General features: G+C 41.8%; 4 protein-coding genes across 7 annotated transcripts; 2 read left to right on the top strand and 2 right to left on the bottom strand.

Moving 5' to 3' along the window:
- Positions 1–11,944: 11,944 nt before the first annotated feature.
- LOC128504314 (cadherin-23-like) lies at positions 11,945–13,961 on the bottom strand. The gene is made up of 4 exons (XM_053474350.1): positions 13,943–13,961; positions 12,673–12,870; positions 12,211–12,436; positions 11,945–12,134 (listed from the first exon to the last, which is right to left on the bottom strand). Exons 1-4 carry the CDS (start codon positions 13,959–13,961, stop codon positions 11,945–11,947), a joined length of 633 nt encoding a protein of 210 aa, XP_053330325.1.
- Positions 13,962–24,725: 10,764 nt separating this feature from the next.
- INSM2 (INSM transcriptional repressor 2) lies at positions 24,726–26,414 on the top strand. The gene has a single exon (XM_053475667.1). It carries the CDS (start codon positions 24,726–24,728, stop codon positions 26,097–26,099), a length of 1,374 nt encoding a protein of 457 aa, XP_053331642.1. The 3' UTR covers positions 26,100–26,414.
- A 5,882-nt stretch (positions 26,415–32,296) lies between these two features.
- RALGAPA1 (Ral GTPase activating protein catalytic subunit alpha 1) lies at positions 32,297–86,927 on the bottom strand. 4 transcript variants are annotated; one of them, XM_053475649.1, is made up of 41 exons: positions 86,630–86,927; positions 80,118–80,228; positions 79,377–79,426; positions 79,010–79,067; positions 77,170–77,213; positions 76,557–76,734; positions 76,090–76,205; positions 75,624–75,762; positions 75,215–75,423; positions 73,928–74,158; positions 73,549–73,746; positions 73,039–73,167; positions 72,789–72,937; positions 71,887–72,016; positions 71,243–71,480; positions 70,951–71,112; positions 69,604–69,744; positions 66,092–67,396; positions 63,278–63,399; positions 62,627–62,843; positions 61,587–61,760; positions 61,240–61,377; positions 60,834–61,027; positions 60,654–60,752; positions 60,101–60,256; positions 59,213–59,341; positions 58,610–58,735; positions 58,467–58,525; positions 58,275–58,383; positions 57,887–57,997; positions 57,254–57,322; positions 56,938–57,072; positions 55,467–55,650; positions 49,665–50,517; positions 49,257–49,328; positions 48,648–48,771; positions 47,765–47,920; positions 45,876–46,034; positions 45,403–45,530; positions 35,944–36,068; positions 32,297–33,652 (listed from the first exon to the last, which is right to left on the bottom strand). In XM_053475649.1, exons 1-41 carry the CDS (start codon positions 86,919–86,921, stop codon positions 33,507–33,509), a joined length of 7,665 nt encoding a protein of 2,554 aa, XP_053331624.1. In that variant the 5' UTR covers positions 86,922–86,927; the 3' UTR covers positions 32,297–33,506. The 4 variants fall into 4 exon arrangements, with proteins under 4 accessions (XP_053331624.1, XP_053331621.1, XP_053331623.1 ...); XM_053475647.1 differs by lacking the exon at positions 69,604–69,744 and adding an exon at positions 35,145–35,174 and having other exon boundaries at positions 33,518–33,652; XM_053475646.1 differs by lacking the exon at positions 69,604–69,744.
- Positions 86,928–89,846: 2,919 nt separating this feature from the next.
- Positions 89,847–99,493, top strand: BRMS1L (BRMS1 like transcriptional repressor). The gene is made up of 10 exons (XM_053475669.1): positions 89,847–90,089; positions 91,657–91,747; positions 91,963–92,090; positions 92,634–92,713; positions 93,397–93,493; positions 93,927–94,013; positions 96,990–97,054; positions 97,490–97,529; positions 98,578–98,704; positions 99,073–99,493. Exons 1-10 carry the CDS (start codon positions 89,954–89,956, stop codon positions 99,188–99,190), a joined length of 969 nt encoding a protein of 322 aa, XP_053331644.1. The 5' UTR covers positions 89,847–89,953; the 3' UTR covers positions 99,191–99,493.
- Positions 99,494–114,749: the final 15,256 nt, after the last annotated feature.

Here is a 114,749-nt window from a genome sequence, read left to right as displayed (position 1 = left end):
GTAGTGTCAGTGTGTGTATGTATAGTGCCGGGGTTAGTGTGTGTAGTACTGTAGTGTCAGTGTGTGTAGTACTGTAGAGTCAGTGTGTGTATGTATAGTGCCGGGGTCAGTGTACGTAGTACTGTAGTGTCAGTGTGTATATGTATAGTGCCGGGGTCAGTGTGTGTAGTACTGTAGTGTCAGTGTGTATATGTATAGTGCCGGGGTCAGTGTGTGTAGTACTGTAGTGTCAGTGTGTAGTACTGTAGTGTCAGTGTGTGCAGTACTGTAGTGTCAGTGTGTGCAGTACAGTAGTGTCAGTGTGTGCAGTACTGTAGTGTCAGTGTGTGTATGTATTGTGCCGGGGTCAGTGTGCGTAGTACTGTAGTGTCAGTGTGTATATGTATAATGCCGGGATCAGTGTGTGTAGTACTGTAGTACCAGTGTGTATATGTATAGTGCCAGGGTCAGTGTGTGTAGTACTGTAGTGCCAGTGTGTGTATGTATAGCGCCGGGGTCAGTGTGCGTAGTACTGTAGTGTCAGTGTGTATATGTATAGTGCCGGGGTTAGTGTGTGTAGTACTGTAGTGTCAGTGTGCGTAGTACTGTAGTGTCAGTGTGTATATGTATAGTGCCGGGGTCTGTGTGTCAAGCGCTGTAGGGTCAGTGTGCATATGTATAGTGCTGGGGTTAGTGTGCGTAGTACTGTAGTGTCAGTGTGTGTAGTACTGTAGTGTCAGTGTGTGTATGTATAGTGCCGGATTCGGTGTGTGTAGTACTGTAGTGTAAGTGTGTATATGTATAGCGCCGGGGTCAGTGTGCGTAGTACTGTAGTGTCAGTGTGTGTATGTATAGTGCTGGGGTAAGTGTGCGTAGTACTGTAGTGTCAGTGTGTATATGTATAGAGCTGGGGTAAGTGTGCGTAGTACTGTAGTGTCAGTGTGTGTATGTATAGTGCCGGGGTCAGTGTGTATATGTATAGTGCCTGGGTCAGTGTGTGTAGTACTGTAGTGTCAGTGTGTGCAGTACTGTAGTGTCAGTGTGTGCAGTACTGTAGTGTCAGTGTGTGTATGTATTGTGCCGGGTTCGGTGTGCGTAGTACTGTAGTGTCAGTGTGTGTATGTATAGTGCCGGGGTCAGTGTGCGTAGTACTGTAGTGTCAGTGTGTATATGTATAGTGCCAGGGTCAGTGTGTGTAGTACTGTAGTGTCAGTGTGTGTATGTATAGTGCCGGGGTCAGTGTGTGTAATACTGTAGTGTCAGTGTGTGTATGTATAGTGCCGGGGTCAGTGTGTGTAGTACTGTAGTGTCAGTGTGTGTATGTATAGTGCTGGGGTTAGTGTGCGTAGTACTGTAGTGTCAGTGTGTGTATGTATAGTGCCGGGGTCAGTGTGTGTAGTACTGTAGTGTCAGTGTGTGTAGTACTGTAGTGTCAGTGTGTCTATGTATAGTGCCGGATTCGGTGTGTGTAGTACTGTAGTGTAAGTGTGTGTATATGTATAGCGCCGGGGTCAGTGTGCGTAGTACTGTAGTGTCAGTGTGTATGTATAGTGCCGGGATCAGTGTGTGTAGTACTGTAGTGTCAGTGTGTATATGTATAGTGCCGGTGTCAGTGTGTGTAGTACTGTAGTGTCAGTGTGTATATGTATAGTGCCGGGTTCGGTGTGTGTAGTACTGTAGTGTCAGTGTGTATGTATAGTGCCGGGATCAGTGTGTGTAGTACTGTAGTGTCAGTGTGTGTATATGTATAGTGCCGGGGTCAGTGTGTGTAGTACTGTAGTGTCAGTGTGTATATGTATATAGCCGGGGTCAGTGTGTGTAGTACTGTAGTGTCAGTGTGTGTATGTATAGTGCCGGGGTCAGTGTGTGTAGTACTGTAGTGTCAGTGTGTGTAGTACTGTAGTGTCAGTGTGTCTATGTATAGTGCCGGATTCGGTGTGTGTAGTACTGTAGTGTAAGTGTGTGTATATGTATAGCGCCGGGGTCAGTGTGCGTAATACTGTAGTGTCAGTGTGTGTATGTATAGTGCCGGGGTAAGTGTGCGTAGTACTGTAGTGTCAGTGTGTATATGTATAGTGCCGTTGTCAGTGTGTGTAGTACTGTAGTGTCAGTGTGTATATGTATAGTGCCGGGTTCGGTGTGTGTAGTACTGTAGTGTCAGTGTGTGTATGTATAGTGCCGGGGTCAGTGTGTGTAGTACTGTAGTGTCAGTGTGTATATGTATAGTGCCGGGGTCAGTGTGTGTAGTGCTGTAGTGTCAGTGTGTCTATGTATAGTGCCGGGGTCAGTGTGTTTAGTGCTGTAGTGTCAGTGTGTCTATGTATAGTGCCGGGGTCAGTGTGTGTAGTACTGTAGTCAGTGTGTGTATGTGTGTAGTACTGTAGTGTCAGTGCGTGTATGTATAGTGCCGGGGTCAGTGTGTGTAGTACTGTAGTGTCAGTGTGTGTATGTATAGTGCCGGGGTCAGTGTGTGTAGTACTGTAGTGTCAGTGTGTATATGTATATAGCCGGGGTCAGTGTGTGTAGTACTGTAGTGTCAGTGTGTGTATGTATAGTGCCGCAATCAGTGGGTGTAGTACTGTAGGGTCAGTGTGTGTATGTATAGTGCCGGGATCAGTGTGCGTAGTACTGTAGTGTCAGTGTGTGTAGTACTGTAGTGTCAGTGTGTCTATGTATAGTGCCGGATTCGGTGTGTGTAGTACTGTAGTGTAAGTGTGTGTATATGTATAGCGCCGGGGTCAGTGTGCGTAGTACTGTAGTGTCAGTGTGTGTATGTATAGTGCCGGGGTAAGTGTGCGTAGTACTGTAGTGTCAGTGTGTATATGTATAGTGCCGGTGTCAGTGTGTGTAGTACTGTAGTGTCAGTGTGTATATGTATAGTGCCGGGTTCGGTGTGTGTAGTACTGTAGTGTCAGTGTGTCTATGTATAGTGCCGGGGTCAGTGTGTGTAGTACTGTAGTGTCAGTGTGTATATGTATATAGCCGGGGTCAGTGTGTGTAGTACTGTAGTGCCAGTGTGTGTATGTATAGTGCCGGGGTCAGTGTGTGTAGTACTGTAGTGTCAGTGTGTGTAGTACTGTAGTGTCAGTGTGTCTATGTATAGTGCCGGATTCGGTGTGTGTAGTACTGTAGTGTAAGTGTGTGTATATGTATAGCGCCGGGGTCAGTGTGCGTAGTACTGTAGTGTCAGTGTGTGTATATGTATAGTGCAGGGGTCAGTGTGTGTAGTACTGTAGTGTCAGTGTGTATATGTATAGTGCCGGTGTCAGTGTGTGTAGTACTGTAGTGTCAGTGTGTATATGTATAGTGCCGGGTTCGGTGTGTGTAGTACTGTAGTGTCAGTGTGTCTATGTATAGTGCCGGGGTCAGTGTGTGTAGTACTGTAGTGTCAGTGTGTATATGTATATAGCCGGGGTCAGTGTGTGTAGTACTGTAGTCAGTGTGTGTATGTGTGTAGTACTGTAGTGTCAGTGCGTGTATGTATAGTGCCGGGGTCAGTGTGTGTAGTACTGTAGTGTCAGTGTGTATATGTATAGTGCCGGGGTCAGTGTGTTTAGTGCTGTAGTGTCAGTGTGTCTATGTATAGTGCCGGGGTCAGTGTGTGTAGTACTGTAGTCAGTGTGTGTATGTGTGTAGTACTGTAGTGTCAGTGCGTGTATGTATAGTGCCGGGGTCAGTGTGTGTAGTACTGTAGTGTCAGTGTGTGTATGTATAGTGCCGGGGTCAGTGTGTGTAGTACTGTAGTGTCAGTGTGTATATGTATATAGCCGGGGTCAGTGTGTGTAGTACTGTAGTGTCAGTGTGTGTATGTATAGTGCCGCAATCAGTGGGTGTAGTACTGTAGGGTCAGTGTGTGTATGTATAGTGCCGGGATCAGTGTGTGTAGTACTGTAGTGTCAGTGTCTATATGTATAGTGCCGGGATCAGTGTGCGTAGTACTGTAGTGTCAGTGTGTGTATGTATAGTGCCTGGGTCAGTGTTTGTAGTACTGTAGTGTCAGTGTGTGTGTGTAGTACTGTAGTGTCAGTGTGTGTATGTATAGTGCCGGGGTCAGTGTGCGTAGTACTGTAGTGTCAGTGTGTATGTATAGTGCCGGGGTCAGTGTGTGTAGTACTGTAGTGTCAGTGTGTATATGTATAGAGCCGGGGTCAGTGTGTGTAGTACTGTAGTGTCAGTGTGTATATGTATAGTGCCGGGGTCAGTGTGCGTAGTACTGTAGTGTCAGTGTGTATATGTATCGTGCCGGGGTCAGTGTGTGTACTACTGTAATGTCAGTGTGTATGTATAGTGCCGGGGTCAGTGTGTGTAGTACTGTAGTGTCAGTGTGTATATGTATAGTGCCGGGGTCAGTGTGTGTAGTACTGTAGTGTCAGTGTGTGTATGTATAGTGCCGGGTTCGGTGTGTGTAGTACTGTAGTGTCAGTGTGTATGTATAGTGCCGGGGTCAGTGTGTGTAGTACTGTAGTGTCAGTGTGTGTATGTATAGTGCCGGGGTCAGTGTGTGTAGTACTGTAGTGTCAGTGTGTATATGTATAGAGCCGGGGTCAGTGTGTGTAGTACTGTAGTGTCAGTGTGTGTATGTATAGTGCCGGGGTCAGTGTGCGTAGTACTGTAGTGTCAGTGTGTATGTATAGTGCCGGGGTCAGTGTGTGTAGTACTGTAGTGTCAGTGTGTATATGTATAGAGCCGGGGTCAGTGTGTGTAGTACTGTAGTGTCAGTGTGTATATGTATAGTGCCGGGGTCAGTGTGTGTAGTACTGTAGTGTCAGTGTGTATATGTATAGTGCCGGGGTCAGTGTGTGTAGTACTGTAGTGTCAGTGTGTATATGTATAGTGCCGGGGTCAGTGTGTGTAGTACTGTAGTGTCAGTGTGTATATGTATAGTGCCGGGGTCAGTGTGTGTAGTACTGTAGTGTCAGTGTGTATATGTATAGTGCCGGGGTCAGTGTGTAGTACTGTAGTGTCAGTGTGTGTATGTATAGTGCCGGGGTCAGTGTGTGTAGTACTGTAGTGTCAGTGTGTGTATGTATAGTGCCGGGGTCAGTGTGTGTAGTACTGTAGTGTCAGTGTGTGTATGTATAGTGCCGGGGTCAGTGTGTGTAGTACTGTAGTGTCAGTGTGTATATGTATAGTGCCGGGGTCAGTGTGTGTAGTACTGTAGTATCAGTGTGTATATTTATAGTGCCGGGGTCAGTGTGTGTCGTACTGTAGTGTCAGTGTGTGTATGTATAGAGCCGGGGTCAGTGTGTGTAGTACTGTAGTGCCAGTGTGTGTAGTACTGTAGTGCCAGTGTGTGTAGTACTGTAGTGTCAGTGTGTGTATGTATTGTGCCGGGTTCGGTGTGCGTAGTACTGTAGTGTCAGTGTGTGTATGTATAGTGCCGGGGTCAGTGTGCGTAGTACTGTAGTGTCAGTGTGTATATGTATAGTGCCGGGGTCAGTGTGTGTAGTACTGTAGTGCCAGTGTGTGTAGTACTGTAGTGTCAGTGTGTATATGTATAGTGCCGGGGTCAGTGTGTGTAGTACTGTAGTGTCAGTGTGTATATGTATAGTGCCGGGGTCAGTGTGTGTAGTACTGTAGTATCAGTGTGTATATGTATAATGCCGGGGTCAGTGTGTGTACTACTGTAGTGTCAGTGTGTGTATATGTATAGTGCCGGGGTCAGTGTGTGTAGTACTGTAGTGTCAGTGTGTGTGTATGTATAGTGCCGGGGTCAGTGTGTGTAGTACTGTAGTGTCAGTGTGTATATGTATAGTGCCGGGGTCAGTGTGTGTAGTACTGTAGTGTCAGTGTGTATATGTATAGTGCCGGGGTCAGTGTGTGTAGTGCTGTAGTGTCAGTGTGTGTATGTATAGTGCCGGGGTCAGTGTGTGTACTACTGTAGTGTCAGTGTGTGTATATGTATAGAGCCGGGGTCAGTGTGTGTAGTACTGTAGGGTCAGTGTGTATATGTATAGTGCCGGGGTCAGTGTGTGTAGTACTGTAGTGTCAGTGTCTGTATGTATAGTGCCTGGGTCAGTGTGTGTAGTACTGTAGTGCCAGTGTGTGTGTATGTATAGTGCCGGGGTCAGTGTGTGTACTACTGTAGTGTCAGTGTGTGTATATGTATAGTGCCGGGGTCAGTGTGTGTAGTACTGTAGTGCCAGTGTGTGTGTATGTATAGTGCCGGGGTCAGTGTGTGTAGTACTGTAGTGTCAGTGTGTGTGTATGTATAGTGCCGGGGTCAGTGTGTGTACTACTGTAGTGTCAGTGTGTGTGTATGTATAGTGCCGGGGTCAGTGTGTGTAGTACTGTAGTGCCAGTGTGTGTGTATGTATAGTGCCGGGGTCAGTGTGTGTAGTACTGTAGTGCCAGTGTGTGTGTATGTATAGTGCCGGGGTCAGTGTGTGTAGTACTGTAGTGTCAGTGTGTGTATGTATAGTGCCGGGGTCAGTGTGTGTAGTACTGTAGTGCCAGTGTGTATATGTATAATGCCGGGGTCAGTGTGTGTACTACTGTAGTGTCAGTGTGTGTATATGTATAGTGCCGGGTCAGTGTGCGTAGTACTGTAGTGTCAGTGTGTATATGTATAGTGCCGGGGTCAGTGTGTGTAGTACTGTAGTGCCAGTGTGTATATGTATAATGCCGGGGTCAGTGTGTGTACTACTGTAGTGTCAGTGTGTGTATATGTATAGTGCCGGGGTCAGTGTGTGTCGTACTGTAGTGTCAGTGTGTGTATATGTATAGTGCCGGGGTCAGAGTGTGTAGTACTGTAGTGTCAGTGTGTGTATGTATAGAGCCGGGGTCAGTGTGCGTAGTACTGTAGTGTCAGTGTGTATATGTATAGTGCCGGGGTCAGTGTGTGTAGTGCTGTAGTGTCAGTGTGTGTATGTATAGTGCCGGGGTCAGTGTGTGTAGTACTGTAGTGTCAGTGTGTATATGTATAGTGCCGGGGTCAGTGTGTGTGTAGTACTGTAGCGTCAGTGTGTGTATGTATAGTGCCGGGGTCAGTGTGTGTACTACTGTAGTGTCAGTGTGTGTATATGTATAGTGCCGGGGTCAGTGTGTGTAGTACTGTAGTGCCAGTGTGTGTGTATGTATAGTGCCGGGGTCAGTGTGTGTAGTACTGTAGTGCCAGTGTGTGTGTATGTATAGTGCCGGGGTCAGTGTGTGTAGTACTGTAGTGTCAGTGTGTGTATATGTATAGTGCCGGGGTCAGTGTGTGTAGTACTGTAGTCCCAGTGTGTGTGTATGTATAGTGCCGGGGTCAGTGTGTGTAGTACTGTAGTGTCAGTGTGTGTATGTATAGTGCCGGGGTCAGTGTGTGTAGTACTGTAGTGTCAGTGTGTATGTATAGTGCCGGGGTCAGTGTGTGTAGTACTGTAGTGTCAGTGTGTATATGTATAGAGCCGGGGTCAGTGTGTGTAGTACTGTAGTGTCAGTGTGTGTATGTATAGTGCCGGGGTCAGTGTGCGTAGTACTGTAGTGTCAGTGTGTATGTATAGTGCCGGGGTCAGTGTGTGTAGGACTGTAGAGTCAGTGTGTATATGTATAGAGCCGGGGTCAGTGTGTGTAGTACTGTAGTGTCAGTGTGTGTATGTATAGTGCCGGGATCAGTGTGTGTAGTACTGTAGTGTCAGTGTGTATATGTATAGTGCCGGGGTCAGTGTGTGTAGTACTGTAGTGTCAGTGTGTATATGTATAGTGCCGGGGTCAGTGTGTGTAGTACTGTAGTGTCAGTGTGTATATGTATAGTGCCGGGGTCAGTGTGTAGTACTGTAGTGTCAGTGTGTGTATGTATAGTGCCGGGGTCAGTGTGTGTAGTACTGTAGTGTCAGTGTGTGTATGTATAGTGCCGGGGTCAGTGTGTGTAGTACTGTAGTGTCAGTGTGTGTATGTATAGTGCCGGGGTCAGTGTGTGTAGTACTGTAGTGTCAGTGTGTGTATGTATAGTGCCGGGGTCAGTGTGTGTAGTACTGTAGTGTCAGTGTGTATATGTATAGTGCCGGGGTCAGTGTGTGTAGTACTGTAGTATCAGTGTGTATATTTATAGTGCCGGGGTCAGTGTGTGTCGTACTGTAGTGTCAGTGTGTGTATGTATAGAGCCGGGGTCAGTGTGTGTAGTACTGTAGTGCCAGTGTGTGTAGTACTGTAGTGCCAGTGTGTGTATGTATAGTGCCGGGGTCAGTGTGTGTAGTACTGTAGTGTCAGTGTGTATATGTATAGTGCCGGGGTCAGTGTGTGTAGTACTGTAGTGCCAGTGTGTGTAGTACTGTAGTGTCAGTGTGTATATGTATAGTGCCGGGGTCAGTGTGTGTAGTACTGTAGTGTCAGTGTGTATATGTATAGTGCCGGGGTCAGTGTGTGTAGTACTGTAGTATCAGTGTGTATATGTATAGTGCCGGGGTCAGTGTGTGTACTACTGTAGTGTCAGTGTGTGTATATGTATAGTGCCGGGGTCAGTGTGTGTAGTACTGTAGTGTCAGTGTGTGTGTATGTATAGTACCGGGGTCAGTGTGTGTAGTACTGTAGTGCCAGTGTGTGTATGTATAGTGCCGGGGTCAGTGTGTGTAGTACTGTAGTGTCAGTGTGTATATGTATAGTGCCGGGGTCAGTGTGTGTAGTACTGTAGTGTCAGTGTGTATATGTATAGTGCCGGGGTCAGTGTGTGTAGTGCTGTAGTGTCAGTGTGTGTATGTATAGTGCCGGGGTCAGTGTGTGTACTACTGTAGTGTCAGTGTGTGTATATGTATAGAGCCGGGGTCAGTGTGTGTAGTACTGTAGTGCCAGTGTGTATATGTATAGTGCCGGGGTCAGTGTGTGTAGTACTGTAGTGCCAGTGTGTGTGTATGTATAGTGCCGGGGTCAGTGTGTGTACTACTGTAGTGTCAGTGTGTGTATATGTATAGTGCCGGGGTCAGTGTGTGTCGTACTGTAGTGTCAGTGTGTGTGTATGTATAGTGCCGGGGTCAGTGTGTGTAGTACTGTAGTGCCAGTGTGTGTGTATGTATAGTGCCGGGGTCAGTGTGTGTAGTACTGTAGTGTCAGTGTGTGTATGTATAGTGCCGGGGTCAGTGTGTGTAGTACTGTAGTGCCAGTGTGTGTGTATGTATAGTGCCGGGGTCAGTGTGTGTAGTACTGTAGTGTCAGTGTGTGTATGTATAGTGCCGGGGTCAGTGTGCGTAGTACTGTAGTGTCAGTGTGTATATGTATAGTGCCGGGGTCAGTGTGTGTAGTACTGTAGTGCCAGTGTGTATATGTATAGTGCCGGGGTCAGTGTGTGTACTACTGTAGTGTCAGTGTGTGTATATGTATAGTGCCGGGGTCAGTGTGTGTAGTACTGTAGTGTCAGTGTGTATATGTATAGTGCCGGGGTCAGTGTGTGTAGTACTGTAGTGCCAGTGTGTATATGTATAGTGCCGGGGTCAGTGTGTGTACTACTGTAGTGTCAGTGTGTGTGTATGTATAGTGCCGGGGTCAGTGTGTGTAGTACTGTAGTGTCAGTGTGTGTATGTATAGTGCCGGGGTTAGTGTGTGTAGTACTGTAGTGTCAGTGTGTATATGTATAGTGCCGGGGTCAGTGTGTGTAGTACTGTAGTGTCAGTGTGTGTATGTATAGAGCCGGGGTCAGTGTGCGTAGTACTGTAGTGTCAGTGTGTATATGTATAGTGCCGGGGTCAGTGTGTGTAGTGCTGTAGTGTCAGTGTGTGTATGTATAGTGCCGGGGTCAGTGTGTGTAGTACTGTAGTGTCAGTGTGTATATGTATAGTGCCGGGGTCAGTGTGTGTGTAGTACTGTAGCGTCAGTGTGTGTATGTATAGTGCCGGGGTCAGTGTGTGTACTACTGTAGTGTCAGTGTGTGTATATGTATAGTGCCGGGGTCAGTGTGTGTCGTACTGTAGTGTCAGTGTGTGTATATGTATAGTGCCGGGGTCAGTGTGTGTAGTACTGTAGTGTCAGTGTGTGTATATGTATAGTGCCGGGGTCAGTGTGTGTAGTACTGTAGTGTCAGTGTGTGTAGTACTGTAGTGCCAGTGTGTGTGTATGTATAGTGCCGGGGTCAGTGTGTGTAGTACTGTAGTGCCAGTGTGTGTGTATGTATAGTGCCGGGGTCAGTGTGTGTAGTACTGTAGTGCCAGTGTGTGTGTATGTATAGTGCCGGGGTCAGTGTGTGTAGTACTGTAGTGCCAGTGTGTGTGTATGTATAGTGCCGGGGTCAGTGTGTGTAGTACTGTAGTGTCAGTGTGTGTATATGTATAGTGCCGGGGTCAGTGTGTGTAGTACTGTAGTCCCAGTGTGTGTGTATGTATAGTGCCGGGGTCAGTGTGTGTAGTACTGTAGTGCCAGTGTGTGTGTATGTATAGTGCCGGGGTCAGTGTGTGTAGTACTGTAGTGTCAGTGTGTGTGTATGTATAGTGCCGGGGTCAGTGTGTGTAGTACTGTAGTCCCAGTGTGTGTGTATGTATAGTGCCGGGGTCAGTGTGTGTAGTACTGTAGTGTCAGTGTGTGTGTATGTATAGTGCCGGGGTCAGTGTGTGTAGTACTGTAGTCCCAGTGTGTGTGTATGTATAGTTCAGCATCCAATGCTTTACACGCAGGGTTGTTCTGGAACGGCGAGGTCGTGAGTCAGAACGTTGTCAGCGAGTGGAAGGATGATGTCATCTTCTGTCCCAGTAGCTGTTGGTCCCCTTCTCTGCCCTGACCCTTCAGGTAAACCTTCTGGTTCCACAAACTCCTGGAAATCTTTAACACCTGTAAGGAAATCAACAAATTCTCTAACAATATATCATATATTCCTGCCTTTTGTATACATATAACGTGATACTCCATCACAACTTGTTCAAGAACTACAGAAAAAGACATTTATAAATCTAGAACCCCTCTAAATCTCTGCAACCTCAATAATTCAGACTCTTAACCTAATCTTCTCACCCCAGGAGGATTATGGGAATGTTCGCAGCTTTAATGACATATGTGAATAGTGACTAATCTGAATGCCAGACTCTCTATCGTCCTACGGTAAATAAATGTGCTAGGAGGAAAATTTAAAGACATTTCCATAGCAATTTAGGGAGGACGGCTTTAACAAATACCTTTTAAAATCAGATTACTTAGAGAAAGGGTTTACCTGGAGCCAACAGTTTACATACGTGTAAACATGTTTGTATGTGTATTCACAGTTACTTTTTTTTTATTATTACATGTCACTTACTTAACAATGCCATAACCCAGACTGACGATGATGACGAGTATTCACACCAACGATCGCTTCACAGCCGAAAGTGACTCGCCAAGGATAACCGCTCCTTCAACTGACAGTAAACGGAAAACCAAAACAGAATTTCTGGTTATTCGGCCGACGCGTACAGGAACGGTAACACATTTAGATCTGTAACGCTTCCGAGTAAACTTAAAACCTATTAACATTTTGCTACCAATATGTTAGCGGTCGATGAAGCCTTTAAATCCATCCCGCCATCCTTGAACCAAGCGTCGTACCCGACTCTCCTTTATGATGGATGTTTTGGATCTCCGCATAGAACACGGCTTTCTCCAACATGCCCAGGAAGATGACGGCGCCCACCCAGAACTGTATCCGGAGCAAGTCCCTCCAATAGCAGGCAGACTAGCCAACCACAGAACGCCAAAGAGCACGTATAATGAAAATACATAGGAACATTATGGAAGAACATTATAGGCGCTCTGTTTCCTGATCTCGTACTTCATTAAAACATAATGACTACCTGGCTACATAACAGCATATATTGCGGCTTCCTAAGTCAGTGATCATGAGTGGCTCATGAGTTCAAAAATAAACATCTCCTGTTTCATATACCAAAAGACTGTAAGCTCTTCAGGGCAGGGAATTAAACCCATAGCTGTGTTTTTAATAAACTCCCTATTGAGAAGTTCTGTACAGAGACGTATACAGAGAAATACTCCGAGACCCCGTCCACAGTCTGTTGGGCTACCTGCACGGTGCTCTTCAGGTCCGTCGGCTTTTCGGTAGCGGTAACTCCCAACAGAAACTGGTGCGGTCACTCTCAAAATCTACAGCCCTGATGAGCGTCACCTCGCCAGTGATCCGGTCAACGGAGAACAAGCTTTGGGGATCTGCAACCATGCCGTAGCTCAGGGGATTGCTTTGATGTGATATCACGGATACGGTCACCAACCTAGAAGATGGAGAACAGGTCAATCCATCACGGGCAGTGGCTCCAAACCCAAAGAGACCATTGAATGGCGACTTACGTGCTTCCCGGGGCAGCGCTTTCTGGAACGTGTACGGTGTATGAAGCTTGTTTAAATTGTGAGGGTCTGACACCGGCGATCACAGACACGACAGCCGGGGAACCTCTCATCCCAAGCTTATCAGCGGCCTGCACGTTGAGCAGATAATCCTGACCTTCCTGTAGACTCTGGTTAGTTGTCCGTAACCAACCTGTGCTACGGTCAACGACAAATCTGTCTTCTCCACCTGGAAAGCCAATAGATGTCATAAAAATGTACATCAAATCCTCAAGCAAGAACACTCTCGCCCCAATGCCAAATTAAAAACCCTACAGGGGCTTGCAGAAAAGGTTCTGGGATACCCACCAGAAATGGCACGCATCTGCTCTCTATCACAGCATGTCCTCTACTAAACCCAAATAGAAATTTGAAGGAGAGAGGAACGCATCGGGATCATATACAATGTGTATATGGAATTATTACCTTCCAATAAGAAATACTCCACTTCTCCGCTCATGCCTTCGTCTTTATCCATAGCATGTAGCTTATACACACGTGTTCCCGGGCCAGCAGAAGGTAACACCGCAGCCAGGAAAGGCGAGGGCTCCATTGTCCACTCTGGGCTCTGGTCATTAACGTCCACCACGGTCAGCTCCAGGTGAACGAGGTGCAGAGCCGCTCCTGGCGGAGTTCCAAGGGGAAGAATTTGGTTACAAAATGTCAATGTAGTTCCTACTATTCCTAGAATACCGGCCTAGCGACTCCAGTCATCGTTCTGGCCCTGAAGGCTTCTTTAGGGGCCCCCGACGCAACCCGGCAGATATATCCCGCGCGGGGACCCCGACGCAACCCGGCAGATATATCCCGCGCGGGGCCCCCGACGCAACCCGGCAGATATATCAGAATTATCCGGGCAATTAAACATGGAACGTCCAGTACACGCCGTCTAGGGGCGTTCGGGAGGCTTTAAATAACACATAGCAAACAAAAATGGCAGACGGCATTATTACTATTATTATTATTACTACTTATATACACAATATATACAACGTATCAGCATCAAGAACTTGGAACTATCAGCTTTACCCACATGAGAGGGTAACCGCCACGCCGCGGCCCAGCGAGCGAATCAAACCCCAGAACATGGACATAAACTCTGCACAAAGAGTAAACAGCGCTACAATATTAACCCTCTGTGTGCCACAGCGGCCCATCGGAAGGCAAACACAATCGTATTGTTAAAGACATATAAGCGAGCGGCAAACATCTCAGATGCTACATCACAACAGCATAAAACACAGGGTTTAACCCTTTCGGCCCAGTTTGTATTTTAAAAAACACAACCTTTTTATTGATAAATAAAACCAGATGCTTGTCTTGTAAACAAGCCACTCACCGGCCCTCCGTGTCCTTACTGTAACAGTTCAGCCGGAGTCCAAACAATCCCTCCACGGGGTAGATTTTGGTGTAATAATCCAGACCCCAGAGCTCCGCCGATCTGCAACCAATATTATATTCCAGGGCCTTGGCCTGCTGCTTGATTGAGCAGATAATTCCCCAATTCACCCCAAACAGGCTTTTCAGGGGAGCAGAAAGTTGACAGCAGCCCCCCAAGCAAACTTGTGGGGTCTTTTGGGTTTACATTTCTTAATAGAAAGAGTGGATTAAGCAGCAAAATCAAAGCAGCTCTTTGGAAATCACTGAACAGCCCAGCAGTCCTGACCCAGGTGGATCAATCAGGGCCGCCCTCTACCTGCGAGATCCACCTCCATTCCTACCAGGAGATCCTGACAGCCTGCGGGGGGCAGACCTCGCCGTAACAATACGTGAATAAACCGTGATATTCATCGGAGGACGGCTACCGCATGGAGAGGGGCAATAATAATCATTATTATGTGAACGACGTATAACGGGGCAACATCTGCGCTTTATGCTATAAGATTGGACTATAGTATGCGCTATACAAAGTTTCAGACATGGCGTCTGTTCATCCTCACCCCAGCCTCAGGGGGCACCGGGAAATTTATGGGGTTCATTGTCAACCAAAATATTCAATGATGCAACATTTTTATAAAATAAAGGACTGTATCGATAACAATAGTAATAATATTATTAATAACTATAATAATAATAGCAATAATACTAATAATAATCATAAAATATAACAATACTAATAGTAATAATATTATTAATAATAGTAGTAATAATATTATTAATAATAATAGTAATAATAATAAATGCTGTATTAGTGATGTAACACTTTGTGTAATAATGTATCAACGTCCTCATTACTCGTGCTGCATTTTATTATAGCTGAATCATTACAATTTTCCAAAATGACAAGATTTTTTATCTTTCACTTACATTATCTGCAGCCCTAGCGCACGCTATTGCTGGGGATCATGTGACATTAGGATGCCCCCCGTTATGCTCAATGCTTGGTGGATGAGCTCAGTAAATCGCCCCAACACATGTATTTGTAGCTGACCACCGTGCAGTAAGATAAGTACTTTCATCCAAAGTAACCCTTACCCCCATTACCCCTTCACAGTAAGTGAAGTGCTTTTGTGTTAAAGAAGACGATACATTTCTCCGGCAGCGCATCTCCTGTTTGCTGTTCTTTGTGCTTAATATAATTGGATATATAATAATAATATATAATATCATTTTATTACTGTTTAATATGAGGGAAGCGCATGCTTCATCCGCAGCTATTTAAAATAAATATATAAGAGCTGTATACAGTAATAGAAACCACCCAGCGCTGTATACAGTAATATAACCCCCAGCGCTGTATACAGTAATATAACCCCCCAGCGCTGTATACAGTAATATAACCCCCAGCACTGTATACAGTAATATCACCCCAAGCGCTGTATACAGTAATATCACCCCCAGTGCTGTATACAGTAATAACCCCCAGCGATATATACAGTAATATAACCCCCAGCGCTGTACACAGTAATATAACTCCCAGCACTGTATACAATAATATAACACCCCAGCGCTGTATACAGTAATATAACCCCCCAGTGCTGTATACAGTAATATAACCCCCAGCGCTGTATACAGTAATATAACCCCCAGCGCTGTATACAGTAATATAACTCCCCAGCGCTGTATACAGTAAGATGACCCCCCCATCGCTATATACAGTAATATAACCCCCCCGGCGCTGTATACAATAATATAACCCCCAGTGCTGTATACAGTAATATACCCCCAGCGCTGTATACAGTAATAACCCCCCAGCGTTGTATACAGTAATATAACCCCCCCGCGCTGTATACAGTAATATAAGCCCCAGCGCCGTATACAGTAATATAACCCCCAGCGCTGTATACAGTAATATAACCCCCAGCACTGTATACAGTAATATAAGCCCCCAGCACTGTATACAGTAATATAACCCCCAGCGCTGTATACAGTAATAACCCCCAGCACTGTATACAGTAATATAACCCCCAGCGCTGTATACAGTAATAACCCCCAGCACTGTATACAGTACTATAACCTCCCAGTGCTGTATACAGTAATATTAACCTCCAGCATTATATAAAGCAATATAACCCCCCAGCGCCGTATACAGTAACATAACTCCCCCCCAGCGCTGTATAAAATAATATAACCCCCGGCACTGTATACAGTAATATAACCCTTCAGCGCTATATACAGTAATATAACCCTCCAGCGCTATATACAGTAATATAACCTCTAGTGCTGTATACAGTAATACCCCAGCGCTGTATACAGTAATAACCCCCAGCGATGTATACAGTAATAACCCCTAGCGCTGTATACAGTAATATAACCCCCAGCGCTGTATACAGTAATAACCCCCAGCTCTGTATACAGTAATACCCCCTAGCGCTGTCTACAGAAAGCGCCACGGCTCCGGTGTGTTAGTTTATATAGTTGAGACGCTCTGCGATTAGTACTTGTGACTGAACCTTCCGACACTGGGGCTTTTGGAGGGGACTGATGGCTAGCCTCCTCCCTGCTGACAATGGGCCCTGACATTAGAAGGGGTTCTGTTCTCGGGGAAGTGGGTACAGGGGCCCCCTTTCTACTGATTTCCCCCCTGGTACATCTTTTACCACATTTCCTTGCTGTCTGCATGCAATGACTCTAGAATACTTTCATCCATTTTTTTATTAGTTTTTGCTAGTTTTTCCTCCTCCGTCTCCATGGCAAGCGTTCCTGCGAGGCGTGCTTTTTGACCGGCTTTAGCGGCGGGGCTGTTTCATCTGTGGTGCAGGGGGGGGGGGTTGCTCTGCTCCCCTGTGGCTGAGAAAGTAAAATTCCAAATGTAGCCGTTTCCTTAATAAAAGCACAACTCAAAACCATGATTTTGTAGGCTTGCAAAGCATTGTGCGAGACCTGAGAGCGACAGCATCAGTTCCCATTACTTGGCATTAACCCCTTCGCGACCTTTGCCGGTTCAGGACCGTCATGACAAGAAGGTCACTAAATGACCTTTGACGGTCCTGAACCGTCAAAAAGTTAAATAAGCTTAGAAAGTGATCAAGGATCACTTTCTTCGCTTAAACGGCCTTGCTGCAATGCCTCGATGTCGAGGCATCCAGCAAGGCCGAGATCGGCATCGGGGGCCATGTCTGGCCCCTCCCCGGGGCGTCAACAGCCGCCATACATTGTATGGCGGCGGACGCCCGTTTTAAAAGCGTTTAGGAGGCGATCAACGATCGCCTCCTAAACTTAAATGGTGTCGCTGGAATGCCTCGATCAGGAGGCATCCAGCGACACCAAACACTTACCTTTAGGTGGGCTGTGACCGCTCCGGAGAGCGGTCACAGCCGCAGCTGCCGGTGATCTTCGCCATCAAGTAAGATGGCGGCGGCCCGGGAACTACAACAATAAAGACGAAAAAGTTCGCTAGAGGGTCTCCAGACCCTCTAGAGAACTGGCTCCACTTGCTGGTTGAATACAGGTACTGCATTCAACCATGCAAGTCAATGGAGCCCAGCTTTCTAATCACTATGTGATTAGTAAAATATTCAAAAAAAAAAATAAAAAATAAAAAAATGGAAAAAAAAAAATGTGCTAACATTTAAAAATAATTATGCAGTGATGTCACTAGATGAACCATCCAGTACCAGCACAATGTGTAAAAAAAAATATAAAAAAAGTATTAAAAAAAATAAAAAAAATAAAAAAATAAAGTTTATTATTTTGAGCAAGTGCTAAAATTTCTCAAAAATCTCAGAGTTAAAATAAAAGCACTTCAAATACCCAAGGGGTGTCTAATATATAAAAAAAATGGCTGATGGGGTAAATTGGAGTGGCCTAGCTCACAGATAGGGCATAGGTACAGACTGACCAAAATGGAGAAAAAAAGCGCACTTCCCAAATGTGGCATTTTAAATCTGAAACAACCCGACAAACCCATGCATGTCGGGTATCACTGCACTCAGGAGATGTTCCTGAACACATATTGGGGGGTTGTTTGACAGTGACATATACCAGAACCTGTATATCTATAACTAAAGTACAATTTGTGTGAAAAAAAATTACTATTACAAAGTTTGACAAAGTGTAGTTCTATAATTGGTGCATGGAAAGGGTTAAAATAACAGCATTCGGAATACCCTGGGGTGTCTAGTTTTCCAAAATATATGGTTTGAATGGGTTAAATTGAGTTAACCGGCTTCAAAGATATTCCAAAGAGGAGATGGAGGCAGAATGGCCAAATGACCACCTGGATTACGCATGCCCCAAAAGTAGCCTTTTACCAGCCAAACAATCTGACAAACCCATGCATGTGGGGTATCGCTGTACTCAGGAGATGTTGCTGAACACACATTGGGGTGTTGTTTGATAGTGACATATACCAGAACCTGTATATCTATAACTAAAGTACAATTTGTGTGGAAAAAAAAATAAAAAAAATTACTATTACAAAGTTTGACAAAGTGTAGTTGTATAATTGGTGCATGGAAAGGGTTAAAATAACAGCATTTGGAATACCCTGGGGTGTCTAGTTTTCAAAAATATATGGTTTGAGGGGGTTAAATTGAGTTAACCGGCTTCAAAGATGTTCCAAAGAGGAGATGGAGGCAGACTGACCAGATTTGTTAAAAAAGATTTGGAAATCATAAAACGCTGCTTGTACTTATTGCCCTATAACGTACAAAAAACAGCAAAAAAACATAAAAACATTGGGTATCTCTAAACTCAGGACAAGTAGTAGAATCTATTTAGCTAGTTTTTTTACTTGCTTTTTTAGGTGAGTAAAAGATTTTTCAAATAAAAGTCATAAAATGTCTTTTTTTTCAATTTTTCACCATGTTTTTTTTATTTTTTTATAGTAAATAAGATGATACGATCAAAATAATGGTATCTGAAGAAAGCCCATCTTGTCCTGAAAAAAACAATATATAACTTATGTGGGTACACTAAATGGGTGAGGAGAAAATTACACCTGAACACAAGCACCACAAAAGTGTCAAAACAGCCTCGGTCCCACAGGGTAGAAAACGAAAAATGAGCCCGGTCCTTAAGGGGTTAATACCCTGCTGGAACGGTGCATTACAGACCTCTGTTTACCATTTAAGCTCTGCTGCCATCTAGTGGAGAAAATGTATAAAACAGAGCCATTATTTATATGAATCCTCTGCTGCCCTCCTGCGGACACAATATATATTACAGAAACTTAACTCTACTACACTCTCACGAACCAGCGATCCCTTGTACGGTATGCAGGTTTCCTTACCTTTACACCACCAGGCAGTTGGTCTCGTTTTTTTAGACGTGGGTATATGACCCTACTTTCTCCTAATACTCATTTGCGCACACTCTAAAACTTTACATTCACACTAACAACAAACATATATACACAGCTATTATCACACTATAATTACACTTCATCACCCGGCAGAAGCCATCAGGACACGAACCAGCAATGCTTTGCATGTAAGGCAGGTTACGTCACCGCTACACCAAAAGGAGCAGGCTATTAGCAGTTACCTATACATCTATATATAATTACACACACAGCCCCCTAAACGGCATACAATTCACATAGAGGGGTCATGGGGACTGGATCCAGTACGGTAGAGAAGCCGGACCTTTTTTGTCTTTTAGACAGTAATAGTTATGTTATACGCGTCGGCAGCCGCAGTCACACGTATAATTTCATGGCCGGCCCCAGGAGAGGTAGCCGGCTGGGAAATTTCCTGGCAGTCCAGTCTGGCCCTGATTACCTCCGGTATTACTACTCATCAGCTCTTCTCTTATTCAGGAATTGATGACGCGCCAAGTTTTTGTAGCATGTTTAGTGTTAATTATCAAGTAATTGAATATGTTGAAAGGACTATTTATTAACCAAACCCACACGGAAGCTCAGCGTTAGATTGATATTTTTCAATGTATCAAACGAGATGTATGTGAAATAAAACAGCAGGAAAGACTTCTTGGGGTGGAAATGTCGTCTCTTACACCGCATACCTCAACAGCCCAATATCCAAATGGTGCTAAATGAAATTGGGTATGAACAGAAATGGGCTGGCTCGCTCTCCTTTTGGACCTCTAGGAATCCTAATAAAACCGGGTTCTTTGGAATGAGATTTGGGTATTCATGTAATTGATATTTTGAAAAAACAAATAAAATGTTCTCCACACTCTATTTCAAGTGCAAACAAGGAGCTGATGAATAGTGCCTCTAGATGTTTGGTTTTAAAGTTTGGTGGAGTAATATAGTGTTATGACCGATTATCCGCGTCTCCCTGTGCTGGCTCAGATTTGTTCAGAAAGAGCCCTCCCAACCTAAAACGACCCAGTGAAGGTAGAGGCCCTTTTGAAATAATTCTGAACTGACCCGTGGAACACAGCAAGGTCACCGTACATTACGTCGTGTAGATCCTGTAAGTTGTGAGGTGCGGCCTCCACGGATGCATCCTGGTGCCATGTATTCTTAAGGTAAATGACGCACACGTCCATCCACGCCATTCCTCAGATCAGACCTCCTTCTTCCATTGCGCCACGGTCCAGTTGGTATGCGCACGTGCCCATTGTAGGCGCATTCGGTAGGGGACAGGGGGGGGTCAGTATGGGCACCGTGGCCGGTCTGTTGGTAATCCTTCTACCAGAACCGGCATTAACTTTCTCTACAATTTGAGTTATAGTAGTTTGTTGTATTTGACCACACAGGCCAGCCTCAATGAGCCGTGGCTGCCCATGAGCAGGAATGTATGTATGTACGTATGTATGTATGTATTAGTGTATGTGAGCATGAATAGACATCTGTAAGTCTGTGTAAGATAGAGCCCATGTGAGAAGGAGTCGGAAGATCGTGCCGTGAACTGAAGGATGGATGAACCCTGCTTAAGGACGATTAAATAATTTGTTTTTCGAAGAAATATATTTATTCGTGTATCTATTCAGTATTTGCTCCCGTCCGCCAACAAACTCTTTGCGGGTTGTGAAATTGGACTTCGGCGCCAGACGAGTTCAGCGTTTCAGTTCCAAAGAGATTGACGTAAGGAAATCAAAGCATCGGGAGGGTGAGTGCAGATGTGTCATTAATGAAAATGAAGGCAGCCTTCGTGTAGTCATGAAGGCCAGTTAACAGTTTATTGCTTGTTGCACCCCCTGCCGCTCTCCTTATCGAAATTCCTGTAAAGCTGAAAGGACATCTGGAAGAATTCAGCCAATTAATGGCATTCATGCTGAAACGCCTCTGAAAGGCAGATTACACAAAATCAAAGCTGCCGCACAGACGATGCGCTCTAATCACACATGTAACATTCATTAGATGTTGCTGGAGGAGAGTTTAGATGCCTCTAATGAAAGATCAGGGACGGAGCATCCAGCAGGTATGTGTTTCGCTGTATGTGATTATCTGGAATACCAACGTAAACACCGCCAAACACTTATCGCCTAACTGTTTGCATCAACAGAATTAACCCTTCAAGACTCACTCAGCTACCTCCTTGTAGAGCTGGAAAGTATCCCTGATAATAGATCGGCAACGTATTAAGGGGACTCTCCAACCATCATATGTACTTCAATCCACCCCCCATCTGCATTTACCCCTTTGCTCCTGTGACAAACACCATTGAAAATGTTACTTGCTTCCTTGTTACTCACAAACACCGTAATCGATGTAACAAACATATGTGGTTTTTAGTTTACACAAATTCAATCACATTGTTACAAATACAATTAATACAATTAATCAGTCCAGCAGTGAGGTGAGGGCAATATGAGAAGCCAGGTGTATCCATTTACAGGTGTCCTGAAAATAAGAAATAAATAAATAACATACTTCAGAGATAAATGTAAAGGGGGTTAAAAGGCAGATCAGAGTGGCATAAAGGCTAAAAGGCATTCCTAGAGGCAGAGTGGCATATAGGGGGTTAAAAAGCATTTCTAGCGGCAGAGTGGCATATAGGGGGTTAAAAGGCATTTCTATAGGCAGAAAAGCCCCGACTGACCACTGCTTCTGACTCCCTGGTGTCTGGTGTCGGCACCAGAAGCTCATGTGACGCTGTTGCTCAGTCATAGAAGCCCTGGCGGAAGTGCCAGCAGTAGCGGAGGTTGTCTGCGTCAGATAAGTAGATATACTTACTGATCGTGTCATGTTTAGTCTCTTAGGTGCAGCATCCCTAGAACCTGCCATTGCAAAAGATAGAATAAAATACATGAAAATAAATCTGTGTAACATCTCAAATATTTTCTTCATTTTTTTTTTTGACTTTCATTTTCATGAGTACATTTTGGGACCTATAGCAAATCGTACATGGCTAGGGACCTCTCTTGCACCCTGCCTCCACCCATCACATTATTCTCACCTCTGTGGACACAAATCATCCCCATGGAGGCGGAAGATAAGGGGAGAAAGAAAGGAGCAGAATGGGGGGCAGATGGGTGGGAGATAATGTAGACGTAATGGTGAGAAGCATCACACGTATGTTCGACCTACTGATTTCCAGGGACGAGGGGTTCATCTGTACTCCTTTAGAGATGGTCCCTCAGGCATCCTTTTATTTACAGAGCACCCGCAGATTATATAGCGCTAGGATAACAGGGGAGAATATGAATGTTGACATTATACCAAACTGTCGTCATCATTAACACAGAAGGCTATAGATCATACACTATTTATTTCATGGAGAACCTGGAAAGGGTTCCAGTTGAAGGACGCGAGTCTATTTACCTGTGACCAAACTGGAGATAAATGTGTGCATGTGTGTGAGCAACTGGGGTGAAAAGTGACTTTTACTTGGTCACTAATTCTCATGCAATGGGACTGAGAGAACTGTAAGATATTGTCACATACCGGCATATTCAGTCTATAGCGTAACGTAAAGATGTATAACTTTACCAAGAGGATGGTAGATAAGTGGAACAGCCTCCCATCAGAAGTGGTAGAGGCTGATACAGTGAGGGAATTTAATCATATAGGCATAGGGCTCCTGAACCTCAGATGAGACCAACTACCGATTCAGATCTGAGTCTTCACATCAGGAAAATTAGGCAGACTAGATGGGCGAATGGGTTGGATCTGTGTTTCCACATGCCTATGTTTTATCAGCATGGGAGATAATAATGAAGAACGAGGTAGAGTAAAGGAGGCAGAGGGAGCGAAGCACAGAAACATCCCACCTTTAGCTGTGAAGAACAGCAGAATATACAGTTGTGATACACAGGTAGATATCATGATGTCTTTTTCTATCTAATTACGTGAAAGAAAAAAGAAAGCAAAGGAAAAATGAAAATAAAACAAAAAACCTATAAATAGAAGAAAAAGAAAAAAAAGAAAACAGTCAGGCAGATATGATAATATTATGGAAATTAATCACTATGTTTCATTTGTCCATTATACAAATGCTGATTAGACTGTTCTTTTAGCCTATTTCATATCAGATCAAGACAATTGAAAAAACTGTCTACTTTTTATTTTAATCAAAGAATTTAAGAGAAAGATAATTTTAAGACAAAAAGCATCAATTGGGTAAACTTGCTGAAGACAATTGCAGATAACAAATCATAAGTTGCCTACACATATGTATAGGGTTAGGGCAGAAAGGGTTAATATAGGGGGAAAAGCCCCACTGAAAATGATGAACTGCACGCATATAGTGTGTGTACTAGCCGGTACCAATACATACATGTTCAAGCTAATTGGGACCAGCCAATCAAATCCAAAACAAATACAGACCATTCTTGTAGTGAAACTCCTAATGCTTTGGGCACTTATCTTCCTATGACAGAAATGATAAAGTTTTTAAAGGAACAAGAAAAGGAAATTACAGCTTTTTTTTTTTTTTTTTTTTTTTTTTTTTTAAATGAGATATATAGATATATACATTAGATATATACATTATATATATATATATATATATATACATACATATACACACATATACATATATATACACACACATATACATGAGTATATACATAAACCTATCTGTATTAAACACAATCTAATTATATATACATACACACACACAGATATATATCTCTATCTCCATCTATCTATCCATCCATCCATAGATCAAATGTGTTTAGGTAACATTTGTATCTTTATTTATGCCATTTAAAAACATTGGTTTGTGCTAGTCTGTGAAGGGTTAATGTGTTTACATCTATATACTGCAGAAGCCTTACATTAGACAAAATTCACAAAATATAAATTCAATATATTAACACGTAGCAAAGAATTTCGATTTTGGTTAAGATCTATGAGATCAGCTCTTCTTCAGGGGGGCAATTAATGCAAAACAGTGATTTTTCTTTATTATTAATATGATAAACGGGATTGATAACCCACAGAAATTATTATTATTAATTATTATTTTTAAATTAAGACTAATCCTGGTGTGTCTTTTTTTTTAAAAAATGCCAAAAGGGTTATTATTCTGAAATTTGGTACCTTTAAGGATAAATGCAATTATTAAATTAATGCAATTATTAAATATATCGAGATTAAATACAAGTTATTACATCATAGTGTAAAGAATAAATATAATTACTACATCATGGCATAGGAAAGAAATGCAGTTATTAAATGAATGCATGGAGAACGCATGCAATTATTAAATGAAGGAGTCGAGAATAAATGCAAATATTACATCAGGGCATAGAAAATAAATATAATTATTAAATGAAGGCATAGACAAAAAAATAATTACATCATGGCATAGAGGATTAATTAAATCATTTAGTGAAGGCATAGATACATGCAATTACTACACCCAAATCATAGGGTATTTAAACCCTATATGGAGGAAAGAGTTTATAAATTGTCCCCTGTGTGTTTTTCTCCCCATCCTTCACATTTATTGTCTTTGACAGGGGGCATCAGGGGGTCCTGGCTTCGGGACACGCCTATCAGCCCTGCTGTAACTTCTCATTGGCTTCTGTCAGGTACTTATAGGTGACTTACTATGAACCCTGTGATCAATAGGAAGAAGAGACTTGTCTTACCCCATGCTTTCGGCTGCTCTCATCTCTCGATTGTTGGTTTATTCGCCCTTTTGTTCTGCAATCCTGATCCCCTATCCTGAGTGAAGATGCCCCGGGGATTTCTGGTAAAGAGGACAAGGAAAAGCTGCGGGTCCTACAGGATACCCTCTGATGAAACTGGACCGACCCACTACAGACCCATCGCTACAGCTCTCAATGTCCTGACACCCTACACATCCACCAGTGACTTTGGGGCAGGAGCTCCTGATAACCCAGTAGAGAAAGCAGGTGAAGGGACACCTGAAGCCTCCTCTGATGTTCCTCCCATCAGGTTGGGTTCCAGAGTGGAACAGATCGGACCCTGGAACCAGATACCTTTCAGTCCAGTGAAACCTGTAGACATGGAACTGAAGAAGACGTTCTTTAGAAGGTTCCTGAGTTCTCCAGCTTCTGCCGAGTCCTTTCCTTCTTCAGAGTCCTTTGCCTCCATGGAGAAACTTCTTGCCCAGCACAACCCCTTTCTGCCCCCAGAATCCAGCAAGTTACAGACAAGCATTAGCGCCAAGGAGACCCCGAGATACCCCAAACTCCAGTGCAAGAAGATCAAAGCCAGCAGGAAGCTCAGCTTTGCAGATGAAGTCACCACTTCTCCGGTGCTGGGACTAAAAATCAAAGCGGAGGAGCCAGATGGCAAATCCCTCCTCAAACGACCCCCTCTGGGGGAATTTATCTGCCAGCTCTGCAAGGAGCAATACCCCGACCCCTTTGCCTTAGCCCAGCACAAGTGCTCCAGGATCGTCCGTGTCGAGTATCGCTGCCCCGAGTGCGAGAAGATATTCAGCTGCCCGGCCAATCTGGCTTCCCACAGGAGGTGGCACAAGCCCAGGGCGTTGGGGGCAGATGGCCAAGGAGGGAAGAGGCTGCAAGTGCCGCTGGATGGCAAGGAGAACAGCAGCGGGCGTCGGGATGCGGCTCCGAGCGCACGGGATCAGCACCAGCCGGCCCTGGACAGCTCCCAGCAGCCAGCTCAGCCGCTGCACTCAGGCGGCAGCCCCTACCAGGTCAGGGAGGGAAGCATGGCTCACACCACAGCCGAGGACGGGGCATTCGACTGCCCATACTGCCACAAGAGATTCCGCAGGCACACTTACCTCCGCAAACACCTGCTTACACACCAACCATTCAACCCCCTGGAGAGGGGGCAGATCACCTACCCATGCCCCCTCTGTGGAGTTCACTTCCCCTCCGCGGACATTAGGGATAAGCACAGACTGTGGCATGCAGTGAGAGAAGAGCTTCTCATCCCTTTAGAAGAAGCTATGGTGGCAGAAGGAGGAGGAGGACAGCAGATCTTCCCATGTGAAATTTGCCCCACGGCCTTCTTTAGTGCCCCCGGACTCACCTTGCATATAAACAAGTGCCATCCACCAGAAAGCAGGCAGGAGCTAATCCAACAAATCCCTATAGGACCAGGCTGCTAGAACACGGAAGGTGAAAATGTGCATCATAACGATTCTGACTGATGACATCATTGTTAGCAAACGCTTCACACCCCTTCAATGCCAGCAGTTAAAGATGAGAGTTTGACAAAACTGCTTTCAAATGATATACTAGCTGACATTATTTAATCTGTTGTACTGTTTTCATTATGATTGTTTTAAAATATACATGTACCTAATTTATATAGATGATATATACCGTATATATAATAAAGTGGATCCATATGTGAAACTAATTCAGGGCTATCATTCCAGAAAAAAATGCATTTACCAAAAATATTGTTTTAGGTTCCCCTAAATAAACCAAAGGTTGTGTGTATTTGCCTTCTGTTTTTTTTGGGTCTGATTTTAATTTTTGTTATTATTTAAAATAAAATGTATGTAAAGTCTTGGGTTGGACAAATTGTTCCATGTTAATGTTTAACAAATTATTTAAATTACTGTAAAAAAAAAAAAAAAAATATGCATAAGAGGAAAAGGACAATTACACTGCAGGGACACCTAATATAAATTGACTTAAATGGTTTCAAATAAGGGTTATTATATGGAGGATTAAATTTGTTTTAAGTAAATACTATTACAAAAGGAGAAAAAAAGGACTAAGAAAATATACAAAATTAAGATCTTTAGTAAATCAGACTCCTGGAGCTTTTTTAAGACTTTGATGCTTTTGAATGACATGCAATTTTATTCAACGCAACACGATTTTTTCCCTTTTAATACAAAGTGTTAAGCACTTGTGCATAATTTCAAGCATATTAAATCCTCCCATTAATTGTGTTCTACAAGCTTCAAATAGGCCCCAAAGCTTTTGTGGAGTTTAAATTGCTGTGGCAATTTCATGCCTTTGTCCTGTTAAGAAATGTATTCATTTTATTACAGATCTACACCCTAGATTAAAAAAGTACATTTTTTTTTTATAACCCCACAATCATACTTTCTACATTTGCTTTACAGTGCAAATTATTATTATTAACCTGTGACACACGACACACAATGGGTTAATCTATACATAATGGACATTATCCATTATATGTAAAGAACACTGCGTGTGTCTATGTCTATATAGCGTGTATGTCTATATATTATATATACACACACACGTCCATTATGTATGTGGTATTATATATGGGTCTACACAAGGCTCCCCCCAAAAAATGTTATGTAATTTTCTTTAATGTGGGGCATCTTTATCGTCCAAAATGTAGGAACCATATATTTTCTAATATCCCATTACAATTTTAGTAATATTTAGTATATACAATAGGGCACATTGGAAATCATAAAGCCTTAAATGGGTCAAAGGTGGTAAGGCGGCCTTGCTTGGTTAGATTAAAATACTTAACAAAAACTCGGCCAAATTTATTTCAAATAATCTATTATAGAAACAGGTTATTTAAAATATAAATGCAAATAGAAGCGACAATGAAATGCCAGGATAATTCACCAATTACATACACACAAGTTTGGGGTCACTTACCCGTTTTCAAGGGCATTTCACGCTGTAACATAATTACAAAAAGGGTTTCTAACAAACTGTTTGCCTTTAAAACTTCAACTTAGATTAGCGAACACAACGTGGCACAGGAACCCAGGAGTGATGAGTGTAATAAAGGGCCGTCGGAACCCAGGAGTGATGAGTGTAATAAAGGGCCGTCGGAACCCAGGAGTGATGGGAGTGTAATAAAGGGCCGTCGGAACCCAGGAGTGATGGGAGTGTAATAAAGGGCCGTCGGAACCCAGGAGTGATGGGAGTGCTAAAGGGCCGTCGGAACCCAGGAGTGATGGGAGTGATAAAGGGCCTCTGTATGCCGGTTAAGATATTCCATTAAAAATCTACAATAGTAATTTACAACATTAACCCCTTCTGTACTGGATTTCTGATCCATTTCATGTTATTTTATTGGACAAAATGTGCTTTTATTAAAAAAATACAATTTATATATATATATATATATATATATATATATATATATATATATATATATATATATATAGCAGAAATTGCATTAATATACAAACAATTAAAACTGCGTTTTAAAATCAGGCCCAGTAATGTGTGTAAAATCATGCTATTATAATAAAAGTTGGTTTTAATTTTTATATTGCATTAAGTATGGTCTTGGGAGAAAAAAAACTATGTTGCCTGAGTTGGTTATACATAGTTTACATTATTAATATATACACTACTAAAAGTTATTTTGCCCACTAAGCTAGCATGTTTTAGAATGCAATATTGTTTATGGTATATCGGATGAGTTCAAAAGATCAACGTTTCACACTACACATGGATGAGTTAATCGCAATCATTAAATATGAAACATTTTGGTGTGTAAATATATATATATATATTATATATATATATATTATATATAAGCAAATATCTCAGTTTATTGAATGGCTTTGAACACGTAACAAACCAGTAGTTCCCACTGACAATGTATTAACTTAGGTCTGCCCCCCCAGATTGCACTCACCTACCCATGATCCTCTGGCTTCTTCTCACGATCTGGAAGCCTCCTGGAGCTCTGAAGACCGCAGTGTTGACATTGAAGGCAATGAAGCATGCAATGTTATTGTGTCTGGATGGAGGCCACCAATGGGGACCAACGTCCCATTTGGAAGCCAAAAAAGTTGCAAGCTACATTAATATTTTTAGAAACGTGCAGCCCTGTTGGGCCCGAAGTCTGTCTGGAAAAGGTGTCCAACACCCCCGGAAAACTTCAGGTATGTTTTCCAGCTCACGGCATCACCTACATGCTAAGCACACATTAGTAAGTACCCTATGGGCGCCATAACTATACAAACAGGTAGGAGTTCACCTTTACAAGGTCCTTTGTAATTAATAGTTGAAGGGATAAGACGGAGTTTGTCATCAACTGTTTAGTGTGGGAGAGTTTAAGCCAGTAGTGATCCAAAGAAAATGGGTCTTCCAACCTCAACCCTTGTGCTGTTCTCCCATTTCTTCCTTATGGATGGGGTCAAGCCACCATGCAATCACTTCAACAATTCATAGTAAGTAGCCAACATATAGAACACAACACTGTGAACACAGCCTCCTGTAGTAGTTTAACATAAGGGACAGCATGAAACACTCCTGATTTTTTGCACTGCAGCATATTTTTCACATTGACTTTGGTCAGGCCATGTTGAAGAGTCTTGCCGAACAATCAGCAAAGGTTGAAGCTTGTTTCCTTGGATGAAGGAGGTAACCAAACATACAATCTTCAGGTGGGAAAAAGCCTCAGCCCCACAATGAGCTTGACGCAATCCAAAGGAGTAGTAGTGTTGGTATTTGAAGTTTCTACTAAACAACAGGGTGTGATTTGGGCCAAGCCTGCCCAATACAGATCGGAATATTGTTGGCTTTTGTCATCAGATGAAGAGCATGGTTTGGGACTGTAATAAATACCCCCTGAAGTGGCTGTCTTGCTGAAATATTCCAAATAGCAAAATATGAAGACTTGCAGTAAATGACCCCAGATCGTGCCTCTCTCACCTCGTCACGGTTCATGACTCCATCATCAGAAAGACATCAAGTAAGCAGGGGATTCTTGAAGCAGAGTAGTGACAGCAAACTGCTTCTAAGAAGAATATGAACATGTGTTTAGAATTTGCCAAAAAAAATAAATTGATTCTCTTCAAGAGTTCTCCAAAGAGGCAAAGGTTTCAGGAGAAGAGGATGTGGTTTCCCCATCTTAAGTACCAACGATCAAGCATGAAAACACAAGCGGATTTACCCGAGGACACGTACAAGAAGTTTCGACAAGGTCCAGACTTCAACCCTATCGAGATGTGACAGGACCTTAATGAGCAGTTTAACTAACATTTGTTGGTTTTCAAGCAGAAAGCATGGAGGAGTTGGCCTAAACTCTTCCCCGGAGCCGTTAGATTTGATTGGAGTTGTTGATGCTTTAGGGTGGCGATTACTTCTTCGCAAAGGCATGAAGGCATTTCCTAAGTGTATTTAATAAATTATATTCTGGAGGAAATATCACAAACGAACTCTTACCAATTCCCGGCCACTAGTGCTTAAAAGAAAAATGTAATACATCAGTAATTGACTGTCATATTTCCACACATTTTTGGAACATTCCAGGAGCATCACAGGAGATCTATAGGGCACTGTTGGTAAGGGGAACCAAATTTTGGGGTTAATTGGTACATTGTGTTTGCTTCATACTACACGTACTTCAGCAGGCAGGAGCAAGTGGGGCTCCTGCCCAGGACCCCCACATTACCGCTGCTTACTGCTCTCCAGGTCTGAGAGACCACAAGTGTGAGGGGAAGTGGGATCGCCACTTGTCTTTTCCTAAAGAGACCCCAAAAATAGATTCCTTCCCCAAGACCCTCAGGTCTTCAGGGTCGCACCAATAGATGTGAGCTGAAGGAGCTTCTACAGAGCCTAGATTGGGCAAAAACTTTACCTTTTCAATCAAATATCTCTAAAACCATTAAAACGATTGGAAAAAAACTCTGATATGACGCCATAAGAGAAAAGTCAGCGGCAGCGAGGACAGCTAAAAGGATTACACTACACAAAAAGTGGTAAGAATATTTTTATTGGATTATTAAGGAAGATGAGGTCTTCTCTAGCCCTTTACAAGTGGGCAGAACAGGCATGAAATGACATTACATGCAAAGGATCGCCACAGCTGGTTTATACACACATGCAGGTCATACAGTTGCCCGTGTGACCTTGCAGATTTTTATACGGCAGTGCAGAAATGTCAGTTATCAGGACATGTGACGATGAGCCGTAGGAAACATGTCTACAAGCCCAGTGCGTGTTTGTAGAAGGTACATTGCAGGCCCCCCCACCAAAAAAAAAAATGAAAAATAGAATGAACTGGAGAGATGGACTTTGACAATGAGATGCCAAGTACGTCTACTCTTAAAATTTTAATTAAAATAGGATATATAAAAATAGATATGTAAAAAGGAAAGAAAAATAAAGGTGAATCTCATTCTTTGTCCTCAAAGAAAAAGAAAATCTGATGATCACATATGTTGGCTGGAAGTTACCAGGAAGAAGGTTCAACAGAAGAGTTTTGGTTTGGTTCCCCATAGTTTGGTAGAAGCCATGAGAAAAAAATAAATAACTGAATGGCCAAAAAATGAACATTCAGCTTCATAATCCACTAAGGCAGGCTTTGCCAAAGCTATCTTCAAGTACCATCATACACATCTCGGAAGAACAGACAAAGTATTAAACAAAGCGGTCTATTCACTTCAATTCTCCCACATGAAAATTCATTATGAAGAGCCAACACTGGCAGGTTTCACCAGCAAAAAGGGCTGAGCTGGCCCTGTATAATGTATAATTCAACAGGTGAGTAGACTTAAGAAATCTTGTCAAACAATACATTATACAGGGCCAAGCTCTCCCTGCAGCAGACCCTCACTGGCGTTGGCCCTTCTTAACGTAGAGTGAAGTCAAGGAACTGAAGCCAAACCGCCCTTTCGGAAATCCCAAAGATCTTATGAATGATATGATATTATAGTGTGTGTGTGTGTGTGTGTCTTACATTTTAAACAAGCAGTCTATTACAGGTACTTGAGGACACTTTGGAAAAGTAAGATAATGGCTCATAATTTATGGTTTATAACAAATGACAGAACAAGAAGACAGTACGCAAAATATGGCTTGATCATCCCACAGTTGATGTCTAAAACTCAACACATCAAATGTGGATTCAGGAAGCTAAAAGATTCACCTACTAACTGATACAGTATCCGGCCGCCAACGCGGACTGCTGCTTGCAATACAGACATTAATCAATTCAGAGTACTGCATTAAAAAAACCCCAAACCCTGCAACATTAACAGTATATATTATTTACACAACATGGTCTATGAACTCAGTTATGCTTAACAGGTATATTACAATTCTACTAAAAACAAATCCTATCTAGGAAGGGACAGGGCCTTTCTTGCCCTGCATTTAGTATGAAATCCTGCAGAGAAGGTGGAACAGCACCTTTACCATCACTTAGAATATGAAACGAATGCTGGTACAGTCTAGCAACTGAATAATGGAAAAAAAACGTGTGCCCTACAGAGAATACCACGTCAAGTCACATGGCCATCCTCCGATCTCTTATTCTTTTAGATAGAATTACTGTACTGACCTGATTCAACTTGTGCGAGTTTAAATAACGCAGCTCAATGCAAAAAAAAAAAGTGCTAAAGTTTATTCTGCATATGATACATACAAAACACGGTGCGCCGTAAAATATTTGTGACCTAACGAGGAAGCAAAAATGTTAAAAATATAACAAATGCGAATTATATAAAAAATATACAATAGAAGGAATAACGGTATATTAAAATAAAAAAAATAAAAAAAAAAAACACCGAAGCGCTATGCAAGTAGCGTGCAGATGAAATGCTATGAGACCGCATCCCCTCAGTCCTTTGGCATCTCTAGAAAAAAAAGGTATGGGGCTGGAAAGATTATGTTAAAAAGGAATTTCTTCTGTACATCTGAGGATTTATTTGCGTCGCCATCGTATAAAAAGGCCATTGGAAGTCATATCGTTAATAATTTCTCGACAGCATCGACAGTAGTTGGTTGCATGGCACGTGACTCACGTCTACGGCACGCACGAGGCCATGCGCAGCATATTACTTGGTAATGAATGGAGACTGATATAGAATTTAAAACAAATGAAACCTGAAACGATGGTTTCCTTGTAATGGAATGAAAGGAAAAACGTGAAACGTGGTATTACGTATCCCTACTCTTTAAGAAAGCCAGCGGAATACATGAAAATCAATGACCTTCATACATATATATCGAACAAAAAAATGTATAAAAATATTAAAGCATGTGTTACTTTTAACGTTTATCTCTGTGTTCCATTAAATCAAAGACACAAAATAATATAAAACCTACATAGATATATATACATGCAGGTTCTAGATAAATATAATTGTACATATTTTGCACTGGCCTCAAAAAAGAGGGCCAAATGAACGAAAAATATACATCGTGGCAAATGTATAGACTAATTAGCATTCTTTAAAAAGGAAAGCGTGAATAATAGTATTAACAGTAGTAATTATATAGATGCCGTTTCATCCAGGTCTGCAGCGCTAGAATGCAATACAAATTGGTTAGAAGCTGCAAACATATACATATGGCACCCAGCATCGTTGTAACAATTTAAAATCACATATATTGTCGGGCTAAAATATTAAATAGGTCTAAAAGTCCAGTGTTATTTGCTTAAATAAAATAGAAGCGTATAAAAGTAGTAGAATAAAAAAAGCCACAGGAAATGTGATGGTGCCAATGGGTGTGAGACGCCAGGACCTTTTGGCATATGGCACTGCCAGTGATCAACACAAGTCAAGTGGAGAACTCAGGAACGTGGAGAGAGAACGTTAGGTCTTGTTGGCCGAGCCGGAGGAGCGCCTCAGCTTTACGGACACGCGGCTTTTGCTGGTCCGTGGTGACATGGGGGACGGCAACTCCGAGCCGTCGGCCTGAGGACATATCTTTTCACTCTGCTCATGTGTTGCGCAAGGCCCTAGAAGCAAGAGGAGGAAGGTTAGACCATCGCAAGGTCCTACAACAAGAAACAATTCAAAAATATATTAAAACTAAAACGATGTCAAGTTAAAAAGAATGTTTTTTCGTTTCGTCTTTTCCATATATATATGGTGATTTGTGCTCGAATTAGTGAAAAATCTGCCATGATATAAGCGAGTCCCATGCCAACTGAGCCAAAAGCAAGAGAGAGAAAGGACTTGAGCCACAAGGAATGTTAACAGTGAACACGTGTTCCATGCTTACATAAACAATCCACCAAGATGGGAAAAAGACCAAAAAGGAGCGAGATTGATGAGAGAGAAACGTGGGTTGCTGGGAGAAAGAGGAGAAGAGACATGTGGGGTAAAGGCTGGAGAGGGAAAATATGGAAAGAGGTTAAACAAGCATTGTTGTGATAAAAGGCTAAGGGTAGATCTGAAAACGTGACATCACACTCACGTATTATGATGCAATAACGTGTGATAACACTAAGATTTATGTGTATATAGAACAATGGTGGTCTGTAGTAGCGGCTGAAGCGGCAAAGTGTGGCTGGCAGAAGGGTTCAGCACTGAACTCAATGTCATGGAGGCCTGTCAAACAGAGCCCGGTGCCAACAGGGGAAAGCTTGGCTTTCATTAGTAAGGGGTCTTGCATCACATTGTCCATAACTTAAGTGGCTTTTCAAAAGTGAGCAGGAGGGGTAAAATGCGGTTTTGCCATAAATATGCACGCACACTGAATTCGATGGCAGAAAATAGCCATTTGGCTCATCTGGCCCACCCATTTCTCCTTACCTTAATCAGTGGTTGGTGACGTCTTAGATTCAGGAGTCATGTTCCTATCCCATGCATGTTTACATTCTGTAATTATTAATCTCTACCGCTTCTGTCGCGAGGCTGCTCCATTTATCCAACAACATCTCAGTAGAGTCAAACTTCCTTACACTACAACTAAGCCGTCATATATGTTATGTTATATATATGGCATGAACCTAAATGTTCAATCGGGGGGCTGCCAATTGTGTCCTCCCTTCACATTAATGGTCCACATTCTTGCGTATTTCATCTATAACAGCGCCTATAAGCCTTTTACCACTGACCGATCATTAACCTGCATGTTTTAGATCCGTTATAAAAAGAGGGAACTCCATCACCATCTCCGCGTGTCATGACTGCGGGGCGGTGAGCACAAGGCAGAGAATCATGCACCGGAAAACGCATACATTACAACAAGGAGAGCTATACTGTGCCGAGGATAGTTCATACACATGTGGAGGGTTGCAGGTCAACCAAGTGGTAACACGGTACACGGATCGCGTGATGACCCAGATTCTGATTTCATGCAGCGAGGAAAGTGGTGGCGAGATTCGATGGCATATTACATCGCACAGCCTCGCCTGCCACGGGTCATGCAGTGTTTTAGTAAGATAAATACAAGCAGAGGGAGGATTAGAGAAGTGGACAGGAGGGAGAGAATTTAGGTCTTACCTTTCACAAACAGAACAGAGATTTAATGATCTAAGAAGAAAGATAATAAAGAAAAGAAAAACAAAAAACACAAATCAAATTCTGAACAGCAATCAAGCAGATCAGCCGGAAGCGTCTGAACGAGGTAAGCGTAATCATCATCAAGGACACCCACAAAACATGTACAAGTAATAAAACAAGAAGCCTTTTTAACAAAAAAATGGGTTCCTCATATCAGAAATAGGTAAAAGACAGTCACGGCTATTTCAAAACTGGAATGATTCTAGGATACGAGAATAAATGGCATTCATTTTCACCATACAATGTGCAGCTAAAACGGGGCCATCAATTATCTATTCAGATGCCTCAAAGCATTAGGGTTTTCTTTTTTTTTTGTTATCAGTCTCATCAATTTAGGTCATTAGGCATGTTCTGCTATAATAATTGACACTATTGATTCTTAACAGCAATTAATAAGCGGTAATTGCCAAGGGACGTGGAAAATATACTTCTATATCTTCATTTACGTTTCAAATGTCAGCTCAAATAATCATCGCGTTTATCCTTCGTGCTATTCGAAAGACATCGGGCATAGTAACACCAGATTACTTATCTTAGCCACGTTTCAGCCTTAAATTCCCAGAGATTGAATGACGGCAATCTGATTATTCTGAAGGTTTTAGAAAATGTATAATAGACTGTAAAAAATATATTTTATATAAAAAGAAATAAAAAAAAGAACCTGTTTTTTTATATAGAATGCTCAAAAAAGTTGTGGCAAGAAGTCCAAACTCCCACTAATAAATAAAGGGTGACTTACGTGCATTCAGCAGGAGGTGATTATGCGGAGCCGGGCAGAACACTTGCGCAGCGTAGTCTTCAAAGGTTGTTGGTTCCAAATGTTGCTGAATGATTGAATCCAAGTACCGCATCCTCTCCTCAAAGCTTCATGGAATAAGTCAAGGAGAAATAAACACGCTGCTGCTTGCTATACAGCCAGTTACCCATCACCGGCCCTCAAGTACCCATTAGAGCACCGGTGCTTCCGATGTTCTCGTACGTCCACAGATGGATCTCGGTATGATCTTGAAACTGTAAGGCGTGACCGGTGGAACCTTTGCTAGAAACTAAGGTTTCCAAATCTCAAGGCATACAACCCTCTGGCAATCACCAGCTCCTTGTTGAGCATCAACGGCAAATAGACGTTTTGGCTCACTCTTTCACTGTTTGGTCAACCTGTTTTGTCAGTTTAGACACTGGCTGTGGTAGGGAGTGGTCTCATGTGAATATCTGACATAAAGTGTGAAATAATGTGACTGGGGTATATTTTAAGAGCTGCCATGGTGATGTCCAAAAACCAAGTTTATCACTGCTTGACAAAATTTTTGTGGGGGGGGGTGTGTGTGTGTTATCATAATGTCCTCTTACTAATGAAGATCCTTGCCATTACCCCTTAAGACAAGGAAGGAACCTTGGTGGTTCATTCGTCCAGGTTTGCTCCATTTTAACACCTTCAACCCAAGCTACAGCAGATGTGCTCCAGCGGTTCCCCATAGATATAGTATAGACAACTTGTTCTACAAATAGAACATCACAAAATGCATAAAACACATATCTGGGATGAACAACACGGAGACGCGCACACAGAACGACGAGAAGAATTGGGTACTTTTGTGATGCGACAAAGCTCTTTTAGTAAATAGTGCTGTGAATGCGAGAGCCACAGGCAGCTTCATACAATTATCAGGAGAAATAAGTAGCCTGCTGTCTGTGTTTCTGCAGGTTCCTGATCCGAGAAATCTTTTTACCATCCTCCCGCAACTTTAAAAGTCTTCCCACAGGGTACGACTGCATGTCTTACGCAACCGTTTAACCCTTCCCCCACCAAAGAACCTCATACTATCAGTTCATTCCTCAGCGGTACATGAAACAGAAGGAAAAGAGCGTCCGCAAGATTGTAGCCAAAGTGCTGCAAAATTAAACCTTATAGGATGATACATTTTTGATTTGTAAAAAAAATAAAAAAAAATAAATAAATCCACCAAATTTAAACTGGTGTTATAAAGGGCTGACGATCCCTACTCTCCTGTGATAGCCCTGGGATTTTGATAACGTGTTAATGAAATACTGAAACCCTGGGTCAGGTCTACGCCGAATGTTGCCTCGTCAGTGTTGTCAATTAGACCGCTTCTGCGTTCTACCTAGATCGGAGAACAGCAACTCTATTACTGACTGGCTGCTTCTGATGGCATCAAGAGAAATTTTAGGCATCCGAGAAACACTTTGAAAGAATAGTGGTGAGGAGAATGGGAAAAGAACCTTGTCCTGTCTTAGAAGGGAGGACGTTGGGTTCTGAGGACCATCCGAAGTTCAAGTAGTCTTCCAAAATAGTGCATGTAAACAGAAGAACGAGGTAGGCAGACAGCAGGTATCACTCAGGGTAGGGGGACTTCCAAAATTGGATCTGGATGTATAATTGAGATAACACGCTCATCTAAGACACCATTGTCCAGATATCAACTCTGCCTATATCTAGCGCCCAGCAGTCATATCAACAAGCCAGAGAAGCTGGAACATCGTGGTATGAAGTCATTCCATGGAGCAACTTCTTGGGAGAATCAATACATTATTATTATTTAACGTATCTCAATATTTCAGATACGCATTAAATGCACCAGTAAGAATCACACAATCCACGCATTCAAACTACAGACTGCATTAGATTCTAGATAATAATCGAGAGAAAACATGAAGTCAAATATTTATCGTTTAGGTGGCAGGGCAAAAGTTGAACTCTTGTGCAAGTTGTTGAGTTTGCCAGTTCCCGTAAGAGTCAACGGGGAGGGGGGTGCAAACGTCAAGATGGGGCAGCACTTTTGTTGCTCTTTGTATGGCAGATATTAATCTTTTGATTGGAGGTGCGTGCGCCAGACTATGTAGACAAGGAAGGCGCTGAAAGAGGAGCCCATTCTCAGCTGCCGATTTCTCTGCCGTTAATAGAATCCTCGGATTCACAGCGGTCTCCCTCGTACATGAAACACTGCCCTTTGTGCGTTACCAAAACTAATTTTCTATTTGGCTGAAAAGGGAAAGACGATGAAGAAGAAGAGGAGAAAAAAAACCCTACTTGTTTCTGTCTCCCGCGGTGCTTTTCATTACGCCTAGTTCGCTCAAGTTCCAAGCTATTCCTTCGAGAGGAAGCGAAGAAGCAAGCAGCCAGGGGGACAAAAATGAGCTTGTTAGCACATTACAAGCGCTAGTTCTAGGTGGGCCTTAGAAAATCCCACTGGTGTGTTAACTTCTCTCTCTAGGCATGCTGGCGAGGAGGCGCTGCCAATCGATTACTCTCTTTCACACTAGAAATCAACACAAAACTACATAGCTGCCAGGGTGTTAGCGCAAACAGCTAGCACACAAATAGGAAAATGCCAGATTATCGCACGGCCTCTCCATCATTTATATACGTCGGGCGGCTAGAAGACGCGGCTGACACGAGTACATCTTATTTAATCAGCAATTCCGGGCCAAAAGACCTTGATTTCTAAAAAAAAAAAAAAAAAAAAAAAAAAAAAAAAAAAAAAAAAACTTTCCTTAAATAAATCTTTTACATTATCAGCAAAATCTAGGAATTTACTGGCCACAAATAAGTGTTTATTGGTTAACTTCAAGGCCAGGGTTGCATCGAAGGGGCCCCTGGGCCACGTCACTGCCGGTCGGGAATCGTAACTGGAAATATTCTGAATTACGCCCATGCGGCTTAGCTTGTCACATATGCACAACAGCGTTAACACGAGGGTGATGTGCAAACGCTTTGTAACAATCGCGATGGCTAGTAATCCAAGGACTCCTGGTATGCCTCCTTAAAAATCCCACAGGCTACCAGATGACTCGAAATCCAGAACAGGTGCCGATGGCTGCACTGGCGGAGGCCACATTAAGACATCTGCCGTGACGCAGGCGGACGTTATTAAAGAGGTGCCAAAGTAATGCACCCGAAATATAAATCCTGCGTTAAATGTGCAGTGATGCATTAAATCCGACGAGCCCTTTCCAGGCAGAGTCTGGAAGAAATCTCAGAATTAACGAGGAAAAAAGCAAATCCAAAAACATCTTAAAAACCTAATCACTGCGCTGTTCTTTCCTATTTCTCAGATTTCAAACATTTTCTGTCACAGAGTAAAAAAACAAAACAAAAAAAAAAACTATAAAACCTACCAATAAAAAAACCCATTACAAGGCATATGGTCACTTGGTCATCTATTCAGAATAAAATATAATCACGGGGGGGGGGGGATTTGGGGGGAGAATTGACAATAGAATAGAAAGGCAGGTGCAATAGGCGTAAAGATTAAGAGACCTACAGAGGAAACGCTCACATCACCCGGACGTTACAATTTCCAGGCTATATCTAGATTTACACGCTGCCAAGTATGCCGCTAACGCCAAATATCTAAGAAAATCTGTTCTATTTCATACAAAGTCTGAAAACTGATTCTGGTGCAAAAATATATTTTATTATTTTTAAGTGGTCCTATCACCATAGCAATCAACACCGTTATGGTAGTCAGGCCACTTTTTTTAATCATCAGGACCACTAGAATGTTTTGCATTCAATTCTATCGTCGAAGCTACTTTTGAAGTTTTGAAGTGGAGAACGACCACGGTGACCTCCGCGATTAAGAGACACCAGTCTAGGTGACAAAACTGTTAAAGAAAAAACGGAATGTGGTGAAACGTTGGTCCGATGCCTCTGCTCACACATTAAGCTCCACAAAGCCAAACCTCTGAATCTCTTTGAATATTCCAGTATTCCATAACACATCCACAATGCGTGTTACGAGACAATTTTGCCACCATGACAACCGGTCATGAACTCAATGGACCAAATCTACTCAAGCAAAGGAGTAACAACTCTACACAGCCGATGCGCAACGACAGGACATGAGGCAACCTTTTGTGTTGGGCAGTAACCATGTTGTATATAAATACGTGCGCTAATTATCCTGCGAATGCTTACTTAAAACTTCAAACTCAAACCAAAGCATGGAACCTCTGGATCTCTATTAAGACTCCAGCATTCTAAGTGATGTGTTCTACAAGTTAACTGTCACATGCAGTCATGAACGGGCCATACCTGTCAAAACAAACTAGAAGCCATTCTTCTGCCAGCTCCACCAGTCAATGCTCCGGGTCGTGACATCATGCAAAGTTTTTTAGTACCGTAGTCATGCTGTGCATAAATACAGGCACTAAACCATCTTCATTACGGGACACTTGTCTGCTCCAAGTGTAATAAATTGCATGTAGAATGTGAAGCAGACTGAACGTGTCATTGTGACCTACAGAAGGGTTTAACAAATATTGCAAGGGCTAGTAAAATAACCAAACGACGATAACAATATAACAACAAGTCAAATATAACTAGACAACCCCTATACGCGGTCGCCCCAAACAGGTACATCATCACAAGCTGAATTACTTAGTGCGTATCTGCATCAATGCATAGGGGAATTGAATTAAGGTTCAATCTGATCCTGTAATTGTAATGAACGCACAGAATGTTTGATTGTATTACTTAAAGTGAGCTGTGACAAACGACAGCCAGATATTGTGTCAGACGCCGTCTCTATCTTTCGGATAAGTAGGATATTAGTTTAACCTAATGCACAATATGCCCCTGGGGGGTCAGCTGGACAAGGCTCTGGAAGCAAAGGTCTGTTATCGTACCATTAATCTATACTGAAGTACAATCTTTATTTATATAGCAGAGGGAGAAATGGTCTTCAATGAGTTATCGTTTACAATTAAGGAAGAAATACTTTTGGGTTTGCTGGTAAAAACATTTCTTAGAGAAGATGCGTCGTTAAGTCAACGCAAACCTCTTTTTACTGTAGCAATCGGCCCACTTAAGAGCCGGAAGAGATACTCTTGGTTCTTCTTGTGTTTTTGAAAGTATAGTAACATTCTATACTTCAAGGAGGCAAAAGATCCATGAGTACATTAGCCATTCATGTTCGTATTGGCATCAGGGGCTATATATATCTATAGAGCGTCCTGATATTCATTGCTCTTTTTTCACCCAACGCAATGGAACGGACATCCTGGGCACCAAAGCAGGCTGCCTTCCGTTGTTTCTAAGCATGAACTAACCATTTACTGATCTGAGGAGATCTGAAAGCGCATCCGCATGGAGAACAGGAGTTCACGGAGAAGTTTGTAGACATTGAGACCAAGGGCTTGAGTGGTTTTAGCCAGCATTTTGATTCAGATGGATTACATAACGCTGTCCCAGCCACATCATCTTCTATGAGGTTTACAATTAAACAAGAGATCTCCAAGACACTTACACTGACAAACATCTAACAAGAAGCCCAACAATATAAGTGGTTTTACTACTAATAAAAGCTGTGACAGCCACAGAAGAAGCACCTTCACTAAGGTCCCCATGGAAAAAAATGAAAACATTTGAACATTTATTGGAAAATATGGCCATTTTATGACAATTTATATAATAATCTTTGGCAGGTCTTGTTCCATGTAGAGAAGCCACTTCAGAAAATGTGAGGTTATGACACAATTTTTTCAAGAAATGCTTTCCTACTCATCAATCCTTCTGCTGGAGTCGCTGTGCAGGGTGACAAAAAAGCTCAGAAGGCAGACAAATCAGATCAAACTGTGCTATGAAACTTTTTTAGATAATTAAAAAATAAATCTAATTAGGATTACATTCTAAAACTTGGAAGTGTGAACATTCACACTACATTTTTGAGAATGCTGTCATTTTTATCATTATGAAAAAGATGTATTTACAACCCCCCCCCCCGAATTAGCAGTGTAAAAAAAAATAAAAAACGTATTATCTAAAAATAATTATTCAGAATCAATCTTATGGAAAAATCTTATTTAACGATCATAAAACCTTTATTTTGTTTACTGGCAACTCATTAAAGGGTAGCAAAATTATTTCCATGACGGTAACCTAAATTATATCATTTATTTTTTCACATTGTCCTTCACTAAATTATCGAGGTGTCTGTATTATTCGCTTGTTGTCCCGATCTATTTTGTAATAAAAGGATTTAATCCCGAGCTCTCTCGTACGAGCCCAGGCGATATTTTGAGCCTGCGAGACTACGCCATATGTCCGTTTAATGCTTGATGGGCTTTAGCTGCCTTCTTGGAAACGGACCTTGGGGAAGAAGAAGAAGGACTTGGCTTCTGATACACAGCCTTAGAAATAATCTCCATTTAAGACAGGGAAGGTTCTCTCAAAAATGCGGACAACACACGCTATACAAAATATATATTTGGCCCTAAAAATGATCTTGGCTATCATTGAAAGTTAGTATTTTTGTTAGTATGTGGAAGATCCTGGGTTCTAACCCGCAGATGGTGCGCAGCGACAGATTCCTCCCATTCCCTAACCCCCATTTTTTTTTTTTTTTTTTTTTTTTTTTAAAGGATCCGTCAAGCTGTTTTGAGAAATTTTTCTCCGCACAATGCTGCTATTGTGAAAGCTGGCGGTCATCTTTTCCCACTGAGAGGAAGCTCACGCTGCCACTGATTGGTGTCTGGAAGAACAAAAGACTCCAGATTTAGGCTTTCATCAACACGACCAAGCCAAGCTCTGCTATCGGGCTGTAACATATGCCAACGCGGACGGCCATCCTCTAGGGCTTACGAGAAGGAAGCGACCGACTCAGCCGCTACAGCCGAGCACGTCTTCGTGAAAGGCATAGCAAGAACTACATGGGAAGCTTGCGTGGGGACACCGCGTGGTCTGATTGTTTGCACCAGATGTAAATCAAGACGGAAATCTTTATAAGACAGCAGTCAGGGCAAATGTCCATGTCTGCACATTTAATCTTTTAAACACCATGTCTGCACATTTAACCTTTTAAACACCAGACAGATGTAAAGCCATTACACAAACCTAAATAAAAAAAATAAAATATTTATTTAAGGGGTTGACTGACATACACACACTGAACGAACATATTAAAATGGACAGGGTTTCTAAAACATTCTCTGGGGTCTTTTTTTTATATATTTCCCCCCCACCCCACACAAAGTTATAGGAAAATAAGCAGGAAGCATATATTCTATTTAGTTTTATTTTAAAAAAAAATAATAAAAAAAAATCCAACCCTTCATAAAAGTGGTCAGACATAAAAAAAAAGTTATAACAAATATAATTTGTTAATTTTAAGGGTACAAACTAAATGCAAAAATGCACACTGGCCACCTTATACTTAATTGTCCACCTTCCTTTGGCGATTTAAAGGGTTTATCCAGTTGTATTAAGGCAGAATATCTTCATTAACTTTCAGGGATGAATTCATCATAAAAAGGGATAGTTATAAGGGCAGAAAGACTTCTCTATGACGGACCGGCGGGCTATGGTAGACTGATGATTTTTGGGTTAATTCCGAGGAAGCCTTTCGATAGCGGATCTGTATCGAATAAACAAATTACGTAAAATAAATGTTTATATAGTGCTTATGGTCGAATGATGCATCGTATAGTAAAGTTAAAGGGGATGCAAAGTGTCACCCGTTCCATACCAGACTTCTCAAGGGTTAAACCCAACAGCTAAATTACGAGGCTTTTAAAGAAACCACCCCTGGAAAAAATAGCTAACTATCAACAGGTAAGTAATACATCGCTGGCCGACGCCGTAGCTTCTTCTACCGGTTCAGAAAGCAGCCATTGTTCCCCTACGCGGCTGCCGGTTGTACTTTCGCCGTGTAATTGGAGGAGGCAGCTATTAAAAGTCGGCACGGAGGACAAAATGCAGCGGCTTAAAGGTTTGGAAAAGCTGGCACCCTCTCGATGAGAAGGACAAGAAAGGGGAGGGCGAGAGACCTCGGAGCCAGAGCCACGGGCAGCGATAGAGACAGATTGCTGTAATTCTGCCTGATTGATCCGAGACGCAACTAGCGATCAATAAACGGCCTATTTCGCACAGTAGAACAAAAACCCATTTGTTAAAGCCCTACATTGCTAGGAACAAGGCTGGCAACATTTTTTTTCCCTACCACTGGCTAGTTGAATGTCCACTTAAAACCACCTTACGATGCATGCTTAAAGAGAGATGGAAAACCATAAAGAGAGAGGAGTATCTGAGGACAATTATCCTCGTGTATTTTTTCTTTATTTTTATTTTTAAAGCAGTTCCTGGCTTATTATTATTATTTCAGACGGGCATTATCACAAGATTCCTGTGTTCTACAAAAGACTATTTTCTATGTCCAGGAACCGAAGCTGCACTCATGATTCGCCAAGGTGCAGTATACTCAAGATTAATTACCCAAGTATTAATGCAATCCATTCATTTCCCCCCCAGTAATGCATGTATCCCCGATGCAGATAGCGGAACTAGGAAGAGGGGAAAAACGGGTGAATTCAGCTACTTTTGGCCACATAAGAGTTATGATATTACTCCAGACTAATGTTCCATAATTCCATACTACTCTAACACTCCATAATCATTTGGATTGTTATGATGTTATGAAAGAAACCAGAATAAAAGCACGAGACCATAAGCATTTCCCGGAGTCCGATGCCATGTGCATGATGGATCTCGCTGCCAGCAACTACAGGTCAGTACAACAAAACATAAACACATAGAACATAGCTAGAGTACGGTGTATCACCGCAAGCAAAGACGACTTCAAAGATGAAAGCTCACCCGCAAACTGAACACCAGAGCATTTGTATTACAAGATACGAGACCATAAAAACAAAGCTGTTCTTCATACCTGGAATATCAAGACATCGGTCGCAGATTCTCACCTGGGGTTAGAATACTTTTTAAACATACCGTACGTATTCCATGCGACGTCTCCAGGTGTAGGTAAGCTCCTTTAGAATAAAAGGTATCGCGGGCACTATGTATTGTGCTTCCAAAACACAGCTTAGGAAAGCCATCAGACGATCATCAATCCCTTAAATCGGATCACTTTTCGAAGACATTTGTCGTTTGCAATGCTATAGCAACCAACCTCTATGAGGAGTGTATAGGGACTGCAGAACAAACCTCACACGATTATCTACATTGGAAATCCACAAAGTCTGAAGATAAGGTATGTTTCAACGGTTTTTAATTACGTGATTAATTTGGAGAGCACCAATTGTTAGCTCCTGCGATAAAACCACTCTCTTATTTACTTTAACAGTAACAGACTATGTGGACTTAAATAATAAAGAAAAGTTTTATATTTTTTTCCTTCCAGCAGGTGAAAACCCAATAAGACCTGCCTCACCCGAGAAAGGATACAAGTTCTGGTACAGCGGGATGAGAGACTTAAGCGCTCGGCTGGCATTGATGGCTGTCGCACGAACCAGACCTGGCAGGATTTTACCGTTCACGATGGCTCCATCGAAGAGAGGTCCGAAAAACGGAACCTGAGCAGTACAAAGAGAAGGTTAGCACGTTGGTGTGTTACACCATGCGAGATGGTTGTGATGTCATAATCCAGTAGGACTTCACTAAAAACACGAGAAGTCAATGACACTAAATTTCACGGAGTTAAAGACATCACAACACCGTTAGTAATCCTCCATATAAAATACTTTCAAAATCAGACATGAGCCTGTGTTGTATCAGTTTCCTAGACTAGTAGAACACACAGGATATTAAAAACGACCATTGATAATACGGATTATAATAGGCCGAGCTGTTACTTTGAATAATTAATAGAGAATAAGAGAAATCCTATCAGAAAAACGATGACCAAGTATATGACTTACTTCTGGCTTCTTCATAATCTGGATGCTGAACATGTGATTCTTCATGGGGTAAATAACCAGTAGAACGTCCCCAAATTCAGTTGGAATGATGCCACGGCGATACTCCCGACTGTGCTCCGACCAAACTATATGCACTTCGTCATTGCCAAGATGGCGAAGCTTTAGAAAATAGGAGGAGAAAAAAAAAGATAATCTGGTGAAAAAAGTTTTATTAATCGATTGTAACACATCTGTAGGTATTTATACATCACATCCCCTCTCTCATGTTCCCTCCAAACTATATGTTTTACTCAAACTCTGAAACCTCTTGTGTAATTATTTTTATACGGAAATGGGCATATTTCAGACGTTTCAATTGAATCCATTTTTTTTTTATTTTATTTTTAAAAAAAACAAAACATTGGCGGTGGTTTTCAGAATTTCTCCTGAGCTAATGGAATTTACTTCTCAGCCGCATGCTAACATTAAAACGGTTCAAATGGTATTTTGTCCCTTGAAATGCAGCCCCGGGGGCATTAACTTCCGTACGTCCAGCTGTTAAACATCATCCTCCATCACTGGCGCCCGCGATGGACCTTATCATGTCAGACCTTATACCGGCTGAATGCAGGAGAAATGCGAAATAACGAGATCTGTAGGAGAGCTTGGATGGTTTTTTTTCTGATGCAATAATGTTTTAATCTACGATAAGTAATGTGCCTGCCAGAAATACAGGTCCCTGGACACCCTGCTAAGCAGGACGCGACAGAAGAGCCCCACATATCTATAAACTGAGACCGCGTAAATCTCCGGGACAAATATTTTTCTCTATGCAGGTTTTGGAAGTATTCAGTTTACGATGAGCATTGATACGGTTATTACCTTTAAGTCATACCATTGGTAAGCGAATCCATTATGCATTTTTCCCCCTATTCTTCACAGTACTAATCCATCTCTGATTGTTCTAATATTTCCAGCCAATGGAGTGGCTCGTAATACATAATTTTGTGTCCCCCCCCTCCATTTTTCAACAAGTTACTTTTCCTTTTTCATTGACCCCTCGCATTCATTACCCTTAAAATCTATGCTCTGCTTTTCGTACCGGTTTAGAGAGTTACCGGCAAACCCAACCCAGATCCGAAAGCCACCGGCAGCGGCGTGACGGATACGTCTTGACTCTAAAACCATGAACCGTTTCAAATATTCCTACTTCATAATGGCTACTTTTCACCCAAAAATGTGCCTTCTTAGATGGCATCTACTACACGCTGGACCTCAAAATACAGTGGCTTGGGGGAATGCAATTATAAAGTGGTATCTGCCAACTATTTAACTATTACGATCCAGAAGGCCGGATACACGTCCGTTGTGAGGACCTTAACCGGTACTCAATTCTTTAGAATTTAATTAGAAGCTCCCACTTCTTGCAAACCCCCAGCTTTCCAGTCCGTGCTCATAATTGTTTCCGCCGAGTGGATTAACACCTTTGACGATCCATGTATAGAGGACCTGGGGGGGCAGCTTAATCTCTGAGCATGCACCGTTAACAAGGTCAGGAGACCAAAGACCTTAGCTTGTTAGCCTTTACATGGAATGTATCACCAGTAACATACTTATGCAGGCATACAGCCAAAGATACCCAGCTTATTATAGCAAGTAGCTTTAGCATATGGGAACATTTTAGCTCATCAACTGGTTACCTGCGATTATCTTGTGAAAAAGAATATAAACATGACATTTAACAATTCCTTTCAAGGAGGGATATGCAGGGCTTTTTTTTCTTTTTATTTGTATATCATGATCAAGCTTGACAACCCTCGTACACACAACTGTGATCCGTAACTACAGACTGAGCAGGACTATCGAGCAGACATCTTCCGCCATGCGAAAGAAAGCGTTCCGCTGCTTACCTTCTTCGTTAAGCAGTCATCCGAGTCCGAAAGCATCCGCGTCGAGACGTGAAACATAACTTCCACATTGGACGTGGCAAAGTATGGCGTGCTATGCCCGGTACTCTTATTTCGCTGAAGTCCTCCTAGAAACCCACAGTGATTGGCCAGATTCACCTGCATAAAACATACACAGAGTCTTTCATGCGCGTGGAATAATATTCACTGTATGCATTCGGTTCCGCATTTACTGGAAAGAAAGATCGACAGACAATTTTATAATCAAACCTAAATATCTGGCTTTTAAGTCTTTTCACCATTGTTTTCCTTCTAAAAGTGTGTCTTGTATTCCAAAAAATACTTGTCACATTTTGTTATTTCCTTTGATGGCTGCTGGTCAAACAGTGTACTTCTCTTCAGGGGCTCATCCTCTTTTCATGGGGATGTGTAAGACCATCACACCTTCCAGAAAAAATAATTGGAAGAAACGATGGACGGATGGCAAAAAAACGGCGGTGTTAAAAATACAAAGCTTCCCAAGAGAAGAAGATATTACATCACTTTAAATCAGATCGCTTTTCTAACAGAAGTATGAAAGGGGAACATTTAAAATTCTTGTAAGAGTGCAAACTTCTTTAGTAAACCATCTATTAAAATGGATAAAATGTATCAATAAAATAAAAGAAATCTTGTTCGATAATTTCTTTCATCTACATAAACGTGGAACTTCTAGAGCACAGACTGCTGATATATGACATCATATCGGCGTTCCTCTCAAACACGTAGAGGGCCAAAAGCAAAAAGAGAGGGGGGGTTGACTTTTTTTCTCCTTTGTTTAGGGGATTGAATACATTTGCAAGGCGCTGTCGTTTTCAACGAAACCCTACACAGCGAGCATTCGTACCTCCCATCCAAGACCAGTCACAAAGTCCTCGTAGTCTTGACTCCCACCAGTGTTTGACAGGATCGACTGCTTGTCCTCCTGGCCATCCGCAACGTAGAATACTGCAATTTTGTGCGTTTCACGGCTAAAAAGGGAAGCGGCAGAAAAGGGAGACCTTTAGAGAGAATGCGGGTTGACTATGGAAATAGGATACAAAGCAAAACTGACTGCAGGGTCAGGGTCCTGACTATAGGTATCAATGCTACCTATAGCTTGAACACTTTGTTTTAGATTGCAATGGTTAGCAACCTAAATTTGATGTTGAATATGAAGCTAAGGCACATCTTTCCTCCAGGGAAGACGAGGGATACATCTGGTTTAAAGGAGAGAGTTAAGTTTATAACAAAGGTGGATGGACAGGAGTCATTCGATGGCTGTTGAGTCAGAAAAGGGTTGCTTTATCGCAGGAGGCCACAGGACTTCATTAGCTTTGCCATTATGAATGAGCTCAGTGTGGTGTTTGGGCAGGGCAGACAATTTCATATTTATATAAATCAGTGATATAAATTAAATACAGTAATAAATGCTGCATGGTCTACTTATGGACAATTAGAGAGTTGCTGTTCTTACCACTGCCTGGAGTCCAAGTTCCTCAGTTCCCGAAGAAGCTTCTCGTTCTTCTTCAAAAGATGAAAGTTTCTCCTGGAAAGCGGAGCACATTTATTTATCCAGCCGATACTCTAGAATAATCTTTTTTCCCATTACCCATTAAACTAACGCTCGCCTAGACCTCAGGATTGAAAAACATTTCCCACACCCTTGTTTCTGCACGCTTTTCTTCAGAATTCAAGTTCTAGTGAGGCTGCTTTACATTTCTATGACATCACCGCGTAGTGAAGAAAATTGTGTCATGTCTAAATTTTCTAAATGTGTAGCAGTCATTTACAACTATTTCCCATATTTGCCCCTTTTGATGCGCAGTGACCTTAAATACGTTAACGCTCCTGTGAGTTTTCTTTACGAAATCGCAGCTTTTACCTCTTTTCCCAGGAATTCATGCCAAGGATGCTGAGCAGTAGCCGGGCGTAGTAGAAGGCAGACTGGGGTTTTTGGTTAGCTGGCTCCTCTTGGGGCATCGCTCTCATGTGGAGGTTACCGCAGTGTTTCTCCACAAATTCCTTCTCCTCGGCACTCTGCTTCAAGATGGCGTTGCTGACCTCGTTCTCTAGCTTCTCAGAGAAGCAAGTAGGTGGTGGTGAGGGAACATTGAGAGGGACTCCAGCTCTTTGAAGGCACTCTGGGCCGGTAGCTCCCAGATACTGCAAAAGGCAGTCTAGGGCATCTTCCTCATCTGCTAAACTGTCCCATAGGGGCAGAGACTCCCTGCCTCTCCTCCTTGGCTGGAGCGAGGAATGTTCCTCAGTCTCTCTCTGGGTCGACGTATGTTCTTCCTCTTGCGTAAGACAAGGAGGAGGGATGGTAGGAAAAAGGGAAGACTGCTGAGACATTTGCCCAGAAAATGGTAGCGCAGGTCCATAAAGAATATTAGAATCCCAGCTGTATTTGCCAGAAAGGTCCCTCAAAATGATGCGAACCGTGGAGTTGGCAGAAGAGAGCTCCTCACCAGGAGGCACTTGCTCGTCTGCTTGGATCTGTAGGCATGACACCAGCGTGGTGTTATTGAGAACAAAGAATTGCAGGTTTGGGCTGTGGAAGAGCTGCGGGGAGAGGTCAGAACTATCGCTGTATGGGTTATCGTGGTTCTCGCAAATCTGACTGGTCAGCATGGCAGGATCTCCGCTCATTGGATAGTGGCCCAGGTGGTTCACGAGATGTGTGATGACCGTTCGTGCGGCGACTGGAATGAGACCCTGTTGCTTGGGCGTTTTCACTGAGAAGATAAAATGTGTATTCATTAAAGATCCCGAATGCCATTCTCCACTTTGATATAAAACGCCGCAGTCTGCGGGGGCGATATCTTCTCTCTGCCCACACAATCATGTCTGAAATTACAGTATACTGTGCAACCACGTCATCACGGTTAAAGACAGGAACAGGATAAAAAAAAAAAAATGAAGGTTACTAACATATTGGAGTATTACCAAAATATTAGACTTTCAGAAGAAAAAAAACAAACATTAAAAAAGTTACAATTTTTTTTTTTTACAATGTTACCAATTCTACTTATATGGAAACAAAAGATTTAAGTGTTTATTATCTAACTTATTTTGTTACGATTGGCTACAAAAGGAATTCCTTAATCTTCTTTCCACAAGCATCCCATTCTATTGCTTTTGAATGAACATGAAAAATCTAAAACTTGAGTAAATTTTGATCTAACATTACTATTACAGTAGCTCCGATATCTGAACGGTCACATCTAGGATAAATAATTCAATCCACATACTCTGCCGACGTCGGGCGTAGTTTTTACGGGTTTTTGTTTTGTTATAGTTTTGTGCCAAAAACGACAGCATTTTGATCATATCCGATGTTATAAAATGTATATCCTCCAGAAACAAACCGTTTCAAACTGTTAATCCAGCTACGAAAACCATGACTAATATACAAGACAAATATCTTGTACAGAGGTGTATTACATCATACCGTCAGCCTAGGGGGGCGGTAGCCTCTTTGCTGTATAACCGGGGGGGGGGCAGATTGCCCTGCTCCTTTATAACTAGCCCACTCTGGAGCCCTGTGCCTAGCCAGCACATGCACCATAGTACAACTACTACGCACACCTTTAAATGCAGTGTGTGATGAGATATGATGTCATACGCTGAAGCCTGTCATAAAGGAAGGCAGCCAAGGAGAAAAATCAGTGGCAAGCGGATGGTCGAGACCAAGGGCAGCACCCAGCCAAAATACGGCACTGATTTTATAGCGTGTCATGTGTTTAGGTTACGAAACATGATCAAGGATAGTCGGAAAGGTGGCCATTCCCATTTAGAGGCCACACCAAGATTAACCAATTGTGCTTACAAGGCTTTTAAGCACAATGGAGAAAAGAAGCGTGACCGGTCAGGGTTTAAGCACAGGTCACCGGGAAAAACAAGTCAGAGAATGATGTTCAAATTAAGCCCAGAATATCAAAGCCATCCTTTTCAGCCAATATACCGCTCTTGTCCGACAACCAATAATTAAACAATGCATTTGGAAGTGAGCTCACAATTCATCTTTATTTGGGAGCCGAGGCCCGGGGCAGCAGCGATATTAGAAAAGGCTTCGGACGTACGTGTGCAATTATTATCACTTTGCTTTAATTAAAGCCGGGATGGCGTGACTTTTATGCAAACTGATGGAAAGTCTGATTAGCAAAATTTCAGAAGATATATAAGCAAAGTGAAAACATCTCCCCAAGAACAAAAAAAAAAATAAACACCTTTAAATAAATAAACAGCCCCCCAAATAGTTACTGGGAGTCAGGATCTCGATCATCGTTACAGACCCAAAGTGTTGTGTTTCAACGTATGGAGAACTATTTTGACGTACAATGGTTATTTACGTGTGTTTAATGCCGAGAGTGTCCTGGTTTTTGCATACCGTCCTGTGGCCCCTGCTTTTGTAGACAGTGAGGAGAATGGAGGTTGGGAAGACCCTTTAATATATATAGATATATATATATATATATATATAGATATATATATATATATATAGATATAGATATATAGATATATAGATATAGATATATCTATATAGATATAGATGATATTTCTATATAGATATTTCTATATAGATATTTCTATATATATATATATTTCTATAGATATATATATATTTTGACATACGGCATCTTTATATAAGACCCCTGGGGGTTTTGTCTGACCATCAGACAAAACATCTTGTAGCGACACAATCATGGAGGCAACTAAGTAGACCGATAAACAGCTTTGGGAAAATGACCACGTATAACGGCGCCTATGGAGATGCTTGGATATCACTATATTAAAGAAGAACATTAAACCGTTTCCATACCTTAAACACGTAAAAGCAGGATAAAGCACATTGCGTCGTCAACATAGTTCACATCCTTGCGATACCGCTGATCATACCGAAAACCCGGGACTAACAAAAAGCACTTAACTTATAGAACGTATAATTCTGTGCAACGTTAAACCGGCAGAAAATCATACATAAACTTATATATCGAAAGATGGAAAAGAGGGAGACTCGCGGCAAAAATTATTTACAGAGAGGCGCAAGGGAAACGCTATCTCGGAGATATATCTTTGATGATGCAGCTTTCTGCAGCTCCTATTCACTTAATAGAAACCTATTCAGACCCGGCTATTCAGTTTTAAACAAACACTCACGCATTCTGCTGCAAACCCAGTAATTACAGCTCATTACGGCCCACTGAGAGGCTCCACAGCCGCAGAAAGCCCGCTGTCCGTCCTGCTGGAAAAGAATACGCATGAAACTAATTGTTACAAGAGTCCCAAATGCTAGCCTCGGATAATAGCGAAAGGTGAAAATGTAATTACGTGAGAATAGATCCAGCCTGGCCTACGGATGAGTAGATTGCGCTAATAAGGACAGTCATCATTTAACAGAGAAAAAAAAATAAATTTCCACATCCGTCTTATCTGCCAAATAAACACTATACTTCTATTCGTATTAAAGGCAAATTAGAATGATTTCTTTTTTTTTTGCGCTTCTATTGTGACAGCCCCTTCATATCACGAGTACCAAAGCAGACTGAAGTCAAACGTTCATTGTGCGTCATGTTTAGCCGCCACGTCCGGCTGGCCATGAAGCCGTCCAAAACACATATGGCAGACAGTGAGCTTGGCTGTACCTATATACTAAGGTATTAGAGGAAACCCAAGTAATGAAGCCCGTCTTCTACACAATGTTTGGCCATGCGCCATCCCTAGTGACTCAACAGGGCCATGCGCCATCCCTAGAGACTCAACAGGGCCATGCGCCATCCCTAGAGACTCAACAGGGCCATGCGCCATCCCTAGAGACTCAACAGGGCCATGCGCCATCCCTAGAGACTCAACAGGGCCATGCGCCATCCCTAGAGACTCAACAGGGCCATGCGCCATCCCTAGTGACTCAACAGGGCCATGCGCCATCCCTAGAGACTCAACAGGGCCATGCGCCATCCCTAGAGACTCAACAGGGCCATGCGCCTAGATGGAGATGCACAACAATACAACCAGTGGATGTTTTAAGTGCCTACTGGGCATCTACGGCAAGAATAAGATATAGTTTGGGAAGTAAACATTTACTCCAACAAAAGAAGCGTCACCACTCAGTACCAGTCGTTAGTGGCTTTGTGATAAAGCAATAACATACATTTGTGACTGATTAGGGTGCTACTCAGTCGAAAAATATTTAAGAGCAGAGACCTTTAATTCCTTTAATCTCAAATCTTCATACAAAAAAGCCTTGATGGGAATATAATTATGGTTTGATGGCAAGAGCATTAAAAAGGCAACGCCGTGAAACCCCCCCCCAACATAAGTACTCAGCCTCTTATAACAAGTAAAACTTTAAACTAGTTAAAAAAAAAAAAAATATATGAAGTAATGATGACCACAATAAATCTTAACGCATTCAATAAATAAGAAAATACATCTAGTAGCTTACGTTCTTTTCTTATAGATATTAAAAATCCAGGAAATGAAGCTGCAGACTAAACAAGGCTAAATCCCACGGATGAATTGAGAACCATATGGAGGTTTCAATCTATTTGCTGATCCAAGAAATGAAATGATTTGTGTATGACATCCCACTGAGAAACCTTCAACTGGTGCCACGGCTGTTAATAGAATTGCTGTTTTTACCATTAGGGAACCTGGCTTGAAGCCCTCCTCTATTTTTTGGTGTGAAAAATCCTAAATTATGGACAGAAAAGTTTCTTTTGGCACTCGATATTTTTTACTGGCACCGGTGAAGAAAAAGGGGACTGTGGGCTTAAGAGGCAGAACGGGCCAACCTAGTTTGTCTAAAAAGAAAAATGTCATTTAGAATTTATTAACGAAGAGGGATTGTACACAGAAAAAGAAGCTTGGCTTTGGAAGGAAAGGGGGTACACCAACCAAGGAAATGGGGTACCAATGAAGGAAGTGTAGTTCTTTACTTTTCCCAAAAAGGATATTCCACAAAAGATACATACCAGGCAAGCCTTGCTTTAGTAAGAAAAATGTTAGCGTAGGTTATACCAGAGCCAGACTGGAGATGAAGCGGCCAGTGGTCTTAAAGTGACGACGCAAGTACCTTTTAGCACAAAGTACTTTATGAAGCCTCACGCTCTTTGCCTGCACCTGTCTACTCAGAGGACTACTTGGCTTTCCAGTTTGAGGTTATAAGAATTTCAAGATTAAGGCCTTTTTGGACGCGTGCCAAGTGATCACGGGCTTAGTCTAGAAGACCACTTCAAGCCACGTAAATAATCCCAATAGTGGCAGCTTTGTAAATAAACTTTAAAAAAAAAACAAAAAACAAAAAAAAAAAACACGTCCCTTACGAGCAAAAAAAATCATATTTCTTAAAATAAAAGCACAATGTTTTTGTGGTTCTACGTTTCAATTATGGTTTTGAACGCACCAACGCATGTACTTTAAGACTTTTCACAACTGATTTTAACTTCTACCTACAAAAGTCTCTCCACGGGAACTGTATTCCCATTTTATTTTTTTTTTATTTTTTTTTTTATTACCATGACACCATTTCCCAATACTGAGAGAAAGCTGAGAATAAAGAAAATTTGGAAGCCAAGGGGCAAACCTTGGGCGCCAGCCTGGGAGTTAAACGGGGTTTTGTAGACACGTCCCTTGACCAATAACCCAGACAATAAAACCAAATGCAAAAATATTTGGTACGTACCCTCAGTAACCGGTTGTAGTTTGGTGGAACGCTCTGAATCCGGGGAATGCAGCGGTTCTGGTTCCTTCAAGCATTCCAGTTGCATGAAGGGATCGTAGTCTTCGGATGCCAGATCAGAAAGACTCATAGGGAAGTACCTTGGATTGTTGAAATGTTGGGAGCCATAGACACAGTTGTGAAGGACCTAGTGTATGGAAGGACGGAATATGGGGTTATAAAAGCAAGTGACCCCAAGAACTGTTACTGTATCCAACTACCATGAGCTAGAAACCGTGATCCACCAACAGAGAAGTCTTTTTATTCATAGCAAAAATGGAACACAGAGCTCTCTGAACTAAGTCTGCATTTAATGCCATCTTAAAACACCCAAGTTTTATTTACTTATTCTTTAACTCACCTGCCCGCAAACATACAAAGGCTGCCTGAACCATCGTCATCAGATTAAAAATAGGACAGATACATCATAATGGGGAGCAATAAACTAGCAGGGTCAATTATCCCTTTTCCTGTGGGGTTTGGATACATATTACTATGATTTTAATCTGTAAATATAGCTCCATAGGTAAATCTACTGTATTGATGTGAAAAATGTAGTGTTTTGGGAAAGTAACAGACATAAGCATTTATCATAGTGGGTCACGCTTATCAATACATTTCATTTTTTCTAAAATACAACTACAGGTTTAGGTGCTATAATTTGTTCTTTTCCAAGTAATTGAGACAGGTGCTTTGTCTTTGCGGTATATTTTAACACCTAACCAAATCTTCCATTTCCACTTAGCACTGCAAATTCATCTGACTTCACGCAGTGCTTATTAGCACCACGTCATCAAAAAAAAAAATATATATAAAAAAAAAAAAAGAGGTATCCTTCGATAATCACTTTTTCAAATGCTGCAGCTTATCAGTTACACTCTATTATTATTTTTAAATAAAAAGCACCGTGGGGATTATGCGAATAGAGCAATTCTGGTGCAAAGCGGTAGAAGTGGAGCAATTAGCAGGAAAATTCCATTACCTTCCGCACACCGACAACGTCGATGTCTATGCAATGATATCACAGGGATAAATACACGAGAAACACTTTAATAAAAACATAAATATCTGTTAAAAATCCAGTAGCACCACCACACGTTAGAGGTCTTGTTTTGCTGATCACTCCATAGACATTCATGGTGAGGAACAGAAAAAAAAAACAAAAACAAAATACACAAATAAAATAAAATAAAAAATAAATAAAAAAAACCTGTGTTGAAACATACTGGCAATGCAGTGTGCGAATTATGAGACAAAGAAAATGCTTTGATACATGTGATTATGACATCATAAGGCAGAATGGCACAAGTAGTTATGTGCCAGATGGTAAAAGAGCACGGGGACTACACTATAAAAGTTTCACACACTTTTACACAAGCTAATGTGGTAGGCAGTTACCAAGAAAACCTCAAAACAAGCTGGTTTTATTTCCTACCTTGTATGCACAGTTTAAGACGGAGTTTTCTCTGCCTTGGTTTTCTGTCCCAGCGTGGCGCATTGGTTTCAGTAACACGGGAAGGGGCAGTGCCATCATCCAGTCCAACAAGGAGAGCAGCAGGGATACCACCAGCTGTAAGAAAGCAGAAGTGCAGAGGACCCGTGAGCTATACGTTACCATATGTGTTGGAGCTCACAGATAAACGTGTAGGACAACCCCAGAGAAAAGACAGTGTCTCCTTACAACCTATGCAAACGGGCCCATGAGACAAGCACCCAATACTGAATACCCCCCAAAATTCTCAACCCCCTACCCGTTTATCTTGCTCATAAGATGAAGCCTCGGCAGTTGGGAGCAGGTACGTCACGGTGGCTAGCAAGATCTGGAAAGAAATTTGTACTTGTTAAACGACAGCAGAAGAGTGTCTCAAAAGATACAGAACCCAGTAAAAATGACATTATGAAACTGTATGCATTTACTACAAAAGATAGTTTCTACTTTAAAAGGGACAAAAAAAAAAAAAAAAAAAAAAAAAAAAAAAAAAAAAACAGTATTCAAAAGGAAAATGACCTATGTTCCTCGAGCAGGACCATGCATCGTTCATATAGCTAGGTTTATATTTCAGATGAATAGTTCATGACATACTCCTATACTAGGAGAGATTACGTGTTAATGGTGTTTTAAGGATAATCCTCGCCTGGCTGCTATTGCAATACAGTTATACTAAGCGGGTAATACTTAAGATGTTGTTGGGTCTATGAAACTGGGACTGGTAATCATAGCAATAGACCACTCCTGTCGTATCTAGTAGTTAAACGTCTCGCTGAGTAACTTATTGCGCGTTATGATGGCAGCAATCACACTGGAGAGTCATCTTTAATTACAGTTTTAATAAACACCTTCTTTTCACGTAATGAAGGCGCAGACACCGTGACATGCCGCCTACCTCTATGATCTTCAACGGAAAGTCTGCCTGGTAGATCTGCAGTTCGTTAACGTAGTTAACAAGAACATTCAAGACGCTGCAGGCCACCTGGGCCACCACTTTATTGGGAAACTGAAATGAAGAAACATATCGTCAGTAACCGATACATCCGCGGTCGGTGGCTAAACCATTACCAGCTTTTTGTTTGGTGCTCCAAGAGTCGCCATCACAAAAGGGGAAAACTACTTTCAAGGGGAAGGCCAGCATCTGCATTAGTTTGGCTAATGGTTGATTGAGGTGGCAAGCGAATAGTGTTGGCGATTCTGACGCTAGGTCTAAAGCCACAACTCTCGATATCACATCTCTATGGACCGATAAGTTCGAGTGGACGCTATGCTTGAGTTCTTACCTTTAGAGACACGCAGATGACATTTAGGGCTTCCTTGATCTGTGGGTGGTGGGTTTGGTTAACAAGCTCTTCGCACATCCAGATTCCTAAACTACAAAGTGCTACACACCTGCAAAAAATAAATGTCATTAAACATCTAATCCTCAACAGGAACCACAAAGTATTGTAAAGTGTTGTTGTTTTTTGGTTTACCTCGCAGGTCCGGATGGTTCTTCCCTAGCAGAACGTAACACAGTTTTGATGATAAGTTCCTAAATGTAAAGGGTAAGTAGGGTTATAGCAACACGTAGGGAAGACAGACAGCATTGTTGCTCGTTTTAAGAGTAAAAGCTGACCTTGACGTCTGTGAACTGCGACATTACGATGTCAGAGCTGCTGGGGTGCAGAGCTGGGAGCTCCTCGTAGAGGTTTGGAAAGCAGACGAGAGATCCCAGGAGAACTTGGGCTTCTACACGAGGAGCCTGTCACCAAGAATGAGAAAACCGGGTTGTGTTCTTTACCAAGAAATGCTTTAACTATTGTCTTTTCTGACAAAAGGGGTGACTTCAGCTCAGCCACACCAAGAAAATATACGCCATTTCCCTCCCCTTGAACTAGAATAACCTGTATGACCTGGACTATTAGATTTACTTTCATGTTACGGTTGCGGACATTTTAACCTATTGATATAATTCAGCAAGAGCTAACCGTTATGCCGTAAAGAGGAAGCCTGCCATCTTAACAGGGCTACAAATAGGCAGCAATAGGGCACCTACTGTATTTTAGGAAATTTATAAAATTATATTTATATATACACACGGCTGTGATAATGGACTTTCTGGCTGTAGGATCACAAATACAGAAGTACCTTTGTGGCCCAACCGATCTAATCCCAATTTGACCATTGGGTCCTAAACATTCCACTACAACAGCGGAATTCCAGGTTCAGACAACCTTACATTGAGAGACGGCGAGGCAGCAACTCTCCCGGCTGCTACAATAAAGTCCATGATCAGAAGGGTCGCCCCTGGGAGCCCCAAGGAGAAAAACTGTGGCGAACAGTGTTTGATGATGGTGTTCACGATGTCCTGTAACGATAAAACATGCAGTAACTGACTAAGAAAACCATCTATTTTACACTATAAGAGGTAAGCATAAGAGTTCCCGTTGCAATGGAACACTAAAATAAGAACGATGGCGGCTATAGTACTAACATTAGTTCTACATCCCTAATCAATATCTTTCAGGAACGATGCTGTGTTTGAAGGGTCCATTCTTGCTTTTGTGGGTTAATACAGCACACAATTAAAGTAGCTTGCTTGCATTTTGATTATTGAGAAAATAAAGTATAAACTTGACGTTTAGCAAGGCAGAACCACCAGAAGATAAAATTCCACTTTCTAATTCTCGGACTGCCAGCAGTCACATCTAACAGTGCACACACAATTAAAGCTGCATGCGCTCACAGGAGGGTTCCACGTTCAAAATCCTAGATTTCTACGCTTTGAAAGAATAATAAATGTTACCCATAATGTAAGGGATGTCTAGGTTTACACAAGAATAATTTGAAGATGCCAGACTGCATAGAAATGCATAGTGGTTTGTATCACAGTGCTGGGCAAACGAACGTAAATGCGTAGTTCATCTTCTTAGGGTCACACCACAAATGTATCAAACGCTCTTGCATGTTGTATTGCGTATGATACATCCATTGTGGAGGGCACTGCACGCTCCCCCAATGTCCTGCCCTAGGACCATGGAGAGCTGCTATGTACGTAGGCACATTACTAGAATCATGTTGTTCCAAAGACACAAAGGACACCCATAATAATAATAATAAATAATACCTGGTCTGTGTGAAGCAGTCCACAGTGCATTATATTAAAGAAATGTGTTAAGAAGTCCCGGTTCGGCGACACATCTTGCCTCCGCTTCATGATCTTACAGATCAGTTTGTAAGCATGGAGCTTCCCCTGCTTGTACTTGTCTGGCAGCATCGTGGCCTAAAAGGTGTATTCACATTCTCAAACAAACACTATAAAAACCTGCAGTTCGAAATGCGACAATGATAAAATATTAAAAGCATATCGAACCCCCCTTAAACGACATGATGGCACATGAGTAATCAAGTAGCAGGGCTTAGGACTTCTGCGGGGATGGCCGCTGCTAAACAGCTGCAAATGGAGCAGTTACTTCACCCAAAATGATTAAGGACTGCTCCTTTAAAGGTCTATCTAGATTCCTGTTTAGAATCCCAGTAACATTTCTTACTAGATGGGCCGAGGGGGTCTGATCTGCTGTCAAACTCTGATTCTATAAACAGAGAAATAGGCTGTACCGTCGCTTCACGCCTACAGATATACAAGCGCTACTTCATTTGAACACGAGACCTAGACGTACCTTAAAGAGCCAGGGAGTAAGAATCCTAAGAGGTGGAATGAGCACGGGAGGTGGTGGAGAAGACTGATTATCCAGAGATATCCCCAAATTGTCTCGTATCTGCGGAAGGCATCAAACATATCTCAAACCCATAAGCCTTTTTTATTTCATTGATCATATCTTTAATAAAGCAAAGAGTACCTTTGCCAAGTTCTGCCACAGCTCACAGAGATAATCAAAGACTTGAGCGTGGATCTCTGGGTTTGCGATGTTATTGACATCTCCCAAAATTCCAAGCATTCGTCTCCACATGACCGTTGAAACATCTGCGTGCCATCCGGTGAGAGTCCCGCCAGCCATGACGCTGCAGCTTTCCAATGGGAAATCACAGAGCTCTGGTCAAAAGAAAAAATTTACGGCGGTTGGACTTAATCATTTTATGGACTTTGCATCTTAATTATTGTGCCGTTAAACTATAGGTTTACACAGCAGGGAATAATCACTCAAATTATTTCTGATTGATTAGGAACCTTTATGGAACTTTTCTCAAGTCCTGAAATCAGAGCGAGAACAAGTTATCAGTTGGGTTCGGTAAGATGCCATTTACCAAGATCATCCGGTGTTTGGAGGACTGAATGTTGAAGCTTTTCCGGAAGCTCTCCTTGATCGGCGCTCAGAGCAGCAGGAGACGGGGTCTGAGACCGCGAGCCATGAGCGGATATGGCAGGAGAAGCGTTTTCAGAACCTGAAGAGGAGAGAAACAATGTTTGGAGAAGTGGTAAGTCCTAAGTCCATTTACCTTTACGATCTATCTACATATACACACATACATTGCATAACAACCATAATTCTTTACAATACAAGGGCTTCCCAACACTATGAGCAACTATTGATAAGCATGGGGCCTGATGTGCACTTATGAAAACAATGAGCCCGAGATTTAATTCTCAATACCTGCAACAAGCAACGATTCTGCACACAGGGCCTGCTGGTTAAGACTGCTATTTTCAGAGTCGATGTGGAGCGTTGTAAGACTTACAACTTCAGGCTCGTCGGTACTAAGATGAACGGACCCGGCATCTGCCTCCAGGGAGATGGGGACGGTGGATTCACCCCCGAACGGGAAACCTGCCAGAGCAAAAGCCAGAAGTAGCAGTCATCGTAGACTCAAACGTCACATTCACGCCATAAACACACAATATAAAAAAACTGCCGAAATGAAACAGCAGATCAGTCTTAAGACGCCATGAAAACTCCACCGCTACAATTACCACCCAACGTAGCTTGGAGACCCTCGTAGTCCATGCGAGTGGAAATTAACTTGTTGTTGAGCACCATCTAGTGATGGAAAGTTGCAGAACAATTCACTTTAATGCCAGCCCTAGATCGCAGAAGACACGTAAAAGACACAAAAAGGGCCAGCGGTGGTCAAATAAAGATGACCATACAGACAAAGCAGGCATATGTGCTGCTGGATTTTCAAATGATCAAACAATTCATTATGATTTTCAATCAGGCTTACTTTTTAGAGGCCAACATCACAAAGTAGTGATGTTTGCCTGATTTTCCTTGGCTACGTGTATTATCAGAACATATTTAGACTGTAAAAAAAGCAAACAGATCAGTAAGCCATTGGCAAAATTTTAATGTTTAGCTGTGGTTCACAGGCAGGCCTGGAAATCTCCAGTTGGGGTTTTAAATAAGTCTTTCAAGAAGGATGATGGATGATGTCATCGCGGGAGCATGATGAAGTCACAAAGATCAAAACAAGGTTCTAAACAACTGGTAGGGTGTGTTTCTGATGAAGTAATAATGGAATGATGTCATAAAGATCAAAACAAGATTCTTTTTTATTTGGTTCTCTTCATTTAGTTACCTTGTAAAGGATGACAATTCATACTTTTACTTAGTACATATAGGTACACACACACACACACACACACCATACACACACACAAATATATTTTTTTATCCAGTACTAGTAGCAAACTTACCTTCAAATTTCCGTCCGTCGCACTGGAAAGCGTTAAATGAATCCGAATGACTGTCCGAACTGAGAAGGTCACTGCTGGCCGCGCTGGCCGGTGATGTCCACTCAGAAGGAACCCCGGGGTCATCTGCTGGACGCATCTGGCCCTGCTTGTTAAGGGCATCAGGCAAATCTTTTGGAACTTCTAGACTGCCAGGGCTGCTACCTCTACGGGTTAGACTCTAGGGGGGAAAGAAACGTCTTACTGTCTACGTATAAAAACAGCTCTAAGAATATGAGGTCTCTGCACTCTCCAAGCCGTACACATTGAGTTCTTTTCAGACAATTTTTATCTGGCAAGTACAGAAGACTTGCCATAAATACGTGATGGGGAAACAATTATTAAACTTTCATGTTTTACCAAACTTTAAATATAGAAAGTCTTATTCACTCTTTATTGGGTAAAATATACGCAGCAACCTTAAAGTCTGAATAGAATATGGGAACATTTAAAAACCAAAGTTACGGAAATGCCAAAAACTGTTTTATCAACGATTTGGGGCAAAGAAGCCTTATATATTCAGCCTTTGGTTGCCTTTTTATAACGCATTTCAGACCCCGAGATTACCAAGATTAGGTATATTATTAGATATATTGAGGAAGAGAAAAATCTTACCGGAGCCGCCCCAGACCGCAGTCTTTCGGCTATGAATTCGTCCAAAAGATCAGGGATGTTGGAGCTAGAACTGACTTCTTCGTTTAGGTCACTAGGTTGCGTACCTAAATCTTCTTTGTTGGCTAAAGAAAAAAACAAACAAGGATGTCAAATGCTTTGTGTTTTAATAGACTTTTAAAGAAAGGAAAAAAAAAATAATATAAAAAAAAAAATATATAAGGAACGGTTATGGGGGGGGGGCATGCAGTTAGAAGGGGACTTCACCACCACTGTTGAAGCGATAGTGTTTGGGATTAGTAAATGCTGAAACTCTCCATACTATGTTAATATCAAAGCTGTAGTTAGTTGAATTTAGGTGAAATCCAAAGCGGGGCATTTTAATATTAAGATTAATGTGGGAGGTTTAATATCCATGGTGAAGTTTTCAAAACATTTTGATATCTTAAAAATTAAATAAACCCCCCCCCTTATATTTAACTTTTTACTTTGAAATTAATCTTTACACGTTTATATTCTACTTCAGCACTCCCCATCTTGTACATAGAATCGTACGTATCGCGTCCACAAAACATATGGCTGTGCTTTACATGCCAAGGAGACGCCAAACGTTATCCCCACAACGTCCCGGTAGGAGAGGAGGACAGACATCTAAAAAGGAAAGTTAACGGCCATTATGACGACACCTTATCGCAGCTTCGTGGGCTACTATGAATCCACCACAAACTAATACGACCAGAGACTCAACCCCCATTAAAAGAGGGTATTCTGTTATTTGTTAATTACGAGCCTTAATACTTGATCAATACAAGCAAATACTACCAAGACAGAAAGAACATGAATCAATTATCTTTAATGAAAATGAGCAGTAGTCCTGAAAATGTAAAAAATCTGCTAGGGGTAGTTAGCCATGGCTGTCATGTTTATGAAGACCCATGTGCACTCGGAGGCTTCTTCACAAGACCCGTGGCTTGGTACAGGTTGTCAGAGTCGGTCTTTATGGTTCATCACCATTGCAACGGCGACACCTTCAGGATCACACCAAGTGTGGCCCATTGGGACGGCAAAACCATATACAGGTTCACGAGAAGAGATCATGGAACCTTGACCTTCACAGGCTACATAAAGTGCATCAACGTTGAACGTGTATATAAAAAGGGACTTGGCAAGACATAGAAGTCTAAGAAACTACACAATGCATACGACATGTTTTCAACAGCTTAGAGTTGTATTTGCAAATAATCTCAGAGACAGCAAATAAGGCCACTCTCAAACTTTCCTCCATAACAGCGTTCCCCTCGTTTCCAAGAAACTCATCAACTCGAGACGTCCTCCTACTATTTAACAACTCCTGGGTTCTAAATCAACAATCTGGGCCCCAACACCCTTTAGATTGGAGCCTTGCCAGTAGAACCCTCATTCTGTAGATATCTGCCGGCAGAGCCATTCGGACCCTATCTCCAGACGTAGCCTCGGACCTTAAATCTATCCTTGGGACGTTCATATGAGTATCCCACGCATTTTAAAAAAACTCACTGTATTAGCCTCTACCACTCCTGCTGGGAGGCTACTGCACTTTCTACAAAATCCACACACGGCGGTGAATGACTTTTACGGTGCATTCTGATGGCAGCCTAAACATCTTTTTAGTTGGCGAATTTGAAAGCTGTAGAAGAAAAGACTTACTTTACGTTCTGCTAGGTAACACTTCCCAGGTGCCAGCGACAAGCCAACAGGAGAGAACACAGAAAGCAAACGCTACAAACACAACCAGGGACGTCAAGTTCAGACGAGACATCGTTACGCACGGACAGACAGATCTCTCAGAAACCCTTCTGTGTTAAGGCGTTACGCGTTTTTGGGGCAGGTTAAGGTCTATACCATCTACGGAGAACAATCGGATAAGATTGCTATACGGTTTGCTGGGGTTGTATCTTCATGATTTTAATGGGCTCTGTCTAGAAGTGGAACTGGGGCACTTGGGTTTTCGGTCTCTTTTGCCGAGGCGATATTTTGGCAGAGATTAATGTAAATTTGTTTTTGGTGGCAGAACCAATGTATGGAAGCAGGTTTAGGAAACTGACCAGTCCGCCATGTTTCCAAACACTAAAGGATCAATTCATATGCCAACGAGCCCGTTGTGGTGTGTGTGTTAGTATGTGGAATTGATGCGTCAGAACATGCATTTAACGTGTACAGGGGTGCATTGAACATGCCGAGTGTGTACGCTATATCTGTGTGATGACATTGGGACTTCGTGTACACGGTTAAAAAGCCTGCGTTAAAGACACACACAAAAAACTAATTCAACGACAAACGCTGGACAGATGTCACGGTAGACAAAGATGCCAAGCATCGCATTTCACAATTGATTTCACGGGTGTGAACAAAGATACTTCATCCCTCCATTTAGAGCGAGGTCACAAGCCTACAAAATTAAATATATTCATTCAAAAAGGAATGAGGGCAATACTGAACAACCAAGCAAACTGATTGATCTCGGGCCAAGACACGGTCGCCGGGACATTGCACTCACCTTAGGGAGAGGGGTATTAGTATAGAAAGCAGAGCTGCTGGAAAGGTAAGGGGGGGGGGTAACTTTCAGAGAGGATACACATCAGCCACAAGGAAGCCGCATGCAAAGATCCCAGAGAGGGTGTCAAGGAGGAATAGGTGAGGGATAAGCAGCAAGGCCTCCCCCATAGAAGCTTCCGATTGCTGGCAGCTGGGTTTGTTTTTTCGGTTGCAATACAAAGCCAAACAGGTGCTGGGTCTCTGCGTGCGCCCTGGGAACACATCCAGAGCCGGGGGTCTCACCTGCTGCCTTCCTTCCAAAATAGCCCAAAACATGACCGTACAGGTCCCTCAGAGGAGCCTCGGCTGCCATCCTTTGCTGCTTCTGCACGGACACGCTGGCCTTAGGTTTTGAGAGAGCATGGACAACAGTTTTATATACGCCGCCTAACGAGGCATGAGAAGACGCTCTCTCCTGACTACTAGATCTCGGCCGTGTGCGGCCGCACTCCTTCTGCAATGGAGAGGGCGCGAAAGTCACCGCGTGATCGCTGCCCGGTTGGCCGACTCCCGACGCTATCCTAACTGCACCAATGGCTGCGTATGCGGTCGACTTCCCTGGATCTACCGCCATGGAGGAGCTAGAGCTCAAGCCGCTTATTTTCCGCAACCTGGCCCTCCAAGGGGCATCTTTGTTCTCCGCGGAGTTGCAGAAAAGTACGGCTTCGGTAGCTGGGCGGAAAGTGACCTGCACGCTGCTGCGTTTCCGCCGCATGGCTTTGGCCTTGTGCGTTACCGACTCGCACAAATTCTTTATGGTGGGTCCGTGCTCGCTGCCTGGAGACTGTTGGGAAGTTCCCCAGTCAGAAGCTCCATCTTCCTCCTCTGCATATTGTCTACATAGCACTCTCTTTCGTTCTCCTTGATCCAGACCTCCTTTATCGCTTTCAGCCGCTTCCTCGTCAGCTTGAATTCTCACATGGACATCCCTTGTTTTGCCTCCCTTTCTCAGCCCCCCAGCTCTTTTAGTTGTGCACCCCTCTCCCCCTACACCGTTATCATTGTATTCGGAAGACATTGTGTTAACGTGCCCGTCTGAGTTAAGTTCTACTCTACAAGACGTTTCTACCCGCTCAGGACGCTCATCCTTGCATTCACTCTGGCCAGATCTCACCTTGCTTTTCTCCTCGCCTCCTCCTAGCATTTCTTGTTCCTTCAGATACTCTCGCAAACGAGGCAAGAGATCTGAACCCTCTAATTCCTCGTACCAGCCCTGTTCCATTGCTGCATCTGCTAATCCAGCTGAGCCAGCTAACTGACAAAGATGGTCATAAATGCTGCCGTCGACTTGGGTTAGGGAGGTTTCCTGGCATTGCGTGTTAGGACATTGGGGTTCCGAAGCCTGAGGGGAAGGATGATCTGGAACGGGCACCGCACCTTTGGCTTTTTCGGATGAGAACGTGCCCAGGATATCAGAGGTGCTGCTGCTGCGCGGTAAAGCCGGGGTCTCCTCGTTGACTGCTCCAAACGTCTCGCTGGGGGTCTCCTCGCTCTGCGAATAGTGCCTTACACGGGGAGTGCGCGGAAGCGCAGGGGTGTCGTCCATATCTGCTGGCCAAGAAAGAAAACACGTGAAAACAGAAACAAAAGGTTGTTTTATTATGTTTTTTTGTGAAAAAGACAGGTCAAACAAGCCATACCTATTTTAAGGATAACGTGCAAAAAAATTAAGATGTTGGGCCTAAGCCTTGTAGCTGTGTAGAAAGAAGGGATGTTCTCAGGAATTAGAAAAATGTTTTCAAGTGACTAGTCACATCACAAAGCGAATAAAACTCAAGTGATCTGCTGCTATCCAAAGGAAAGAAGGAGTCCCTATTTGCTCAGTTTAAGAGAAATTATCACCATTTTAATACAACTGCTACAGAAGACGCTCCTTAAACAGCCAACGGGCAATAAGAAGTTTCTGTAACAAATTGTTTCTATTTTTGTAGTTAACACAACATAAAAACACTCAGTAAAGAGAAGCAAAGTTATATTAGATAACATACACTATCGTTCAAAAGTTTGGGGTCAGTTAGTAGTCGTTTTTGAAAGAAAATTAACACGAAATGGATCAGAAACCCAGAGTAGGGGTTGATGTTGTAAATGTCTATCGTAGCTGGAAACGGCTGATTTTTAATGGAACGGTAGTGTATATCCAAAATTTGGGACATAATTGAGTTATGCTGCAGTGATATGTGCTTGTGATAATCCCCATTTAACAGTATTCTCACTTATTTTGAATGCGCACAGGCTTCTCTATACACAGGGAGGTACGCTCGTCATGTAAGAACACGCCAAAGGGACATGGTTAATAACCAGGGATAGAAGGCTTTGTAATTAGCAGTATGCATAGGTTTATACAAAACCATCCACATGCATATGGCAGGCAGGAGGGGTCAAACCAAAAGAAAACGCAATACTTTTGCTCAAGTTATAAGTAACCTAAACAGGGCGAGTCTGCGGGCATCAAGCATGGGAAATAATGTCTACATCGCTATAGAAGACGCGTGTGGCTTGCTGTAAAAGAAACGCTTAGTTGGGTTGGTCCTTCGTCACATCACATGCAAATGAATCTCAAATACTGTAGGTTATTTGTATCATCGTCATGATTACAAAACCCGGGTTCTATTGATCGATACCAATGCAGGTATATTTTAATATAATAAATAACAACCAGGCATATTTATAAAGACAGCTTACTACATAGTACTTGCATAGAGGAATTTGGATATAAAGTGGTAAGAGTGGTGTCAGAACCTTGTGTTTCAGACAGTTCAGGCAAAAATTCCAATTTTGGCACAAGGGTTGATTATATACAGCCCCACGGTAAATCCATGCCACTTTCATAGTATGAGGAGTTCATGGCCACGCCACATATATACGAGACAGACGTGGGTACACGCAGAACAGATGTGCTGACTTGAGTAAATGTCATTGTCTTATTTTGTGGCCAACAAACCCAATGACAAGTTACTTTAAGCAAGAGGTAAGAAGTCGGAGAGGGTAAAATGGACTTGGTTAGAACACGGTGACCGGCGTTTCATCCTATATTATAAGCTACCTCAACAAGAACAGATTAATCTCATTGTACAGCAAGCTTTAAAAAAAAAGAAATAAAAAAAAATTGGGGGTTATTAAATTTTGCATTTATAGCGACAGAGGGTTAGTCAATTTAACCTAAATGTTAAAAATTAATAACTTACAGACATTTACAACAGGTATTCTCAAACCTTTTACGTAATTTACCATTTTACTTTTAAATCAATATATTTTATATGGCCAAAAAATGTTTCATGAATATTCTATTTTATTCCTAACATACATTAAATGAACGGTCAAATTGAGAATTGAAAAAATTCCATTCACTTAATGTATGTTTGAAATTAAATAGAATTTTCAAAATTTTATTGTGGCTTGGCTAATAGCTAATAGATAGATATATATATATATATATATATATATATATATATATATATATATATATATATATATATATATATATATATATATATATATATATACAAAAAAAAACAAAAAGAAAAAAAAACACCTCTGCTTCTGAGACTGAACTAATTTTAGCTTTCCCAAAGTAGCCATAAATAAGTTTGAGAATTCCTGAATTTAAGCAGTTTTGTCGTAGACAGACGACGTGCAGAGAAGTAAATTCTGCTACCCCTCCCGATCAGCAAGCACCCGGCAAAGATAAAAACCGTTCTCTGTACATTAGAAGGGCTGCGGACAGCGAAATGGGAACGCAGACAGAGTGCCACTACCTGACAGCTCGTCGGAAAGCAGAGTGAGAACAATATCAGGCAGAAGGGGTTTGGAGGGATGGATCAGGACAGGTGCACTTTTAGCGCTGCGGATAGAGGCGGATGGCAGGGCACTGTCCCCAATGGATCGGCTCCTCATGGCTTTAAAAAAAAGAATAAAGACAGAGAAAAAGGGGAGAAGGAGAGAGATCGGGAAGAAAAGGGGACCGGAAAGAAAAGTGACCAATGAGAGAGCTGCAAAAAACACAGAAAGCAGGTAGAAACGACTAAAAATACTAATAACGATCATTTAAGAAGAAAAAAAATGGGGAAGCAGAAGAAAAAAAAATTGGGTGGATTTGTGCTTCTTATTAGAGGCACTCAAAATAAGATAAGGGAACTAATAAAAACAAAGGAGAAAGGACAAATGCGACAATAAAACAGACAAAACAGAACACATACAGTAATAACTACAATTATGCACAAAAGACACATAGAAGCAGAGAGTATCCACCTAATTCTAATAGTACAGAGAGAAGCGAGGAAAGTGAAGTGATCGTTAAATCAGGACGACGATTTAACAAGACACAGCTGGGAAATTTTGAGGGGGATTAGAACAAAATACGCCGTTGCGACTTTTGCGCAGTGATTGCATTTGTGTAAGAAAACACTCGGTTAATCATCGCTTCAATAAAACTAAGATTGGAAACCTCGGATTTAAATTCCGTGTAATGAAACGGCAACCGCTCAGAGACAAACTTTCATAGCAACTGAATTTTTTTTTTTTTTTTATGATTTTGATAACCTGAAAGTAGACAAAAAAAACCCAGATGACTTTATAAATGTAATGTTTTCTGTCCACAAGCGTTTAAAAAAAGGCAGTGATCAGCAGGGTGTGAAATTTGTAATATGCCTAAAATATAAAAGTGTCAGCATAGCTGGCAATGGGACGGGCAGAGAAGATTTACATTTAAGGATCTACATATTAAATGAACAGCGAATGTTTTTGTCCCATACAACCCGATAGCAATGTGATTTTTTTTGTAACCGGATATAACACAACCAACCGAGTATCTGGAAGGCAAAGGGAAGCTAAAATGGTTTTTCTATGTAACCACTGATTTATAACAATATATTAGAACCATCACCGAGGACATGCATTATTAATTAGGGTTTTGTCCCTTTCAGGATCGAAAGGAATTTAGAATATTGTAGATTAAACTTCATTCGAAATTTACTGGAATAGGGATCTGTTGTGACCTTACTATATAACAGAGCAGTTTACTGCAATTCATCATGACTGTTCATTTGAATTATTTAAACAAAAAACACAATGCAGTTTACCAGTAAAACGTGTCTGTAACATACCAATGGTTTTCTGGCGCACAATGCTCCGGGCTTTCTCGGTGCCAGGAGACCCTGTGGTGGTGGCGCTGCGTTGGCGCATCGGAGCTTGCCCAGGTTGCTCTCTGCTCCATCCTCGGGAGAATGACTTGTCTACAGATACCTTCTGGAAATCAGGTCCAGACCCTGCACACAGAACCAGATCACATAACAAGAATTAAGGACTTGCAATACCTCAACTGTGCAGTCTCATGAACTGCTCTACACAGAATGCCCATAGTTATCTGCACTTTCTAAAACAATTTATGGGTTAGACCTTTGCCCTTGTGTTTCTTCTGTTTTTGCTCGCTCAGCTTGTCCAAAGGCAACTCGTTCAAATCAAGGTGGTAGACATTTTTGGCCAAAACTTTAGTGAGAGTTTCCATGGTGTGGGCCCACTCTGTGGCCTGTTCTTCCCAGTAGGTCAACGAGGACATCACTGCCAGTAAGTCATCCCACAGCTCCCGAGAAACACTAACATGTAGACTTGACTTGATCCAGGCCACAATCAGCGTCTGAACAATTGAGGACAAAAAATAAATAGTCTAAATAAATAAAGACGTTCTCCAAAACAAACTACGTATTTATCACAACTTCTCTTCGACTTCTGTACCGTTACACTTTTTAGGAGTTTAGTTTTGTATATTGCTCATTTAAACGTTATTGTTAATTTTGTATCCCCCACCTACTATAATAGAATAAAGGAATCCCAAAATTTAAGTATTTGCTCCTAAAAAAGGCAGCCCTGGGGAGAACTTTAAGATTATACGTCTGTGCCTACTACGGCACAAGGGATGAATGTTGCACCTTCCGGCGTTGCTTATGACTGAGCAGTAACAATTAGACCAGGGGGCATACAAAAAAAATGTATCTTCATTCTCTTGCTCATCTTGAATTACCACCTAGAATAAAAAAACATACCTGAAACAAGGGTCCTGCCAGGCGTCCAGCTAATATCTGATTCTTTCTCCCTTGGTATTGCGCTAGAACCTGTGATGGTATCTTCAGCACAGACTCTGTGACCCGTAACATGACAAGCAACAGCTGCATCCTGCGGAGACGGCCAAGCGATATTAGGGGACCAAGAAAAGTCTGAATACGAGTGCTTTAAAACAGAGACAATTTAAAAAGTCTTTGTAGGATAGGCTGAGTTGTCATACCTTTAGGGTAACCAAATCCATGAATTAAAGCCGTCTATATTGGACATGTTTTGTTGAAACCTTAACCTCATGATAGCTGAAGTTAGTGGCAGTTTTTGGCACAACCACCATTATGTAACTACTTCCCTGAACAGAGTTTTACTCCATTCTTTTCAACCCAAGTTTAAGAATGATGACTGACCCAATCCAGAAGAACCAGTAACATTAGAATAGGCGTGAGATAACGGAGATGGATAATCATGGAGACAGCAGAAAGACACCTGTCTTTCTCCACGGTACACGCTTTTTTGTTTTATATTTTAAGACATACTTTGAGTTGTTTACATATTAAGACACATAACGTTTTAATAAAGAACCGTAAAACGCAGGATTTCTGAAAAGTGACTAAGTCACTGAAAGCTTTTCAAGCAACAAATTAAATGCAAAGTGAAAGTCATGCACTAACCTTGACTTCTTAGTCACATGCAGACATTGATTAGCCCTGGCAACTAGCACTGTAATTATGGCAGCGAGAAAACATCTATTAACCATAATAGCGATTCATTATCTTAGCCTAGAAATATTAGCAAGGAATGGGTATTGCATTTAAAAGTTATATATAAAATATGCACAGGTTGGTATTTTTAGGTGAATATTTTAAATGCGTATGAAAAATGGAATTACCAGGTCTTCTTATCCATGGAGACTTGCACCACCATGTAACGATAAATATTCAAAACCCTTTTGCACATATCCGTATGTTCGTTCAACAGAATTTTGTTCTCATTGGCTGGTTCAAGCAAGATTATGCTTGCTGCATTTACAATAAAGACCTGTTTCAAGAAATGTTTATTTTTTTTAAAAAAGTTAGTAATTCGGGCTTTTCGATGCAGTTAAAATGTCGGAATGGATAAAGCTGGGCTTACGCCTTTACCTGATAAATTGCCTGGGACCCTGCCCGGACTTCTTTTTCAGCAGCCTCTGTTTCCGAAAGCTTTTTAGTGGCTTCCTTTTTGGTCCAGCTGGGGGTCCGTATGTGTCCAGTAGGGACAGATACGTTCTCCTGCAGTAAACAAAAAAAAGATACGAACGTTGATAAAAAACAAACAGTAAGTTTTAGGAAGGAATCAACAAGCTTACAGTTAAAATAATTAAAAGGCACATCCCTTTAATATATGTGATATATTGCAAAATATCTGCTGACATCGTAACTGGCATGATACTAGTAACATAACACCATTAATTTAAGAGAAAATAAGATGTACTGAATTTCACATGCCATTTCATGGACCAAAGCGATTCAGTCTCCTAACAAGATCCTTTCAGACAATGCCTCCAAGTACAAATACAAAGTCTATAAGGCACTGAAATGCTGACAATGCAGCGTGGAAAAAATAACGAAGTCTACAAAAACGAGTTAACATTTGGTTAAAACAAATCTTACATCTTCTCTGTCTTTTCCCTTTTCCAAGTTGCCATTAGACTCTTCCAGACGCTCGACGCACACCTCGCCATCATCCGAATGGACAGCGTCTTCCGACTCTTGCATGAACAACGGCTTCTCTTTTTGTTTAATCCATTGTTCGAATACTTTTAAGACCTTGCGCATGGCAGCAGCCTCACAGACTGGTAGCAGGAAAGCCTAGCCAGAAAAAAAAAAATAAAAATCAATAACTGTAATAGTGCATTCACGGCGTAGAGGAACACAACGTCCAAAGCCCCAATCCCGCATGAAACCAAAGATTATTCTGACATCACCATTGTGCAGCATTAACGAAGTGATGTAATGCTGACTATACAAATAGTAATGGGAACATACTCACCTGACGAAAGATTTCAATGAGAAAGTTGACGTTTCTGCGCTTGCTTGAGAAGAACCTGCGAATGATCTCGTAGTCTGTAACGTGCTCCTCGGCGATGCTGCAGAGACTGGACACGCTGGGTTCACGCTCGGTAAGGGTGCTGGTGTTGGAATGGGACTGTTCTGGTTCTTGCGTCCGCTCCGTGCTCTCGCTTCTACTTTCTTCCTGGGCAGCAAAGTTGGCAGCAGCTCTCTGTAGAGCAAGATAAGAAATAAAATATTCAGAATTAAGACAATTGGCTTTTACAAAAATTTTATATATAAAGAAACCTATATTCTTTAAAACTACTACTAATTTTCATTTGTCGATTGGCGCCATGGTCTTTGAGTTTAGTTTAAATGTCTTTTCAATGGAAACCGAGATCTGTGTCTCAGAGTGCCAGGGGCCACCAGTATCCCAAACTCCCCCCTCTCCTCAGTTAAGAAAGATTACTTAACTGGGAGCGATCATCGCACACTCACCCTTTTGGGTTTCTAACGCACATTTAGCGCGTAAAAGTGTAGATTTTGGGAAAAGTGACAGATCCGCGTTATGTATCCCAGTATACAATCTTGCCATTGTAAAGTTACCCTCAAGTACAGACACAATAAACCCATTGTACCTGGAAACACGTCTCCACCGCACTAATACAAACACTTAATGAGCTTTACAAACATGCAGTTTACATCCAATGCCAAACCAAAAAGGATTATTTTAATTTTTGGTACTGCAGATCAAAGAACGAGATTTCAACATCTTAATTATACTGACGATGACATTCTTTCATCACCAGCGTAGATACTTAATCTGTATTAACCTAGTCCGCTCAGTTGTTTGGGTATCTTTAAGACTCTTTCCGTCCTTTATAGGAGGAAGCAGATCCACGGACAGGGTCTCCAGCAGATTCTTATGGAGTGGATATTAAAAATCCGAGATGAAATGGCCAAGAATCTAATGGTAGCGACTATGAACCTATGAAGGTGAAACCAAAATATCAAGACTGGGGATGGCGATTGTTTGTTCATCATAGTAATAATATAGAGCTGCTCTTAGGATATTGCTATGATGGACACCAGGACCGTTAATAAAGTGTCCCTCTTCCAAGAACAGAATGTCTGCTTGGGAACCCAAATCCATCTTCCCCAGAATTTTGAATGGGATATTGTATGAATAAGAAAAAGCAACACACAGCCTTTGGACTGGTGGTGACCCAGTTGCTGTCATAAAAGGGTATTCTAGTTAGTCAGGTTTAGCATCCATTAACAATACCTGTATGTTCTTTGGCACATTCTCCCCTTCGGTCCCAGGAATGTGAGTACCGGAGTGGGGCTTGGGCTCGAGCCAAAAGGACACCAGCCACTTAATGACGATCACCCGGGCATTGAGAAAGGGCTCTTTGGTGCAATAATGAGCCTCGTTGCTCTCTGCATCTCTCCGGATGAGCACGTAGTGAGGTTTTGGTCTCATCTGTGGGATTTCTGTGACATAATTATACAAATATTAGAAAAATATACATAATTACAATAATGCAACCAGATACCGATGCTCACACATACTACTGATTAACACCATCTATAATATACATATATCCAATTTGACTTGGCAGGACATTTTCTTTCTACCCCATGTTCTTAAATCTGGTTATCTCTACTGCAAGCATGCGTAACTATGGGCTTACCGAGGGCAGGGTTGTATAGGCTGCTTTCTCTGCTCATCGCAGGGAAAATATAAGGCATGTAATATTTCTTAAAGTTAGAAAACAAGAAGGCAAAGCCATTTTCTTCTTTCGCCTTGTTGCGCCATTCCAAACTTCGGACCTGTGCAAGTACAAAAGCGTGGGAAAAATCGAACGTTATAACTCAATTGATCATTTCTGAAAATTAGCAGGCATGCGGTAGGAAAGGCAGCTTAAACAATCATTACTAAACACTTTTGCCAGTATTTGCACATGCATGAGGCTGTAAAAGAATAAATCCCTGCTTACGTACGGTGTTCACTTCTATAGCTTTGTATCTGCATGCAGTTAATGCTATATGCCCCTTGGTAGACCTCGGTCTGTCGAGCTGTCGCTGAATTAGAATTTTGGCTTATTTTCTGCTTTCCATAGTCTGTAGGACCCAAGTAGCAAAACATGGGAATGTTACCTGTATCACCATGTATTTTAACAAGGCCTCCAAGAAATAACTAGTATGATCTTCCTGCGCTTTGTCTCCAGACTGCGGTGGAACAAGCGGAGTGATTTCCTCAATCGAAACTTGGTCTTTAATATAAACAGATACAAGATCAGTCTGTCGGACTGAGCGATTAAGACCGAGACATTCTATTGTTTACAGCAGGCAGTGTGATAATGACTCGGAGGTGTTTGGGTTAATATAACAAAGCTAGAACATATAAATGGCCAACATACAGCTGGCCAAATACATTATATTAGTTTGATACTAGTAACACAAATTGTGGTGGGAGTTCCGCTTTAAGGGGGCGTTGAATTTGAACCATTATTTTATAACTTGGTAGAAACACTAAAATTGGGTCACTTTGGGTCGGATACCACACCACCTTGGGAATCCAGATGCTACAGATCACATGACCAAAAGTTTGTAAAACGTCTTACTTTCCTGAAGATTCAAAGGAAGGTTGATTAGATTATCTAAGGTGTAATGCCCATGATCAGAGACAGGAGTGGGGAATCCAGGGATGAGACAGGCGAATATACACAGCTGCTCCCAGCTACAGTTGTTCTGCAGAGCTTGAAGCCACAAGAGGAACAAGCGAAGTCCTTCAAGGCGGATCTGTAGAACAAAACAGTAATCAGCAAGTAGGAATAAAAAAAAGTAGAAGCACTGCTAGGTTTCAAAAGCTCTGGTATTAGATTGCGCGTTTCATGGGATCACTGGACGGGATCTTGGGGGTTGCACAACCGCGTTTTGTGCGCCAAAGCCCACTAATTACTAGGAGGTCTCAAGATCTTCCTTATGCTCCTTATGGAGGGCAGATTCAGAACAAGTATACTTCAGTTCCCGAGTCTTGTTTTGTAGTTGCCCGCCAAGCCACCCCAGAAAAAATGGCCGCCTGCTGACTTGAATGAAAATAAACACCGGTAACACTGCAAAAGAGTCACCTCACCTATACCAGTGAAGGTGCCTCTAGGGTATATTCCATTTTTGTATTAACAGTAACAATCATTTAAAGAAAACACAATTAAGAGTTAAGATATAAGCCATTACCTTTAAGGAGTTCCCCGTGTGAAGCAGTTTTTTCAGTATCAAGCCTTCATAGAGAGAAAAAAGAAAAAAAAGAAATGGTAAATTTGTATTATTGTTCAGTTATAGGGACAGATTAATGTCCCTGTTGGCCCCACAACTGTAGAATGCACATGAAAGTACATTAATACGCATTCTTCAAACACAATGACATCATTAAAGCTTGTACCTGAAGCAGTCAATCAGTGGCCAGTGAACTGACCTCCGCCAGCAGCGTTCGCCGAGCCATCGCTGGAGCCGACTGGAGGTAAGTGTATCACGTGCATTGAGATTTGGCAGGGGTGGGAAAAGGGGTAACCTCCCCCCCAAGCATTTCAAAGGGGTGCACCACGAAAATTTAAAGGGACCTCACAGCTATCATATGCATTAAATCGCACATGATGGTCGGAGTTTACCTTTAACAATAAAAGATACCAAATAAGGTGGACACGTACCCCAAAAATCACAAAATCTGTGGACCCGTCTCGTTCCTCAGTCTATTCTATGACAATAAAAGTCTAAAGCAGGCGTTGGTCCTTGCCAGCCCACATGCCGAACACAAGATAAACCTATTTTCTTTTACTCATATTATATCCCCCAAAGTTATTCTTCTCAATCTAATCAAAAGGTACGCAATTGAAAGCCCAACTGCACCTTCAACAGTTCTAAGAGGAAGGCGTGTGTCGGAGGTCTCGGTCAGACACTGCCCCGGTCTTTATTACAGGTCCTTGGCATCCTCCATTTTATCTTGGTGATCATGAAAAATCCTTCAGGCAACAACTCATGCCAGAACGAAACGAGGCAGACCACCATAAAATAACACGGCCAACACTATAACTGCGTATTCCTATCTTCCACAATTTAATCTGAGCCGCTCAAGAGAGATGTCGGGGTTATTATATAGAGAATAAACCCATTAATAAATCGGAGGTCCCACCGGGATACAATAAGCTTGTTATGTCATTGAACCCATCCTCCCAGTACTCTATAGCGGCCAAGTGTCTCTTATCTATTACCTTTTTTGTTTTAGGCGATAAGGCACAACCTGATGTATTTGGAATACGATAACATATGTCTTTTCTAGATCTGGATTTCCCCAAAGAATTTAACCTGACAATGGTAGTCGCTTCACAAGAGAAACGACGGACCAAATCTGAAACATCTAAGAGGAAACCGGACATGTTATCACCCAGCTTCAAGCACAGCCGTTGAACATTGCGAAGGAGTCAGGTAAAAAAAAAAAAAGACATAGGAGATTGTGCACTATACTGTTTAAAAGGCTATACGACGATGATTGTTGGAAAATCCGAAGAGGGGAGACAAGCAGGTAGGCTGTGGAATCGTAAGATTTCCGTTTTTCGCTACTCAAGGGCAAAGGGGAAGAAAGTCCATTACTGTATTATTAATCACCTATTCAGCCATTAGAATAGTAGGCAGGCATCCTGATAACTAAGCAATGAGTCTGCATGGAAACAGAGTTGAATAGCTTTCTATCCTCTGTCTATTTGTTCTTCCAGGAGTGGAAGGTCCAGTTATCTTAATGGCTATGGGGCACAGGGGAAGAACAAACCTCATCCACAGACCAAAGGAAACCAGAAGTACACAGAAAAGTCATGGAACAGCCATGTAACGGGGGCAAATGTAATACACAATGAGACTTTATATATGTAAGTGTCCTGGAACTACACAGGACCACATCTACTGCTTGTGACATAGTCAAGCCTGAAAGACATTACTTTCAATCCATATTTATAAGCCAACCACCCATCAAAAATATTTTGTTATACAAGACAAAAGAGATAAACAGCATAAAAAAAATACTCACTGATACTGTGGTACTGCCATCGTTGATGGATTCTCTCAGGAAGGAGTTGCAAGATCTTCTAAAAAGGTGGAATAGAGATAAGTTGTTAAAAACATGGAATTAACAGAGGAAAAACATTTTTCTTAAAATTAGAGACAAACAATGCTTGGGGATTTCAGATTAGAAATTTACGTGAATAAATATTTAACATATTTTATCAGCCTTATCCGTCAAAACGTTAACTTGGAGAGAAGCAGTTCTAAAACCCCCTAAAAATAATGGAGGATAAAAAAAAATATAAAAATTTCATATGTCCTCCAAAAATATATAAATGCTAATAAAAATAAATGTATTTTTGTTCACCCTGCCACATATTCAGAGGACTTACCTCAAAAATAAAGAGTATGGCATCTAGCTCCTCTCTCTGAGATTTATGCCCTGTATCAAAAAAAAGGCATCATTCATTAGTCATAAAATACGGTTTTTAATAATAAATATCAAACCATGGTAGCTGAATGATTAAATTGCAATCATTATAATGGTGTGATCATTTTTACTAGAAAAAGCAGTTTGCACACAGGCGAGTCAATCATAAAAAGGCAATTTAGCAGATTGTAAATTTCAAATTAAAGAAAGTCATCTTATTTTTGGGCAACAGTAATATTTGTAGCTTTGTGCCAAGGTTTTAAGCGTTCAGTCCTCAGGGCTAAAAAAAGAAGTGAAGTAAACTACTACAAGATAACAGTAAGTGCTATTGGCATGGGCGTCATTGTAAGTACATCTTATTATCGTTACTATGTCGTCACTGGCATGTTCGGGCATAGAAACACACATTCCAACAGCGTTTCTGGCTCTGAAAGTCATTATAAGACAATTATTTCAGACACATGCTAAACCCTTAGTCATTTATACAGTGTACTTGCCAAGCAGAAACAAAGTAACATGTACAAAGTACGCTACGTAGCGGTAATATGTATACCTGTAATATAACAAACAGTCCTCAGTTGTACACTGTGCTAGTATATACGCGTTACTAAATGTTTATGGCAAATGAAAAATGTATCTAATTTTTACTTATTTTGTTTCATTGTATCACATACTTATAGGATATTTCCCAGTCAGCGTTTACCTTTTTGTTTCAGAGACGTTTCGATTATCACAAAGTTTTCGAAGAACACGTAATAGATGTGGGAATAGTTCTGTTCAAAAAACTGTTTGAGGTCGATGGATTCCGCGTTCTCTGTAGGAAAGAACAAAATACACAGGTTAGAGCAGTGCTTCAGAACCAAGTCAGAACAGCCTTCCCTTCACCGAAAGTCAAGTGTCTCTCAAGGGTTTTTTACTAAAATAACTTCTGCCTAAGAATATCTAACATTTTACCTTACTCGCTCCTTGGCCTTATTTTAGGTCAGCGCAGCCTTATCCTGCATCATGCCTAGTCTTCAAGCAAGCATTTTAAGTAATTATATTAATCTTTGCAGCTTCTGCTGAAAGGGGTTTCCATTTATCCAAATATGCTATTTTACATTACATCTGCAATGTTGGCCCCTCTACTAGCATTTCTCCTCCTTTGAGATATCCGACCCCTTTTTGTAATTAAAGACTTTTGCTTAGAAACACAGAATTATCGGTCCTTGGTCTCGTCTTAGATTCAGGATAGCTATAAGTCTACCGCATGCATGTTAACATTCCCTCGTGGCATTAACATCTACCACTTCTTCTGGTGTGGTCGTTCCACTGATCTACCACCCACTCAGTAATGTTGAGATCCTTTTGTGATTTCTGATAGTTCAGTTAAGTTTCCTTGGGCTCTCTACACGAGCGAGCGCCAAACCAGGCTCCTATTTCCACAATTACCGGCGGCCGCACGGGCAAGATGGACAACTGGAGAAACCCGAATATGTTCCTCAACATCTAAGAACGGTGTAGCAATGATGACAGCGCTCTGTTTCAGAAAGGTGTCTACATACGGAATATATTCTACCAGGAAGGTCATATATTCTTAAAAAATAACGTGCTAATAATGTAGACATATATTGCTCAGTGTGTGTGGGATTAACTATAATGACTGGTATTATTTGCAAGTCTTGACTCATGACATCATAAACTGATTATACCATCACATGTTACTGGAAACCCGAACGCTGACTGTTCTCGGGGAAAGACTGCTAGCCGGTGTTCCTAGCCACCATGGCACATGGGTCACTTACTTACACTTTTAGCATACTAAAGGATCAGAAATAGGAAAAGCAACGGAATCAACACAAAGAATAAACACTCCCCGGCTGGCTGTAATAAAAAGAGAAGGTCAAGCCTTGCCTGCTACCGAAATAATTCACATTCCTTGGCAAAAACAACCCGTGCACAGAAGTGTTTTCCGTGCGGGTCAGAGATTGTATGCTTAATGAGATGTGTCACTATTAAACAAGACGCTTACAGGCTCAACGCCCTTCTAAAAACAATGATGAGAGCTTATTTAAAAGGTGCTGTTCCACATAAGGGGCTCTTAAGATATCCCCTGATAAGTCCTACATCGTGTAAAGAGAAGGAAATGTAAACCGTGTATGAAATACTATCGTTGTTTAGAAACATAATCCTGTCACACCTCCATAAACCTTCCCTATGTATTACATCACAGCAGTGTGACCGCCTACAGCCACACGGTGAAGTGTTTTGTGTGATGGTAGCGAAGTGTGATGGGAGCGAAGTGTGATGGGAGCGAAGTGTGATGGGAGCGAAGTGTGATGGGAGCGAAGTGTGATGGGAGCGAAGTGTGATGGGAGCGAAGTGTGATGGGAGCGAAGTCCCTTTAAACCACAAGACCTTAAAGGCAACGACCCTTCTGTGATCTCAGATTTGGGCAGGCTGAGCAGTGAAGACAGACAGGATTAAGAGGCCATGGTAACACGAAAACAATCAAAAGTAATTTTGTATGAAATTGAAAAACAATTCAAGTTCAACCTCGTTGCCGAGTATTCTTAGCACTGTTATCGGTGCGATATGAATAGAGATTCCTTTAGGGACCTCTCGCACATCAGTACACACTGAAATTGCCAATTGAACAGAAAGCGGCGAGTCTATAAGGTATATAAGTCCACAACAGACGTCAGGTCAACATGTTTTCAGAAGAACGTGATGCGGAGAATGAAGAATGTACAACATAACACCAGTTGTAGAACTTAGGTGTCTTTCCCAGCAGCACAGCTGGAGTTGGACCCTCCTCGGGCATAGATCAGATCAGAAAGAATAATGCCTTTGTAAGAGGAAGGTGGTACGTGTCCACATGTGAGATTTCCTACATTGTTTTTTTTTGGGGGGGGTGGGGAGCATGGTGTATATGACTTTGCACATGGATTTATTTGCATATATGTTCCTGTTAAAGAGACCGTTTACTGTCCCTGATTCTTAGTTGGAGAGACGCACGATGCACCGTCCACCCCAATGAACGCTTTCGGTAATCACGCCATTCACGTGCGTCTGAGTAAATAGCATGTTGTTTTTGGCAGATGTATCCGCTATCACAGGCTTGTACATTTCCTAGAGTGGATATTAAGATTGGCAACGAATAGCTTAATCCTCAAGAGACCCAAGAAGAAGAAACGTTGGCTCTAGCTTCCCATGACCCCACTTTCCATATTAACATACATGATCAGACGAGGAGAAGGCATCCATCTGGACGCAACTCCTTCCAACCCCCGTGTGGCACGGGACTCGTGTAAAGAAGCGATACAGCACTTTACTTGTTTGACACCGATCTGCGCCAGACATTTTCCACGTGTTTATTATACTCGTCTCCATCCTGTCGGTCGGGAGGCCGCTCCATTGTCGGCTATAAATATTTACTGCTGTCCGGGGCTACGGGAGGATGTGGCAGATCACAGCGGCACGCATTAGCCGCGCACTTTCCTTTGTTTTGGCATTATTTTTGAGAATATACTGGGATTGTAGCCAAGCCGCTAATGAAAAAAATATTGACGGACAATAGGGTGGGAAGGAATCGAACCGGTTATCGTATGACCAGTTACCTTGAATTAAGCTTCACTTTATTTCTATTAAAATATATAATTATCTTTTACTTACATAGGACAATTCTATCTTAATTCTGTACTAATTTATACCACGGGCATACGATAGGCAAATATCTATAGCCCTACTGCTGCCGGCAAAAGCAATCGGCCCACTTTGCCAACAAATAGTTATAAGCGTGATGAGCCATTTTTTATGGTGATTGTGTGGTTTTTGGGATGTATTCACACTCAATGCATCTGAACATAGCTTCCAGGACTATTCGTGGTGATGCACGGGGTGAAAAAAAGGTATGTGAAACAATTGGATATGATGCAGTGTTTGAAGAGTACTCAGGTTGCCATCTGACAGGTTAATTTTTAAAAAAAATTCTGAAAGTCTGAAGCGCCAGCTACTTATGCTATGCTATGACATCATATCCTGGCGCTCAGCAATGACATCACAATCACCAGGGAGCCCTGACACCTGCAGGAACAGACCTAACACCTCAGAAATAAAGAAGGTAGGATGTAGTAAGGCAAAGACACATATGGGACGGATAGATTGAATAGCCTTCCTTTCCATGTGTTTTGTGCAGTTTTGGAGGTCTGCAACTTGGTTTCATGGAGAAGATTGGGAAATTGTGCCCAAAAACAATCACCACTGCCACCATAAGCGGATGAAACGATCAGCACCAGCGTTTTCTACCTTACCCCAAATCCTACAATTTTCAGTTCCCTATACAATGATGTTCAGACCAGGACTGGCCGCCTGGTGGGCCCCCGGCCGACAACGCCAGACAATCCCCTCATCTGCTGCTCCAGCGCGTGCCTGCCCAGCAACACGCCACGTCAGCATCCAAACATCCCGTGCATAGCTTGCCATCGCATGCACTTCTGTCACCATGTGGCTCCTGGGTTTAAAGTGCCAGTGCCCCTTGTCACTGCCAGTCTGGGCCTGACGAAGTTTACAGATTAGAGTCTATACACACACACGGAGTATATCATGTGTAAGGAGATGTTTTCGGCCGAACATGTCTCCTGCGCGATAGCCAGCGTAAAGCTGTCTAAACGTAGATGATATTTAAAATTAACCATAAAGCTTTCAGCCTCGGGTTTAACTGCCTCCTTCATTTGGCCAATCATATTTCAAGTATATAATAACCCGGGGGAACTCTATTTATTTTTAGAGAGCAGCTTATCTCATATATGCAGTCAAGTAATTATTTCACAAACGATAACCCACATCATATATGCTGTAAATACTATTTCCATCAGACCATGAGAAAAAGCAAACAATGCAAGAAGTAACCAGGGTTTGTTTTGCATAAACTAGTTACACAGCTAAAAACATTTCCTGAGGCCGGCTGCCAAAGTTTATTTTCTTAATGTTATTGGATAACAAAGAACCAAAATATCTGACTCTGGCTTTATTTATTTTTTTCTCCCAAATCCATCTGTTCCACTTAAAAGGATTTTTTTTTTTTTTTTTTTACAGGAGTTCGAAGCTCAGATGTCTCATTCTCCTCCCCATCTACCAAAAGAGGGAAGTGTACTTAAGTATGCTCAGCGCACATGTGTCGTAGCATGCCCAATCAATTCAATTATTAGCGTCAGCCAATCGCATGGCTACATACTCCAGTACTGGCAGGCAGGAAGTGTACTCAAGTATGCTTTTTCCTTTCTGTAGAAGCAGGCAGGGGGGCAGGAGGAAGACGAGGCAAGGCTCCTTTTCTAATGCCTATAAATATTTAATGCATTCACCAGTTTTCAAGCAGTAAAAGGCACCAAAGCTCATGTAAAAGACCTCAACAGAAGTCCAAATAATTACTAGTAACGCTCTGCTCCAGGACAGTCTCAGAAACAGCCAAAGGGCCGATGACCGTTAGGTAGACCACCATCAAGCAGAAATAGGTTGGACTCCCATTACACGAAAGGGGGAGGCTCATCACCTTAACCTATCCTTAAATCCCTAATGCCTCAATCCACGTGCCTTCCCAAAAACAACTATAAACAATTCACTAAAGAGAATATTGTAAAACATCCTTTAGAATCCAGAAAAAGAAAATATCACCCATTGTGTAGACTTTAGAGGGAGAAGTAGTATTTTATTAAGGGTATTTCAATTGAACACATGCAGAAATCCAACTACTCAGCTGGATGAAACATTATTTCAGGGGGCACGCTCTGCTTAGTTACTTTTGATACTGAACAGCGCTCCCTACTCCATGTGATACATTTTAACAAACCGTCCCTGCGCCGCTCGTAACATTCCTCAAGTCCGACTACTTAGCCGAGCTAGAACGTCCGCTTCGTAAAGAATGCTATCTAGGAACACTCAAAGAAAATTTAAGACAACACTGGATGTGCGAAACATAATATGCCATTTCTTATCCCTCCGCAACTCATGGTTTAGCAAATAACTCCTGTGGCAGGATGGGCCGATTACAGACAAGAAGCTCCAGACGCCAGCAGAATAAAAGAAAAATGTGGTTTATTATAGCTTTCTGTAAGGGCCACAGTATAAACAAAACAAAACACAAATCCTACTCCATCTTGGAGACTACCTATACAACCTTCTTATCTCACTAACCAACCGGCCGGCTACTCCAGCCCCAGTCATCAAACCGTTTGTTTGGACCGTACCGGTGTTATAAAGTCTGAGGGCCTCTGGCTTGACTGCCTCTCTTCCTGGTTTCAGACCCCTAATGCCTCCAACGGCCGCCCTTTAAACACCTCAGGTGCACCTCAGTGCAGGTTAATTGGATCCACCTGCTGACTTGCAGCAATTAACCCCCTCATGCTGGGAATATTGAGCCTTCCAACCTGCCCACTGACATAGACAGACTCCATTACCGTGCCACACTCCCTAATACTTGAGTTGTAATCCTGGGGTCCGTGGAAAGCACCTTAATTTATGAATATCTGTGCCTTCGAAGCCCTCTCGTGTTGAAACAGCGGTAGGTGTCTCCAGCACATACAGCTTAGCTGGCACGTGTATAGTGTATAACTCAATGTGTAGAGACTGAAGAAATCACACCGATTTAACCATACAGGTTACAGGACCGGCCAGGCTCTTCCCGCAGCAGAAGCTCAAGGGGGTCGACCCTTCATAATGTATAGTAAAGTCAAAGAGCTGAAACATAACTCCTGCTTTAGTGAATAGACCCCAACGAGGGCCCCGCTCAATGATTTACAATTTGGCATAAACACCGCAATTCAGATCTCAGTTTTACCTCATTTCTCTATCACTTTCCCATAATGCTTATTCACTTTCCATGCTACATTGTTACTTTAACACAGGCTTTCCGCTCAAGACGGTGGGCCAAAGCTGCCCCTCATCCCTAACGGCTGCTACCGCACCCCAAACAACTTGCAGCAGCCATCACCAAACAATTGTCTCCCCTCTTCTGCCACACCCTGCCTTCCTTGCCTCTTACCAGCTTTTTTTTTTTTTTTTTTTTTACCACAACCCCCCCCAATAAGGGTCAGCATCCACCCCACCGACCCACAAGCTCTCCATACTACCCCCTGCACCAAACATACCCCCTGCGCCAAACATACCCCCACCATGAGTTCCTCACCTATCCCTGCACCCCCACCCCACATATGAAACCATTACAGGCCCCACTCTCACCAATCACGACCCTCAGGTGCTTCAGGCGGGTCAGCACATCCTTCTTCGGATCCAGCACTTTCTGGGTCGATTTCTTCACATCCCCGTGAGTTTTTTTAGAAAACATCCCGGACCATAGAGAAGGGGGTGGAGGACACTCCCGGGAAGGAGAGGCGGGGGGAGCACACTCCCGGGAAGGAGAGGGAGATTCACGGCTCACCGCGCGAGAGGCCACGGGCTGCCCGAACCCGAAGACGCGCTGGAAGGGGTGCGGGTCGCCCCGCTCTGACAGCAGCAGGTTACACCAACACATCCAACATGGCCGCCCCCTTTCTGTCTCCAGGATTGCAAACCAATCGATCGCAGAGCAATTCACCGCTCACCGGGCTCTCAGCCCTGAAATAGACTGCGGTCCTGCTGGGTTTGGGCGGGCCGTATGTTTACTGGGAAAGGAGTGGGGTCTAAAGGGGCGGCACCTCACAGGATTTGGGTGGGGCAACGTTGGCCTGAGAATAAAACCTCAAGTTCCATGTCGAGCCCAGGTGTTACTCCTAGTTGGCCTGGACATTCAGTCATGAGTCCCGCTATTGGTATGGTCCAAATCAAGCGGAAACAGTTACTAAAGTTAAGACACCATTACAAGTGACTTAGTAAACTCTTCCAAATAACTTTGAGGTGATCAAACACTGCTCGTTGTATATCATGGAAATCGTGGTCCCTGACAACCCCAGTGCCAATGACTTAAGGAACGAGAGACCTTTTTAGAGCTACAGAAAAAGTTATGAAGATGCGTGCTACATATAGTGCCCTTACGTCGTCAATGGTCAAGGTGGCCCATGTATTCTTGGCCATTGGTGAGGGACGATCTCACGTTTCAATGCATGCGTGCACAGCTGCTGTGCTCTAGTTAAAAATGATGTAATTGCCCATCATCTCCACATTTCCAGAATCTTGGAGCAAATTGGATGCACGTAGGTGGTCACAGGGATGTCAGCGTCCGGTCTCCCTTGACATTGCATGTGGAGGAAAATTGGTGCGGCTGAAGGGGAAGCAGAGTGTGTTGGAGTTTCCCAGGGATGACCCAGATACCCAGAGAAGGACCACCCCACCCGTAGTCTAGGGGCAAAACCAGGCGCGCTCCAAGGTATGGTTTTGGTGAGTAGTTGCATTAAAGGGAGGCTGATCTTCCCAACCTGGCCCATCAACACTACGGGGGGCAGTGCGGAGTCAGCTTCTGTGCCAGGCTTCCTATAGACGTGGAGCTTCAGGATATATAGTTAAGTCCCGACCCCCAGTAAAAAGGACAGTGGTGTGATGGGCCAACAAGTGGCTCTGTCCCATTAATAGGAAATTCCCTCTTCACGGTAGGATGATGGAATTGCAACCGCAGAGCCTTTACATGTGTGGTGCATAGGGTGACCACATAAGCCATGTTGTCCAGGACACAACTTTAACATATTGCTGACCAGCCCAGACTTTGTGCTGCCCAGCCTTATGGGGGATGTATAGCAGACCAATGTGTTCCCTTCCATTAGTCTATACATTTTCCAGCACTTTAACGGGGCCGATCAGCACTATGAAAAACGTATATGCGGGTCCTGGAACACATGGCCAATGTGGTCACCCATAATGGTGGTAATGGTCACAGCCGGCAGCAAAGTATGTCTATACACCGCCGCTAGGAGGTTTCCACCCATGGCCCCTGAGAAGTGGAGCTTCACCTGGAGTGTGTGCAAAATACAGACAGCTCCCATGTACAGTTAGGCCAGCACCAAAAATATCAGTACGCCACTGGTGTAACCTTCCCCTCATGGATGTCTGTTCTAGGCAGCCTTTATAAAGGAGAAGGGAAAAAAGAATGGTTGTATATGCTGGTTGCACCACCTTTTGGCACAAACCTCATCTTTCCTAAAAGGTATCAAATCTATGTTTTGAGGTTTAATGTAAATAGTTAACAAAAAAAACACAACAATGAAAAGTTTTGTTACCTTTTATTTTTATAGCGCCAACAGTTCACAGCACTTAATACAATACATATGTTCAAAGGATACCTTCTGGTCTTAACACGTAGGTCTATAAGCATGTATTTAAGGATGACCACAAGCCTTTGACCAATATATTATCTTCCACAAAATAATCAACTTTCTCTACATCTGCTTTCCATGCAACACCAGGCTATTGACCCAGCTGCTTTCTGGAGCAGACTGGCAAATCTATCTGTCAAGGATGTCCATGAGTACATCACTTGGCCTCGGAACATGGGGATCCTCTATGACATAAGCTAGGGGTGCATTGACTCGGACATTGGAAAGCAAGGCGACCCACAGCATATTTTCTTATGATATTACCACTTATATAACCAGAAGCAATGTTTTATCATTAGAGCGTAACCACCTCTCAGAAAACCATTACCAAACGTAGAGCAGGTGGTAGACAAATGGAACATCCTCCCATCACAGGTGGTAGATGCATGTTTAAATTACTTTAAAGTAGTAGCATGGTACGGGCACATGCCTGGACATCTACAGGTCCTAAATGCTTAGTATGTAGAAGCCACACAGTTATAACGGTCAAGCAACAGCATTTTAAACCCTTACATATAGAAGCAGAACACACAGTTAGCTAACAAAGGCAGAACATGACATCACACTACTGCTGTGATGTCACGAGACCATTGCATACACAAGATTATCTTAATGGAGTGGAGGTTGCACTTCATATACTAATTATAGTCTTTGGGTTATAAGAAATAAACGATAATAAAAACGTTTTTATAAACATGTACCAACTGTGGAAGTTCTGATTTTACCTTATCGTATAATAAGCGTAATAATCGTAATAAGTGGTCATACATTTTAAAAGAAAAGAGAAACGCCAAAAAAGAAAATAAATCAGGAAAAAAAAAATGTCCCAAACTGTCCAAACGCAGCTTTAGCCCTCAGCACGCTAACATCATAGGTCATCGATTGAGAAGGGCTGCTGCACACTCTGTTTATAAACCGCCCGTAAACCACGTTGTGTCACAATGCTCGATGGGACTTGTAGTTCACAGCAACAGATTAGTGCCATCACGCCTGAAGCAAGAAAACTATATCTCCCAGCATGCACTGCTCTCCGTGTGCTCTCACCCAACCCGGTAATCTCTAGGCCAATCGGAAGATAGAATTTTTGCGGCACAGCCAATCAGAGGCTTGCGGAGTGAATAAAGGGCGGTCCTGAGAGGGTGGAATGTTTGCGCGAATAATTGTGCGTACGGGAGGCAGGCGGCTACCGCAGGAGTAGTTTGCCGGCCCCGGCGTTTTCTTTCTTTTTATTTATTTAACGAGCGCGGGTTGTACGATAGAAATGCCGGTGCATTCGCGGGAGAAAAAGGAGAGTAATCACAATGACATGGAGGTGGACTATCCCGAGAATGAAGGCACTAGTTCGGAGGACGAGGACTCGGATAGCTCTAGCGGGAGCGAAGAGGGGGACACCTCTGGTGAGTCCGAGCGCCTCCCCTCACAGGCCCTTTATTGATAAATAAATGTATCCTCTTTACATTGTAACGTGTGTTTGTGTGTATAAGCCTGTGTTACATTGTAACATGCGTGTGTGTATAAGCCTGTGTTACATTGTAACATGCGTGTGTGTATAAGCCTGTGTTACATTGTAACATGTTTGTGTATAAGCCTGTTACATTGTAACATGTTTGTGTATAAACCTGTGTTACATTGTAACATGTTTGTGTATAAACCTGTGTTACATTGTAGCATGTGCGTATAAACCTGTTACATTGTAACATGTGTATGTGTATAAACCTGTGTTGCATTGTAACTGTATAAACCTGTGTTGCATTGTAACTGTATAAACCTGCGTTGCATTGTGACCTGTGTATAAACCTGCGTTGCATTGTGACCTGTGTATAAACCTGTGTTGCATTGTGACCTGTGAATAAACCTGTGTTGCATTGTGACCTGTGAATAAACCTGTGTTGCATTGTGACCTGTGTATAAACTTGCATTGCATTGTGACCTGTGTATAAACCTGCGTTGCATTGTAACCTGTGTATAAACCTGCGTTGCATTGTGACCTGTGTATAAACCTGCGTTGCATTGTGACCTGTGTATAAACCTGCGTTGCATTGTAACCTGTGTATAAACCTGCGTTGCATTGTGACCTGTGTATAAACCTGCGTTGCACCGTGACCTGTGAATCAACCTGCCTTGCACCATAACATGCGTGTGCGTATAAACCTGGGTTGCACTGTGACATGCATGTGTGTGTATAAACCTAAACCAGGGTTGCACTGTGACATGCGTGTGTGTATATAAACCTGGGTTGCAGTGTGTGTGTATATAAACCTGGGTTGCATCGTGACATGCGTGTGTGTGTATAAACCTAAACCAGGGTTGCACTGTGACATGCGTGTGTGCGTGTATAAACCTGGGTTGCACTGTGACATGCATGTGTGTGTATATATAAACCGGGGTTGCATCTTAACGTGTGGGTTGGGTTGTAACGTGCATGTGTGACCGTGGGTTGCACCGTAACATGAATGTGTGTGATATAACTTGGGGTGCACTGTAACGTGCGTGTGTAAACGTGGGGTTTGCCGTAACATGCGCGCGTGTGTAAACCTGGGCTGCGCTCTAGCGTGCTTGTGGACGTGGGCTGCGCCCTAGCGTGTGTGGCGTGCTTGTGAATCTGGGTTGCGCCTTAACATATGTTGCAGCAAAAATATGCGAAATGGACTAAAATAAATGTAACCTGATAATAGGGGCCACAGCGTTCCAGTGCAGGCTGTAGAATCTCGAATACTGCGTTCGTTTTTCCTTTTTCATTATGACCGACGCGTTGTATTTCATGTTTTTACTATGGAGCTACTGGTCTCAATTTAATGCACGGCTGGGCCTTTGGTTTCCGTTCTGTGGGAGAATATGGCTTCATGGAGAAAAAAAATAAAAAACAAAAACTAAAGTAAAAATAAGAAATTAAAAATTATATATAAACGTTATTATTACTCTGCTTAATTTTGTCTTTAAAATGTATCAATTTATTTTTTTCAGAGATGGACGATGAAGATTGTGAAAGACGCAGAATGGAATGTCTAGATGAAATGTCCAACCTCGAGAAACAGTTTACAGATCTGAAAGATCAGTAAGTGACGGACAGACAGGGGGTCTATAAACAGAGCGCGCGTATGGCGACTTACAGCGCTGTCTATGCTATAATATGGCTACATCCAGTAATATCCCTAACGTTGCACTGCTGAGCACCCCGCTGTCATTAAACTGCCTCCCTGCTCTGAGTTTAGCGTATGCGTGAAAAGTCATTTAATTGCGTTATTGAGCTGCTGTGTTGTGCGTTCTTAGACTTTACAAGGAACGGTTAAGTCAAGTGGATGCCAAACTCCAGGAGGTGATCGCTGGAAAGGCACCCGAGTATTTGGAACCACTGGCGACATTACAGGAGAACATGCAGATTCGGACTAAAGTGGCAGGTATGGAACACGATGGCTGTGTCTTAGATCTAGGGTGGCAGCCCCTTGGCCGCAACGAATAGCCCCACGTTGTTCACTGCTCTTAGCGGGCCAGTTGGGGTGATCAGACATTCCAGCTTTAGTAAAAATATACTGTTTTCCTTTTTTTCCCCCATTTCTTAAGAGCAAATTATTTCAAGGGTAACGCCATTGGGGGATGCTCCATTTTTTGTGACTATGCTTTTTCTAGTCCTCCTGTGCCACCATATTTTTTTTTCTTCACTTTCTTCCCCTGGCACAAGTGTCACAAATCTCTACTTTTTTTTATGCCAAATGAACAAGCAGGCAACAAAGATTTATTGTAATAAGTAAGTTGAGCCAAAAAATACATTATTCAGTTCCCCAGAAATTCACTCTAACCATTTCAGAGAGGATGGATCTTAAGACCATTTGATTGAACATAATGTACTTAAAGCATGGAATAAACAGCATCTTGTTTTTTTTTTGTGTAACCAATAATTATGGGCTTACAGAAAAGTTTATATTTTAATATTTTTCTTTTAGGGATATACCGTGAGCTGTGCTTGGAATCTGTAAAGAACAAACATGACTGTGAAATCCAAGCTGCTCGTCAGCACTGTGAGGTACGTCCATCTCTTTGGCCGATGAAAACCTAGTATGTTTTTATGAAATTACATCATAGCTGCATCTTTACGAGTTAGTCAGATGTGGTATTTAGTCTGGGCTTTCTTCTTTGGCAGCAAAACCTGGCAAATTCTTGGACTGCTTAAGCTCTAGGCTCCTGTCTTCAATAAAACTTCTTTAAACCCATCCATTCTATTTGAGTTTACCGTCTTAACCTTGTCACAAAGAATATTTTTTGCACGCTCATGTTGTGTAGCACAGAAGTTTAATTATTAAACATAAATATATAAATTCAATAAAAAAAAGTGGTATTTGTAAAAATCTTCCCAGTTTCTCTATACTGCCCCTGCCACCCTAATCCCATAAGCACTGCTAGAATCCCATGCGAGATACATCGGCTTGCTAATGCATGCGCCATTACATTCATTTATTAAACGGGGATCAGCGCAGCACTCCACTGATCCATGAGCAAAACAAATTGGGATATTTCCCTATAATCTTACATAGATTTCAAGTAAGTAATCGGAGCAAGTTATTCATATAAGGTTCCGGTAGATCTATCACAATCTGTTTTTTGCTGAACTGTTTGGACCTTTTAATTATCAGATGTCAATTTGCGTTGAAAGTGCAATTCCCATTAGCTAATCGTTTGAATAAACCATCATAATGAGCTTTCTTTCAGAGTGAGAAACTCTTGCTCTATGATACCGTCCAAAGCGAATTAGAGGAGAAAATTCGCCGGCTGGAAGAAGACCGTCACAGTATTGACATTACCTCAGGTATCCGCGGGACCCTTTTAAAAACGGCTAGTGTCATTTTTTTTATTTCTATACAATTATAGGCTCGCAATACAATTGTGTTAATACATGTGCATGATTTGTCTTGGGTTTTTTGAGCCAAATCATTCAAACAGGGATGTTTTCTTACTGTGGCTGGCAATGAAGGACCATCTGAATAGTGAAATTCTATGAAGGACTTCGTTAGTTTGGCATTAAAGTGGAACAGGGCAAAGTTAACTCACTGGTGCTGTGTAATCGAGCAGATCCCGCACAGATTCACTGGTGATCATTTTACCTGCCTTACTATAAACTGATATGTAAAGAAAACAGAATGATCACGAGGTTAAATAATAGTTAAGAATCGATTTCTTAGTACATAGTCCCAATCGCAGAAAGATATTATCCCAGTTTTGTAATGTTCTTCTCTTTGTAGAACTATGGAATGATGAGTTGCAGTCACGGAAGAAGCGCAAGGACCCCTTCAGCCCTGATAAGAAGAAAAAGCCTGTTGTGGTTTCCGATATCCTTTTGCATAAAATCACCCCCGGTGTTAAAATACTTGCATTTTTTATTAATCCAGTTGATCTATGTTGTACGTGCTTTAAGTTCTCTAGTAGGTTCTCTGTTCCCCACAAGATAAGCAAATCATGGATGTGCCTGAGTTTGGCGAGATTACATTAGAGGGGGATGAGCTGTCCCTCCGTGTGTTTAATACGGTGAGATGACACGGTCTCCTTTTAGACACTAGAGACTTAAGTCTACTGAGTGAAGCAAGGCATAACTGCTAACGGCATTGCATTTGCTAGAAAAGACAAAAAAAGTGTCCCTCGTGGAGAACATGCAGGGATGTCATGTCACTTTGATGTAACCAATGCTACCAGAGAGGCAGGGAGAAGGATGAATTCATATTCATAGATAATCCTGCCCATATTTGTTGTAGCTCTGTAATGTATATGGAGAGGGGAGATGGAAATATAGCTTATTTTTCAAATACAACATTGTTAAAACCCCTTACTCTGTTGTATAGTGGTTTGGATGATATTTCTTGATGACAATGTTTGCTTTTGTCTTCTCTCCTCTGTTTTCCCCTCTGTCTGTCCTCCCCTCTCTGTCCTGTCCTCCCCTCTCTGTCCTGTCCTCCCCTCTCTGTCCTGTCCTCCCCTCTCTGTCCTGTCCTCCCCTCTCTGTCCTGTCCTCCCCTCTCTGTCCTGTCCTCCCCTCTGTCCTGTCCTCCCCTCTCTGTCCTCTGTCCTCCCCTCTCTGTCCTCCCCTCTCTGTCCTCTGTCCTCCCCTCTCTGTCCTCTGGTTTCCCCTCTATGTCCTCTGGTTTCCCCTCTATGTCCTCTGTCCTCCCCTCTATGTCCTCTGGTTTCCCCTCTCTGTCCTCTGTCCTCTGTCTCTGTCCTCTGGTTTTCTGTCTCTGTCCTCTGGTTTTCTGTCTCTGTCCTCTGGTTTCCCCTCTGTCTCTGTCCTCTGGTTTCCCCTCTGTCTCTGTCCTCTGGTTTCCCCTCTCTCTGTCCTCTGTTTTCCCCTCTCTGTCTCTGTCCTCTGTTTTCCCCTCTCGGTCTCTGTCCTCTGGTTTCCCCTCTCTGTCTCTGTCCTCTGGTTTCCCCTCTCTGTCTCTGTCCTCTGGTTTCCCCTCTCTGTCTCTGTCCTCTGGTTTCCCCTCTCTGTCTCTGTCCTCTGGTTTCCCCTCTCTGTCTCTGTCCTCTGGTTTCCCCTCTCTGTCTCTGTCCTCTGGTTTCCCCTCTCTGTCCTCTGGTTTCCCCTCTCTGTCTCTGTCCTCTGGTTTCCCCTCTCTGTCTCTGTCCTCTGGTTTCCCCTCTCTGTCTCTGTCCTCTGGTTTCCCCTCTCTGTCTCTGTCCTCTGGTTTCCCCTCTCTGTCTCTGTCCTCTGGTTTCCCCTCTCTGTCTCTGTCCTCTGGTTTCCCCTCTCTGTCTCTGTCCTCTGGTTTCCCCTCTCTGTCTCTGTCCTCTGGTTTCCCCTCTCTGTCTCTGTCCTCTGGTTTCCCCTCTCTGTCTCTGTCCTCTGGTTTCCCCCCTCTGTCTCTGTCCTCTGGTTTCCCCCCTCTGTCTCTGTCCTCTGGTTTCCCCCCTCTGTCTCTGTCCTCTGGTTTCCCCTCTCTGTCTCTGTCCTCTGGTTTCCCCTCTCTGTCTCTGTCCTGGTTTCCCCTCTCTGTCTCTGTCCTCTGGTTTCCCCTCTCTGTCTCTGTCCTCTGGTTTCCCCTCTCTGTCTCTGTCCTCTGGTTTCCCCTCTCTGTCTCTGTCCTCTGGTTTCCCCTCTCTGTCCTCTGGTTTCCCCTCTCTGTCTCTGTCCTCTGGTTTCCCCTCTCTGTCCCTCTCTTGGGCATATAACTTAATTTATGCCACTAAACATTCATTCTTTAGACTGGATGTCTCCTTTGAAAAACAAGCCGCATATTTAATATATGCCAGTTTATGCCATAAATATATGGCTTGTTTTCCATCCCATGAAATTCTTAACACTGCAATGTTTTGTAAAACACCTTTTTTACATTTCTTTTGACGCTTGTACTGCTTTTGTGATGCACCTTGATTCTGAAAGCTTTCTTAACTGCTTACGCTGACCAACTTAACAAAAAACACCCTTTTCTGTATTAATCACTTAATTGTCGCGTATATTGAGCTGTTGGTAGTCGGTCAATCATTTTTTGAAAACTCCCTTACCGTGAATTTGGCACAATGTCCGTTTACTGCCATCATGACTAATTATCTGATTATTCCTGCAAAGCCTTTTAAGTGTTTTATGTACATGAAATGCTCCTGCCGTGCGTTCGGTCTACCCACACAAGAGGAGATTAGCTACTTTTGTACGCTGGAAGGGGAGGCTACCTGAAGACTTATTAAAGACCTGCTTCTGATGACTGAACTCACAAGTGACTCACGCTATACTCTCTATCCTCAGTTTACAAGCAAAATGCATAAAGTAGCATTTAAAGGTTATTTTTAGCTTTTATTTCAGAATTATGTAAATGAAATTTTATTTGCTATTTCTCCCCTTTGGTGATCTCTGGGGGGGTCCCCCATAGTATAGAGCTGGGCCCAGATGTGCACCTCTTTGCGCCTACCTCACCCCATTGATGTGGCCCATAAAGGAAATTTGTGCCGTTAGAGGAAAGATCGCCATTGACACAAGCGAGCCAAAACTTTCCAAGCGGGGACCCCCGCCGCAGGTCAGGTTATTGAGTCTCTGCTTGTGTTCAGGCAGAGTTCCTTGTACCTTTGCTTGTATGGTATGTAGTAGTCATATTTAAGAATGTATCACAATATTTTCAGTACATTCTAGAGCTTTAGAAGGCATACTGTTCAGCAAATGTACATAAAGAACCGCGGAACAGCATATACATAATCAAAGCGTCGCTGGCAAACGGCTGGGTCTCCCAGCTCTAATGTATTTTAATGTGTTAAGTTCATTAGTCTAATAGTCTACGGGAAATGGCTAAATCTACTTGTACAACTTTCCTTATGTTTCCTACGTCCATATATTGTTTACATGTTACAAGACCTGGATATACTTGAAGACTGGACAACGATACGGAAGGTAAGTGGCCGATGCACATAGAGAATCGATAAGAGAACCCATAATAAATAAGCCAAGGCAAGATGTGTTATGTGACGGTGGTTTTGCGCATGATGAGATAAACGTACTGTGAGTCTGGCAGCCTTTGTAAGAGCCACGCTAAGGGCTAACATCAGGACAAGAAACTGATGTGCTAGTTCTGACACCTTTTCCCACATGGCAGTTTAGGTGAATTGACATAGCCCCTTTCTAAATCCTATCTTTAAAGCCATTACAGTAGTTATAGGTCGTTTTAATATTTTCTTACACCAAACTCCCTGCTAGTGGCAGTTCCTCTTAAATGTGGACATTAAAGACCTTGGGATGGTCCGATTTGCCAGTTGGAAAGAATACTGTCTTCAAGGATGTTTTATCAAAATGTATCTTTGATTTTGTGTAAACCTTATTGCTCCATAGGCCATGGCCACGCTTGGACCTCACCGTGTGAAGCCAGAAGGTAACGTGAGATTAGAGAACCGTCTTTACGGCAATTGTCTTATTTTTTGGGGGGAAATCCCACAAAAATCCGCCCTTTGCATTTAAAAGGGGGACACCATGTAAAGGGACCTCTCCGCTATTCTATGCATTAAAGTGCAAATGGCTGGAGTTTCCCCTGGAAAAGGTAGTTATGCCCTTTTTTAAACTGATCGGTTTCATTGACAACATCTACATTTTTTGTGAATAATGCTGCTCTGTCTCTCAGCAAAGGGGTCTTCTGCAGAAGTAATTTGGAGTGAGCGCTCAACTCCCGTAGTGCATTCCTCCCTGGGAATGAGTTAATGGTTGAACGCAGCCATGATCCGCTTTTATTCCATAAATCAATAATACAGCCGTCTTAAATATGACTAATATAAAATGCAGAAATACATGTCCTAATTAAATTAAATATCACAGAATGGATCTTTTAAAGTACTTTGGGTTTTTTTTTTTCTTTATAAAAAGCTATATTTATAGCAGTTAAGATTTCTTGAGTGACAACCAGATGCTTTTACCTGTTTGGGGGGGTCTAATTTCTGCAGTCATTCCACATGCAAAACATTTACTTTTGTGATTTTTGTTAGCTATTTTAGGATTTAACAAACTGCCTCCTCGCTGCTTTTATTAATCCCGCCATCACTTTCACAATGATTCTAGCTGTTGAAACACAGAATAAGATACTATTTCAGTTGAGATTATAGACTAGATTATACGCCAAATTGATATGCCCTTAAACAAAAAGTTTATATTACATTTTGCGAGTTTTTGTATTCATTTTTTAATCATTTTTTCCCCTTCCATTGCAGATAGTATTTTTTTTAAAAAAAATGTATTTGCATGATGGTGTTTGCAGAAAGAAAAAAAGATATATAAAACTTGTGCATATGTATACATTATTTTTTCTCTTTATAGGCTTTTAATATGCATATTAAAGTGGCAGAGAATGCTGCATTTCTTTTAGAATGCCGCTCACACTAACTGCAGTTACTAGTCTTTGCGGAATAATCTTTCCTTTTCCCCTTGGTCAGTTACAGTAAAGCAGGAGAAGCATCAACATGTTGCCAGATCAGAAGAGGGTCGGCTACACTATGATGGCGAATGGTATGGCCGAGGGCAAGCCATTTCCATCGACAAAAAGGATGAATTCCCAACAAGGTATTGATCGGTCAAAATTTGGGAAATATTACTTTGGGGGTAAGTTAATAATGTGAATAACATAAATTAGAAAAGTCTCATCATTACCAATGTACATGGTTAGGTTTTTTTCCCCCTTTTTGGTCTTTCTGGGAGAAAAGATGCCCACTTTTTTTATTTTGGATATTTAAGGCTATGCAACATAAACCAAATAAATGTCAAAGCCTTGGAGCTTAGTTTTCCTAAATCCGTGGTAGAATATTACAAATCTAACTTTCTCTACCTGCGGACGCTTATAAGAGGAGCAGGCAGAGAAAGGGGAAACTTGAAATATAACTTAAAATATTTCTGAAAACTGACTTTCTTTTTATAAAACTTTCTCTTTTTAGTGCTGTCATCACAACAATTAACAGCGAAGAGGTTTGGTTTAAGAGACAAGATGGCAGCAAATCCAAACTATACATTTCTCAGCTGCAGAAAGGGAAATACAGCATCAAGCGCATCTGACCTAGTATTCATACATATGGTTCAAGCTGCCAAATGTCTTACTATGACATATATATATATATATATATATAGAAGGTACCGTGCCATGAAATGGAATAGATATATATTTCCTGTATCCGCGAGTATTACCGGGACTGTATACGTGAGCGCCTAGTGTGTTATGACAGTAGGTGTGTTGTGGATCTGTGTATTAGTTTAAGGTGATAATCATTAGCGGAAGAACATATGCATATTTGTCTTTGATATCGTAAATGAAATACCTCGTGACCTTGATTGCCAAACCCTATAAAGCTCTTACTCTAAGACGTTTTTGCCTGAAAAGCGATTTTATATTGTTGGCAAACTTTGTACAAGACGTTTAGCCGTGACCTGGGACCGAGCTGGAAGGGATGGACTGAGAAATGATGCATTGCACATAACAATCTCCCGAATCCTTTCGACTCCCAAAGGTGCCAACTTTGAAGATCACCCTCATGTCTGTACATATACATGTTTCTCCAAGAAATGACTCAAAATCCACATTGGTCATAATTCTTCCTGTAAGCTTCATATGACCTCTTAGTAATAGATGTTTAGCTGATGCGTTAGAAATTTGTTGGCTGTGAGGAAGTGTACAGTAATGCAAAGTTGATTAATACTGATTAATTCCTGCAGTAATGCACCAGTATTTAAATCAATCCTACGGTTCTTTGCCCCTCCTAGGCATCGGTAAGAATATTTTACTTAGTGTTATACTTAATCATGTGTTAATGTGTGCAAAAACATCATGTAGCCCCCTGAATGTTGCTTCCTAATCTTTAACAGTATGCAAGGGCAAATAATTCACATTAAGATGATACGATTCTCATGTTCTTTTAACTGGAAGTGTTTTTTTATCTAGTCCAAACTATAGACTTAAATGGACAAAAACGAGTAGAGATAGCTGTAGGATTGGGTTATGTAGAGATTATGGGGCAGTATTACTTATGCCCATATCATGGGACACTTAATGCATTGCCACCAAATTGGGATAGTGGCTTAGTGGTTGGAGAAATCCTATGACGAGTGGCTAGTATTAGTGGGTGCTTCTACTGGCATTCACGTTCCATTGTTTACTCATTGAGTGTCCGCAGATTCCATAGTGCTATTATATTGAAATAACCACCGGTAACATTAAAGGGACGCTCCAGCAATCATATGCACTTTAAGGCATATAATAGCAGAGTGGTCCCCGTTACAAATGTATGGGGACGTTCTGCAGAATACTTTCATATGCGTTTGCCCCCTTACAAATTACCGTCGGCTCCGGGCAGGGGTCTGATGAGAACCCTGTGCACGTTGAAAACGTTTCTATTGATTTCAATGAGAGCACTTTCTTGCCACTGATTGGCTGCTTCAAGCGTTCTGCTGCAGCTTCTACTAAAGGTAGAACATAAATGCAATGTAATACTGGTGCAATCTGCCATACAAATGTTTACATTCAAAACTGTACATTTCTTTTTAAGCTGTTGATACAATTATGACGGTAAAATGTGGCAGGCATATCTCAGAATAAGCCTGATATTGACTAGACGTTATTAGAAAGCTTCTCATTTGGACTGTCCGTTTCTGTGCATTTGAGTGATACGATCTGTATTTCGAGTGGTATTTGGACCCATGATCAATGCTAGAGCGGCTAATCAATACTTGTATCATGTATCGTACTTTAATGCTGTCATTAAAACGCACGTTGCTACGTGGATAACTTATAACCTTTTACTGTCTTTGGATATGAAAGAGGTTACTATTCATTAACGCAAAAGATGGACCACATTTCCAGTTGGTATTTAGAAAACCCAATTATAGATATATCAATCCACATGAAGTACTGTAGGGTTGTCAGCTACCCTGACATGAAGAGCAAAAACCTCTCTAGATGTGCCAGTGTATTGTATTTTCTTTGTGTTGTGGACTTATTTAGCCATATTTTATCCGAATGCTACCTCTCATTTATATGTTGATTTTAATCATTGTCTGCTAATGAAATCTAGATATTTTTACTCATCGGTGTATGTCCAATGTGATTTTTTTTTTTTTTTTTTTTTTTTTTTTTTAACATGGTGATCTTCTGCTTGCATTTATAAAATATATTTTTCTTTTCACAAACCATGGGACGGGGCAGCTTCCGCTATGTTTCTCGCCTATATGCATAACACATTCAAAACGAGTAAACTAAAGTCTATCGGTGGCTCCACAACTACGCGCTGTGCGTAACAACCATCTACGATGTTCTATTGGTGCCAGCTACACCCAAAACACACAATATTCGCTCCAGAAAAAAAAACTGTTTATTGGCGTGCAAATGGGGGAGAAATATAAAAAAATATATATTTTTGTGGACTGAATGGATTTTGTCCACTGTTTTTATTCCAACAAAATAAGGTTTATTCGTCAAACATAGTTGTACTTCCATCTCACTGTATTAAGCATGTATTATACAGCACAACACACTCTGCCCTTTGTAATGCATGGTTAATGCGTCAACATTGCGCTTTCTATCTCCGTGACTCACTGTTTAATGAATAAACTGGTGGCTGATAAGATGGTGGTAGACATCTCTAGTGACCACATTCTTTTCATGTTCTTTGCAATTTTTTAAGACAAGTACACTTGAAAACCTTGTTTCTCACCCCCAGATTTCAAAGCAAAGTGTCCTTTATGTGCTAAGCACGGCCAATGATATATTGTAGATCATCCATTGTTGGGTTGAAGGCCACATGTTCCTCTGGGCCAGGAGTATAGAAAACTAGGCCTTGAGGGCTGCAAGCATTCCAGGGTTTATGGAATCCCAGCACGGCCGGCTCAATCAGTCTGTCATTGGTCAAATCGCTCGTTCAAGTAATATCCAGAACTCTTATTCCGTTTGTGGCCCTCGAGTCCTGTAACGCTGTGTATTAACTTGGTTAATTTATGTCAGGAGGTCGCTTGCACCTTAAAGTAAATCAAGCACGGTTTCGATGCAAAGAAAAGGCTTATCTTCCCATTTATTTTTACATTTTAATAGATTGCCAGCATTATTTTGGAGTCTATCGTCTGCTCCTAATATATAAAATCCCTTTAAAGATTACTACATCGCCGGTTTATCAGAGGTACTGCAATGTAACTGCCTCTGGCACTGAAAACCTTATATACCCTTATTTAATGTTACTCTGATGTCATATCTGTGTTTCTACCGTTCACATCTAAAAGAATAAAATGCCGCAAGGGTATTTAAAGTGCTTTTTTTATGTTGTAAATTCACATGTTTGATGCAGTAGTGGCGAGTATCTAGGGGTTGACTGATCCTGTTCATTATCTGAAATGCTGCTCTCTCCTGCCTGTATATCCTTGCCTTGTGTATGTTACGTGCTTAGTGTTTGAAAATAAATGCCACATTGTAATTCATTGCATTCCGTTTTAATTCCAGTACTTTTTGGTATGTGTATCATTTCATATTTGCTAAATGTCTGTTTTTGTGGGATATAAATGATAGGTTATGACGTAACTGTTCAAGACCATCCAGTTCAAAATACCCATTGAAACAGAACGATGCTGCCTTTTGGTATATTCAGTGGCAAATCTTTGAATTCCTCATGATCGTGTATGAAATCTTAATGTCTTACTGAAACGTTACACGCGCGTGGTTTCATTTCATTATAATGGAGTTCGTGTGAATTTAAAAATGATGATGGTGTATGATGTCACACTGGATGAGAAGGTTAGTGAAGCAGGTTTCCTTTTTTTTTCTTTTCGTGGACTATTCAAGCCAATGGTATTTGGTTTAGGGGGGGATCCCTTGCTTTTAGTTTTGTACCAGTACCATCTGGTATGTTCTTTTCGGAAACAAGCCAAGGACAAATTCTATTCAGCCCATATAAGCAAAGGGGAGATGCCTTATTTTATACAATGCAGATTAGCACGAAAGCAGGGACAACTTACTGGGCGAAAGGAATACAGCTAAGAGTTTACATCGATGTACAGATCATGAGGTTAATAGAACCTAGAATTCAGTTGAGCACAAACTGCAAAATAAACCAATGAAAAATGTTGAAAAAATACTCTTTTAATCATAACAATTACAAGCCACATATTAAACGTATCAATTAAAAATTGTTAACGTGGAATTTTTTTTATTTGAGATCACTGGATGAATGATTCTGGGCAAATGCACTGTTGAAGCCAGTGTCCTCCTTGTTGACGGTAAAGGTGGGTGATGACATTTTTGGCCACAATCTTCCATTAGGTAAAATAGTTTTTCAGTAGAGTTGCCCAGGAACATCTGATCCTCCTTTCTAGCCTTCTGGCTTGGGAGGGCAGGAACAGTGGATCTCCTGAACCTTCAAGGCCAGTGGTGAACCTCATTTTGAGGAGGGAGGACATGAAGGAGACTGGACCAGGTAATGTGGCTTTGGTTTTACTGTTCTTTACCTGTTATGGACCATGCACCTCAATCTTTAATATATATTCCTGTTATGTTATAGGAAGAGGCGGACAGGTTACTTTTGTCTAATGAACATATTAAATATGCCAAGATCATATATGGAAAAAAAGTAACCACTTCACAAATTGTAGCTGTATGATACAATGTAAATACATGAGTTACACACAACTGAATATCAACAGTTTTTGGTTGCAATTTAAATACAGAAATGCATTTTCTTTAACATTTGTTAAGTTGGCTATTTCAATTACCTCTTTAAAGACATTGTGTGCGTTTTTACATGGTTCAGGCTATAAGTCTCAGTTAAAATATAACAAAGATGAACTAAACATCTGTCTACTGTTTCAGTCAATATGGTTGATTAGATTAAATGTATACATTTGTTTTAATAAAACAGAAAATTGGCCATAAGATGACCTTTTAACTGTTTTAATGCCACAGTTTTTTTAACAAGCACAACTATTCCAGCTTTACGGCAGCATCTATAAGGTGAAATAATGCAATTCATTCATTCGCAAAGGATGATATTTCTTAAAATATCACCAGGTAATGTAACAAGTGGAAAAATCGAAAATGATGCTGCACTTTTCCAAGTATTAAGGTTGTTATGCGTTGACTCCACAGGAGAATTTATTTCTAGAAGATTGTAAGCAGAAAATGTTGGAAGAACAGTTTTCTGGCCAATCAGGCATCTCTTAAACATATTGAATTTGTTAATGTTGATTTTGCTCAAACTAACGTAAAGCTTTCCTACTTTAACACAAGATTCAGTTGGACCATAGTAAAGGTAAACAGTCTTTTTTTAATAGCGGTGGAAAGCATTTAGACCGGCTTGATGGGTATGGTCCAGAAGAAAAAGGGCAGCCAAAGTAAAATTGTTACATTTACTGAAGATTGTTATATTAATCATAAATCGTTATTGGAAGACCAAAAAATAACTCCATCATGAAAGTATATAAAGGATTGAAATGGGCTTTAAACCCAGGGCTAAACGAACGGCCTTACTAAAATGAGCATAAAATGCAGTACCATTTTTGCATTGTCCATTTATGAAGGGGGCCTCTGCGCTCATAAGCTTATTATTGAAGGTTTTTGTGACCGTACCGATGGACCAAGATGCTTTGTAGACACTTTTTTTGCATACCCAGACTTTCTTGTGTATTACAAAAATCAGTATGAGATTATTCGTTAGAATCTAGCTGGTCAGATATTCTTTGGTTAAACGGCTCTATCTGTCTCATTCGTGTTTTTTATTTGTATTTAAAGTTCCTAATATTTTTAATCAGATCCATTCTAAGTATTGTCCTCTGCTTGACGAGGCTTTAATGCAATAGTCAAGTTTTTTAATACCTAGTTAAGGGTAAATTGGCAATTTTGTTTCATAATGCTAGTCCATATCGGATGAAACAGACAACATGATTGGTAATCCTATTGGGAGCTCCGTTGGAGATGCACTGTATGGACAGAAGTATTGGGACATGTGACGTTACACTTTTTTGGGACTTTTGGGACTTCAAGTTCTAAATACATCGACAATGTGTTTGGTCCCTCCTTTTTCCAGCTTCCACTTTTCTGGGAAGGCTTTCCACCTGATTTTGGAGTTTTCCTGTGGTTTTTTTTGCCCTTTCATCCAGTAGCTCATTTGTAAGGCCAGCCATTGATGGATCGGAAGGCCTGGCTGTCAATCTTCATTAGTTTATCCCAAAGATGTTCACTGAGGTTCTGCTTTTGATGATGTTAAGCAGTTTCTATGTCCTTGAGACGTTTGTGTATATATATATTTTTTTTATATATACTTTGGGATATATTTCTCATACATGTATTTTTAATACAGGATCAAATATCCAAATAAAGACACTTATTAACTGCATTTTTTGACTTTGTCTTCATGGAGTGCCGTTGTTTCTATCTCTGTGCTGTTCAATGAGGTTTAGGTCAGGGCTCTCTGTGGCCGGCCGTTATTCCACACCAAACTCATCCAACCATGTCTTTATGGAGCTTGCTTTGTGCACCTCTATACGGACAAAAGTATTGGGACACAGCTCTTAATTATCGAAATCTGGGTTTGTCCCCTTCCGATGAAAGCATGTCTTAATGCTTCAGCATACCAAGACATTTTTGACAATGCTATGCTTCCAACTTTGTGAGAACAATTGAAGGAAGACCCTTTTCTATTCCAGCATGACTGTGCCCCATTTTTACATAAACAAGCACTTTTTGAGAAACTCTCCTCACCTTTTGTTTCTGTAACTCCAAATTAAGTGAAGCAGTAGTCATGTCCTGTTTACCTATTGTACAGGGCCATGGAGTATGGTGGCACTATAGAATAAGATGCCTACCAGCACTGTATTTGCCTGTAGGGGGCAGCAAACTCATATATAAAACAATTGCAAGAAAAAGAAATAATCTGATCTGGAAACACAGAATATTTGGCATCCAGAGTGCTTTTTTTTTTTTTTTACACATTTTTCATGACAGATTGAATTTATATATCAATTCAACACAGACAGGCCAATGTGGTCAAATTCAACAGATGAGCAGCCTTCGTTTAAGTTGCTGAAAAAGTTAAGGCTGGTTCTGATGGGTGTCAGAACAGTCCAGTCAGTGGGTGCCCATGCTGACCCCTGTCCAGTGCTGAAAGTGCCTACAATGGGTATGTGAGCATAAGAACAGGACCACAGGACAATGGAAGAAGGTGACCTGGTCTGATAAATCGTGTTTTCTTTCACATCACATGGATGGCAGAGCGTCGCTTACCTGTTTAACACATGGCACTAGGATGCACTACAGGAAGAAGGCTAGCTAGTGGAGGCATTGTGATGCTTTGGCAATCTTCTGAGACTCTTTGGGTCCTGCCGTTCATCTAGGGTTTAATTTGACACATACTCCTACCCAAGCATTGTTGCAGACCATGTACACCCTTTCATGGGCATGGTATTTTAGATGGCGTTGGCCTCTTTCAGCAGGATAATGCACCCTGCCACAAACCAAAAATGTTTAAAGATTGGTTTGAGGAACACTAAGTTCAAGTTGTTGACTTGGCCTCCAAATTTCCCAGATCTCTATCCAACCTAGCATTTGTGGGATGTGCTGGACAAACGAGTTGGATCCATGGAGGCCCCATCTTGTTACTTCCGGGACTTGAAGGGTTTGCTGCTAACATATTGGTGCCAGATACCACAGCACACCAGAGAGGTCTAGCGGAGTCCCTGCCTCTGTGGGTCAGGGCTGTTTTGGCAGCAAAAGCGGGACCAACGCAATATTAAGCAGGTGGTCATAATGTTAAGGCTAATTGGTGTATATGCCTATACCTGAGCCTCCTCACTGTTGGGATCGTTCAAGGTCCCTGTCCACTTATCCTGGGGCTCAACTCTTTGCTATGTGTGCCAGGGTGAAGAACTCCTGCGGTGAGCGCTCCTGTGTCATGGCAGTCGTGAAGAATACCCAAACACACACAAACCCAGACATGCGCACACACCCAAACATGCTAACCCAGATATACACATACCCACGACACACACACACAGTTAACTTATTCTGTCTTCTGCTTACACAACGTTACATGAACCTGCTCGAATCTTAAAACTTAGAAGCATAAAGAGAGATGTCCACGACTCAAGACTTGATCACTACTTGTGAAGCATGCTGTCTGCTTTCGGGGGGGGGGCTGAGCAACAATTGTCCAGTTGCCCCACCCAGATCTGCCCATGGGACCTATATAAGAGTCGAAGCCACATGCCTGACAAAGTGCAATTGGAGTGCTTTCCTCTTTTATGGGTTGCTCCAAGGAACCAAAAGTGGCAGGAAAAACTGGACGGTAGAGGGGGGCAGTGCACTTCAGCTTTGTAGCTGCAGCTCCTACAGTAGGTGACTTTTTTTTTTTCCCCATCAACTGGTTAAGTATGCTTATTAAAGTACTTGCATAGTACTGACATATACATAGCTTGGCACTGTATAGAGACACTGGAGTGTCTCTTTAATTACCGATGGATTGAAATTTCAATTATACTGATTATACTGCATTTTTGTTTACTTCAGAAAATACAGACTCAATTTATCAGGAGCAACTGTATAACATAGGAGCTTAACAGTGATTCAATGCTGCATAGAGATAACCTAATGATAACATACAGATGAGCCCTCTCTGCTAATCCATAAGATAAGTGGAGCGGAGACCTCGGAGGGGCTCCCTGCTTATTTGCAGGGTTATGTGCACTGCCTGCAAAATCCCATCATGAAGAAGGGAATTGAAGATGCATCTTCTCTGTGAAGCAGACTGATACATAGGCTGAGCAGCAGATCCGAGCGTGGCAATTAACCCGGGGAGATGAAAGTCTGAGCTTCCAAATCCAGGCAATTTACTGCAGGGGAGCTGAACGAATTTACTCTTCCCCTACTCATGCATTTATTTCATCTTTCTCTGTGGCTAAATCTTGTAGAATTATACCCCCTCTTTCTAAGATTTACTCATCATAGCGACGTGGTTTTTTTATCCTGTTTTTTTTAAGCCTCATGTTTAACCCTTTCATCTTACAGTAACTCTAGGACTATTTGCCAAGACTAAGCACTATACCTTAACTCTTTTTGGTACTCGAAGAGGTAAAGTGTTGAAGCTCTCCCTTTTAAGTCCAACCCAATGCTTGTGTATTCTACATTCCCATGATGCTTAGCCAGCCATATTCACATCACTCTTTAAGATATTTGCAGAGTATCATGGGCGATGGAATTCCACAAAAGCCAAACAACTGCCTATATTGGCTGCCCATATGGTACGCAAAAGTTCTAATGCAGAATCTGAAAAGGTTAATATATCTTTAAGCGACATATTGCCGTACATACCATTGAGTGCTGTAAGGGGGCAAACTGTATTGCTTCTTGACCTTTTGGCTAAGATCAAGTGCGTGCATTTGCCATCTTTGCCCTCGAAACCGTGTGCATGTGCCATCTTTGCCCCCAAACAGCTTACCAGTGCCCCAAATTGCTTATCACCATACAAACCAAATAAATCTCCCTGCCGATTGGACCACTTTGTTCAGATAATCTCCAGTGTGCTTGAATTGGTGGAACTAAATAGTTATTTGGTTTTTGGACGTTAAGAGTTGTCTCAACAAATACTTCCTCTATCCTGCTATTTCCTCATTGGTCTCGAATATGAATATTATATATCGGAGCTATTGCATGATAGGCTCTGTGCTATTATATTATGCTATGACCATGATTTTTTTTTTTTAATTCCTCCTACTCAGGTATATGGAATTTCAGTATGTGTAATGCGCAGTTAATAAATTGCATTTTTTTTTGCAACTTTCTTTTTCTTGTGGATCTATTTATGGAGGACAATGCAGAGTTTTGGTCCCCTGTCGCTCAATAATGCCTCTGGTCTGTTTTCTATTAATATGGATCCTTAAAACATTGTATGGAGCATACGAGTGCCAGATGAGCTTAGTCAGATTCTTTTGGGGAGACATAGAGAAATAGTTAACTACAAAGCAAGTGTAATTATATAAATATGTCGGATATAAGGATTTATTGTGGTCTGTAGTCAAATTTTTTCTACAATAGTCACAAGGAAGGTGTTATCTACTTTTTTTTTTTTCTCTAAAGATCGCTTAAACACTATTTGCTTCAACCTCATGCATTTTTCTTACAATTTCTAACTCAGTAGACAATCTTGTATCTTTTCCTTTCTGATAGATCGAATGCCATCTTTACCCCACATTCCACCATGGATGCACAATCTTTCATTCCAGTTTTTCATTTATCTTGCCCCAAACTTTATTAATTATGCTATAGTCTCCGTAATGACACAAAGCCCAACTTACCTTATACAAGGTTCTCTTATTATGTGAACCTCTTCTCTGAAGCACCTACTTCTTTTAATGAAAAATACACTTTACTGAACAAAGAGGCTTTATGACTACCAAGAAATTATTTGGGACAAAGTTCTAAATATGGAACAGTTGACACGTAGATTTAATTGGGTTTCATGGTCATTGCTTCAATATTTTGAGCTTTGTCTCATAACACCTCAACATAAATATATTCCAGTATTCCATTTTTGATTAAAGCCAACATTTTATATTGGGGGAAATTGAAGACCTTAACTCAGCAACAATGTCACCTCTCAAGGTGTTGCCTGCTCTGGATGATGTGTAAACTGCTAAATACTCCTTAATCATACTCTACCTATAATAAACATTCAGCCCAAAATATTATGTATCAATCAATTAGACATTATCTATTCCATCTCATTTTATAACTTGATCACAAAGGTTTCTGTTTATTATGGCGTGGGAAATTTCATAAGAGATTAGCCAATAGTAAAGGGGTTGTTTTTAATCTTAACTATATTGTGACATTTAATCAGAGATGTTTTGTGCATTATAATCATGCTTGCTTACTAATAGTAACTAGAAAACAGCGCTTTAGTTGGGTTTTACGGCTTATCCTTCCTATAACCCTTCCTTACTCCCCCGCTGGCTGACTTTAACAATAGAAGATACTTGTAGGAAGAAGACACGGGCAATAGGACAGTAAACTCTTAAAAGCGACATGAAATGATCCCTAATGAAGCAATTATCTAAAGGTTTTGGCTGGCTATGGGAAAAGAACAGCACAGGACTCATTAACCAGAGGCTTAATTTAGGGATGAAATAATAGATCTCTTTTGTATGAGGAGCTGTGTGCACAGGTGCAAGCACTCTGCCACTGCACTGCTGCAGCTGCATACGCACTAGTGGGTTGCGGACTTAACCTCTTCACTCCTAGTTATATTTGCATCATGTTATATGTCACCCCCAGTCTGTCTTTGACAATTTCAGTATACAGTTCTATCTAGGAATAAGAATTGGATTTAAAATTGGCAGGGGTCAGATGTTGAAAGAAAAAAAGTAAATATGAAAAAATCAAAAATAATGTTTCTTTTCATCATCAGAGTAGACATCTTCAATCAGATTGAGTTTTCCTTGTATAATTAAAAAAATCACCTGGGTTTCGTATACAGAGGCTGAGCTCTGTAGCTCACATCTCATTAATCTCAATTGCATTGTGCTCTGGAGAGACGTTTTGGAAAAAAAATCTGTTTTATATGGTGGAGGTCCCCAGTCGGTGCTTAAAACATCTGATTTTATAAAAAATCCCACCAAAATTACAGTGAACAAACTTTGGAAAAGTTAGTATTATGTTTTTTATTTAGTCACTATATATTAATGGGTCTAGAGAGGATGTATGAGAGGGGGAAAGCATTTACCAAGAGATGTCCCCTAAAGGAACACTCCATCTTTATGGCTTCCTAAATGTATGAGGGTTTTCTGCTGAACCTTTCCATGTTTGGGTGGTTGGGGGGCCGGGGGGCTGCACTCATTGACTTCCATTGACGGTGCTTTTATTACGCGTTCTTTAATTCTTCTTTCCTGAACTTTTTTGCTACTGTTTAAACACAGTATTGATCATTAAAAGTAAAATACTTACACATAAACATTGTTTATATGAATATCGCAAAGCTGTCCTGATTATGTGATAATGTGGAGCAGGTTCAACCAATGAAGGCTTTCGAATAAACTGCATTTGGCTAGAGAAGAGATGGAAGAGTAAGTGTGGGTAAGAGGGGCAGCTGCCTAGGGGCCAAGGTGCTTAATGCATCTTGGGTTTGCTTATGGCAGTGCTGTTTAGAATCTGAGCCCAAGGGTTAAGAACTTTCTGCTGCTTAGCTGTAATAGGCTGAGCTGGCCCTGCCCAATGTATAATTTAATGTGTAGGGAGAATTTAAAGAAATCTCCCTGATTTAACTTTACATTATAGAAGGCCAACCAAGCTCCTCCTGCAGCAGAATAGATTGAACCTTCATGATATGTAATGAAGTAAAGGTGTAAAAAAACACAACTCATGTAAACTTGAGTGAATAAACCTCATTGCCATTTATATTTTCCAAGGATAGGGCTTTCATTTTTAAGTATTTATAACCAACATATAGGATGTTTTACGTTCATGAAGACAAGGCAGAGTTTGCCTTATGATGGGCACCAGGTTTATGGGCTCCAACCCCATGCTGTAGATACAAAAAGGCCTCTGTAGATGAGATGCAGGTGGGAAATTATTGGAATATTACATAATGATGGGCACACCAAAATTTATACCCTACAATAGTGTGGCCCCAGGGAAAAATGCTTTTTAACAGGATTACACAAAATGTAGCTTTGATTGTCAATAGGAAATGCGTACTAGTAGTTAATATTGATCGAACATCTTTTATTGCATGAATGTATAACTTTTTGATTTATATCCTGAACATCAGCTTTATCTCTAGCTAATCCAGTTCCCTTTTCTGAATAAATTACCTTGTGTAATTTAGAATCTTTAGTTGCAATGCCAACTGCAAGATAATTAATAAACCAATTAAAAAGTGGACCAAGAGAACACTTGGGCACTCCAAAACTTAAGAGGAACCAAAGAAAATGAAGCATTAAGAATAGTATGCTTTCTATCACATTCTCCACAACTACAAGTGTCGTGATCAGGGATTATGCCACATAATTAATATTGAAGCTTCCTGGCACAATACCAGAGTCTTTCATTCATTTAACGTGCTTCTGTGTTTTGTTTTCTTCTAGGTATAGATCTACACCGATAATATTATTGCCCCCAACCAGAGGCTAGGATAGGCAAGGACTCGAAGTAGCAGTATTACTTTTTAATAGGGTTCAAGATGGGAATGGAGCCTGGAGGCACCAGAGCAAAAGGAGAGATGACCAAGACGTTACGGCCATGCTGATATCCTGCCCCAATCAACAGGTAAGGACGTTTATTCTCATTCAGACCCCTCCCGGCAGCTCTCCTAGCTGCTAGTGTGAAATTAAAATATAACAAGCTACGGCGACCTCACAATGGCCAGGTTCTAAAGCAAATTGCATCAGTGGAGTAAACATCTAGAGAAGATCTCACGTCCCTGGAGAACCAGCAGCCACTCCACAGCATCGCAAGTTAATAATTTGTATCCAAAACGATATGTTACTACCACTAGTTACTAAGACCATCACTGGTTATCATAGCCACATGTGTCGGTTTGTTTTGTGCTATTGTGATATTTGCCTAGATGAATACATTCGTCCATATGTTATTTCCTTTTGGGGCCTGAACTAGTCCTCCTCATGGACCTTCTCTGATTGAACTGACTATTGACCACCTGACTTCAAGTTTGCCTTGTCTCGAGTTTATAGTTGCTTAGTGGCTGTTAAGCTATACAAAGCTAGAGCTCCAAATGTCTTACACGGGTTAAGTGTGTACATCTCCAGGAATGAAGCTCCCTTTTCTGCCCACGTGATCACAGCTTCTGGGTCCATGTCTCTCTTTTGATTATGATGACCAGGATGCAGGTGAACCATAAAATCTACATTTCAAAAGCCTCCGTATGCTGAGGCAGCCGTTTTTTCTACTGGATTGCATACAAAGAATGTCGAGGTACATAGGATGGAAATAGTTATGCTATATACATAAAAATATATAATGTATTACCGAAAAATCTGATTTCTGTCCCTAATTTCTGGAATCTTGATAAGTTAACTGACTGCAAACTTACTTGTATAATTGGTTTTAAAAGTAATGTCAATAACAAAAACCCCCAGTGTTATTGCATGACGGCTAACTACACATTGTAGGATGTCTCTAGGGAATTTAGCAAAATACTGCCGATATGAAAACGCAGCCGCCAAATGACATTTTTAATGGTAATTATTAAGCTTTGTTTAATTTCTGAAGCATAATTTGTCTGTAAATACGCACAATGACCCCACAAATCGGTAATCCATTTGGACAAACTTCAGCATCCGCGGAACACAACTGTCCTCTGCTCACTATTTATTTCATTAAATTTAATTGTGTTGGTATCAGCAAGGTTATTAAAGGCATTTTTGTTTCTGCTTCAATTAATGTAATTGATGTTGGGGAAGGGCTGTGTCCTTGCTCTTGCACAATACAATTAACTCTCATTAGCTCTCGTTACTACTCTGGCGGGCTGATTGCACTTGCATTCAGAAAGTTAATGATATCAAGAAGTATAATGTAATCATGTGGAAGCAGGAGGATATTGCTTGTTCCTATAAACTATTATTTTGGTCCTAATGCTGTAAAGTAGGCTATACGGGTTATTCGCCCCACCTATCCTCGGTGATTTCAGAAACCTAAAAACATAGAATCTGGTTCGGCCCCGTCTAGTTTGCCTGTTTTTTTCCTGATGTAAAGACTTAACCCTTAATCAGTAGTTGGTGTCTTAGATAACCATATGCCTATCCCATCTGTGTTTAAATTCCCTCGCTGTATTAGCCACCTCTGATGGGAGGGTATTTAATCTATTGCCCAGTAAATATGCCATTGGCTTTATAATTGTGGTATGCCTCAACCTTATGGGTGCTGTAAAGGTCACAAGGACTTATACCATCCCTGCTCTTTGGTTTTATATATAGAGAGATAGATATATATATATAGAGAGAGAGATAGATGTGTGTGTATATATATATATAGAGAGATAGATATATATATAGAGAGAGAGATAGATATAGGTTGTCTGCTCTCCCGTCAAGATGACTCTGGGGTGCGCCTTAAAGCTTTTGGGCCACTGCCTGAAACGTGTCTGGGGGGTTCATTAGCCGTTCCACATACAGCCAGCAGACTTTGTAAGGTTACAACCGCTTTAGATAGCATTTAAACGCAGACTATCATTTTTGTCATCTTTGAAAGCAGACCTTTTGTTATGGCGTATATACGGTAGTTTAAAAAAAAATGAAAACTATGATTGTGAGAAATTTATCAGAACATGCAATGCGTTATTGTCCCTGTTTGCACTCAAACAGTTAAATTGCAGGTACCACAAATAAAGGGTAAATTCTGAAGAGCAGTTGAGTATTTTAACGGATGGTGCCAATTTTAAAATGCGCTCCCGAAGAGGGAAAAGCAGCAGGCAGTGCGGTGGGAGATGTAGTAGCGCTCCATGGAAAAAGCACAAGCCGAGCTGCCTGTAATGAAATTAAAACTATGCAAAAGCCATTAGCTCCTCTATGGGAAATATCTGCTCAATTTGTGTCTACGCCCACACCTCGCCGTACGCCCTGATATTATGCATCGCCTCCC

Source organism: Spea bombifrons, chromosome 9 (genome assembly GCF_027358695.1).
Source record: "Spea bombifrons isolate aSpeBom1 chromosome 9, aSpeBom1.2.pri, whole genome shotgun sequence".
NCBI lineage: Eukaryota > Metazoa > Chordata > Amphibia > Anura > Pelobatidae > Spea > Spea bombifrons.
The sequence above is the reverse complement of the archived record's forward strand: the minus strand, read 5'-3'. Positions and strand labels throughout refer to the sequence as shown.

Bases quoted from the DNA above. Each gene is read 5' to 3' on its own strand.
- LOC128504314 (XM_053474350.1), bottom strand. The intron at 12,437-12,672 runs GTAATAATTCCA...TTGGCTTTCCAG, and splicing joins GGAGTATTTCTTATTGGAAG to GTGGAGAAGACAGATTTGTC. The intron at 12,135-12,210 runs GTAAGTCGCCAT...TCCATCTTCTAG, and splicing joins AGCGCTGCCCCGGGAAGCAC to GTTGGTGACCGTATCCGTGA.
- INSM2 (XM_053475667.1), top strand. From the start codon at position 24,726: ATGCCCCGGGGATTTCTGGTAAAGAGGACAAGGAAAAGCTGCGGGTCC.
- RALGAPA1 (XM_053475649.1), bottom strand. From the start codon at position 86,921: ATGTGTTGGTGTAACCTGCTGCTGTCAGAGCGGGGCGACCCGCACCCC. The intron at 72,017-72,788 runs GTAATTCCATTT...CCGTCTCCGCAG, and splicing joins TCCATGGATAAGAAGACCTG to GATGCAGCTGTTGCTTGTCA. The intron at 57,323-57,886 runs GTAGGCGGCATG...ATTTCTTTCCAG, and splicing joins TTCCGTTGAAGATCATAGAG to ATCTTGCTAGCCACCGTGAC.
- BRMS1L (XM_053475669.1), top strand. From the start codon at position 89,954: ATGCCGGTGCATTCGCGGGAGAAAAAGGAGAGTAATCACAATGACATG. The intron at 93,494-93,926 runs GTATCCGCGGGA...TTCTCTTTGTAG, and splicing joins CAGTATTGACATTACCTCAG to AACTATGGAATGATGAGTTG. The intron at 97,055-97,489 runs GTAAGTGGCCGA...ATTGCTCCATAG, and splicing joins ACTGGACAACGATACGGAAG to GCCATGGCCACGCTTGGACC.